This window comes from Callithrix jacchus, chromosome 3 (assembly GCF_049354715.1).
Source record: "Callithrix jacchus isolate 240 chromosome 3, calJac240_pri, whole genome shotgun sequence".
NCBI lineage: Eukaryota > Metazoa > Chordata > Mammalia > Primates > Cebidae > Callithrix > Callithrix jacchus.
In genome coordinates, this window is record NC_133504.1 from 147667070 (window position 1) to 147811248 (window position 144179).

General features: G+C 33.4%; 1 protein-coding gene across 3 annotated transcripts; it reads left to right on the top strand.

The window, feature by feature from the left end:
* Window positions 1-1722: 1722 nt before the first annotated feature.
* Window positions 1723-85825, top strand: GABRG1 (gamma-aminobutyric acid type A receptor subunit gamma1). 3 transcript variants are annotated; one of them, XM_035293789.3, is made up of 9 exons: window positions 1723-1981; window positions 24929-25077; window positions 43454-43521; window positions 61399-61619; window positions 62470-62552; window positions 67543-67680; window positions 67787-67939; window positions 72740-72954; window positions 83285-85825. In XM_035293789.3, the coding sequence occupies exons 3-9, from the start codon at window positions 43519-43521 to the stop codon at window positions 83549-83551; spliced, it is 1080 nt and encodes a 359-aa protein (XP_035149680.2). In that variant the 5' UTR covers window positions 1723-1981; window positions 24929-25077; window positions 43454-43518; the 3' UTR covers window positions 83552-85825. The 3 variants fall into 3 exon arrangements, with proteins under 3 accessions (XP_035149680.2, XP_035149681.2, XP_035149679.2); XM_035293790.3 differs by having other exon boundaries at window positions 1723-1875; XM_035293788.3 differs by lacking the exon at window positions 1723-1981 and adding an exon at window positions 2037-2287.
* Window positions 85826-144179: the final 58354 nt, after the last annotated feature.

Below are 144179 nucleotides of genomic sequence, written 5' to 3' on the forward strand. Positions count from 1 at the left end.
AATATGTATCAAAGGAGGAGACATAGAAATATTCAAATTAAAGTGCTTGAAAGAAATAAATGAAACAAGTTGGAAAATACTTTAGAATAAAATCTGCAAAAACCTGGATTTTGGAGAAAACAAGAAATTTTCTCCAGTTTTAAAAAATCTTTTGTGAGAATAAACAGGCAAATTCTTATTACCCAAGGAGATATCCTTCAGTTTTCCTCATTAATTTATTTTAACTGTTCCCAGTGTCTTTCAGTTACATATGTAAAATGTAAGAGTAAAATCTTGTTAAGAATTATTAATGGAAGAGCTATCAGCTACTGTTGCATGCAACATTATAAAATGTCATATTCCCATGAATGCATGCAAACCTTACCTAATGTTAGCAAAATGCAAAGGGTAATTAGAAAAGTATTTATTATTCATGACATACTTCTAATGAATTAATTCCTAGTTCTCTGGCTGATCAGATAAGTGAATTCGTGTGTGCATTAAATGAAACAGTTAAATAGCTATCCAAAGCACATTCTTAATTGAAGCAGCAAAAGAATAAAAAAAGCCCTCAGATTTATATTGACATCACATTTTATGTAAATTTATTCACCCTAAAATCTATTATGATTAAACTTTATTGTTTTCTAAACTATTTGATATGGGCTACCTTGACTAACATGTTTTGTGGAAGAGAAAAATGCTGCCTAATTAATGTGTAGTGGGAGAAGAAAAACAAGGAGGGTCAATGCGCATTTCCAGAGGAGACTAAAAGGATGGAGAATCAATCAAAGAGAGGGAGAAACGCCTAGCACTGCACCATTTGTTATTTTGGGCAAGAACAAGAATCAGTAACCTCCTGTGCCCTATCCAGTTTCTTTAAGTGATTTCAGTAGGTAGAGCAGCAACAGTTACCTTACCGCCATGCACAAACACTGTTACTTCTGGCTTGAACGTTTGAGGCAGACAAATATGCTCAGGTAACTGGGTAGTAAATTACAGTTCAAACCAGAATCGGGCCAATTCTGTGGGGTGGATTAACAGCTAAAGACTCCAACCCTAGGAGGCTTCAGTCAGAAGCAGGTTCTTGGGAAGACGTTTTAAGGCAGAAGATGGCTGGGCAGAGAGAGCGCCTGCTTCCATCACCTCCAGCGTCTTCGCCTGTACAGTTGTTCCAGCTGCCAGAGGCTTTCTGGTTGCTACGGCAACTGCCGGGCTCTGCTAGGAACTCAAAGCAGAGCTTCTGAAGTTAGGTACCAAACACTGGAGCTTAACAGATGCAAACGCAGATGGGGAGTGGGGAAGAGAACTAGGATTGCCCATCTATAGGCTCTTATAGCTAAGACAATCTTTATAAAATCAGACTTTTGTTTTTGTGTTTGTAAGATGACATAGTTATTGCCTGGCATTATTCATTAGTGTCATCTTTCGGTGCCTGGCGGGAGAAGACTGCAAATCCTCTCTCACTATTAAGGCGGCGGGAGGGGGATGGGGCAAACAAACGTGGTAACCAGGAATGCATGGACCCTGCTCATTCATTCATTCAATTATATATTCAACATCTGAGTGCTTATTTGTGCGAGGCATCCTGCCAGGTGCTGGATCTGCAAAGAGAAAGGAGACACCGCCCCACCCACAAAATTAACAAGATAATTAACACAAATTAACAGAATCCTCACGAACCTGGGGAAAACCAATTAGGCGCTGCCTGCTTCCCAGGGATCTCTCTTGGAAGACAGATTCAGAATCTGTACGCGGGAGAGGAAAGAGGTAGTGGCTCCGAAATAGAGTCAGACAAGAGACAGAGCGGAAGGGAAGGAGAAAGGCAGCCTCTCCCTAGGGAGGGATTCTGTCAAGGCCACTCAAATGTTTCTCCGCGACTGCGAAGGAGAAGAGGTTTGTTTTTCTTTTAGAAAAACGGAGCCCTTTTCCCTACTGGGCTCAATTTCTAGTAGGAGAACCCCGCCTCCTTGGGCTACTGATTGGCTCAACTCTTTTTAAGGTAATTTATGCCAGCATCCTCTCGGCCTGATTGGCTTCCTGGCTCAATTCTGCTGGGAGTCGCATCCTACCTGGTTGGGAGGTGCACTGCCTTTCCACACTCTCCCTTCTTCTTATACTTAGCCAGCTGCTGCTGAAGTGGGAGGAAAAGTCCTGGCTGGGAGAATTGAACTAGTGCAGCACACACAGAAAAAGCGATTCCGATGGGTCCTTTGAAAGCTTTTCTCTTCTCCCCTTTTCTTCTGCGGAGTCAAAGTAGAGGGGTGAGGTTGATGTTCTTGTTACTGACCCTGCATTTGGGAAACTGGTGAGTAAATTCAGGGGCTTAAAACTATTCTTTGGTATCTACCCTTTCCTCTTATTCCCTTTTATTTTAAAAATTGTTCTACGCTAAGTAATTACATATATGTGATATTTACCATCATTTTATTTTCTCATTAGATCTATTCATTCTCATATAGAAGAAAATTAACATATTTTTTGAAGCATGAGGTTGGTTCAGTTATTTTTTACTTCAAGCAGAGTACAAACTAGAGAGGATTCAGTTACTGGAAGGGAGTGACGGGGAGTAGGAATGACTTTGCCAGTAAATTTAGTGAATGAATGTCAAGGATGAACTTTAAGGATGATTCAGTATTTTAAAAATAAAGTTATTTCAGAAACTTGTTGTTACACAGCTGCTACTGCTTTTCCCCTTTCCTCGTTTTTGGTAACTTTCTGGAACAAACCAGTGTTTTACATCAAGGAAGATTATAAATCTGGCTAAAAGCAAATCTACCAGCATTACAAGTGTATAGTATTCGAGTAAAAATTAACAATGTATATTTTATTTGAACCAGATTGGAGTTGTTTTATAATTGGCTGTCCATCAGTAATTAAAAATGTGTGGCAGCATGAAAGTCTTGGCTGTGTGTTTGTGTGTGTGTGTGTGTGTGTGTGTGTGAGAGAGAGAGAGAGAGAGAGAGAGAGAGAGAAGAGTATTACCAATCACAAACCTCAAATTTAACAGGAACAAGACTGGGCTGTAATACCTTTCAATAAAACTTTACAATCTTTCTGTTAGAAAAATAAAATGCTCAGATATCATTTCTGGATTATATGTAGGAGTATTGGGTGACTTGAGCTAAAATATGTTGATTAAGGCATAGACACTTATAAAGGTCTGGGACATACTACCAATACCATGCAACTTGTTTCAAATAATGTACTTTTAACATTACATTATTATAAATGTAATACTGCATATAATTCAAAGTAAAGTACAATCACTAGGAAGTTAGAGACATGACTTTATAACTATTTGTCACATTGCTAGAAGGAATTATTATTATAAACTTAGGTGTAAAAATAGATTGAATATTTTTTGCCATACCAGCAGATAGAGCTAGTATATTTTTCTCTCAGAAAATAGAGACTGGATTAAAGTGTGCTAAGTAATATTAGACTTGTTAGAATTTTTTAACACTTAGTGCTTTTGAGCATTTAGGTTTTGGTTTATTTACCCTGTTTCCTTGGATTCTTAAATGTTTGACATGAACATAAACGTACTACTGGATGAATTATTCTTATATATGTTGTGTCATAATGGCTTATTCTTTGAATATATTATAACATTTTATAAAGATTTTTAGGTGGAGCACATGCATCATATTACAAAAGTAAAAACAGATTTACCCAGTGGTTTTCTGAAATAACAACATTTCATCATTGTATGCAAGTTTCCCTTTCAACCAAATAGGCAAGCTACTTAGTAAAGGACATTTTATCTGTCCCAGGAGATGTTTTATTTTAAATAAACATGTTTTGTTTGGGGGAATATTTACATTTGTGATCATTATAATTGGCTCAAGAACTCTTGTCAAGCTCTCTCAGAGTTAAAGGGATGTGTTCTGTAGGAACAGAGTACAGGGTTTACAGCCTCGAGACATGATCTCATATGTCAAGGGCCTTTAACCTCTGAACACAGTTTCATCTATGAAATGAAGGATAGTAATAGACCACATATGATTTCTTTAGATTTTCACATTCAGTACCTCTAGGATTTCAACCGAAACATGAAATAAGTCAAAGGTTGCTTCACTGTTTTATCTAAGTAGTTTTCAAGAGGGAAATCTAAGTGTGAATGCTATGTAATTTTTAAATAAATATATATATATATATATATATGTGTGTGTGTGTGTGATAAAGGTATTGTACAGTTAACAAATAACTTCTATTATCATAGTAAAGTAGATAATCTGGATTATTTTGTCCAGTAAATAAATACATGTTAAAAGATAAATTTATAGGCTGTTGTTCCAATGAGCCTTTAAGGCCCCAGTTATGAGAGATTATGTTTAACTTTTAAAAGTACTCCTTAAATCCATAATTTTAAAAAATGAGATAGAAAGCTATCAATAAAAGGCAAATATAAGCATGCTTCTTTACGATGCATCATAAACTATTTTCTTCAGTGAATGGAAAAAGTTTGACACAGAAACACTTTTGTAGGGAAGCTCTGAGAATGTTAATAGAACATGTTTCTTTCTCACTGGGTTCTTTGAGACCAAGTTGGGAAACATAGCAATGAAAAGGAAATATAAGCATGTTTTTGCTAAAAATAAATTTAAAAATAGTGTTGTAATAAGCCTGTAATCCCAGCACTTTAGGAGACCAAGGCATGCAGATCACGAGGTCAGGAGTTCAAGACCAGTCTGGGCCAACATGGTGAAACCCTATCTCTACAAAAAATACAAAGAAATTAGTTGGGCATGGTGACACATGTCTGTAATCCCAGCTACTCTGGAGGCTGAGGCAGGAGTATTGCTTGAATAGGGACCCAAGGGGTGGAGGTTGCAGTGAGCTGAGATACTGTCACTGCACTCCAACCTGGGCTACAGAGAGATAATGATAATAATAATAAGTAAAATAAAGTAGCTAAGGTTGGATGAACTTTTTTTCTTTTAATATTTAGTTGCAGATAACAGATGCTAACATGTATAAATCATGTATGATCATATTTCTCTCTCGTTCTCCATTTCTTTTGGTTAGTTTTTCCTTCCAAGACTAACCATAAATATTTCTGTTTGTAAGTGTTTTAATGTCTTATATGATTTCCAAAGTACATCTTGAAAGTCATCTATTTTTGGGACTTTCTAAATTGAAAGCAATTTTTTTTTTATATTTAATCAGTTGCAATGCTTAGTTTCCTCATTAATTTTCATCAAGAGTATAGAGGAGACACACATTTTTTATTTTTTATTGCTGAACTATGGAAACCTATCCTATCATTGTAACTGAAACTGTAGTCATGGTTCCTGTGTTTCTTTCTCTAGGAGACTCTTTGGCATCTTGACAAGTTCTTTAGAATCTCTTCAGCTTGATTTAACTTCTTTGTAATGTTGAAAAAAATCTGGTTATAATCAGTTTTTTAAAAAGAGATTTTAGCTGTTCTAAAAAGTAATCTACAATAAACCTTGACTAAGAGTTATATATTGAAAAGCTCAAGGAAACATCACATTTTTTTTTCAGTACAATTTCCATGAGTCAATAATCACACAGTGTGGCATTCAGTGGCCAAGTTGAAAATATTCAAATACGCTTGCTTTAAAAATGTATTATTTTCAAGTAATTTCAGTAATTATTTCATGTGGATATTAATGAATGAATAACTTTTTAGATGTCTAGATTTTTTGCTTAATTTTGTAATAAAATGCTGATGGTAACCTTTCAAACATGAGAACAAAATAACTAAGTAATAATATTCTATGATAGTTAAATATGCAAAGAACTAAGAGGAAAATGATTTTGAGACTAAAATGCAAATGACAAATTGGGCACCGTGCCTCATGCCTGTAATCCCAACACTTTGGGAGACTGAGGAGGGTGAATCACCTGAGATCAGGAGTTCAAGACCAGCCTGACCAACATGGAGAAACCCTGTCTCTACTGAAAATACAAAATTAGCCAGGCTTGGTGGCACATGCCTGTAATCCCAGCTACTCGGGAGGCTGATGCAGGAGAATCCCTTGAACCCAGGAGGGGGAGTTTGTGGCAAACCAAGATCGCAGCCATTGCACTTCAGCCTGGGCAGCAAGAGGGAAACTCCATCTCAAAAACAAATAAATAAAATAAAATGCAAATGTCATAGTCGATAAACCCCCTGTGTACAGAGTCTTTTAGTTTTTCCAAACAATCAATATCTTTCTTCCATTCTATACGATGAAGAACATTTCTGGCTAAGAAATAAGAGGAAATGTTTGACATTTTATTCAAATATTAAATAGATTCATTGAATATAAGAATATAATAATGAAAGTGGAGGCCCAAAGGAGGAGAGAAAAGAAAGTAAAAAAAAAAACTGAAAAATGACTCTGGAGATACTGAGAAAATGATTACCAAAATATGATAAATGACTGCCATGAGAGAAAAGGAAGAATGAGCTTCCAGAGAGTAATTCACATTTGGGCAGGGTTTCAAGTGAGAATCCTGGCCTTTACCAACAGATCTAAATTCCAGTTTCAGCTCCACCATTTCTCACTGGAGTGATTTCAGACAAATCTTTGAGGCAGAAAATCTTCATTAGTGTGGAGCTGTCGTATGTATTTCCAGAAATGAAATTTCCAAGAAAAAAAATCTGTGCAAAGAAACTAACACTTAAAATTTTTTATAAGAAAGTCATAACAGATACTCCGTGGAATTATAGTTATTCTAGTATGATATAGCCTAAAGTGGTTTGAAGTGCAGTAGAGTGAAAACCATGGATTCTTGTATGCTCTTAAATATCTTTTGGACTTGGAAAAGGCCAATCACTTACTTAGTCAGCAAATATTTATGGAATACCTAGCGTGTGCTGTAAAAGAACAAGATGCTGGGTTTACAGTGGTGATTAGAGTAGATATAAGTACTACCCACTTCGAGCTTATACTTATTCATTGCTAAGACCTAGATTTATGACACTAATTAAAGAAAAACATTTTAATCAAAATAAAAAGTATGCCTTCAGAACTTTAAAGATAAACAGAGGAGTCTAAATTTTTCAAGATAGAAGATACTGAAAGAATGGGTCATAACCAAGAAAAAATAACTAAGGAGCCAAGAGATTCCTCATCAGCAAAACCAGAAGACTATGGGAAAAACATCTTCAAATCCGAAGGCAAGTATTCAGCCTGGAAGATTATACTTAGCCAAATTACACAACGAGAAGATAAAGAAGAATATAGCCTAGATGTTGTTATTCTCTCAATTTTACAGATGGAAAAACAGGGGAAAAAGCAATTTTTATGAACGTATTAAAGGTAATTTGCTGATAAGTGTTGAATCCAAAATGTAAATCACTGTTTTCTAAGCCCCACCTGCATTTTAACTACCAAATCTCTCAGATTATAAATGTAATATAAATCGAAACAATTAACATGAATTTTGACAAATTATTTAAAAAAAGGCAAAGTAGAAAAAAGAGGAGAAGAGAGAAGAGATACTACAGTAAATTGTGAGTTCACCGATAAAATCACATTAAGTAGAAAAATCTACTTTGTACCAAAGCAGTACTATACCATAGCTATTATATATGTGTGCGTGCGTGTGTGTGTGTGTGTGTGTGTATGTGTGTCTGGAGAGAGAGAGAGAGAGAGAGAGAGAGAAACAATAACATTACTATCTTGTGCCAGAGGTAGAGTCTCAAAATTTGGTAGAAATTTTTGTATATAGATTTCCTATGTCTTTTAGGTGAGCCTTCTGTTTGTGTAAGATGTGGCATTAAAGTAGAAACATCCTGTTAAAAGCTATATAATTTAGTTTAATTTTGAAATTCTGAAATGGAGAAATCCTTTTCTCCCAGAAACAATATCTTCTGAGATTTAACACTTCTCTTTATTTATTTATTTATTTACTGAGACGGAGTTTCGCTCTTGTTACCCAGGCTGGAGTGCAATGGCGCAATCTCGGCTCACCGCAACCTCCGCCTCCTGGGTTCAGGCAATTCTCCTGCCTCAGCCTCCTGAGTAGCTGGGATTACAGGCACGTGCCACCGTGCCCAGCTAATTTTTTGTATTTTTAGTAGAGACGGGGTTTCACCATGTTGACCAAGATGGTCTCGATCTCTTGAGCTCATGATCCACCCGCCTTGGCCTCCCAAAGTGCTGGGATTACAGGCTTGAGCCACCGCGCCCGGCCCACTTCTCTTTATTTTTTAGACAAGTATTATATTACTAAGAAGTAATAGAGATTGTGGTATGCAATAGAAACATCGGAGTAAACTTAATATAGACCCTGCTCTCCAACCTATACCTAGAATGGACAGATCACAACTTCTATGATTATAAAATGGTAACTTTAATATATATTTTCATATTCATGTCGGAGTGTGACTTGCTTCCCTAGATAGCTTTAAGGCGCTAGAATCAAGGGTTCTAGCTACTAGGTTAATCTTCAGGTAAATTTCAAGAACAATCACTAATGGTTGTACAGTAGGTACAATGTGCTTAAATACAGGGATACCATTCACCTCTTGGTCATCCCAGATGTGTATAATTACAATAATAATTTTCCAGCATGTATAAGAGAGTATGTTTAGTAAATAATACCTGTTCCAAAAAATAGCCATATTTACGAGCACTGAGTAGCCCTATTGGCTGGATTGAAATTAAGTATTAATTCAGATGCCTGTATTTTATAGACCAATTTGTTACTCTCTAAAGATGGCTTATGAATGTATATTTATCTCTGGAATTTCTTGGTAACAATTCATTTTGGAAAAACATCAGATTGTCATAACTAGAATAGACTGGAATAGTTTTGTTTTCTCCATTAGCTTATTTGTATTTTCTTAGTTTGTGAAGTGAATAATCTAAGACAATCTTTTATCAATTAAAATATCTGACACTCATTTAAGATCCCAAGTCTTGGGAAAAAAATACATGTTTCTGCCTTCAGAAGTATGAATTTTCATTTCTTTCTTTCACTTTTAAGGTCTTTTAATATATTTTATAATTTAATAAGCCTCAATATAATGCCTCAATGTTGCAAAATTTTGCTGCTTTGAAGAATGTATCTGAAGCATAGATACCCCAAAGTCTTAGAGAGTGTGACTTTCACCCAGATTTGCATTTTTTTCTAAGTCTAACTTATGTTCTTTCAGGCACTATGAATATAAACTGAAAAATGGTGAAGTTGTTGATAATTTCACTATACTCGTGTTCAATTTTTCAAATAGACTATAATAAAAATTACATTTTCTTTCTCTTACTTCAAAAATCCCTCACATAGAAATAATCACAAAATAACATTTACAATTTCTGGGCATTCACCAGCCTTCCAAAGACTTCATTGGATGGGTGGTTCCTAGTTTTCTAAACTGTTGTAAAGAACAAAGTTGGTGTGCTAAACATAGCAAATAAACAACAAAAACAAAAATTCAAAGGTTGCCAAACTATATTGCTTTATTTGTAGTATTTGTTCTTTTATTACAAATAAATCAATAAACTACAGAAATTTTAAATCTGTAACCAAAGGCATTAAGACAAAAATCTGTTTTACAATTGTCTGTTTTTATCTTCATGTTTTTTAGAAAAACATGCCACTATACGAATTACTTTTCAAAATGTATTCTGATATTATTATTTTTAAAATTAGCTATCTTGTATCTAATCTCATATTTGAATCTAACTAGATAACTATGTTCTGATGGATTTAGGAATTGTCCAGACTTCTTTTATTCAAAATAACAGGGATAAACTCTGTGCTGAAAGCAATTTGTATTACTATTTCTTTCCTAGTTTAGATGTAATTTTGAAGAGTTCTGTATCTTCAATCTTACCATGAAAATCATATAAAATAAACCACAAATGAAGCTACATTTTACATTTCTCCTAAATCAATTTTCCACATCTCCAACTGTGAAATCATTGATGTATAATCTCATTCAAGCTCTAGTCTATAGACAGAAAATTAATTTGAGTTTTTCACTCAATCTTATTTTTCTTTATTTGCTTTTCAAAAATCATTTTCAAGTTGTTATTGTTGAAATGTATGGAAAAAATGGTTTTCCCCAATGACATAATATCTTTGCTTGTATACTATAAATGTTAAAATGTTGAAGTATCTTATTCCATTTCAGTCTTAAAAAAAAAAGTTAGCAAAACAAAAGAGTTCATTAGGCTATACATAAAATTAATAGCAATGTTTACCTCTGTCTAGATGAAGTACAGAAAAGTTTTTGATTTCATTGATCAAAGGTAAGAAATCACCGAGAACATTAGGTATTTAATTTCACATGTTATTTATCTTGTTTTTACAGGAAGAATATATGTATAATTAAATTTTATAATTTTAACAAGGACTAAGCTAAAATTAGAGAGACAATATAGTTTGATACTGTCTACCAGAAAAATGCTGATAGGCTTTCTGTAGAGAGGAAGAACAACGGTGAAAGGACAAAAGGAAATATCTCATCTTTTACCTTGATCCTCTAATTTTGTGTTTCTTTCCTGAGAAGGACCTGAAATAACATCCTTTATTCCTGGGGTTGGTGAGTTGGTATGGTGGTGAGGCCAAGGGAGAGTCTATTTGGTGGCACTACTCATTGATTTTAGGGATAAAATAGAACCTAATTTATTGATTTAAAAAGCAACTACTTAGCAACTTGTAGCCTTTAATTCCAGATTTTTTCCATGAATTTAGGCAGATACATATGTATGTGCATGTATGTGTTATGTGCACACATACAGGTGTATTCTTAAAAACACAAATAAAATCTAACTAGTTTTTGACGTAACTAACAAAAATATTTTTCTAAATCAGTATACTTATTCTACCTCTTTTTTGAATGACTATGTAATACTCTATATGATAGAATAATTTTAACATTAAATTATTCCTTAATATATTCTCTTATATTTTGTCATTAACATTTTTATGTACATATATCAATATGTATATGCATTTAATATCTGTATTTTGATCAATATTGTCAAATTACTGTAAAGCAAATTCAATTTCCTACTAATTGTTATAAAAATGCCATTTATTTGTATTATCCTCAGTACTGGATGTAGCGAATCTTTTAACATGTTTTCAGTGTGATGGCTAAAGATTGTCATCACATTTTAAACTTATTTTCCCTTGCTACTAAAAAAGTTAGCATGCATATATATATATATGTATATATATTTTTTGCATTTCTTTTGCATATATTTTTGCATATATATATAATATATATATATTTATTGGTACTTTTCTTTCTTAAATTCTTGTATATCTATTATGTTATACATATTTTTCTCTCAATTAAACTTTTGTCTCTAGTCTTATGTAAAGTTTCCTATTCCAACCACAAGTTCTTTTTAAATTTTTCTTTCAGTTATTTTTTATTTTGCTGATTTGATTATATATTGCCTAGCAAGGCATTCTTATCCCAAGTTTCAAAAACATTTAAAATATCTTCCTTAGTAATATTATTCTTTATTCACTTTCTTTTCATCTTTAATATATAGCAATTTATTGCATAAGGTGGAAATCTAATTTTATTTTCTTCGAAAAGGGCTAATGGGATTTCAACACAATTTACTGAATAATTCTTTTATTTCTAAATTGACAATTCACTTTTATCATATATTATATTTTTATATACTGGAGATCTTATTTTGAAAGCTTAATTTTGTTTTCACTGACTATGTATTGCTACAATAAGGTTTTGATCAACTTTATTTTGTTTTCTTTTTATTCTCCTCATATAATTTCAATCTAAGAATTTCCTTTTAAAATAATTTGTTATAAACTCTTATGTTGATTGTTCTACTTAATTATAATGACTTTAACCTGTCACACACAAAAGATGAGATGCTGATTAAACCTATATGAAAAGCATTAAAATTTTAGGAATAATACATTCTTAATATTTTCATAGGCAAAATATTTATTTTGCATTTTTTTGTTCATATGTTCCTTAATAAAATTTTGTTGTTTTTTTCACATTAGACATATACCTTCCCTGTTACAGTCCCACTTAATCATTTCTCATAGGTCGTGTTGTCTTTGTCAAATGAGTACTTTTTTCTTCTGTTTTTATTTTTGATGAATTAGTACTGGTATTAGAAAGTTACTGTGTTTAAATTAGTTTTATGTTAGGTTATCTACCATAATTTTTAAATTAAGGACCACAGTTATAGTTTTAGTTATTTTCTTTATTCACAGTAATTTTATCTGAAAACAGTACAATGATCTATTCATTTACTTATTCAGTGATTTTTATTAAATTGGGCAAATACTATGTATCAGATTTGTGGGTAGGTGCTGAGGGTATCACATTAAATGCCATAAAATCATACCTTCAAATTACTTAAAGCTTAGAGAAGGTTCTAAATAAATACATAATTAATTAAGATACAATGTGATCAATTGCATGGTACAGCTAACCACAGGACAGATTGGAAGCATACAGGGACACACTTACCTAGGATTCTAGGCTTGGCTCTATTGTGCCATTTCAACCAAAGCATCTCTTTATGTGTGTTAAGTGACAGGTTCCATTTTATTTTCCTTTGTGCTCATAAAATAATCATAGAATTGAGTGGATTTTCATTTCACATCTTTAAAACTGTGGAAGTTTTAAAGAGAATCCTTGTGATTCTCCCGTCCCACTGAAACCTCCAATCCATTAAAAAAAAAAAAAAAACTGTGGAACTTTAGTGCTTGCTTCAGCAGCACATATAATACAATTCTGAAAATTTAAATCTATAATACTGTTATTTATCTCCGTTAATTATTTTGCTTTCCTACAGCTTTATGTGCAGTAAAAATTATTCAGAATTACAATCCTAGAAAGGAACTTTTGTACAAAAGAATTTAGTAGCTCAAACATGGGAAAAAAAGAAATAAAATTTATTTTTTGACTTTAGGTCTAAAATCAGCGATTTTTACCTACTCTTTGAAAAGTAAGTTCTTATAGTCCTTGACATTAGAGTATCTTCTACTTAGAAAGATTAGAAACCAGATATTTCTTTTCTGGAATATTTCCCTGAATGACTGTGCTTATGAAAATGTGTTTGATGTTGTCAAAAAAAATACCAGGTAACGTGTCATTAACAACAGATAACAGATAGGGCCTGTGGAGACAACATATATTTGTTTACTAACAAATATTTATTGAAACCCTGTGTGTGACAGACACTGTTCTAGAAAATTGTGATATGGTCATGAACTAGAGATAAATCACCTTCTACCATTTTAGAGTTGGCCCTCAGGAGGAAGAAATACACAGTAAACAATAAGCATAAATATAATATTAAATTAGAACTTACAACATTATCTTTTTGTCCAAATGGGCAAGTATAATTTAATGGGTTAAAACTACTTCATCCTTCATCATTTATGTATAGGATTTTATAAGTAAATTAGAGCTATGGTGATATGGTTAACCTCAAGTCTCCACCCAAATCTCATCCTGAATTGTAATACCCATAATCTCCATAATCCCCAGGTCTCTCCCTAAGGGAGAGACCAGGTGAATGTAATTGAATCATGGGGGAAGTTACCCCCATGCTGTTTTCATGATAGTGAGTGAATTCTCTTGAGATATGGTGGTTTGATAAGGAGCTCTTCCCCCTTCAATCAGCACTTCTCCTTCTTGCTGCCTTGTGAAGAAGATGTCCTGCTTCCCCTTTGCCTTCACCATGATTGTAAGTTTCCTGAAGCCTTCCCAGCTATGCTGATCTGTGAGTCAATTAAACCTCTTTCCTTTATAAATTATGTAGTCTTGGGCAATTTTGTATAGCAGCATAAAAATGGACTAATACATAGGGAAAAAATAAGCTGGGCAAGGAAGTGTGGAATTTGGATAGAAGAGCAAATAATGATCAGATAGGCTTCAATGATTAAGTAATATTTTAACAAATACTAGAAGTGAGTGAAGCTTTCATTCACGCCACATGAGGATTGGAGATAAGCATTTGAAGTGGAAAACCATAATGTGTGGTCTTGTAGTTGCTACTTATTCTCTCTTTTTCAACTTTTATTTTAAATTCAACAGATGCCTGTGCATGTACAGGTTTGTTACCTGGGTATATTGCATGATGCTGAGCTTTGAAGTAGGAATGATCCCAATAGCCATGTATCCAATGGTTAGTTTTTCAAACCTTACCCCACACCTCCTTGCCCTCTCTAATAGTCCGCGGCGTCTATTGTTGCCATTTCTATATTCATGAGTCCCGAATGTTAGGCTCACACTTACTAATGAGAACATGGGGTATTTACTTTTCTGTTCTCCAAAGGACACAATTTTGTTGTTTTTTATGGCTTCTTTTATGGCTGCACAGTGTATATTTACCACATTTTCTTTATCTAATCCACCACTAATGCACACCTATCAGTTAATTCTATGACTTTGCTACTGTGAACAGTGCTGCAGTGAACATGTGAGTGCACATATCTTTTTGGTAGAATGATTTATTTTCTTTTGGTTATTGGGATTGCTGGGTTAAAAGGTAGTCCTGTTTTAAGTTGAGAAGTCTCAAAACTGCTCTCCTCTGTGGTAAAACTAGTTGTTTATTCTCATCAACAGTGTACAAGCATTACCTTTCCTCCACAGCCTAGTCTACATCTGTTTTTTTTTTCTTTTTCTTGACTTCTTAATAGTAGTCATTCTGATTGATGTGAGATAACTTGTTGTGGTTTAGGTTTGCATTTCTCGGACAAGTGGAGGCTTGGAACATATTTCTTTATGTTTGTTGGCCGCCTGCATGTCTTCTTTTGATAAATGTCTTTTCATGGCTTTTGCCCATTTTTAATGGGGTTATTTTTTTATTGCATTTCTAATTGTTTTAGTTCCTTATAGACTCTAGATATTAGATCTTTGTTAGATGCATAGTTTGCAAATACTTTCTGCCATTACCTAAGTTATCTGTTTACTCTTTGACAGTTGCTCTTGCAGTGTAGAGCTCTTTAGTTTTGTAAGGACTCACATGTCCATTTTTGTTTTTATTGCATTTCTTTTGAGAACTTAGCTATAATTGCTTTTCTAAGGCTGACATCCAAAATGGTGTTTCCTAGGTTTTCTTCTAGGATTCTTACAGTGTGAGGTTTTACATTTAAACCTTTACTCTATGTAGAGTCAATTTTTGTATGTGGTGAAAGGTAAGGGTCCAATTTCAGTCTTCTTTGTATGGCTTGCCAACTATCACAGTACCATTTATTGAATGGAATAAAAAGGAATGAGTCTTTTTCTCATTGCTTATTTTTGTCAACTGTATCATATGACTGTAGGTGTGCAGCTTTGTTTCTAGGTTCTCTTCTTTTCCATTGGTCTATGCATCTGTTTTTGTACCAGTACCATGCTGTTTTGGTTACTGTAGCCTTATCATATTGTTTAAAATTAGATAATGTGATGATTCTGGCTTTGTTCTTTTTGCTTAGAGTTGCTTTGGCTATTTGGGTTCTTTTTTGGTTCCATATGAATTTCAGAATAGTTTTTCCTCTTTCTTTGAAAAACTATTTTGTTAGCTTAATAGGAATAGCATTGAATCTGTAGATTGCTTTGACCAATATGGCCATTTTAATAATATTGATTATTCCAATCCATGAACATGCAATGTTTTTGCATTTCTTTGTGTCACTTATAATTTATTTTAGGCAGTGTTTTGTAGTTCTGTTTGTAGAAATCTTTCACCTCCTTGGTTAGTTATATTCCTAGGTAGCATTTTTGTGGCTATTGTAAATGGTATTGAATTCTTGATTTGACTCTTAGCTTAAACATTATTTTTGTATAGAAATGTGACTAAATTTTATACATTGATTTTATATCCTGAAATTCAATGAAGTGGCTTATCAGTTCCAGAAGCCTTTTGGTGGAGTTCTTTGGGATTTTCCAGGTATAGAATCATAACTTCTCTAAACAGGGATAGTTTGATTTCTTCTTTTCTTATTCAATGCTTTTTATTTCTTTCTGTTGCCTTATTTATCTGGCTAGCAGTGTTAAGAAGAAAGTTTATATGATAACTATGTACCTGAAAAGGTTAGAATAATCTCAGTTTAATTATCTAACATCGCACCTAGAGAAACTGGAAAAATAAGAACAAACTAACCCAAAAGCTACCAGAATAAAAGAAATAACTAATGTCAGAATAGAACTGAATGTAACTGAGACCCAAAAATTTATACAAAGAATCAATGAAACCCAAAATTGATTCTCTAAAATAATAATCAAGATTGATAGACTGTAAGCTAAATAAACAAAGAAAAAGAGAGAGAGAAGATCCAAATAAGCACAATCAGAAATGGCAAAGGTGACATTACAGCTTATCCCTAAGATATATAAACATCCTCAGAGACTATTATGGACACTTTTATGCACACAAACTAAAAAATCTGGAGGAAATGCATAAATTCCTGGAAACACTCAATTTTCCAAGATTGAATAAGGAATAAATTAAAACTTTGAACAGACCAATATTGAGTTTCCAATATTGGATTCAGTATTTACCAAAAAGTGAATCCGTATTTAAAAAACAAAAAATCACTAACCAAAAAAAGCCCTCAGCCAGATGGATTCAAAGCCAAATTCTACCAGGCATATAAGAAAAGCTGGTAGCAAATCTACTAAAACTATTCTAAAAAATTGAGGAGACACTGTTTATTCTAAGAGATATGGAAAACTCTCTAAGATTCAGGCTTTTGAGCATAGAAATGATATGACATAATCTGGATTTTAAAAACATTACTGTGTGTGTTATATTGCTAATGTTATCAAAGCAAGGACTGTGCTATCAATGCAAGGATGAAATTAGACTATTTTAAAAATAATTTGAGCCTTCCTGATGAATTTCACCTGTGATAAATTCTACCTTTGCCACTAACTAATAGTAAGAACTTTGGTAAGTTATTTAAATCTCTTAGAAAACTGGAGTGATCTTCACTTATAAAATTAGGGTAAAATGCCTACCATATAAGATCTGCATTCATCTTTTCATTCATACAACAAATAATAAATGAGTGCCAACTTAGTGCCCATCACTTCTCTAGTTACTGGGGATGCACCAGTAAACAAAACAAAAATCCCACACTCCTGAATAGTGGTAAGGTCAATGGTAAAAGACCCCACAACCATGGATAGTGGTAAGGACTAATAGTAAAAGACCCCACACCCATGGATAGTGGTAAGGATTACTATGTTCAGAATCCTAGCATAAAACTTCTGTTATTAGGTAATTGTGAGTGAATTTCTATAGTTTTAAACAAGTTTTAAGATTCTTGAGAGCAGAAACTCAACTGTTTGCTCCCACATTACTGATGCATGAGTGGACTATATTAAGAAAATCAAATGCGAATTTAACAAAATCCGTTTCTAGTTCAAGTGACTGTGCGAAATACCACTTCTCACAGGGAGATTAAGTGACATATAAACGGAATATATGTGCCAAAAATTTACTACATTTACTGAGCAAAAATTTTTCATATTTGGCTTGATCGTGGCAGGCCATAAAGCTTCTTTCCTGGCATAAGCAATGTGTGTGATTAAAGTATTAATTTATGTTCCCTTCTAGCTAAAAGTTCCCCAATACTATACATTTGTTAGAATTTTTTCACTCCATAATTATTACCATCATTTATACAGAATATTTCCCAAGTATTTCCAAATTACTAATAAATATTTTTTCTCTATTTCTAATGTTTCTTCTGATATATATTTTTAAATGCTCAGAATGTGCTAGAAAACCTATTGATTTAGCTTCCCATTATTTTTTGTCGTATCTCCTCTAGCATAGATTTTTGTCTATCATATATACATAATATTTCACCAAATACATAAGTAAATATTTATTTTATTGTTGATCCCTCTTATTATAATCAAGTTATATCACCACTTGTAGAAGAGTATTCTGATAGCAGTCTAATTTAAAAAGTAATTAATCATACAGTGTTTTGAATATCAAAGTTTTCAGTAGAAGTATTGTTCAACTGGAAAGTTTGTAGAACATGAGATTTTTGTAGAGTAAAAACAAGTTAACAGAATATTTGAAGAAAATAAATTAAAATAAGATAGGATTTCTGATATCTCCAAAGGCAATGTCAAGAGAATCATCATTTCTATTTAATGATCTGAAATTATATAATTTAGTATCACCATCATAATTCACATATGAGAAAAAAGAGAGGGAGACAGAAAGCAATAAGAGAAAGAAGGAGGATGGGAAATCTAGTGGAGAGAGAGGAAGAATGAGAGAAAGAAAGGAAACAAGAAAGGAAGAAATTGAGTGACGATAAAGATGGTGTATGTGTACATTTGCATGTGTGTGTGTAGAATTTAGAATTATTGCGCTGAAATAATAAATAATAACATTTATAGTCATGTAAAAAATAAAGCTTGTGTATATTATTATAATGTATTCCTTGGGAACACATAATATTAATTTATACTATTTCATAAAGAATATTTAAAATTTTTGCTGATAAATGGCAAACTATAATGAGTTTCTAGTTAATGACAAGTGAAAAGAAAAGAATATTCAAGAGTAGGGAAAAGATCAATAGACAATTGTGAAACCACATAATGGGTACAAAAAAAAATGAATGAAGGAATAGAACCTACTACTTGAAAACACAATACGGTGTCTAGAGTCAATATAACTTAATTGTATATTTTAAAATAACTTGAAGAATGTAATTGGATTATTTGTAATGCAAAGAATAAATACTTGAGGGGATGAATACCCCATTCTCCATGATGTGCTTTCTTCACATTGCATGCCTGTATCAAAACATCTCACATGCCACATAAATATACACACTTACTTTGTACCCACAATTTTTTTAATTTAAAAAAAGTAAATATAGTTGTATTTGGAGCTGGAAAGATTAATAAGGTGACCATGCATGCAAGATTCTTCCTACCTCATGATTCATTTTCCTATCTAGCTTAATGATGCAAAAAATTTTTTATAGTAACTTCCAGTTTTATTTCATTTACCAAAAAACCTGACTGAAAATGAACAGTTTCTAAGATCAGGATAAGTCACAAGGAAAGAAGGTATTAAGTTAGAAAAGAAAAGTTCATATACCTAATTATTCAACTTAACATATTATCCATCCTGAGCTTAATTCAATTGAGCACCATAGAACCAAGTGTTTATTGCATTTAAGCTATGAGCATTTATGTAAATTTCAGTTAGTAACAATGCTGTGGCTATATTATGTTTTCAGGAACTAAATCTGCTCATTTACTACAAATGCAACAGAAAGCAATGGGAAGATGTCTTTGCTTTTCTATCTCTTTGTCAAAGTATTTTGTAGTATAAGATTCTTTTTATTTTAAATTACAAAACTGCACATAGGCAAACTAACCAACAAACCAATATAAATACATAAGTGACTAATTATGCAGTATCACCTGGGACCCAACGAAGGACTGGTCAACCAAACATCAGGAAAGCTGGGGATGGGGCAGTCTTGGTAGCAGAAATTCCTTCTTTTTCTGTAGCTATGCTTGCAACAGAGTTGCACTACAAACTAGCTATTGCTTCATTTATTGGTTAAAATTCTCCATTGTCAGAAATGAAAGGCTGGCTAAACATTTGGAAGTCAAGTGTTCAGCCAGACCTCCCAGACAACTTGGCCTGAGAAAAGACCTAGCGGTATAAACAACTTGGCCTGAGAAAAGACCTAGGGGTATAAACAGACCTGCCTGTTGACTGCTTTTATGCAGGGTCAAATTATAGTTCAGTAGGTGATAATACTCACATATGCCTGTAAAACTAGTTATTTCAGGAAGGAGAGTAAAGACCTACTGGAACCTGAAGAAGAAAATAATTCTAGCCAGCTAATTGGTTGAAACAGAATTTCTTTACTTGTTTTGCTTTTTATCATCAAAACAATCAATACAAAGAAAGAGCATACACAGACTAACTTGTAGAGAATATCTGTCAATCTATTGATCTAGCGATCTATCTATCTATCTATCTATCTATCTATCTATCTATCTATCTATCTATCATCTGTCTATCTAATTACCTACCTATCTTACCTGTCTATACAGGTAAGTAATTTTAGAAAATTAAAAGATTATATGTCTGTAGATAGACAGTATGATGTTCATCAAATCCATATTTGACATTCAAATTAATTACAGCTGTATGAATATAGTTACATATTATGAATTATGTTGTATAGTGTAATGACAATTTTTCTGAACTTAAAAAATTTCCCTCAAGTCAATAATTGTCCTTTTAAAACATTCCTTTTATTTTACATGTATTAGTCATTTAAAATAATGTCCAAATTTTCTCCAATTCACCTAAATATACAGGTAGCTAAGACAGGGAGCTATAGAGTTATTCAAAGTGCTAAAACTGTCTTCTTCCACATCACGGAAAAAACAGCAGTGTGCATATATAGCTGTGTCATTCTTCCTTCAGTCTTAGCACATTGGCTTTTGTTTCATTTTTTTTTGCAAGCCAGTTTGGTTTCATTTTCTTTTCTTTCTTTTTTATTTTTTCACTTTCATTTACTTTTGCGAGTCAGTTTAAAGATGATCCACCTCTGCCAATGGTGCATCTGTTTGTCGATCTTGTATCAAGAATTTGCCCCTGGCCCTTATTAGAAAGGACCATTCTGCCAGCTTCCTCAGATACCTATGATCCTTCTTTTTGTTTGTACTTTGGATTTCTGAAGTCTCCTTATTTATCAAAAATGGCGTTTGGGAAATCTGGTTTTCTTGCTACTTTTGGTTGATTCCAGAGAAAGGAAGGGTAGTGTGTTCACTTTACCATTTTCAGGAGAAAGCTCTGAATTACCTTTTACAAATGCAGTAACATTTAATATATATTTATTACCTAAGGGATTACAGAAATATCAACCTAAAAATTTGATGAGGAAACCGTGGCTCAAAGATTTGTAACCATTTGTTCAAATCTCACACTATCATTAAAAGATTAATGCTAATAGTTAAGCCTTCTATCTTCCTTGAGCTTTCCTCTGGGGCTGCTTTATTTATCTTTGCATCCCCAGCATCCAGGAATGCCAGATGCTCAGCACACAATAAGCATCTAATATTTGTCAAATGAATTTTAATAGAATTCTTTTTATAATTGTTTAAAAAGTATTAAAATCCCACTATTTTGCAATTTACATAAGGTAAAATAACCAAAACATATAAATAGGTGCTCTTTTTAATAATAATTACAGGAATGTAATGAAATTAGACACTATTTCATATCCATTAGATTGGGAAAATGGATTATGTGAAAATGGATTATATTGCAGCTATATGTAACTTTCTGTCATTCAGGGATATATAGGTATATGTAACTTAGTGTCATTCAGGGACACATAGGTAATGGTAAAATGTAATAATTAACATTAGTTAATGTAATACAGTAATATAACACATTAGTTATATTTACTACAACATGGAAAAAATTCATTATAACAATTATAATCTCTGAGGATGGTGAAGAGTGTAGAGCATTTTGGTTCTTAAACTGTGTATTGGTTTCATAGACAGTTGATTGCATCATCATCTACTTTTTAAGAGTTTCTGACATACTTCATAACTTCATTTTACTGCAGACTCTCAGTATGTTTAACTAGGAGACATTTCTCTGAGTAACTGATGTATAATGTGTTAAGTATGATTGTTGATACATTTGAATCATTATAATCATTTTATTTGTGAATATATTTATATGAAATTTTTGGCACTAAGTAACTGGGAGGACTTACCTAAGTCATTTATATGTTTAGAACTCCAGTTTTCTTATTTATTTATGTTAGGAGTAGGACATGAGGATATCTAAAGATGCTCTTACTTCAAACACTCTATGTTTCTGGAAATGCTTACTGTTGAGGCTGACAATTTAAAGCATATAGAACTTATGTTGAGATTACTTATAGCTAATCATAACTTGAATTTGTTTTCTGATTGTTATATAAAATATCAGTTTTGAGAATGTACCTATACTTTTTGTTTCATTCTAACCACTTATGCTTTTTCTCAGATATCTAAATGAACACTAATAGGGATACCAAGACCACCCAATTGTGTTTATTAATATTAAAAAAATATTAATAAAATATTAATAGGAGGAGCAAAATTACCCCCCAAATTAATTATAGTCAATGACATTCAAATGATGAGAATAGTGTTGGTAGTCCTGATTTCTGAACATATTTATTTATTTTTTAATTAGAAAAAGGCAAGAATTTGAGTAACCATATCTACCTATTATCTGGGTTGTATATTGATTCACTGATTAACTTGCTATTGAAATAATTTTAGCTCCACTTACTTTTAAAAGAGAGGGCTATGATAACCTCAAATGATAACAAAATGAATAACCAAATTTTATAACTATTTTAATAAATATGGTGGAACTTTTTCCAGTGAGAAAATAATGATTATTTATCTAACCCAAAAAGTGTTTATGAGGAAGTACCAGTGACAATATATTTATTATATTGCTGCCCAGTGAATTTTTCCTGTACGTATACTCAGTACAAGCAGCAATCATCATTTTTCTTCTAATGAAATATGTAAATGGCCTCATCAATGAATTTCACTTACAATTATAACTTTTTTCACACCATAGGGAAAATAGTCTATAACTATTCCTTCTGGGTTTTCTCACATTCCTTGGGCACTTTATTAAGCTACTCTGAGTTTCATCTCTGCTTTCTTAACAGATTAGTGGAAGAAGCTCCCTCATGTGTCAGAACCAGGAAATTTGCAGTAACCTTTATATAAACTAAATATAGGGTGACTATATAATTAATCATGCAAAGTGGGCCATTTTGTGATGAGAAGTTGCTATTAAAAATTATTTCAGGACAACAGGTGTAAACCAGGATTTTCCTGGGAAAACCTCAATGCATGTTTACTTTATGCATAAAAATAGTTTATATTAATTGATTGACTTGCTATAGGCATGTAGTTTTTCTCTAGCAATAAAGATGGATTTTCTTCATAATTTTATGGCAAAGTAGGCCTTGTCTCTACTTAAATTAACTCTTTGTTATTAATTTGAAACTCTTGTTTGTTATATAGAAGAAAACTAATATAGTTATTAAAGTTTTTTTGCATACAAAAATTTCCTATGTCATCAAAGAAATTTGTAGGACATATTAAAGTAACTGAGATTAGTAAGATAAAAAGTATAATTATATGCTAAATGTCTCAAAGATGTTCTTTAGTCAATAAGTACAGGTTGCATGCAATTGAATGTGAGAAGCAGAAGCCTTTGAGAAGATGTCAAGATGCCCTCAGATATGTAAGAAAAGATGTCAAGATGACCTTATTTATGTAAAAGAGAAATGCTTAGGAAAGTTAAATGACAGAAAGAGGGAGTGGCAAGAGAGGCTTCAAGTAACAAAAGATGTTTGAAATGTATGAAAGTAAGGGGGGAAGAAGTTTTGGTTCAAAAGAATCTGAATGCCATTTACATATTCTAAGAAAGTTTTGGCCATGCCAGTGGGAATGCTCCAACACGAATTGTCCTTCAGAGTTGCCCCTAGTCTGGCATCAATGGATCTGAATTAATACTCATACTGTGTTCAGTTATTGACTGAAAGCATCCTGGGACAGCTCCGGTCAGGTGCAGACTCAGGGCTGATCCTTAGTGCTGGCAGGCAACTAATATTCCCACAGCAGGAGAACCAAGTGGCAAATTTTCAGGGCTGCCACAATAATTTCCTTAAGAGAGTATGATATTCTACCCCTCTATATAAAACCCTCTATTTAATTATTCATTTTATAATTTGAAACTTATTTCCGAGTACTATCTGGTATAAAAGAAGAAGAAGTTCATTCTTAGGTAGGCATTCTTGTCAAATTAACTCCTTTTTATGTATTTATATTATACAATGTGTACATGAAGATTTCAAGATAATACTAACATACAAAAATAATTTTTCTATGGTCTCTCTAGTATAAAATATTAAGTGTATGCATTATTCTATTTTTCCATCAAATCTTTTAAGCCACTTTATACATAGATGGCAATGAAAGCAAATTGTTTGTTATTTTTCATGTAATATCCAATTATGAGAATAATCTGATGCTTTTATAGACTCGTAACAAACAACAGCTGTGTACCTTTTGTTAATAAATTATTATTTATTTAAACATACTCTTATTGTTAAAAAATATGCAATCATAGATAATACTGTGATAAGTATCTTAATGTCTGATGCTTTTCCCTGTCATTTGACTGAAAATGTTTTCTCCTTTGTTAGAAAATAAGACCATCTAGATTAAGACTATAATTATTGTCTCAGTTTTGCCAATAAATTGATTTGTGCTTTTGCTATGTTTCAGTGGTCTTTGGTTTTCTCATTTACAAAATAGAGGAAGAGAGTTACTTAATCTCTCCAATGTCACTTCTAGTAAAATTTGTTAGCTATAACTTCTCCCAAATATATCTGGAAGATAAGTCACCTATTAATAATTTGATGATCAGAAAATTTTTGACAATGTTCTTGGAAAAAGATGGCTGGGTTCTTCTGACTTAAAACATGTGCACAACATGTTTTCTTTTTTATTCAAACCTATCTTTACTCATTTTTTCTTCTTCTTTTCTGCACATCCATTTTCATACATTTTACAAGACTAATTATTACATCTTTTCCTGTAATTATTTACGTTTTAAGGTTTATTTTTAGTTGTGATTGTTTAAGGTCACCACATATGGATGTACAGATCATATGTTATACAAATTTAGGGGACACCAGTCACATTTTGGTGGAATAATTTTTATGAACGTTAATGGCATTTATTATTTTAATATTGTATATTTCTTGCACGGAATTCTCAATTTTTGTGTATTATCACATCAGGGCACTTTGTATGACAAATGTGTTAATTTTACTAAATAATGTTTTTGTAATGCCTTTTTGTACCACTTTATAACTTTCTTACTCAATTGTAATATTCTTAAACTATACTTTTATACATAATTTGAACTTTCTACCATTTTTAAAAATCATTTAGTGTTGACAAGGCAGAAGATGAAGATGATGAGGATTTAACAGCGAACAAAACCTGGGTCTTGGCTCCAAAAATTCATGAAGGAGATATCACACAAATTCTGAATTCATTGCTTCAGGGCTATGACAATAAACTTCGTCCAGATATAGGAGGTAAGTCTGAGTTGCCATTCTGGTATTTTGGTGACTATTAAAAATATTATCACTGGTACTATTTTAATCATTTATTTCTTATTCCTTGAGTGTCTGATGTATGTCAGAGGATCTGCTGGATTTAAGGATTATTGGTTGGAATGGTCACTAATGTTTTGAGGAGTTCACAGTCTGAAATAATAAAAAGAGAAAAAAATATGTAATTATTTTCCAGCTGCTACAATATCTGACAAAGTTTTGATAAAACTGTCTAAAAGACTGAGCAGTACATCATAAAAGAGCCAGTATTTGAAAGATAAGTCAGAGTTCCAATTTTGTGCAAAACTGGAACTGACTGTTCTAATTAATATAGAATTATAACTCTTGTTGTATAGTTAGTACAGGTAATCAACTTTGTACTTCTTCAACATTGTTATTTTTGGTCTTTGGAAGTTATGCATACATTTTAAAACTTAATTAAATTGTAACTTTTCTGTATGATTCCTTAAAACAAAAAATTTATAAATCATATATGTCCTTAGTCATCAATCAATATATGGAAATTGAAATTTTTAACAAATTCAATTTTTACCATACCAAATTCATGAGAACATCATATATTGTTCTATTTATATATTTGTTTTCTGTTAATGTTTTCCATAAATTAATATTGCATGTGTTGTGTTAGATTTAATTTTTTTCTATTTGGAGTTTTTTTTTAATTTTTTATTGCATTTTAGGTTTTGGGGTCCATGTGCAGAACATGCAAGACAGTTGCACAGGTACACACATGGCAGTGTGTTTTGCTTCCTTTCTCCCCTTCACCCACATTTGGCATTTTTTTGATGCAAGCATAAATTCATCTTTTTAAAGTTATTTTCTGATTTGTATTACCAGTATGGAGAAATATAAAAGATTTTTTACTGTTCTTGGAAGCCTTGCTAAATTTATCAATTTTAATTATTTATTTTTAGATTCTCCTGGATTTTTATAAGATAGAGAATAATGACCATTTTTGCAATAATGAATATTTTATATTCTCACTTCCAAAATTATACTTTTTCATGCCATATTGCACTGGGTAAGACTAGAATATAATGTTGAATAACTCAAATTGTTCCTGATATCAGGAAAAGCAATCCCTATTTCACTGGTAGTTATGATGTTTGCTTAACCATCTTTTTTAAAGACACTTTTTTGGTTACCTTCTCTTCTTATTTTGCTAGAGTTTCTTCTTTCTTTGCACATCTACAATATGTGTGATGTAAAAACACAGTCTTCAAAACGAGTTTTTTCTGTGCAGAGAAAAATGTCAGAAAGCTAGAGAGAAGTGTGCTTAAGAAATTGAATGCTGAAAGGAAAAAGAAACAAAAGTGTGAATTTTATGCTGAACTCTGGCATCATATATTAGTAGTATTTGTTATGTATCTATCTGAGCAGTGAACTTCTTGCATTTAATTGATGTTCGTTTTATTTTAGTATTTTGGAAGTTTCATGTTTTTGTTCTAGTTTTACCCTTTTACTTGGATCTTAATAGCCTTAGTCCTCCATTTATTGGCCCTTCCTCAGGATTCTCGGTTGTTATTGATACTATTTAACCCCCACATACTGTCTATATAACAATGAATGAGATTTTTCTATTTTTTTTCTCTCTTCTTAGTTTTATTATTTTTAGTTACATATTTTCTGCTTTGTCACAACATATAATGTTTGTAAATTTGTTTAACACCATTTTCTCAATCTTTGTTTTAGTCTTTAGGCTCTATCAACATAGGCTAGAGGCTATTATATTTATGAAATTTACACAGGAACACAAAACGAAATACCATCCATTCTCACCTATAACTGGGAGCTAAATGATGAGAATTCATGAACACAAAGAAGGAAACAAGAGACACTCCAGTCTACTTGATGGTGGAGAGTAGGAAGGGGAAGAGGAGTAAAAAAGGTAGTGGGCTTCATACCTGGGTGATAAAATAATCTCTATGACAAACCCCTGTGACATGAGTTCACCTATGTAACAAACATGTACCCTGGAACCTAAAATACAAGTTAAATAATAATAAAAAAATTCTCATCGTTGGTATATTTTGCTAAAGTTATTTTAGTCATATCTCTCGAGTAGATTTTCAAAAGTTGTTATATGTAAAACTTATTTTTTGATTGACTGAAAATTTGAAGGATGTAGTGGCTACATACAAAATCCTCAGTTTATATATATTTTTCCATTGAGTTTTCACTTTAATAGCCTAATCATAACTGGTAACTCCCTTTGTGTGTTATTTTTGAAAAGTCTAATGTCAGTCTATTATTCAGCCCTTGTAATTTATTTAATCTTGTTTTTTCTCCTACAGGCCATTTGGATTTATTTTAAAAGCTTTCCACTGAATTCTTTTCTTAGTAAATGTTTCAGAGTAGTTCAATTTGGGTAATCTCTTTTCTAGACACTGATACATCTTTTTTCAAAATGTAATTTCAAGTTTTCTTTCAACCTTGGGAAAATTTATTTACTTATATATATATTTAGAAATGTAAAATTGAATATTTGTTCTATTACATTGTTGGTTTTCTTCTTTATGAATTCCCACTGTAGGTATGTTAGTCACACTTTGCCTGCCTTATATTTGCATGATATTCTCTTTGACATTCTGACTTCTGTTAATATCATTTGTATTCTCTTCATTATTTTCCTGCTATTAAACTGTTTTAGTTGATTTATTGATCACCATAATTTTGTCTTTTTCTTTTCTTTTATAAAGTCCAATTTTTTTTATTTCTTCCTGTTTGTATATGTGTGTGTGTCTGTGTGTGTGTGTGTGTGTGTGTGTGTGAGAGAGAGAGAGAGAGAGAGAGAGAGAGAGAGAGAGAGAGAGAGAGAGAGGAATGTATTTATCTTGCTTAGTTTCCAAATTATTTTATTCAAGATGATTTTTTCTTATTCCTACATTTTTGTTTGAATACACTTAACTGTAGGGAGTACTTTCTTATGGTTTCTTCTACTTATTATTTTGGGTGAGAATTTTCCACAATTGAGCTATATTGGATTTTGATATCCTATTTCTGCAATAATTATTTTGTCCTTTTCGTTTTGTGGTTTGCGGGTGTTTTACAAGATCCTTAGCTTATTGGTATATCTTAATGTCATGATTATAAAGTTCAGATACTTTGGATTTGATTGTGGTATTGGAGTATATTTATTTTGTAGTGGGGGAGAAATTCTATTACTTCCATTTAATTGATTCTTCTTTTCCTTGTAGAAGCACAAAGTACTCCCCTTGACTTTTCCTTGTCACTGTACAGTTTCTTAAGCTCACTTCTGTTTTTGTTTTTGACATTTTTCTTGGCCCAGAAACAACCTGTTTTGAACATCTCTTTCACATCACACATACTTAAAGATCTTTTTCCTCTGAGTTCTTGTGCTCCTCTCCAAATACATTCTTAAATGCTTTCATATTAATGATACAATTATTTTCTCTAGTGGTCTTGGGGATCTACTTTAGGCCCACCATTGACTCCCTCTGTCTTCTACAGAGCCTATTTCAGGCTGCTGTATCCATCATAAAGTATTGCCTTAGAGTAGAGGTAAGACAATATTTGAGCGATTTCTTTCCATGATTTGGTATTTGGGGTTTTGTTTGTATAACTTTTATAGTCATTTTGAAATGTGGGTATTTTTTGTCTTTAAGTTATGCAGAGGACTGAAATTTCGATTACTTTTGTTTTTCCCTTTTTGTTTTTTTTTACATTTTTGAAGGAAATATTAGGAGATAAAGACATAGGACGTTTATGTAAATTTTCTCACGTACTGCTTTAGAGTTTTACAATTTATTCCTTTGTAACTTCTTCTTTATCATATGGAGTAGTTAGTGAACATGGTTTAATTTTGAAAATTAGCCTGTGTTCCAGGTGTGTTTTTGTTATTGGTTTATACATTGATTTAATCTGTGTCTGAGAACATATTTGAGTCAGATTTATGACTCTTGTTCAAATAATCTATACATCTACTGAAAGAGGTATGTTAAAAGTCTCTAACTACAATCATTTACTTAGCCTTTTAAAACATTTTTAGTCCAGTAAGTTTTTGCTTTATACATATTGAAACTGTATTAGCTACACACAAATGTAGGGTGTTGTGTCTCCTTTTTTAAAAAAATGTTTTACTTTTAATTTTTATGGGTATATAGTGGATGTATATATTTATGAGGTACATGAGACATTTTGATATATGCATATAATGTGTAATAATCATATCAGGATAAATGGGGTATTCACCTCAAATATCTGTCATTTATTTTTGGTACAAACATTCAAGTTATAATCTTTTGGTTATATTTTAAATGCATATTATTATTTATTGTAATCACCCTCTTATACTATCAAATAATAGATATTATTTATTCTGACTATATTTTTATACCCACTAAATATTCCCACTCCCCCACTTCACTAGTCTCTGGTAACCATCATTCTATTCTAACTCTATGAGTTCAATTGTTTTGGTTTTTAACTCCTATAAATGAGTAAGAACACCTGAAGTTTGTCTTTCTGTGCCTGGCTTATTTCACTTAACATAATGTCTTCCAGTTCCATCCATGTTGTTGCAAATGACAGAATCTTATGTTTTTTTTGTGGCTGAATAGTACTCAATTGCATATATGTACCACATTTTCTTTGGGACTGTACAGCTACTGTTGAACAGCAGTTTTATCATTAGGAAATAATAATTCTGCACTGTAGAACACATTTTTCTATAGCATTTAATTTAATTGGTATTATATATCTATATTTGCTTTCTTTGGGTTATGATTTGACTTTTTAATATCTTTTTTCATCCTTTACTTTTCAGTACTTTTGTTTTCTTTGTTAAGTAATTTCTTTTAGAAAACAAAAATATATATATTGTTTCTGTTTCCTAGTATTCAAGTCTGATAATTACTTTCTTTTAAATGAAGTTATTAATGCAGATATGGTTAATGTAATTATTAAATATTTTGTGTCAAATCTACCTTTTTATTCTTTTGTTAATCTATTTGATTTGTTCTCTACTGCTTATATTTTTTCTATTCTTTCCCTTTTGAATTCATTAAATATGCACAGTGTTATTTTATCCATTATTGCCTTGTATACACATTCATTTATAAATTTTAGTGATTAAAACATCCATTTTTTACTTTATTATATTTAAACACAAATCAGTAACTTTATCATAATTTAAAGCAATTTCAGACGTTTTTGATAAACTGCAGTGCCATTTTGCCACTATGTCCACATATTTTATTCTACATTGATTTTATTATTATTGTTTTAAAGTGTTCAAAAGCAATTAACTTAAACCAATGACATCCTTTCTGGTGTTATTTCCTTTCTTAAATGCTCTATTTCCATTTAAAAATATTTTATCTCTAGTATTTCTTTTGGTACAAGTCTCTCAAAATGAAGTACTTCAGTTTTATATGAAAATTATTTTGTATTGCCTTCTTTTTGAGCGATATTTCCAATAGATATGGAAACCCTGTTACTTCCTTTCCAAACTTCATAAATATCACTCAATTTCTCTGACTATTACTATTCTGTTGCAGAGTCACATTCAACATTATGTTCCTATTTTGAAGATAAAACTTATTTTATCTATGGAAAATTTTAACATTTCCTTAGTCTTTGATTTTCTACCATTTTATTTTAGTGTTCTTAAATTTGTTTTGTTTTGAGATTTATATTGAGGAGTTTACGGGGTCTCTTGAATCTGTGGGTTGAAACTTAGCTGCTTTTGAAATTGTTGGCCTATATTTCTTCAGACATTTTTCTTCTGTCTCCATTTCTCTGCAACTCCGATTGCAGGTATGTTTGACCTCTGCCTTGTCACTACATCTTATTCTTCTATAATTTTCTTTGTACTCTATTTGTGTTTCAATCTGCTCTTTATTACCTACCTCATCTCCACTTCAATATTTTTTACCGGTAGTATTTACACCAAATTTTAAAATCAATTTCAGATATTCTATAATATTTGCCATTATTTCATCTATATTCTTATACATATGAACAAAAGTTATTTTAAAATCGTTGCCAACTACAATGTCTTGATCACTTGCGTAACTTTTTAAAATTTTCTTTTGCATTGTATCTCTTGGTTTAAGGTGATTTGGTTCTATTTCATGGAATGTTTATTAATTCTGTGTTGAATGTGAGTAGGGTATGTTAAAGATAATGAAGATTCTACATGACATTATTTTCTTCTGGAGAAGAGTTAATTTTGTTTCAGTAGTGAGATTGAGTAAAGAAATCCCTGTCATTGACTCAGAACTGGTATATGTCCTTTGGTAAAACTTTTCTTTTGCCCAAGACACAACCATTTGAGATGTCTAGACTGACATCCTGAGGTTTATAACAGGAACCCCTCCCCTTGTCTTGCCAGATATTCCTAAAATATTCATGATGCCTTAGATGCTTAGGAGCTGCTTGTACTTGATTTGTCAGAATCACATATCTATGATTTAGAAATCAGCAAATGCCTTAAGGGAAAATCACAGGTAGAATGTCCAGTTAGATGCTGTGTGTGTGTGTGTGTGTGTGTGTGTGTGTGTGTGTTCCAGGCAAGTCCTAGCAGTCCTGATAGCCCTTAATGCCAAGTTTTGTCTCTCCAGCCAAATACGAGAGCTAAAAGCTCTGAGCTGCTCTGTTTTGTTCAGCCAATTGGTGAGCTGTCAAACAGCGAATATACCAATGGGAAAAAAAGGCCAAAAAATAGTGTAGAACTCACCTCATTTTCATTGTTTTCAGGAAATTGTTACATCAAATTCTGGCGATCTTAGTTGCCCTGTTTTCTTCATCGTCTGTGGATGTTTATTAAAAAATAAATTTTATAGTCATCTTTATTGGAATGGATATTTTGATATCGATTAAACAACAAAGGAAGCATCAGCAGTCTGTATTTCTGTTTTACTCCTCATACTTTACTAATTCTTTATGTCTGTTTTCTCTAATGTATGTTCCTTAAAACTATAAATCACTGTATTCCTAATTGCGAAATCATTGCCTAAAATATAAACTAGGTTCTCTTAATATTTATCAGGTATTTGGAGAATAGAATCCATTGTATATAGTCTTTTTTAGTCCATCTGTGGGTATTTTGACAGTTGCCCTACTCCATGAATTTTGCATTTTAAGTACATTTATTTCAGATCAAGATATGAATGTTCAAAATTTATTTACACTTGTGATATTATCACTATGTTTAATACATTAGATTAACTATGTCCTGGATACTTTCATAACTGTATCATGCTTAGCAGCAATAATTTCTGTGCATCTTAGTATACATCATGGTGGCTTAATTATTGAAGTATTTTTTGTATGTGTTCCTTTCTGTCCAAAATACATTTCTGTGCCCTTTGTCTTTGGTGATACTACGAAAACTTATATTAGCAACTTACTGAGGTCTTCCAAACTTAATGGAGAATTAACATAAAAAGGTTTTGTTCATCTAGTTAAGCTTCTATTGCTTTATGGTAAATATTATTTTCCTTTTTTTTGCTTTGGTTTTGAGACAGGGTCTCAGGCTGTCATCTAGGCTTGAGTGCAGTGGCATGATCACAGCTCACTAAAGCCTCAACATCCTGGGGCTTAGCTGATCCTCTTACCTCAGCCTGCTGAGAACTGGGACTACAAGCATGCAACACCTCACCCCGCTAATTTTTGTATTTTTTGTGGAGACGTGGTTTCACCATGTTGCCCATGCTGGTCTCAAACTCCTGAGCTCAGCTATCTGCCTGCAGCCTCCCAAAGTGCTGGGATCGCTGGTGTTAAGTCACCAAGCACAGACTATTTTCCTACTTCTTAAGAACTTTTCAAGTAGATTCTATGGCTTTCCGAACAGTTTCAGTTATTAAACTAGTTCAAATTAATATAAACATTTAATATTCAGATTAAAAGACATCCTGTCCTGAGACACAGGGCAGACAGGCACCACTAAAGAGACACTGTGAGGGTCAGAGGATGGTTAGGAAGGGAGTAGTGTGGCCTGTTGTTTTATTTCATCCCTACCTCTTCTATGTTTCCAGTGATTGGGAAGTAGGGGAGATATAAAGAAAATTTGTCTATGTGTTTTAACTCAACATAGTTGCAACCTTGGTCTTGTTACTTGTTATTTCTTTTTGGGCTAACACCAACTGGCCTTAGGTGTAAGTTAAGGGGTAGACATATAAATAATGACTTTTATGGTTAGAAGGTATAAATAATTTTTGTTGTTTTTCATAGGCATTTTATGTGGCTCACTTCCCCAGCTTGGGAAATCTGGATGCTTTTCTGTATCTTCCACCTGCCTTAACTCGTTTCATTAGCAGTCTTGTTTGAAGATAGGTGCTGCTGATGCACAACTGTCTTGAGGTCAAAAAACTTTTGAGATGCTGCTAACCAAGTTATTTTCTTTTGACTTGCTTTATACCCACAGGAAAATAAAATATCCTAAAAGTGCTAAATAGTAGCACTTTCTTCCTCTGCTCTTTATTCTTTAAGTCCTATTACTTCTCTTTCCTTTCCTCAATCAGCTGTGGGAGCAAGAGCAGGTTGCCAAGTCTGCTGCCTAAAGTACAGAATGAAAAACCAGCCTTCAATTTTCCTGAGAAGATGTTCGTGGGGGAAAAAATATATACAATATATATATATATTTTATATATATTTTTTAAGAAATATATATATTTTAAATATAGATATATGGTGTGTGTGTATTGCATAGTGGAATATATAGGACACCTGTATTGTAACATGCAAAAAGTAATTTATAATGAAATATTTTGCATTCTATATGAAAATGCTCAGATTTAACTACACTGAAAGAAAAGATTAAGCTGCCAGATTCTTGCATTTATACACAGATGACTGTGTACTGGAAAACCCAAGTAAGTCAAGAGATATAAGTGTGTCTTATCAGTGACTCCAGTATTACCAGCAACATAGTAATTGGTGATATGGCTTTCGAAAATGGTGTACAATATTTTGTAAATATCAGAATAAAATGAATACAATCTTCCTGTGTTTTATGTAATACTGAATTCTGGAAAAATTCCAGAATTTTTCCAGGAATTCTTGGCAAACACAAAAATACTTGGTGTTTATATGTAAAACAATTATATCTTCTAAGTTCAGACTATAAGGCATACTATTTTATGTATATGAATGCTAGACAGGATATTCAAAATCTTGTTAAATGTGGAACATTTTTTCATTTTATGTGACTGTTTTATGAAGTTCAAGGACTTCATCCACTAAAAATTATTACTAACAGTCTCAATTTTTGTGATGAACACAAACAGCTACCCAGAAATTTTTAAAGTAACTTACAGAGAACATGCCATTCTCAGTGAGAACCACTGGTATACACTGTTCAGTAAAATGTACTGAAATGATAGAAATCTTGTTACACATTACCCGTTTTTGTAAGCACTAGCCACAAGTGGCTGTTCTGTGCTTGAAATGTGATTAGTGTGGTTAAGAAAATTTTTATTTCTATTAAAATTTAAACTGCCATATGTTTCTGCTAGCTATGATATTAGACAGCACAGCCTTAAGAAACTACTCATGCCTATGTACCTATTCTTTTTTTTTTCTGACATTATTTTTTTATTATTATTATACTTTAAGTTCTAGGATACATGTGCAGAACTTGCAGGTTTGTTTCAGTTTCCTGCATATGGCTAGCCAGATTTGTGAACATCATTTATTAAATTGGGAATCCTTTCCCTGTTCCTTGTTTTTGTCAGGTTTGTCAAAGATCAGATGGTCATAGATGTGTGGTGCTCTTTCTGAGGACTCAGTTCTGTTCTGTTCTGTTGGTCTATGTATTAGTTTGGTACCAGTACCATGCTGTTTTGGTTACCATAACCTTGTAGTATAGTTTGAAATCAGTAGTGTGATGACTCCAGCTTTGATCTTTTTGCTTAAGACTGTCTTGGCTGTACAGGCTCTTTCTGATTCCATATGAAATTTTAAGTAGTTTTTTCTAATTCTGTGATGAAAATGAATGGTATAGCACTGATGGAGATAGCACTGAATATATAAATTATTTTGAGCAGTATGCCATTTCCCCAATATTGATTCTTCCTATCCATGAGCATGGAATGGTTTTCCATTTCTTTATGTCCTTCCTTATTTTCTTGAGCAGTTGTTTGTAGTTCTCCTTTAAGAGGTCCTTCACATCCCTTGTAAGTGGTATTCTGGTCTTTTATTCCCTTTGTAGCTATTGTGAATGAGAGTTCACTTATGATCTGGCTCTCTGTTTTTCTATTATTGGTGTATAGAAATGGTTGTGATTTTTGCACATTAATTTTTATACTGATACTTTGCTGAAGTTGCTTATTAGCTTTTGGAGATTTTGGGTTGAGGCAATTGGGTTTTCTAAACATACAATCATGTCACCTGCAAACAAAGACAATTTGACTTTCTCTCTTCCTATTTGAATACACTTAATTTTTTTCTCTCACCTGGTTGTACTGGCCAGAACTTCCAATACTATGTTGAATAAGAGTGGGGAGAGAGGGCATATTTGACTTGTGCCTGTTTTCAAAGGGAATGCTTCCAGCTTTTGCCCATTCCGTATGATTTTGGATGTGGGTTTGTCAGAAATAACTCTTATTATTTTGAGATAATTTTCCAGCAATACCTAGTTTTCTGAGAGTTTTAGCATTAAAGGGTATTGAATTTTTTTTTTCAAAGGCCTTTTCTGCATCTATTGAGATAATCATGGTTTTTTTTTTTTGTCAGTAGTTCTATTTATGTGATGGATTACATTTATTTATTTGCATATGTTGAACCAGCCTTGCATCCCAGGGATGAAGCTGACTTGGTCATGTTGGATAAGCTTTTTAATGTGTTGCTGGATTCAGTTTGCCAGTATTTTGTTGAGAATTTTTGCATCAATGTTCATCAGGGATATGTGCCTGAAATTTTCTTTCTTTCTTGTGTCTCTGCCAGTTTTGGTATCAGGATGATGCTGGCCTCATAAAATTAGTTAGTGAGAAGTCCCTCTTTTTCTATTGTTTGAAATAGTTTTAGTAGCAATGGTACCGGCTCTTCTCTGTACCTCTGATAGAATTTGGCTGTGAATCTATCTGGTCCTGGGCTTTATTAGTTGGTAGGCTATTAATAACTGCCTTAATTTCAGATCTCGTTATTGGCCTATTCAGTGACTCGACTTCTTCCTGGTTTAGTATTGGGAGGGTGTATGTGTCCAGGAATTTATCCATTTCTTCCAAATTTTTCTAGTTTATTTGTGTAGACATGTTTATAGTATTGTCTGATGGTAGTTTTTATTTCTGTGGGAACAGTGGTAATCTCCCCTTTATCACTTTCTATTGCAACTATTTGATTATTCTCTCTTTTCTTCTTTAAGTCTGGCTAGTGATCTATTTCATGTCTTTTCAGAAAACCAGCTCCTGGATTCATTGGTATTTTTTTGAAGGGTCTTTCCCGTCTCTATCTCCTTCAGTTCAGCTCTAATCTTAGTTATTTCTTGTCTTCGGCTGGCTTTTTAATTTGTTTGCTCTTGCTTCTCTAGTTTGTTTAATTGTGATGTTGGTAACAATTTTAATTGTGATGTTAGGGTGCAATGTGGTGCTGAGAAGAATTTATATTCTGTTGATTTGGAGGGGAGAGTTCTGTAGATGTCTGTTAGGTCTGCTTGGTCCAGAGCTCAGTTCAAGTCCTTAATATCCTTGTCCATTTTCTGTCTTGTTGGTCAGTTTAATACTGAAATTGGGGTGTTAGAGTCTCCCATTATTACTGTGTTGGAATCTAATTCTCTTTGTAGCTCTGTAAGAACTTGCTTTATGAATCTGGGTGCTCCTGTATTGGATGTATATATATTAGAATAATTAGCTCTTCTTGTTGCATTGATCCCTTCATCATTATTTAATGAGGTTCTTTGTCTTTTTCGCTCTTGGTTGGTTTACAGTCTGTTTTATCAGAGACTAGGATTTGCAAACCCTGCTATTTTATTTTTTTGCTTTCCATTTGCTTGGTAAATGTTTCTCCATCCCTTGATTTTGAGCCCATGTGTGTCTTTGTCCATGAGTTGGGTCTCCTGAATACAGCACACTGATGGGTCTTGAATCTTTATCCAATTTGCCTATTTGTGTCTTTCAATTGTGGCATTTACCCCATTTATATTTAAAGTTAATATCAATATTAACCTTAAATGTAGTATAAATTTGATCCTGTCATTATGATGCTAGCTGTCATTATTTTGCCCACTAGTTGATGCAGTTTCTTTACACTGTTAATGGTCTTTACAATTTGGTATGTTTTGGAATGGCTGGTACTGGATCTTTCTTTCCAATTTTAGTGCTTCCTTCAGGAGTTCTTGCAAGATGGGCCTGGTGTTGACAAAATCTCTCAGCATTTGCTTCTCTGTGAAAGATTTTATTTTTCCTTTGCTTATGAAGTTTAGTTTGGCTGGATATGAAATTCTGGGTTGAAAATTCTAAGAATGTTGAATATTGGCCCCCTCTTCCTTCTGGCTTGTAGGGTTTCTATAGAGAGATCCATTGTTAATCTGATGGGTTACTCTTTGTTGGTAACCTGACCTTTCTCTGTGGCTGCACTTAACATTTTTTCCTTCATTTCAACCTTGGTGAATCTGACAATTATGTGTCTTGGGGTTCCTCTTGGGGGTGGTGTTCTCTGTATCTTCTGAATTTAAATGTTGTCCTGTCTTGCTAGGTTGGGGAAGTTCTCCTGGATAATATCATGAAGAGTGTTTTCTGTCTTGGTTCCCTTCTCCCCATCCCTTTCAGGTACACCTATCAAATGTAGGTTTGGTCTTTTCACGTAGTCCCATATTTCTTAGAGGCTTTGCTCATTCCTTTTTATTCTTTTTTCTCTAATCTTGTCTACATGCTTTATTTTATTAAGTTGATCTTCAATCTCTGATATCCTTTCTTCTGCTTGATTGTTTTGGCTGTTACTTGTGTATGTTTCATGAAATTCTCGTGCTGTGTTTTTCATTTTCATCAGGTCATTTATGTTCTTTTCTACACTTGTTATTCTAGTTAGCAATTACTCTAACCCTTTTTCAAGTTCTTAGCTTCCTTGCTTTGGATTAGAACATGTTCCTTTAGCTCAGAGGATTTTGTTATTACTCACCTTCTTAAGCCTACTTTTGAAAATTCATCAAACTCATCCTCCACCATTTTGTTCCCTTGCTGGTGAGGAGTTATCATCCTTTGGAGAAGAGGTGTTCTGATTTTTGGAATTTTCGGTCTTTTTGTGCTGGTTTTTCCTCATCTTCATGGATTTATTATCTTGATGTTGGTGACCTTAGGATGGGGTTTCTGTGTGGTGTCCTTTTTGTTGATGTTGATGCTATTCCTTTCTGTTTGATAGTTTTCCTTCTAACAATAAGGCCCCTCTGCTGCAATTCTGCTGGAGTTTCCTGGGGGTCCACTCCACACCCTGTTTGTCTTGGTATCACAAGCAGAGGCTGCAGAAGAGCAAATATTGAGGACTGTTCCTCTCTCAGGGAGCTTCGTCCTAGAGAGGCACCTACCAGATACCAGCCAGAGCTCTCCTGTATGAGGTGTTTCTCAGTCAGGAATCCACTTCGGGAGGCAGTCTGTCTCTTAGCAGAGCTCAAGAAGTGCTGTGCTGGGAAATCCACCACTCTCTTCAGAGCTAGCAGGCAGGAGTGTTTAAGTCTGCTGAAGCTGCACCCACAGCTACCCCATGCCCCAGGTGCTCTGTCCCAGGGACATGAGAGTTTTACCTATAAGCTTCTGGCTGGGGCTTCTGCCTTTTTTCAGAGATGCCTTGCCCAGAGAGAAGGAATCTAGAGAGACAATCTGGCTACAGTGGCTTTGCTGAGCTGCAGTGGACCTCACCCAGTTCTAACTTACAGGTGGCTCTGTTTATACTGTGAGGGGAAGACTGCCTATTCAAGCCTCAGTAATGCTGGCTTCTCTCCCACCACCAAGCTTGAGCATCCCAGGTCGACTTCAGACTGTTGTTCTGGAAGCAAGTATTTCAAGCTAGTGGATCTTAGCTTGCTGGGCTCTGTCGGGGTAGGATCTGCTGAGCTAGACCAATTGACTCACTGGCTTCAGCCCCTTTTCCAGGACAGTGAACAGTTCTGTCTCATTGGTGTTCCAGATTCCACTGGGGCGTGAATCAACACTTTTGCAGCTAACTTGTGGTCTGTCCAAGTGGCCACCCAGTTTTGTACTTGAAACTCAGGGCCCTGGTGGCATAGGCACCCCAGGGAATCTCCTGATCTTAGGATTGTGAAGACTGTGGGTAAACTTAGTATCTCGGCTGGAATGCACGGTCCCTCATGGCACAGTCCCTCAGGGTTTTTCTTGGCTAGGGGAAGGAGTTCCTCAATCCCTTGAACTTCCCAAGTGAGATAGTGCCTCACCCTGCTTCAGCTTGCCTTCCATGGGCTGCACCCAGTGTCTAACCAGACCCAATGAGATGAGCTGGGTACTTCTGCATTTCAGCTGGAAATGCAGAAATCACCCACCTTCTGTGTTGATCTCACTAGGAGCTGCAAGACTGGAGCTCTTCCTATTAGGCCATCTTGCCAGCCCATCACCTTTTCATCCATATATATCCACATGTAACCTGGGATACATTTGGTTTTCTGGGAAGATTGATTTACAAGTGGTGTTTGACATTTCCTTGTTAAATTAGGCCTCAGAAAAAGTATCTAAACTCAAGCTTGACATCTGTCTGGTTCAAGGACCTCTGCTGTATAGTCTAGAGAAGCTGGAACATGTTAATCATAGCTATTTTAAAGTCAATATGTGATATGGGGCTGGAGTTTCCTTTCGTGGGACATGTTTATAAGTCCAAAACATTTAATAACTGTAGGCTATTAACTAGATCAAGATTTTCTTTTATTTTTGTCAATTTTATAGCCTGAGACATAATTTTCCTTTTTATTTTTAAAAAATTGATTTCCTCCTGATTCATGAATTATTTTTTAAATATTACTTAATTTCTAAATATATTGGGATTTTTAAAGATATCTTCATTTGTATGGACTTCAATTTTAACTTTATTGAGGTAAGATAATATAATTATATTATTTCAAATTATGTAAGCATGATACAGTCATCAAATCCAGAAAAATAATATTGATATGTCACTACCAGTGAATACTCTGCCCCCTTCCCAACTGTCTTAATAATATATTCAAAGAAATATTATCCAGTTTAGAAAAAATATTACATTTTTGCTGCTTTGCTAGTGATTTTCACCAAATCTATAAAAAAGAACTAATATAAGTCTTACTCAAATTCTTTTGAAAAATAGAGAAAGAGTGATACTCAACTCATTTTACTAAGCCAGCAAAATCCTGATAACTAAACCAGGCAAGAATATTACAAGAAAAAAATTATACACTCACATCTCATATGAATGTGTTGGTTGAATGAAAGAGTTGGTACCCTTATGAGAAGCAATTTTTTGCAGGTAAAAACAGTTGACTCCCTGGAATAAACTTTCAGAAAATCTTATAGAAGCTGTTCTGCCTGTGGAGTAACCATTCTTTCATTGCTTTGCTTTCTTAAAACAAAAACAAAACGAAAACCTGCTTTGACAAAAAAAAAAAAAAGGAAATCTGTATAGAAATTTGAGTACAGCTTGGTAAAAATACATTTGTATATGAGCAAGGATGGAAGAGAACCCAAAAGCAATTAATTGTATAAGAATGCTCACACTAGGTGGTTGTGTTCCTTCTTGGTATTGTGCCTATGTCATTTACAAACAATTATATACTTGGCTGAATGAAATATTTAAATTTGAAATAAAATTTATATAACATAAAATAAAGAAAAAGATTCTAAGTGTGATAACTGCAATATCTGAATCAGTGGGCTATTTCTCTTTCTTAATGCATATTCTGTGACAATAAAAAAAGTGTATAAAAATCTCCAGAATTAGAGTTTTAATTCACCTAAATTAATTTTAATATACAAATGTGACCAAAAAGCTATGTAATCTGCTAGAGATATCTTAGTGAAATTAGTATAGTGTGTCCAAGAAAACATGGTTTAAATCAATTATAAAGAAAACATTTTTAAAATCCATTGTAGTTTGTATTTTCTCACTGATACACCAATTACCCACCTCTATAATCAGCTCTCCTAAGTTTTGCCTTTGTTACTTGGAATCTGAATGTGAAAGCTTTATTGATCACACTGTTTTTTTCTTTTTTAATTTTTAAATTTTTCTCCCTGTTTCTATTTTCTGGATAATATTTAAATTGCCCTGAACTTCTATTATTTCTATATACTGGCTCCCACAGGGAGAATATCTACATATATCCTGTTGAGCAACTTAAAGCAAAATGCTTAGAACAACAGCACAGAAAGAAACCTTGCAAAAATAATCCAATGTCATTTCTACCTGCTTATACATACATACATAATACATACATATGTGTGTGTGTGTATGTGTGTGTGTGTGTGAGAGAGAGAGAGAGATGCCATGGCAGTACATGGTTTTCTTATGCATCATTATGCTATTGAAAAGAAAGAGGGCTTGATCTCTATGTGTATTGATGAATTAAATATAGTCTGTGCTTACTTTCAAGACAATATTTAGAGTCTGGAATGACAATTCCCTGTTAGTTTCATTTTTCTAGTTTTAAATTAAAATATGACATTTTAGTTTTTGAACATCACTTATATCTTGCAATTGAATGCACTTTGGATTGAGAAAATCATAGTGCTAAGAAAGAGTATTTAGTCCATTTCCAAGAAGCCTGTGTTTTAAGTAAACCCATAAGTATTGTTCATAGTATGAATCAAAGCAACAATAACTCATTATTAAGAAGCAATTACAGATTTCTGGGTTTTTTTTCTTAATTATATTTTAAAGCATGTAACCAGCTGTGGTTTCAAAATTAATATGATATATTTTAGTCTAGTTTGGCATTTATTCTTCTTTGTGTTTAGGTGCTGCAGATTCAAGGATCAGATTCAATAGCATGTCAAGTGTACAAAATGGGGTACAGAATAACACAAAAGCATTCATGGCTTTCAAATACATATTTAACAATTATCAACTTTGGTGTCTCCATTTTTATTAACTCATGGCAAAATGCCAGAGTTAATATTTTTTGAACGTATATGTTTATCTTATAATTGGTTAAGAAATGTTGATATCAAAAAACTTATATAATTGGTTAAGAAATGTTGATATCAAAAAACTTGATAGGAGAACTAACTTATACCTGTAAACTTTGACCCTGTAAATGTAGAAAACATTTATCCTGTAAATGAAATTGTCCCAGGAACAATTTCCCTCACAATGTAGACAGTGTTCAGCTTTGAGTATGTGAAATAAAAGTCAGTGCTCAGTGTTTGCTGATTTATCAGTTTAACTGAAAAGAAATCTCATTATATAAGAGTGGTACATTGTTTATATCAGTTATAATTACTTGTAAATGGTAATAAATATACTTACAAACAAAAGTAATAAATCTATTGTCTTGTTAATTGGCTTTCATAAAAGTCATTCTGTAAATCTAAGTATAATTAGCTTAATTTTATATGTGTTGACTACAATTCATAGCTAGTCAGATACAAATGAGAAACAGTTAAAGCAACTCATTTCAGAAGTCAGCCTACATTAAATTGTAAATCCTTCTATGAATCATATGACCTATTTTATTTAAGATATCTACTTGATGGCTAGCAAATGGAATTGCATTTTCAAGTATTGTGTAGGTCTAGAAACATAGTTTTGTGTACTAAAATTAAATGTGTTATTAAATATGTATGCCATATAAAATTTTTGCTTAAGGAAAAGCAAACTGTAAGTGTTGTGTGTTTTATTAAGTGTATTTTTAATTGCAAGGGGTAAAAATATTGTTCTAAAATTTGATAGACATCATTTTGCAAAACGCTTCAAGTTTTTCACTGAAGTTTGGTAGCTTCAGGGGTCTGTCAGATTGAAAAATGCCAACACCAGGAGACTGAGATGGAATGGATATTCAGCCTGGCAGACTTGGTTGTGTATTAAAAGAATAAGTACATCTTGCCTGGTCAATCACAGCATTGCGATTATGAGTGATAAGTACTAGGTCATAAAGGGAAAACAGATGAAGTTTAACTGAGGATGTATGACTAAAAACATGCCACAATAACAGAGAAACTTTCAATCTACAGGGTCATTTTTCTGCATTATCTCATGTGCTTTATCTTTATGTAATTATCTGTGATTGATTTGTAAACTGAAAAGGTTGTTTTGTAATGGCATATTTCCACATCTAACAATAAAATATGATTAATGATTAAAATGATAAGATATTATTAGTTACTATGATTTCTTTAAAACTAAGAACAGTTTATAAAAATGCCTAATTATGTATTTGACCATTCTTTTTGTTGGTATTTTGCAGTGAGGCCCACAGTAATTGAAACTGATGTTTATGTAAATAGCATTGGACCAGTTGATCCAATTAATATGGTGAGTAAGGAATATTAAAAATTATTATCTGCCATAGAGATCTCTCAAGTGTGTATCTCTAAAATAGAACTGGGATGTGACTAATTTTTGATAGTTGATTCTGAAGTAATTCAGATGAACATGTACAATTACTTTGTGCCAGATATTGGCAACTGGAGCTAAAATATACCTGTATCTAAGAATTTGTATTTCATTATTCCAATGTGCTGTGTTTGGTGGAACCATGCAAATGCGTAACAAATTATCATCTAGTCCACCAAGAAGAGGTCCCTAAGGAAATCTGGAAAGAAAAAAATATAGAAAGCCTGAGGGGAAAGTAGTCAATCAGGGTAGGAAAGGGACTTACTGGCAGAGAAAGCAGCATGCACAAAGTCACAGAGGAAGGAAACAGCCTGATAAGATCAGGGGCAATTGTAGCAATTTGATGTTACCGGAATATAAAATGCAAAGTAAGAAACTGAGGCAAAAGCGATACTTCAGGGTCTTACTAGGACAGTTTTGTAAGCCACCGTAATAGGAAGCTTGTAAATTGTATTATGTATGAATTGTATTACTTGGGAGAAGAGAAATAACTGGAAACATTTTATCAGAGGAGTGTCAAATATGGATCTACATTTTTTAATACATTGCTCTTATAGAAGATGGAAGTAAGAGTCCTAATTAGGATTACAGAGACCCATTACAGGTTATTGTATTAGTCTGGACAATAGATCTTCAAGGTCTTACCTACTGCAGTTGCAATCTAGTTGGAGGTGACAATAATATATTGTTTAAAAATTCAGTAACTTTTTGAGAATTTGGTGACTTATTAATTTTGTGTAAGCTGACTCCCAGGTATAGAGATGAAGAGGCTTTAAAATGGTAGATTCATTATCAGATATAGGAATACAACTTAGGCCTCTGTGTCCCAAGTGCTCATGGTACATTCAGGAGGAGCTGTCCAGCAGCATTTTGCCTTATAGACCTGCTATCAGTGAAGATGTTAGGATAGAAAATAGTTGTACACGAGAAAAGAAAAGGAGACAAACAACATATAGTACAGCTTACGACATCAAGAATGTGTGAGATGATCTAAGAGAAGACTCAGATTAAGAAGATCACAGATCTGAGGACCAGATGGTGTAATGAGATGAATGTATATAAAATACAGTTGGCAGAAAGGGAAGCATAGAAAGGGGACATATTCAGAAAAGTCAGAGGGGTAGGAGAAAAAATGAGAGAATATGATATTATAAAATGTGAGAGAGTAAAGAGGATAAAGGAGAGGAGTATGATAATGAATTACAAATGGACACGAGAATACAATAAAAATGATTTAAATTTTGATCACTGGCATTGGCACATGGTGGTGGTGATGATCTTTGTTAGAAGAGATTCAGCTGGAATGGTGAAGGCAAAGAGGGATAACAGCTGGATCGTACATCCCTCTTTTATCCTCAAAGCTGGTGTCATGTCCAGACATTTCTGCCATAGAGGCCTGAGAATATATATGGTTCCTGCAGGATAGTCATATAGTCATGTGCTGGTTTCCGGGTGCTAGGAAGTGAGTGAGAATGTAGATTTAATTTTATAAACTACTATTTTGAGAAACTTGGCTTAGGAGAAGATGAGGTAAGAGTGTGGGGATAGAGAAAGTAGAGGAGTGAATACGAGCAATAAGGGAGGGAGAGAGAATATCAGAAAATATCAAGACAGGAACATTTAGAATAAAAATTCAGCAAGTGTGATATTCGTTCTTTTTGTTTTATACATAGAATAAATAGTGTTTTATTACTAATGAAGAACACAATTAACAACATTAATATAAGTAACAGGCATTATTTAAAAAAAAAGACTTCATGATGTTCGGTTCCAAACCCTGATAATCCCATTCTGTAAGTCAAACTACTGGGTTCCATTGAATGCATTCAATAATGTCTCCTCTCCTTTGCTTTTGCCTTTGGTATCAGTCCTCTAGTGTTGCCACAACAAAGTAGCACAGACGGGGTGGCTTAAATGACAACAATGTATTCCTTACAGTTACAGAGGCTGGATGTCTAAGATCAAACTGTTGGCTGGTTTGGTTTCGTTTTAGGTCTATCTCATTGGCTTGCAGGAAGCCACTTTCTCACAGTGTCCTCAGATGGTGTTTTCTCTGTGCCTGTGTAACCCTGGTGTCTCGTTTTGTATTCAACTTGTCTCTTCTTATCATAAGTCGTATTATATTAGGGCCCACCCTAAAAGCTGCATTTTGTCGTTAAAGGCCTTGCCTTTAAATATAGTCACCTTCTGAAGTTCTTGGGATTAAGTTTTCAACATATGAATATAGAGGGTAACACAGTTATGCCCATAAGACATTCAAAGATAATTCTCAAATATTTTGCTGATTTTCTTATTCACTTTATTTATTCAATATCAACACAGTCAAATCATCTCTTTATTACAGGCTTTGCCACTTTGTAGCTGATGGATGTTTATAATTTACCTATCAGTTGCCTGTATATGTTTACTCCTCTGGTTTGACAGTCACACTCAGTTTTTCTCTTACTCGATGTAATCTTCATATGACTCATCAACTTTTACAGTTGTCTGCACTGATTATTCTAGTGACAGCATTTTAGCCACACCATAAGTGACATCTTTGTCACCTTAGTGCAAGCAAATATGAACTGGCTGTGGCTAAATTGAATTTGAGAGGATGAAGGTATGTTCCATTAACCTGACCTAGAAGTTAGTCTTAAATTAGGGGCTAACATTCAGGGAAAAGTAGAGGCTGCTACTTGATTCGGAATGCCAAACCTCTGTGAGATGGGGGAAACGGCTTTAAAGTGAAGACAGAAGAAAAAAGAAATGAATAGTAGACCTTAGGGAACACATGTATTTAAGGACCTGAAAGATGAAGCTGAGACAGTAAATGACACATCAAGGTTGGCAAGAAAATGACAAAACTGCCAAGGAAACCAAGTGAAGAGAAAGTTTCCACAAGTCTTTTTAGTATTGATACTACCCAAAACAAATTACTACACAATTACTTGGTTTTACAAACAGAAAAAAATTTAATATACATGTGTAATAGGTTATATTTTTAATAATATGCAAATATCAGATTTCATAAAGTAATACATTGCTAAAATGTTAATTATTTTTTTAGTAGAATATTATAATGTTTAGTTTCTAAGTAACCAATGCCTAGAGAAAATAAGCCTGTTTGAGCATGTGGGAAAGTCTGCATTTTCTTGAATTGTACATTTTTGTTTGGGGTTTTTGTTTATAATTTGCATGAATACATTAAATACAAATGTGGTCATTAAAGTAAAGCGAAACAAGATTCAAGTTTGTATTAGTATTCTGGAAACACTTTGACAAGAATGGCTACCAACAGGCTTCTATGAATTTTTTCTATATAAAAAATTCACGGTATTAAAGATTTAGTTTTCCCAGTGTGGCAAATTACACACACTTTTAACTTTGAACAGTGATCGTTTAAAAAAAAAACCTAATTAAATAAAATTACTAGTGATACTAAAACAAGTAAAAATAAATAAAAGAACCCTATGGAACACTTGATAGTGTTTATTAAAAAGAAAAGCATTGTAGTACTAGGGATGAATAAGAAATATGTTAGAAGACTATTTTAACTAAACAATGCAGGGAAATTAGAATTCACTTTTCATAAAATGAGCAAAATTGCTTTGAATTTGAGTGTAATCAAGGAAGCTGATTGAGCATAATTAAGCAAGCAAGAGGGCGCCACCCCTGTAAGTACTCACATAATTTAAGTTACTAGTAAGGACCAAAATTAATGTATTACTTTAACTGTTTTTGTTAAGTCAGCCAAAATTTGTTTTGCTGCAAAATGGGTGTTCTGTTTAAACTTAGATACATAAAATGGCATTTCTATAGATTACTGAATAATGTCTAAAACAACATTATTCTACAATGGATTATGTTTTTCTTTTTATAGTCTAAAGAGAAACAGATGCACTAATGAAGACTGGGGAAATAATAGAGTAACTTGGAAAGAAGCTGTTCAATTTTATATATGCTCTGAGTAAAACTATCTACAATATAAGCAGAACAAAAATACACAATCGGAATTGAAGTCAAGAACATGTTACTAGAGATTATTAGACAAAACAGTTATAACTTCTTAACTCTTCAGATTTGGGGGAGATTATCTATCTTTACCCTTCTAAGCAAATATCTCATGATGGTGGCTACCCTCTGACAAGCAAGTGCAACATTCAAGGGCCATAGCAATTCTTTCAATCCAAGTTAGAATCAGTAAGAGCTGTAAGACATTCAAGATGATATTATGGGTCTCTAACAGGAGGCTACAGCATAAGATTAGTAAGTACAAAAGTAGCTACAACTAAAAATTCCAGGTATAATTTGGACATGAATTTAATTGTAGAAACTGGTATAGCCTTATATAATCCAATATTAAGAGATGACTAATATGGAAACTTTGTAAGAAAGGAACAAGGAAAAACTAATAAAAACTACTTAGATCCCAGTTCTCATCTGCAGAACTTAATTTAAATATTTTCTAATTGGAAGAGTGATGTGTCACACAGTCCTTAAATATACTTCTGAAACTGAGTAGAATCTTCCTGCTGGAAATTCTGATTGATCTTAGTAATGGAGACAAGGCTGAGGAACAAGGGCACCAGCTATGAAGATGACAATTTCAAAAGAAAGTAGGAGGTCACCAGGGCTATACTTGAAACTAGCTGTCTTGACTACAAGGGGGTGAGTAGTACGCAAAGATGATTAGGCAAACTTAGCGAATGACAGAATGCTTTCTTTCTGGCCTGTGCAACAATATGTAACAGAAATGCCCATTTTCAGTATCTCTCTTTTTTTTTTTAACAGAACAGGACAATCTATTCTCTACAAAAGAAAAAAAAAATCCTTTTTAAACAACAATGTATATGGAGCTACAGAAGTCACAACCATTATTTGTTATAAAATGTAAATAAGGGATTTTTTCTTAGTAATAATTTTTTTCATTTATTTAAGTGAAATGGCCAAATATCAAACCTTAATGTGGAAGGTGAGGAGGAGTGTGGCTTAATAGGCTGTTTGAAAATGGTTAGAATTGATTTTTATAAGCCTCTTTATTTTATCAGATTCTTTTGATAATAAGCTCTAAAGATATAATGTGTATTTAAGCATTCTAAGAGTATGGATAAACTTGGTACTCATAGAGATATTCTTTCCATGTAATTTATTCCATTGCAAGAAACACATATTTTGTGGGTGGTTTATGCAATTGGTTCTAGTATTTCATAGGTTGATCTCTTTCTCACCTTCTCTTTTTTTTCTCCCACCTTCATTGTCTCCCGCTCTCCTTTCTATGTTTCTGGGCTTCTAGTTTTAGGAGATAAAACTTTTAGCTATAATTTCTGCATATCAAAGAAACCCTTTATATTCATTTTACTACATTAACTGTAAAGAATCAATTCTTGCCAAGCAGATTAGCTTGAAGAATTATGAAATAACAAATGCTTGGGGATAAGATTTTCTTTGCTATTGTGATAACTGACCTGCATATGTTAATGGTTGGAAAATGGTATTAGTCTTCTTAGATGTGATGAATTGCAGTACTTAAAGAAACACATTTATATTTTTAAAATCTATTATAAGTTTATTGTCTTGGTATGTGCAGTATTTTAAAGCCTATCACTATTGTTTTAATTACTTTGTTTCTCCATATTAACATTTTTGTCACTATATAACATAAAATCGATTTCTTTATATATCTTAATTTAAAATAATAAAATATTTAGTTACTTTTGATTCAACATTTGCAGATATAAAATTAAATATTAAAAATAAATAACAATCATTTTCATCTCTGTTTCTTTTATCCGGTATGTTCATTTGCTCCATAAATATTAAGTGAAAGTTCCTAGTATTAGGAAATTAAATTAACCTTAGAATATCTAAAAACTATCAAAATAATTTTATTTCTTAATTCAGACACATATTTTATATATATATATATATATATATATATACACACACACACACACATATAAGTATATATTTCATTGTCTTATTTGTTTGTCATATGTTTGTTTACAATTTATTATGGTGAAAATTGACTCACTGTTAAAAAAGATATTGGAAAATGTATGCCATCCTCTCTTCAGGAGAGCATAAAACCTAACAGGAAAGATTGGCTAAAAATGCAAATAAGATCAAGCAGAAGGGAAAAAGCAGGAAAAAGACTGTGTATGAACCTATACATATTTTAAATTGTAAATGGTGATCCTAATGCTATTTTCTTCTAAAAAATTTTTTCATAAAAATTTTTATTATAAAAGAAATACATACTCAATCTGAAATAAATAGATAAAAGAAAAACAATCCTGAAACATTACATCTAGTGGTCACTGTTGTTATGACCATAATTTTATGTACATAGTTTTACCAATGCTTTATTAAGTTCGCTGTTTTATAACATTTTTTTCTATTTGTTATATTATGTCATTTTTACTTAATTACTTTTAAAAAATTCATTCAATGTTGCAAATATTTGGTAATGAGTTATTAGAAAACAAATTCAAAAATTTTCTGAATTTTTTGACACTTCACTCAAGGTAGACAGTCTTGAATTAGTTACAATTTTTTTTTAGATTTTTGTGAGTTAGTAAACATAGAATGTTGTAGAATGTACTGCTTGGTAATTTTGGCCTCTGGGTAAGTTTGTTGGAAATGTTCTGACAGAATGAATATCTAGTTTGCTTCAGCTCATGATAATCATACATGTGCTTAAATAAAACTTGGTTACCGGTCTTGCCTTACCCAGCTGTTTCAATTCTCTATTGCAGATCTCAGATGTTATAGCTGATTCAAAGAGAATCTTCTGATTCCTAATTTTTAACACCTTTATTTACACATTTATTTATCAGAGAAGAGTTACTTTGCTAATAATACAAAAAACATATCAAACCATACATATCTAAGAAAAAGTAATTTAGCACACATATATATTAACATGACCTAAGACAAATTTAGGCAGTACATATTTTGTTATTTTAGGAGATTACATTCTAAAATTGTGTAGGGCTACATATATGAGTTGAATGTTAAAAACCAAAATTTCCTGAAATATACACATGCTACACTTAGAAACACACATATTTTCATATAGATTTTAGTATAAAGAGCTAGTATTTAGAAAAATGGTAGCTTCCATGATTCAGATTGAAATGAAGAGTGTTGGACAAATTTTTTTATCTGTAGGTTTTAAAATTTATATAAATTTATGGGGGACAAGTGTAATTTTGTTACATGAATAGGTTGTGTAGTGGTGAGGCCAGGGTTCTTAGGGTAACTATCATCACAATAATGTACATTTACCCATTAAGTAATTTATCGTCTTCAAAATTCCTCTGCTACTGCAGCCTCCTGTATCTATCTCCATTGTCTCTCATTTCATACTCATTCTACATCCACATGTACACATTTTTAAGCTGTCACTTATAAATGAAAATATTTGTACTTGTCTTTCTTTATCTGACTTGTTTTATTCAGTGACCCCTGGTTCCATTTATGTTTCTACGAAAGGTATGATATAAACTCCAAAATGTACTTAAATGTTCTAGAATTCTGCAATTAGATATAATTTACTTTGTATAGCAAGGACCTTTCTTTTTTCTTTTATTTGATTTTTTTTGTAAATATAAACACCTTGATGAAGAAATGGAATATGAAGCCAAACTTTTTGAAACCTTCACAACCCCAAGTGATAGACAGGTTAAAGGCAATTTTTGTGAAAAAGAAAAACCAAGTTCTCAAACCAGGGGATTCTGATACAATCATCTGAGATGGAAGCTTGGAATTAGAATTTTGAAAATGCTGGCTGGGCACAACACTCATGCCTGGACTCCTAGCACTTTGGGAGACAAGGCAGAAGGATCACTTGAGCTCAGGAGTTCAAAACCATCCTGGGTAGCACAGGAAGCTCTTGCCTCTAATTCTTTAAAATAAAATATTAAAAATAAAAATAATTTAAAATATATTAAAAATTAATAAAAATAATTTTGAAAGTGCTTATTAGAGAATTCTATTCAACCAGGTTTGGAGGTTCCTAATCTAAGCCATTTTTACCTATAAATTTAGTAGGGATTAGGCAGGATTAAATGAAGGTAACAGTGATATTTATAGACTGAAAATATTTTTATGAGGAAGAGTCATTGGAGGAAACCGTGTCTACCTTAGGCTTTATCCCTGTTTATAGGTATGACTTTTTAAAAAATGTTAATTTCTAACATTTCATAATGTTCTCATGAACATAGTCTTGGAGCTGGAAAAGACAGTCATGACAATCTTGCCTTGTGCCCACATTTTGCCAATTAGAGTATATAAGTGACTTGGTCAGCTCCCTAGTCTAGTAAGTCTCAGATCAGAATTATGACAAAATTTTCTCATTCCATCCAATCAGTGTTCTTTGTATTACACATTACTTCTTACTAGAATGCATACGTTGTATATAGTCAGTATTTGTTCTATTGATTATCTGGAAAGTATTTTAAATTATGTATGTAATTAAAAGACAATACCGTATCCCTTATTCAATGTGTTATTTTTATATCTAGAATTGCAAAGGTTTAAAATAATGTAATAAAGTTTTAAGTCTTAGATTGGCAATGAATTTGAACTAACACCAGCTGCTCTTCAGTTTAATTAAAATGTGAAGTAGAGAAAACTTGTTTAAATGTCTTGACTTTTGACATTTTGCTAAAATAAAATTTGTAGCAAAATACTGTAATTGAAATTGTTAAAATTGTGTGGTAACCCTTGAATTTCCTGGTAGGAGTACCTAGCTTTGTGGTATGCGCAATGGGATTCAAATTCCTGAGGTAAACAGAGGAAGCAAGTGCTCTGACATCAGTGCAAATAATGCCCCACTCACAGGATACAATGTTGGAAAAGTCTTCATTTTCTGCTGTTGGACTGTGGACAGCAGTAAGAATTTTATAAACTGGTAATAATATAAATAATTTAAAACATGAGACATGCACTATTTCTAAATATATGATTTCCAAATATAGTGTTCTGTCTTGCTCAGATAGACAGACTAATTCAGAAATCAAGCAAATATTTTTAGTACAGGGCAGTCACAGATGTAGAAACACTTTTCCCATCAGATCATACAGCAATTAATCTAGCTGTTTAGCATTGGGCCAATCTATAAGAAATACTGCACATGTGGATAGAAAGCATATTTGCCTAGTAGTGGTGAAGCTTTTCTAGGAAGCAGAGCCTTCATCTCAATATCAAATATTTAGCACAGAGAATTTCTTACCATGCTGTTAGTTAGTAATACACTGTAATGGGGAAGTATAGTTTGAATGTGTGTATAGAGTAGTACCTCCTGATCTGTGGTTTTGCTTTCTGTGGTTTCAGTTATCCATGGTCAACAATACTCCAAAAATAGGTGAGAGCAGTGCAATAAGAAACTTTGAGAAGAAGGTAGAGATCACATTCACAGAACTTTCATTACAGTAGTTTGTTATTAAAATTCTATTTTATTATTCATTGTTAACTCTTACTGTGCCTAATTTATCAATTGAACATTATCATAGGTATGCATGTATGAAAACAAACAGTATGTATGAGGTTCCCAACTATTCGAGATTTCAGGCATTCAGTGGAGATATTGAAATGTACCCCCATGAATAAGAGTGATCTTTTGTATATTCGTTATCATACTGTGTTTCATACTCAGGAAGCGTGCTTCATTTCAGGTTAGACTTATTCATTCATTTATTCATCCAGTACCCCACAGTGATCACAGATACAAATGCCATTGAAGTACAAAACAAGATGAAAGAAAGGTAAGTATGAAATAAGTGACCAAAACTAGTAATTGTGATATGATTTTCAGCTCTCTGGTTTAAAAATATGATTTTCATCTTTCTGGTTTAAAAATCTGTGTCTCATATGGATGACCTGAGTTATGGTAAAGAGCCTCTTACGTGTTGTAATATCTTGGAAAGACTTTTTTGTATCTCAAATAAAATGAGGAAAAAGCAGGAAGAAATGACAAGATAGAGCTTGGCAATATAGAATAGTCACTGGGCAAACAAAATTTGATGGAAACTGGAAAGCAAATTAAAATGTTGTGAAGGGAATTACATTCGTTTTCTCTGCTTAAATGTAGGGCTATCAAATATATATTTGAACTGAACTTAATAAGGGTTTATGAAAACATTTCTAATTTATGAAAAATAGTCGGCTCAGTTAATTTACATGTTTTTGGATAATTATTTTTGAAATTTTTATGGGTACATGAAAACTCTTGACATAAACTGATTTCATGAAATACTTTACTCTTTTGACAGATTGCTAGATTTTAAATAAAAATCATACTATTTTTAATATATCTAAAATCTGTCAAATATTAGTATTTTTATTAAGAACTTCTCCATTTCAAATCAATATTGATTTTCAGCAGAGACAAAGTAAGTTTAAATAGGTTTAAAAACCAGGTAAACACACCTATATCTTATTTAATTGAATAGTTCATTGCAATATAAAGCTAGCATCACAATGGTTATGCAGTCCTTGTTTTCTTGAAACTTCACTCAATAATCTTATGTTTTCAGTGCTGATCACTTCTTTTCAGATTTCATGGTCATTCAGATCAAGCTCAAATTGCAGAGAAATAGAGGCAACAACCTATAGAGAATGTATTTTTAATATATTACATTTAATAATGAGAAATATGAAGCCAACTTCACTGAGATCAAGAGATGGGACAAAATAACAAGAATGTAGATTTTCATAGAGAAGAGATGGAGGAATATGTTTCTACTTGGCGCAATATAAATTGTCTTCTCTGTGGAGAAGAAACGTGGATAATTTTTGTAAAAGTGTTCTGAATCCATGAGTGTCTATTCCTACTGTTAATAGCTCTGTGATGGTTAATTTTACTTGTCAACTTGGCCAGATTATGGTACACAAATACAGTTATGTATCACTTAATGACAGTGACACATTATAAGAAATGCATCTTTAGTCAGTTTCATTGTGGAAACATCACAGAATGTACTTATACAAACCAACATACTGAGGCTATGTGATGATATAGCCTATTGCTTCTAGGCTACAAACCTGTAAAGAGGATCATTGTACTCAATGTTGTAGGTAATTGTAACACAATAAGTATTTGCATATCTAAACATACCTAAACAAAGAAAAATACAGGAAAAATTTGGTATAAAAGATAAAAATGGTATACCTCATAAGGGGCTTATTACTGAAAGCTTGCAGAACTAAAAGTTGCTCTGGGTGAGTCAGTGAGTGGTGAGTAAATGTGAAGGCCTGGACATTACTGTGCACTACCATAGACCTTATAAACACTGTGCACTTAGATTACACCAAATTTATTTTTAAAATAATTTTTTCTTCTGTAACAAATTATTATTAGCTTACTGAAATTTTTTATTTTATACATTTTTTATTATACATTTTTTTACTTTTTTTTTTTTTTGAGACCGAGTTTCGCTCTTGTTACCCAGGCGGGAGTGCAATGGTGCGATCTCGGCTCACCACAACCTCCGCCTCCTGGGTTCAGGCAATTCTCCTGCCTCAGCCTCCTGAGTAGCTGGGATTACAAGCACACGCCACCATGCCCAGCTAATTTTTTGTATTTTTAGTAGAGACGGGGTTTCACCATGTTGACCAGGATGGTTTCGATCTCTTGACCTCGTGATCCACTTGCCTCAGCCTCCCAAAGTGCTGGGATTACAGGCTTGAGCCACCGCGCCTGGCAGCTTAAAACAAAAACACTACACAGCTGTACAAAGAATTTTCTTTGTGTAATTATTTGGTAAACTTTTGCTTTTTTCTATTAAATTTTTTTTTCAACATTTTGTTAAAAACTAAAAAAGGTACACATTACCCTACATGGTCAGAATCATCATCAAAACTGTCTTCCACCTTCACATTTTGTCCCACTAGGTCTTCAGGGGCAATAACATGCATGGAGCTGTCATCTGATCTGATAATAATGCTTCTTCTGGAATGCCTATTGAAGGACCTGCCTGAGGCTCTTTTACAGTTAACTTGCATATGTTACATATACATATATGTATGTAAATACATAAAATATATAAATATATATGTGCTACATTATAAAATATTTATAAAAAATATATAACATATAATTTGGTTTATGTGTTTATCAAGCTATACTTTCTATCATTTTACAGTTAACATATGTATGTGTTATGTACATATATATTACAGTTGACATATATATTTGTTATGTGTGTACATATGTGTATGTGTGTGTGTGTGCATGTGTGTGTGTATGTGTGTATAAAGTACAAAGAGTATAATCCAAAATGACAATAGAAAGTATTGTATGGTTACTATGTAAACCGGTAATAAGCTACTTATTTATTATCATTACCAAGTATTATATACTGTGCATAATTGTATGTGTTACACTTTTAAACAACTGGCAGCACAACAGGTTTATTTACACCAGCATTACCAGAAAGATGTAAGCAATGTTTTGTGCTAGGATGATAGGATGACTACAACATCACTAGGTGGTAGGAATTTTTCAAGTGCACTGTGATTTTATGGAACCACCATTGTACATGTGGTCCATCATTGACTGAAAACATTGTTATGCAGTGCATGACTGCATTTATCCAGTCTAGATGTTGCTGTGAAAGTTTTATTTAGATGTGATTCACATTAAAATCAGTAGATTTTGAGTAAAGGAGATTACCCTTTATAAAGTAGTTGGGCACTTGAAAAATTGAGTGAGGTCTCTCTGGGAAGAAGGGACTCAGGCTCCAGGCTGCCTTTGGCTTCAAGACTGAAACATCAACTCTTCCCAGGTTCCATAGCTACCAGTCTTCCCTGAAGATTTTGAACTTTTCAGCTCCTACAATATCACATGGTTTAATTCTCTTTTCCATTTCTCTCTCTCTCACTACCTATCCCTCTACCTCTCCATCAGTCAGCATCCATATGTCCACCCATTTATTCTCTTGGCTGTGTTTCTGTGGAGTACTATTACCTGCTCCTAAAACAAGTCACAGAGTAGCTTGCTCCCTTGCTTCCATCCCAGGTCTCCCATGCCAATATTAATGTATTAATATATAATATTATGTAATTACATAGTTGTATATTTTATATATATATATTCCAAAGTCTGGAAACCGGCCTTGTCTTCTCTATTTTATTGTAACTTCTTAAGGACTGGGAGTTCATTCATCAGGTTTATAAAACCCTACATGTTGTATTACTGCATCTTCAGTAGAGTTTAGCTGTTCTGTGAATATAATGTTCAATATTTTACTCTTTGAACTTGTATACAGAATATTATACAATATATATTCTGAAAATATAGTTATATATTTCCAGTAGGAAATGGATGACTGAGCATGATGTAGAAAATTAACACATGAAGTACTAGGATTTTCAGTTCATTATTCTCAGTGCAGTATTCAGAGTTGTTTCTAGGGACAACTCAATTACTGAAAACAGGTAATTTTAGATAATAGTTGCTCAAAAGCTTTTCCAGGTGTAGAATAACCTGTGTATTTGAGGAATGTACATTCCATGACATACAGAAAATATGCTACTTTTTCATTATATATGGCCTGCATTTTTTTATTTTCCATTCTGCCCTGCACTTTATTGCCTCTTGTCTTCTCCTGCCCCCACCATTTGCTAATTGATGCATGAATCAAAATATTTCCCAGTCCTACAGGTTTCAGGTTAAATGCAATTTCTGTTATAAAGTCTTTCGTAGTTTCCTCTAACTAAAAATAATCTCTACTATTTCTATTTCTCTTTATATCCCTTCTACATTTTATTAATTTCCAGTTATATTATGTATATGTTCAAACTAGGGAGTCTTTATTTTCATCTTTATAAACCCAGTACATTATAAAAAGCAATAAAAACGCTAAAAAATTGCTAAAACATTAATTGATAAATGCATATGATGTTATGGGCCTTTGACAATCTACGTTCATAGACATAAGAAGAGAGCACAAAGGGTTAGCAGCTGAGTCCAGAGTATGTGTCTACTTTTTGAATCTCTCTCATGTATTGCAGATGACTTCAATGCTTTAAGCAGCTGGCATAATCTCTTTTCTCCTTATTTCTCTATTTCAAATGTAGAAGAACACCAAATTTTTTATTTATTTTATCCTGCTAGAATTCAGAAGTTGGTGCTTGTACAATAATTAAGGAAACTGGAGCTGATACCTACATACTTTTACCACTAAAGCTTGCTTATTTGTCCTGTGGATTAACTATACTTGTACTTTTTCTTCACATGTCTGTAACTCTATTATTTGAATTACTGTTGAAAATTATTAGGTCCACCATTCTGTTCTTGCCATGTGACTAGACACTTTTAGAAGACATTAATGACAGCATAGAAAAAACAAATCAAGATTAATCAAATTTAATGATGAAATTATGCACCTAGGTTAATTGCTTTGGCAGGTCTTGAATTTTGTGTGAAGTTTCTCCCATTACTAGAAAGACAGCAATATTGAATTAACTAGTACTTTGAAATGTGAGATACAGTGCATAATTGTAAACTGACAATGTAGTAATGAGACTGCACTATACACTTATCAATTGTGGTTTTATTATATTAAGTTAGGAATCAAAATGAGTCACTTCACACTTATTCATTACTGCTGTATTGTAAGCTAACTTGTGAGGAGATACAGTACCTTCTGTAAAACACATTGGATGTCAAATTTTAAATGCACTGTTTCTTATCTCAAAATGTTTATCCTAGAAGTTATTGTATTTGTTATTCTGAGTACATAGAGGTTTCATTTTATGTTTTTCTTTTGCTTATTTCTTATTGTAACCTGTGAAAAGGAATATGAAAAACAAGAGCAGTTTGGTCATTTTCCGGAAATCGCACTAATACAAATGAGCAAACAAAACTGGATTTCTTTTTATTATGTGTAACATGACACAGACTTTAATGATCTTATATCAGTGAGGCATTTATTAAAAATTGGCAATTTATAAGGGCTTAGAAGTATTAACTTCTGCAAAGGGCTTGTGAAAGTCGGATTATCAAGACATATGTCTTTCTCTTCTTGATATTAGATTGAGGGGACAACTGTGAGTAGAAAACATTTCCTGTTTCTGATCCCTTGGAAGTTATAAGTCTTCTAATGGTGATTAGCACTTCCAGAATCAGGGATTCTAGAGAAGGTCCTGCCAGCTGCTAAGTAGTATTGACAGCTGCTTTGGAAATCCCAGCCCTAGACAAATTTAATGTCCTGTTATTGAGGAACACTGCAGCTAAGTATAACTGCCAAGTAACATTACATTCCCCCTACCAACCAATGTTGAATATTTGCCTAGCCACAATCATGAGTGGTATCAAGTAGTTCATGATGTTTGATATCATGCAAAAATACAACATAATTCTGGGAAATAATGTTGAATAAATGCTCTTTCCAGGGAATTTAGTCTACCATAGAAGGTGTATGAGGCTTTTGTCTGTATTTACTATTAAAGTTAGATACCAGGTCATTAGTGTAGATTGCACTGTTAGACTGAATGGTTGGTCATTTGCATCAGGTGAAGAGGCTGCTTCCATAAATTTTAACTGATTACAAAGACAAGACATCTGGTCTTAGATATAGGCCTGCAGAATAGGGATTAATAATAACTTCAGTGAAGCTGTCCAGGAATTTTTCACAAGGTTCAAATAAATACACCAGTGATATTGTATATAAGGTTATCTTGGATCTCCTAAATGCATGTATTTTATGTATTTTATGTATTACTCCATTAATATTACTGACTAAGATAATTAAACATCTACAGCATAAATATAAATTATTATGTATTATGGGATGTGGTTTGCCTTATGACTCAGCTTGCACTATAAACACAGTATATCAACAAGGTTGTAGCTATCAGATTTATAAGGCTTACCTGGTTGCAAAAGTACTTTCACTCTGTATTCCACAGCACAGTTTGATCTGTACCATCCCATATTACATTGCAAAAAACCAAAATTTTAATTATTTCCTTCTCTAAAGTACTTTAGCATGGCAATCAAAACTGTAAAGAGAGAGTCATGATTTTTGTGCACAAAAACTTCATGGTTTAAGTAGATGTTAAATTGGTAGGTAGATTATTCAATGATTACACATTACTTCATTATATGAAGAAATTATTCATAATTATACATGCATTATTTTAAGCCCTTTATAAAACACATCTCATACTCAATTACATAGTTTTTGGCTTTATTTAATTTTAAATAATTTTTATGTATATGCTTTTCCAGAACTGTAAGATTGTTCATCCAAAATAGGTAAAATGAGGTACCCTTTCAATATATTTTTATATTCCAGTTAAGCAAATTGTAATTTTAAGTAGTCTACCCAGAACCTAGGGATTCGACCTAGCTTCCTATAAATAAGTTGACTTCTAGTTTGTTTTCTAATTAATCTCTCATAATTTTTTTCCCATTTTTCTTTTATTGAACAAATTCCCAATTATATTTCCATTTCTTATGTTAAATATTTTCCTTCAAAAAAATTGGCCAATTGCTAATATGACATCCAGTGAAAGTAGTCAGGCAATCTTTCCCACCAGAAGTAACTTATATAATACCTCATATTTTTCAATTTATTTCTACTTTTAGATATCAAAATTATATACACACACATGCAAACATACATACACACATACATATGCACACACACAAATATATATATATATTTATTTATTTATTTATTTACTTCCTTTCCTTCATGGCATTGACCGCTGCATTCTTATTCATTTTATTTATTTTAAATGCTTCTAATTTTGCAGTTATTTTGTCAGGATATCAAAGATAGATAATATCTAGTTTTCTATTCCTAAATGTTCTCTGTTAATCATGAAATTTCCTGATTACAGTTACTTATTGACTATGGACAAAGGTTTTGCTCCAACTTTGAAACCCATCAGACTTTTTAATAACCGTCGTTATATGCATTTGCTGTGGGTGGGGACTTCGAGTTTAGCCTGCAATCGCTCAGTTTCCATATCAACTGCTTGTTAGTTCTGTGGTGTGAGAAGAATTTATTATTATTATTATTATTATTTTTCAAGACTAGTCAAGTGAAGTAGTGAGAAAGGGGGAAAGAGTAGAACAAGAAGTTCGATCTGTAACTGACTGTGAACAATTAATTGAGATCACTCACTACCTTAGGACCAGCTGGCATGAGAAGAATTATTTTATATTTCTAGTAATGCATGTTACTGCAAAATAATGATTATAGTAGCACATATTTCACAGTGTTGCAATAATGATTTAGTGACATTACACATGCAAAGCTTTTAACATATGCTTGGCGTTTTATAAGTGCTCAATAGGTTAGTTTGTGGTTGCTTTCAAACATTTTTTTAAAAGTAGATACAAATAACTGGAATTAACTTTTTAGACAAAGAACAATATAAGGGCTCTTATGCAATATTGGCTAATTTTTGCATCTAGAATTTTTGTTTATAATTTTTGTGACAAACTCTATGTATAAATTAATATAATGTTAAAATTAAGATAATTTACTTTTAAGTTTAATGAGTACTTCCTACATACTATAAAATCTTAAGTAAAATTTACACACATGCAAAAAAAAAAAAAAGAATAAAGCCACACTGGGCAACAATAACTACTAGAAATCTTTGATTTTATTTTACATGACTCGTGCAAAGAAAAAGATAGTTTAAAATAATTGCATTTTTTTCTCCAAAAAGACTGAGTTTAACTGTCACTTACTTTAAGAAATTTTACAATGTAAAAATTCAAACTTCTGAGAAAAACAACTAAAATAGTGGCTTTTCTAATATGTTGTTACCCTTCTTATTATCTTTTAGGAATATACAATAGATATAATTTTTGCTCAAACCTGGTTTGACAGTCGTTTAAAATTCAATAGTACCATGAAAGTTCTTATGCTTAACAGTAATATGGTTGGAAAAATTTGGATTCCTGACACTTTCTTCCGAAACTCAAGAAAATCTGATGCTCACTGGATAACAACTCCTAATCGTCTGCTTCGAATTTGGAATGATGGACGAGTTCTATATACTCTCAGGTAATATTGGTTTTAAAATCTGCCATTGCTCTCATTTATTTTCCATACTAATATTTAATCAACTCCTAATTTTTCCTTTCTCAAAGTTGCAAAGTCAAAAATATGGAGCTCCTTTCACATGCTAAAATATAAAATAGTGAAATATTTTGGCCAGACTTTTTAAAGCTCAAAGGTATTATTATGTGAAAAGGACTAAAAAGAAAGAGAAAAAATGATTTTATTTTCTTCCATGGAAGCAGAAGAAGTTGCAGCATAAAGATTATGATTTTCTTAACCTGCAATGCAAATAATGAAGTAAGATTTTCTCTAGAAACCCACCCTTCTATAAAATGTTATAATATCTAATTTTCAATGGTGTAGTAAAACATTCCTAAGAAAGGATTAAATGAAGGTTGGTGTATAAGGTTCAAGTTTATTTAACTCATTTCCATGAACATATCTGCTTATAAAGAACCATCCTTCAATGAAAGATGTAATAAATTAAGAGAAAAAATTACCACACTTAACCATTTATAATTGGCTAATCTGTTGTTTTTGCACATGTGTTTGTGCATGTGTATTTGTGAAGATATTGAAGTATGAAATATTAAATGTAAACACAGAGATTATATTGAAGTGTATTCAGAGGTAACAGTAGACTGAAGAAGAAATTGTTAGAATTCTCATATTTATATATAAATGTTACAATATTATTACTATGTAATACTTTGAGACTTTAGAACCATTGTTATATTCTAATATGTCACAATCTATTATCATATGACAGAATCTTGTTTTAAAATTAGGCAAGAGATTTTCAATGCTTCAAATTATTTCTCTTTATTTATGCTTTTTCTTTTCATCTAAATAGACTGACAATTAATGCAGAATGTTATCTTCAGCTTCATAACTTTCCTATGGATGAACATTCCTGTCCATTGGAATTTTCAAGCTGTAAGTGACAAAACACTTGATAACATAGAATTTTAGCCTTAGAAACTGTTTATTTAAAAATAAAATGAAAGAAAACAAATTATAATTTTCAAAAGTAAAAATTATGTACAATTATTTTAAATGAAATAATTACAAATAATATATTTCCTTCTTGCTTTTAAACTAAAAGGTTTCAATTAATGTGTAGTGAATGCATATATTTTACTAAAACATTCTTTACAGCTTCTAGTTTTATTCCAAAGCTATTTGCTTATTTTTATTAAATAAAGGAGTATTGAAGATAGATTTTTATTCAAATGTTCTTACACAGCCACGAATAAAAAAGTTGATTAAAATTATATTCATCTTCCTGGAGGCAAGATTTAACTTTATTACATTAGATTTTGAAATCTGCTTCAAACATTGGTTTGGCATACAGTATTTACCGCATGAATAGCAAATATTTGGGACTAATAAGTCAAAAAAGCCAAGGTAGAAATAAGTTGATTTTAATTAAAAAACGACTCATAGGAATGTGGTTAGAGCTGAATAATTTTAGTATACAAACCTGGTATTTTCTTTCAAGAAAATAATTATAACTTTTCCAAAGTCAAATTTTATTTCATATTTACTAACATACTTATCCTCACACATATTTTTATAAAAGTGTTTTTCTAGATACATACAATTGTCTTAAAAACATATAAAATTACTTATAAAAATGTGATTGCCTATACTGACAAATTGTCAGATGCTATTTTCCTTCTTTTAAAATTTGTTGTTTTCACAGATCTCATTCTAGAATCTATTAGTGGTAGAGTGTAATATGACAATTAATTCATAAGTATAACCCTACTTTTTCACTTACTAAATTTCCACATATTTTTTGCCTTTTATTAATGATGTTGAAATTTCTTAATGATTTGTCTCATTAAAGCATTCTTTTATATTAATGAGCTATGTACTACTTTGATTTTTAAACAGCAACTTCAAAATGAATAAAACAGCCAAAGAGCAACAAATACTTGATTGATAGGATTACTCGAGGAAAGTTCATATGCAAATAGTTGATAGCAATTGTACTTCATTCTAGGAATCATTCTTAAATTTTTATGTGATATTTTTATGTTTTGATTGTTGTCAATGGTAATTAATCATATATCTTTGTGAATATAATTGGGTGTCAATAACAAACATATAATAATGATAGTTAATCTTTTTTGGACAATCTACATGGGTCCAGTGGAGAATTAAGCCATCTGCATCTACTATTTCACAACAAATATGTGTGGAAGATTTAATTACAGTCCCAATTTTAAAAGTCAATATCAAGATTCAGAGTGGCTATTTACCAACCATGTTTATTTGTGCCCACACTATTGTATACTATGTCTATACTCTATTGCCTCTAAAACTTTTTTAAAATAAAGAAAGAAACTATGGAGGCCAGGTGCAGTGGTTCACACTTGTAATCCTGGGAGTTTGGGAGGCTGAGGCAGGCTAATCACCTGAGGTCAGGCGTTCGAGATCAGCCTGGCCAGTGTGATGAAACCCTGTCTCTACTAAAAATACAAAAATTAGCCAGGCATGGTGGCATGCACCTGTAATCCAGGCTACTTGGGAGGGTGAGACAGGAGAATCACTTGAACCTGGGAGGCAGATGTTGACCTGAGCTGAGATTATGCCATTGCACTACAGCCTGGGCAACAAGAGCCAAATTCCATCTCAAAAAGAAAAGAAAAGAAAGAAAGAAACTATGGAAATCAGGATGGCTACAACCCTAGAGAGCAAGTGGAAGAAGATGGAGAAGAGGAAAGACAAAATAGGTTATTAAATAGATCAGTAGAGATGATAATTATTTCATTGCATGACTAATAGAGATCCTAGTGCAAAATATATATTACTTTGGAAATATTGGATATACTAGTTTGAAATTTCAAGTTAATTAGTGGATTCTATTTCTATAATGTCATAGAACAATCTTTATGTTGAAAACAAAAATTTTATACAATTCAAATATTCTAAAAACATGTATGTGATAACAAATGCAAAGAACATTTTAGCTACAAACATCTACATGCAAACTATAAAAAAAGAAAGGTAATTTTGAAGCCTATTATGACCTGAAGACGACAAAATGTGATAATTTCCTTTAAGTTTTTCTTTGATGATCTTGTAGGATGGAAGTGTAATAGAACATCATCTCCCCATAAAGGTGGGATGCAAAAGTCTGGGCAGTTGAGATCACATGAAGAATTACCTACACACACACACACGCGCACACACACACACACACACACACACACACCAAAAGCTAAAAGAGAAGTTGCCCCTGAAATCAGTATACGAGGGTGAAATAATTCTTGAGAGAATCTAATTATAAGTCTACCCTTAAGTAGATTTTTAGCCCAATTTTTTTCACTTGGTTGGTTCAAAGAGTCCTCAAAGACATTACTGACACAAGGCAGAAGCAAATACATTTTTTGAAAGATAAATGGATATACCTCTGTTCCAGACATCTACAAAGTAGACATAAACATTTTCAACACAAATAACTAACAGAGGACTGGAAGCAATGGCAAAAAAAAACAAAACAGACAAATGGGATCTACTTAAACTTCAGAGTTTCTATCTAACAAAAGAAACAATCATTAGAGTGAACTGGCATCCAACAGAATGGGCAAAAAAATTTTTGCAATCTACCCATCTGACAAAAGACTTATGTCCAGAATCTACAAATAACTAAAACAGATTTACAAGAAAAAAACAAACAAACCTATTCAAAAATGGTGAAGGATATGAACAGATACTTTTCAACAGAAGACATTTATGAGGCCAACAAACACATAAAAAATGCTCATCATCACTGATCATTAGAGAAATGCAAATCAAAACCACACTGAGTTACCATCTCATGCCAGTTAGAATGGCAATCTTTAAAAAATCTGGGGACAACAGATGCTAGACAGAATGTGGAGAAACAGGAACACTTTTACACTCTTGGTGGGAGTGTTAATTAGTTCAGCCATTGTGGAAGACAATGTGGTGATACCTCAAGAATCTAGAACTAGAAATACCATTTGACCTACAATCTCATTGCTGGGTATATACCCAAAGGATTATAAATCATTCTGTTATAAAGACATATGCACACATATTTTATTGTGGCACTGTTTACAATAGCAAGAACCTGAAACCAACCCAAATGCCCATCAAGGATAGACTTGACAAAGAAAATGTGGCATACATACATCATGGAATAATATGCAGTCATAAAAAAGGATGATTTCATGTCCTTTGTAGGTACATGGATGAATCTGGAAGCCATCATTCTCAGCAAATTGACACAAGAACCGTAAAACAAACACTGCATGTTTTCACTGATAGGCAGGTGTTGAACATTGAGAACACATGGGCACAGAGAAAGGAATATCACACACTGGAGTCTGTTGGGGGGTGGGGGCCTAGGGGAGGAACAGCAGGGGGTGGGGTGGTTGGGGAGGGAAAACATTGGGAGAAACTCCTGAGGTAGGTGATAGGGGGATTTAGGCAGCAAACTACCATGGCATGTGTGTACCTATGCAAGAATCCTGCAAGATCTGCACATGTACCCCAGAACTTAAACAATTTTTTAAAAAAAGAGGAAAAATAAGAGAAAATAAAAATAAATAATGGACAATTGAACAAGCAGTTCCTCAAAGAAGCAGTTCAAGAATCAAATAAACATACTTTTTAAATGCTGGGTTTTATCAGTAATCAGGAGAATGTGAAACAAAACACACTTCATGGATTAGTAAAAATGAAGAAGGCTGTATATATTAAGATTAATGAGAATATGCATTCATGTGAATTTTCACACTCTGGCTGATAAGAGAATATGGTAGTGGCCAGGCATGGTGACTTATGCCTGTAATCCCAGCACTTTGGGAGGCCGAGCGGAGTGGATTACCTGATGTCAGGAGGTCAAGAACAGCCTGACCAAAATGGCAAAACCTTGTCTCTACTAAAAATGTAAAACAATTAGCCAGGCATGGTGGCGAGCACCTGTAGTCACAGCTACTTGTGAGGCTGAGGCATGAGAATTGCTTGAACCTGGGCAGCAGAGGTCGGCAGTGAGCTGAGATCATGCCACTGCACACCAGCCTGGGTGACAGAGTGAGACACTGTCTCAATTAAAAGAGAGAGAGAGAGAGAGAGAAAGAGAAAGAGAGAGAGAGAGAGAGAATATGTTAGTATACGCTCCATGGAAAAAAGATTGGCACATTGGCACTACCTCAAAAAGTTGACATTATATGTAACCCATGACCCAGCTACTCCATACCTAAGTGTATATACTAGAACAGCCTTTGCATATACACATTTGAGTACGTATGTATAATAATGTTACTAACAGCAATGTTGTTTATAGCCAACAGAAAATATCACAAATGTCTAAAACAGTATGATGGATAAATTTTGATACGTTTTTACCAGGGAAGAAATTTAGCAACATACAACAACATTGATGACTATCATAATATATTTTAAAAAGATGTTCTTAGACAAGGTAGCATGAGGAAAAAGAAGAAAACAAATATGCAAAATAATGCCTTAAGTATGGCAATGATCAAATAAAGTTCAAAGGGACCCAAACTATGCTATACTTTTCAAAGATGCATGTGAAAAATCCATATCAAAAAGAAAAGATCATCACAGAAATCAGGATAGTTATTATCTCTAGATTGTAAAGAGAGTACTATATTGGGGTAGACGTATTGGGTTTTCTATATGTTAGCAAGGTTCTGTTTCTTAATTTAAGTAGGTTACATGGTTTATCATTATTTGATCCATGTATGATTATTCATTTAACTATGCTTATTTATATTTATTGTATGCAAATGTTCTATGTTTGGCATATCTTATAATAAAAAAGGAGGAAGAAGTTCCAATAATTTACCATTGGATAGCGTTGTTATTACAATGTTATCAAATTTGGATCTTGCTAATCTAAGTATTTTTATTTTTTCTGTAGATGGATACCCTAAAAATGAAATTGAGTATAAGTGGAAAAAGCCCTCTGTAGAAGTGGCTGATCCTAAATACTGGAGATTATATCAGTTTGCATTTGTAGGGTTACGGAACTCAACTGAAATCTCTCACACAATCTCTGGTAAAGACAGTACTTAAACAGTGAATTATGCTAGCATTAAATCACATTTGTACTTTAAATATATGGATTGAGATTTATATTTTATAGTTAAAATATTTTTTTCCAGGGGATTATGTTATCATGACAATTTTTTTTGACCTGAGCAGAAGAATGGGATATTTCACTATTCAGACCTACATTCCGTGCATTCTGACAGTGGTTCTTTCTTGGGTTTCGTTTTGGATCAATAAAGACGCAGTTCCTGCAAGAACATCATTGGGTATGACATGTAATATTATACTATAATACCGTAGAACTTTAAAAAAATTTAATGTGATAAAAGTTTATAGTCATATTTATTAGAAATATTCTTGTAGACTAAAATCAGGTAAAAATTGACAGAAACCATAGGACAATACCATATTTAAAGAGATATGTAAAAAAAACAAGTAGAAACTGGAATTGTAAAGGACTTGAAATTTTAGAAAATTCTTTCTTTTTTTTTTCTGCTAATGAAGGCCAAGGGAAGCATAGATACATCACAGGAATTAATACATGAAAATTATACATAATCCCTAAATCTTATTTGGGTTGAGATTTTCTCCCGCTTTTCATCAAGATTTTATTTTACATTATTACTGAGTCACTAATAACCACCGTTTATTTAATGAGGTGTGTGGATGGCTTTGAAATAACCTGCTCTAATAACACTGCCAGTGAAGTCAACTGCTCCAAATGGCAAGTAGCTGAAAGGAACAAGAAGCTCTCTGACTTCTGTCATATGTAAAATGTGTACTTATTCTGTGAATACTTGAGAGTTGTCTTTACAATAACATTGATTAACAGGGTAGTTGTAATTCATACTTGACAAAACAGATTTTGCTCTTTTTCTGTGGACATCTATTGCAATAATCAAATCATATAACAAAATAGGTGACTAATTATGATACAGTTATTTAAAAAACAATAACCTGCATTCAGGTATCGATACACAAAGAAAACTTGCTAATCAATTGATTGACCCCCCAAAACAATGAACAACATGAATCACATTGCTGATAATTGTATCTTAAAAATATATAAAGGTGAGATGGTTTCCATTTTTAACCACAAAGAAGTTTCTATGTAATTTCTATGATAGATTGTAAATAATTCCATCTAATAAGTATAGTAAAATGCAGGTCACATAAAAGTGACAAAGACAATGCTTGAGGAACATAGGTCTCTACTTGAAAATGAAGTTCTCTTGGGTATCGAAACAGAGGTGATGGCATAGTTAGCGAACAAAATCCATTCGTGCCTTAATTTTGTTTTCTTTCATTGTTTCAAATTATTTTACATCCTAAGCTGTATAAATTATTTTAGGTTCTTTGTATGCTACTATAACTTAAACATGATATTTTTTGCTTCTATTTCCATATTTTTCTGGGAATGTAAATTAGTATAACCACTATAGATAACAGTTTTGGAAGTTACTCAAAGAGAAACTTGAATGGATTATTTATACCATTGGATTTGTGTAAAGCTGTATGCTGGAGTTTCATGAAGAGAAAAACCAATTGTAAAGTCATTTTTGCATAGATTTACTTTTATTCAATATTAGTATATCAGTTGTAAAGATAAGTACAGCCAGATGTTACTTGAAAATATCTCTTGTAATTGTGGACCCTACTACTATTTTAAATATACATACACACACACGTATCATTGAAGGACAATTTGCTTAACTCAATGAACTCAACCTTGCATGTTACTAAAATTTATCAAATACTTTCTATAAAACAAGCAGTGTTTTTGGTGATGCAGTGTTAACAGTGAATACAATTTGAAAACATTGATGTTTATGGTGTTTACATTTTAGAATAGAAAACAGGCAATGTAAAAATATAAAAAGCATACAATAAAATTTTAGTAAGTCATGAAGTCTGTGAGGAGATAGCAAAATCAATGTTCAGTAAATGACAGGATGTGAGTGGTGTGATGTTTGCTATATTATATTGTGGAGTCTCAGTAGATGTCTCTGAGAATGTGGCATTTGAGCAGTAACCCAGTGAAGTGTGGGCTGATAGCCTGGTGCATATTGAACAGAACGATGTTACAGGCGAGAGAACCATATGGTTCTGAAGCCAGATCTTTCTGCTATGCCATGCTTGGGGTTCAAAAAGATGACAAATGTGGTTGGAGCTAAATGAATAGTCATAGAAAATGAATTTGGAAAAGTGGGCAATAGTTAGATTATATAAGATTTGTGGGCCATTTTAAGGACTTCAAATTTTATTTCAAATGTGATGGGAGACTATTGTAGGATCTTGAGTAGGAGAAGCCATGAAGAAAACAGCAATGATATCCAAAAGTTTTTCTCAATATCCTGTTAACATCCTAAATGTTTTTTATTATGATGGACTCAGAAATATTTTAATAGAAAATCTACCATGTTCTTCTCAAGGTTATCACAGGAATAATAATTATTAAATTAAATAAATATCTGAAAGCAAAGTTCTGCTTAGTTTTCCTTGTCTTATTAAAAATATAATAGCAACCTAATACGTTAAAATTTATTGCAGTTATGGATAATAAAATCAAACTATACACTGGATTTAATATTTTTAAGTAGATAGGGGACATAATTGTGGAGGCAAGAAATGCTTTGGAAACCTACCTTGGACTTTCTATAGAAACAATGTGATTTAATAAGCTTCTGTGGGAGTTGAGGGAAAGAAAAGCTTGTATATATTATATTTTAGCCTTTACCACAACAAAGCCTTTAAAATATAGATTTGGCTTCAAAATAAAATAAAAGCTATTAGGAATAATGAGAGAAATAGACAAATTTACAATCATTACTGTTTTCTCATATGTAGTTAGAACTACAAGAAAAAGTTAATTAGGATATAGATACTTTGAAAAATAATTATCATCAACAATTTTACCTGATTGATGTTTACAGAACACTCCACCTAACTTCAGAATAGGCAATATTTTCAAGTGCATATGAAACATTAAACAAGATCTTACAAATATTAAAAACACAAAAATTTTCAGAGTATATTTTCTAACAAAAATGGAAGTAAATTAAAAATTAATCAAAAATATAACTGATAATGGCCTTGTACATTTTAAAATTTAAAAAACAGACAAATAATTAAATTTGTATCTTTTGTATATTTATTACAAGTACAAAGCAAGATATTACTTTATTTTTTAATGAGAAACACAAAGCAGTTGAAAAACTTTGTTAAGGTCACAGAGCTAATAGGTAGAAGGGTAAGAGATTGAACCTAAATTTGTTCTATAATTCCAAATTCATCACAACTGTGTCACCTTCTTAATGTTTTCTCTAAACCTAAGAAGTGATAAAATTGAAGCGATAGGTGTGTGAGTAGAATTGTCAGGGTATTTTCAGTGGAGACATGAAGGGAAGAGGTGGTTATTATTGCCTTCACTATACCAAAGAGACTGTTGCTGCAATTCTTTTTATTTATTTTTCATCATAGATGTTGCCATTCTATAAATATTGGTCAAATTAAGAAGCATTTAGCTTACATTTTAGTACTTTTAAGAGAGCAAACAATTCCACTCATGGGGCCATATTTGCTGGGAAAAAGAATGAGAATTATGTAAGTTTAGTTTTTAAAAAGTATAGCATGTGCATCTGTAATTTAAGGGACATTAGATTAACTGTGGTAAGAACCACGCAAAGACTGATGAGGCACAAACCCCTTCAAGGATATACATACAGGGGTGGGGCCCTGGAGGACCTCCCAATTATGCATTCTGACTTCTCAAAAATAAAACGATTTACTCTGTGCTTTCAAAGCACTATTCCCTTGATATAACTGTGCCAGCATTCCTAACTTAAACATTAAGATTAAAAAGTAACTATGCCAAAGTTTGCTCCCATCCTATGTACAATGAAATGCCAGCAATTCTGGTTATGAAAATAGTTTCTGCAGGGGCAGAAGTGGAGAGTTTCGGAGGTCCTTTGGAAAGCCACATCCTTGTGTCCTGGAGCCAGAGGGCACGGTGTGTGTGGACAAACCGCTAACCTAAATGTCTCAGCCTTGACTTGAAGATAAATTCTTCTGGGCATTCACACAAATCGCACCCAAGCAACCTTTCTGTACAATATAGCTTATAATAAGACCTTGCTAAAATAGATTTTACCATTTTTGGTTATTGGAAGAGACAAAATCAAAGTTTTCCCTTTTACCTCAGAGATAATTGTTTCTGTAGAAAATTAAAGCTGTTTAAAAAAATTATATGGGAAATTTTACTTAGTTTTGTCAAAGACTTAAGACATTATCTTCAGTGTGACTCCAAATAACAAATTTCAATTTAAGGGAAAAAAGTAGGTTTAACTCAAGTTGTTATAAAACCAAAAGCTTTGTTAATTTGGATTAATTTTGACTGTATATATATGGTGGGAAATGTCAAATCACTTTCACTTCAATTTGAAGAATGTCTGTTGCTTATGTGAAAGTCTAGGGCTAGGTATTTCAAGGCGATACATTACAGTATGAGAGATGCAGTCTCCTAGCTTTCTCCTGTATTGTAATTTTAATTCCCAAGATTATCTAACATTTTAGATAGTTGCTGTTGGTCTGGCCATTGTATTCCAATAGAAGGTAATGAGAAGGAAAGAAAGGCATTCCTCCTCTCTTTAATGCTGTCTTTAGTTAGGATACTGTGTGTTGCTTACATTCTTGACGTGGTTCTCTTTGGCTAGATCCCAGCCTGTGGCCACACTTAGCTGCAGAGAGATGGCAAATAAAGTTGCTCTGGGCAACCAGAGACCAGCTAAATATTTGATGTTCTATTACAGTGGAGGAAGGAAGGAATGAATATTGGGCATCAACTTGCAGTCTGCAGTAATTTAAATGATTTGAACTCACAGAAACAAAGAGCACATTGTACACAATGTAGTTATGACTAGCAATAATTCATTCCGTTCATTCTGTAAATTACTAGTAATCATATTTTTTTCTTTTCGTTATTTTCATTCAAAATATTGCCAAATCAGATGGAAGAATAAATGTGTTCTATTGTTTTTCACTTTCTATTTTGTTTTCTGTCTCCATAGGTATCACTACAGTTCTGACTATGACAACCCTGAGTACAATTGCCAGAAAGTCTTTACCTAAGGTTTCTTATGTGACTGCGATGGATCTCTTTGTTTCTGTTTGTTTCATTTTTGTTTTTGCAGCCTTGATGGAATATGGAACCTTACATTACTTTACCAGCAACAAAAAAGGAAAGACTACTACTAAAGACAGAAAACCAAAAAATAAAGCCTCGGTATGTTAAAAAGAAAAATCTCTATTTTATAAACCCCAACTTACTTAGTGATACTGTTTTTAATATTCATGTGATTGTTTAAAGAAATAGGGATGCTTGAGACCCATAACCAAAGACAAATAAAGCTAAGATGAAACTGGAGTACCTAACATTGCTCACCAATAAAAGTGTATTTCTGTTTTTTAATATCTCCCATTGGATCACCGGTGTAAAGACTGGTTTGCCATGCTCTGAATTTTCCCACAAGTGGTAGATTCTTTGTACCTCAAACATTATTTGTGATTTACCTGTGATTCAATTTTTGTGTTAGGATTTGCATTTCTAACAAAATCACCTTACTTTTAGTGATGAAGATTCCTCTTTAATGTTAGTATCCAACTTTGTTTGAAAGTCATGACCACAAAGTTCTCTGTTTTTGTATATTTGTACTATTTTACTCTCATATCTCAATTATATTTTACCTTAATTTATATTACATCAAGTTTAATATATTAAAATGGATTCTACTAAGTCTAATATAGTCATGTATGGGATAACTGACTATGATTTTTTTTATATTATCAATTATAGCAACCTGAAAGTAATATCTAACCCTTGTTGAACGTTCCAGACACTCCAATGATTTCACATAGGCTTAGAGCAACCCTCTAAGTAGAAATTCAATGATTTGCACAAGGACATCCTTAGTAAGTGAAATAGCCAAGACAGACTTGGGTCTTTTTTGGTGCCAGAGCTCAAGCTTTTGACCCTTCCTTTACATATCCTGTTCTCACAAGGCAGAAAAGTAGATGTTTATGTTTTTTTTAATTAACAACAAAACAATTTCAGTAAATGCTTTCAAAGATTTCTTGCAAAATACTCAAATAAATGAGAATTGTATTGGACAGCTATGCATGAGTGGCAAGCTTGGAAGCCTACCATAATGTATATATAATGAGTTTTCCATGTTATCTACCTTTGTACATTCTAGGAGTCAGCGCATTTTTCTCTCCTCAGTTTTTCCATTGGTTTCTTTATAAAACTCTGCTATACTTTTAAGTTACGTTTTACTTTTCATGATATATTCCAAGGTCAAAACCAAGTATATTTTGCTTTCAGATACCCACAATATTCCAAGAAAGCAGAGCACATTGCTAGCAGTACAAATTTGATATCTTGTATTGTAGAATTAGGCCATGACTCCCTCAACTTGACTTATCTGTAGGATATATTCTGGCTCCTAAATGTACAAGTCAGAAGGCAATAATGTCAACTGTAATATCCATTGTTAAATTTTTAGATAAAGAAAAATGAAGGCTTTCTACCATTTTCCTTTCAACAAAGTCATGCATCTTCTATGGAGTTTCCATTTTTATCATTTATTCATCTATGTTTAATTATTACCTTGAAAGTTTTATTTCTGGAAATTTTCAATGGAAGTTTAAAATAAAAATAACTAAGGTAGAGGCCAGGCAATATACAATCTCACATGGATTCTCTAATTTCACTCTAAGAGTAAATAATTTAGGTACCACTATATTATTGAAGGACATAATCAAAACATGGCTACTCTAGAACCATAGCTAATCAGTTTGGCTGCAGCTCATGTACACGCAGCCACAGTTCCAATGCCACACTTACTTAAGGGAGTTGATTATTCGAGTATAGACTTTAATCTTATGATGTTATTTAGTCATTCATTTACCAAATATTAATTATGGACTTCCATAATCTAGGCATTGTTCTAGAATAGTTATTTTTTTAATCTGTATGTTAAGTCTTTAAAATTTAGCATCACCCGAGGTCACAAACTACTAATTATGGAAAGGCAAAGAATAAAAGTCAAATGATAGTATTGAAATACTAAGTGGCAAATAGCAACAGTTAAATTGAAATATTATAATTGACTTGAGTACTTGAGTACCAAAAATATTTTCTTTACTGCCATCTATAATGAAATTTGATAGTCTCTTTTCTTTGCTCAATTATGTGCTTTATGAGCTCTTTCAATCCTAAATGATATTTTGAGTGAAAAACCAGAATCAGTAATCAAATCTGACTCCTGGCATGGTTCTGTGTACAGCCATATGGTCTTGCTAATCAGGTAAATCATAATGTACTTTTACGAGGAATAGGCAGCTCCGTTTGCTGTTGTCTAAAATCACCCATTTAAGGGCTTTCTGGAATTTATGTTTTTCTTTTCTTGCAAGATATGGTAGCATCTTGCCATTAAACCTGTGTTAACCATTTGTGATTTCACCCCCTTCCCCTCTTTTCTTCCCTTTCCTTCTCCTTCCTTCCCTTTCCCCTGCCCCCTTCCTCCCTCCCTCCCCCTTCCCCCTCCCTCCTTTCCTCCCTCTCTCCTTTCTTTCCTTCCTTCCTCCATCCTTCCTTCATTCCTTCCTTTCTTCCCTCCTTCCTTCCTTCCCTCCTTCCTTCCTTCCCTCCTTGCTTCCTTCCCTCCTTCCTTCTCTATTCCCTTATTACCATATTTTTATTCTATTTTATTGTACATGTCAATGACATTTTGGATTGCTCCATATGCACATCCAATATATATTTTTATTATTAATTATTAAGTATATAATTCAGGTGTATTTGTGCCAACATTTATTTTTAAGAAAATCTAAGAAGTTAGCTTAATTCTGTTTAACTAAACAATCAAGACATTTTATGCAAAATGTAAAGGCAACAGAAAGGCAATAGTAATAAACCAGCCATTGCCAACTAAAGAGTAGTTTATGTTGAAACTTGAATATTCAGCCCATAGGCTATCAGAAATCTCAGAAAACCGTGTTGTACCTACTTCAGGGGCCTGCTATAGCCATTTGAGCATTGAAATTAGTTATTTTTAGTCTCCTGATTTTATTAAGATGTGAAATTATAGAAATTTATTTCACCAGCTAGGGACAAGACACTATGGAGGCAAAAAGAGATAGAATGTGTTCTTTGCTTTCAGGGATAGTTATATCCAGTTATGAAAAATATATCACAAATACAAACATAGTAAGATACAATAGAAATTACAGTCCAAGATAAAAATCAATTAAACCAAGAGTCTGTGAGGTAATTAACAATCAGATGAATAATTTCTCACATTATTTCAGAAGTAGGATATTTTTACAGCAAATATATTATATTTTATTATTTTTAAATAAGTACTTTTATTTAAAAAAATGTTCATGAAAATATAAAATATATTTTTAAAGGAAGTGTTCTTGTTGTAACAAACAAGTATCATAAGGCCAGACTTATGTGGCCTATGCCTAGCATCCCAGGCAATCTTCAGACATCCTGTAATATGGCCTGTGAAACACTGATCAGGCACACAGTGTTGAAAAGAGCCTTGTGTCAATTTGGGTCACAGTGGAGTGGAGAGGATTCATTTTATTTCATGTGTAAATAATTCATTCATAAAGCATGTAAACTAACAGAAGATTGGCAGAGAAAATTCCAGAGAAAATGTGGCTTCACTGAAGTAATATTTTGAGGAATAAATTGCAGTTTTTAAGACAACAAATTATGAAGAACATTTAAGATAGAACTATGTCAGCTGGATTGAGCCTTACATGTGAGAATAAAAAGGAGACTAGTATATGTCCCAAGCTGTGTTGTCCAATATAATAGCCACTACCCACATACAGATAGGTTGGGTTAAATTAATTAAAATTAAACAAAATGTAATATTCAGTATCTTAGTAGCACTACTCACATTTGAAGTGCTAAATAGCCACATGTGACTTATGGCTATCATATTGAAAAATGTAGATATAGAACATTTCTGTCATCACAGAAAGTGCTATTGGGTAATGTCGATCTAGAAAATAGGAACCTTAGGAAAGAAAATAACATATGTTGAGGATAAAAGAGTGGTTTATGGCCAGGTTGTACAAAATCTTTAATGCCATGCTAAGAATTTACATTTTGTCTTGTTAGCACTGGCAAGTTACATGTGTTTTTAAGCAGCATGGTATATTTCTATGTATGTTTTCAGAAGGTATTTAGAAATGGTATACAGTATATACTTCAATGGCAAAAGAGGCAGGGAGATAAATTTGAAGACTATTGCAATAATCCAAGAAGTAATATAATACTAAAAGCTGAAACCAAGATACTAGAAAGAAAATAACACATAACAAGTTTCTGGGTCCCCTCCACCCTGCCCCACCCCACAATCCTCACCCATGGCTCCTTTTCAGGAAAGAAAAAACTTTCATTTCTGTCAGTGCATGCCTATTGAATAAACATTTGTCTACCTCTCAGAGTACTAAAATAATGAAATGCTGTATCAATCCACAGTTTCACAACTTATAAAGATTATTTCTTATAATAGTATTTGGCAAAGCTCCCAGGAAGGATTATGTGATATTGGTGAAATGTGAAATACAGCAAGAAGGTTACTTAAACAATTGTGAAGAGTCAGTGTATGGTGGAATGTTTTCAATAGATAGTGTACCAGTTGTGACAATGGTCATATGATGCTTCATTGAAGTGTATAGACACCACCACCACCAGCTCATTTTTCTACCTTGGCTTCCAAAGAACACTCTTATTTTTATCTATACATTTATAGATATTTTTATTATATATTTATCTTCCTATTTAAAACATGATAGGTATTACAGCAGAAAGGGACCAGATTAATCATTGAGTTTAATTCCTATTTAAAAATTAATTTTAAGTATACCATGGGATCCATGCAGAGTACCACTTGTGATGCTGGAAGTGCTCCCAAGAAGAAGAAGAAAATAATTTTAACAATAATAATGGAGCATGGTTGAAACTAACAAACATAGAACAACTCATAAATGTCCAAATAAATAAAATTATCTACCTAGCACCCTTTGTCCCAAATCTTAGAATCAACCACATTGTAGCCATTTCTGTTTTCACATTCTGGTGATGATTGTTTTCATTGTACTTCTAATTCTTGCAGTACCAAATTTCAAGGTATCTATAACTTTTTGGTATAAGAGAAAAATTAGCTCTTTTGTTGTCTCTTATTCTCTCTCTCAATATTTTAACCTATTAATAGTTATTATACTGGTTAATTTTAAAAGTTTAAATAATATACTTAAATCTCTACTTCTGAACTTGTTATTAATTCTAGTGCCAATTTTATTATTATTATTTGCAGATAAATCTTTTTCTTACCTGAAATTTTTCATTATCATATTTTTATAGTGTAAAAATTTTCTTAAGGATCTATACAATTTTTGTGTGTTTTGATCTCATTTCTTTCTTCATTATTCAATGCTCTTTTGTTTTATTTTCAAGAGTGTTATCAATTCTTTGTTTTAATTGAATCTGTTTTCGCCTTGGAAACTACTGGAAGTTGGATTTTAGATTTCCTAGGTTCAGCATACATTCCAGGATTTCTTTTTATCATATTTTGAGGCATTTTTTTCTATACTATGAGCAGTTTTTTTCAAGATTTCATTTTAAAACTTTCAGCTTTTTAAAAATTTATAATAACCATATGAATTTCCGAGAGGTCTTATTTTCAAACTGTTCTCTCTTTATTTTTGCTTAAGTGGATGCATTATTTCCTCAAGTATTTCCGAGTGGACTAACTAGATGATTAATGTTGTCATATTTCCTAAAATATTAGAATCAGTAATTCCAGGTGTTCATTTGCACTTTTTTTCCTTTGTATTGTTCACTTACCTCAAAATTTCTTTGTAATTGCTTCCCAAATAGGCCCAGTATGTTTGGCATGCAACTGTCAATTTGCAAGCATAGATTTTTTTGTTTTAATTATACTTTAAGGTCTGGGGTGCATGTGCAGATCATGCAGGATTGTTACACAGGTATACAGATGCCATGGTGGCTTGCTGTATCCATACCCCGGTCATCTATATTAGGTATTTCTCCTAATGTTATCCCTCCTCACTTCCCCCAACCCCTGCTATCACTCCCCTATCTCTCCCACCCTGCAACCAGGTAGGTTTTCATGTGTGTGTTTGTGGGGCATGACATATGATTCCTTCCAAATATACACACATACATTCTAAATAATAGGATGATGGTCCAATACTAGGACATTCCAGTTCCAACATCAAGAGCCTTAATCTTTTCCAGGTAACTCTAGGAGTTATAGAGTTTAGAGATGAGCAAACTCCAACTGTCAGCATCTTTATTCTCTACATGCACGGTATGTTGAGCTATGGTTCAAAAGAAAGCAGCTGATCTGGAGGTGGACATTTAGCCATCACCATGTTTTCCATCCTATTTATTACTCCCATTCTGCCTTCTTTGTATTAAGTATCTCTGACATTTTATTGGGAAGAGTAGATTCCACAGTTTTGTTTTCAGTTTGCTGAGCCTTTCTGAGATGTGTCTTCTTTGGGTTTGATTTATCCATTGGCCTATTTACATCTGTTTTTTGTATTCCATAAATCTTTCAGAATTCTAAATGCTGATTGGCAGCTCCTTGTCACCAAGATTCACCTCCTGTCAATTTTTTCTGTTTTTTAGACAAGGTCTCACTCCATCACCCAGGCTGGAATGCAGTGGTGCAATCAAGGCTCATTGCAGCCTTGACCTCCCGAGATCAAGCCGTCCTGCTACCTCAGCCACCCAAATAATTGGGACTGCAAACGCATGCAACTACACCCAACTAAGTTTCCTTTTTCACCCTCTCTCTCTTTTTGTAGAGACAGAGTTTTGCCATGTTGCCCAGGCTGATCTCAAACTCCTGGGCTCAAGAAATCTGCCTGGCTCAGCCTCCCAAAGTACTGAGATTACAGGTGTGAGCCACCATTCCCAGATTTCACCTGTTGATTTTTTAATGTTGATGGGATAATCTCTAATTTTGGAACATCCCAACTTAAACAGGATTTGCAAAGGAGGGGTAAAGAGTGCTTAGTTTAGCATTTTCAGGTGCAACATTTTATATGGGAAATTAATAGTATATAGTCAATATTTTATAATATCATCAAACATTTGCTATTCATATTACTAATATTTAATAATTTTAAAGACTAGCAGACGATTTAAATAATACTTATCTGTAAATGCAGATTTATTTATCACAATATTTATTTGATATTAGTATAACTTCATACTTAAAATATATTTTACTAATATATAACTAGACCAAGATATATTCTTAATAGTGAAAATGGGATAAATTTTTCAAAATAGTAAGCTCAGCTATAGTCATAACAATTTTTGAAATTTTAAAAAAGTATATTTTAAAAATTGTTTCATTTAAAGTAGTATATTCTATTCAATTGTGTTGTTTATTTTTAAATTGCTTTAACTGATTTATTATTTTTTAATGTTTGCTTTTTGGGGGGAAGCAGTGTCTATAACTGAGAAATTAAGATGGGTAGCATAGTCGAACTTCAGATATATAAGACTTGTACTGTATATATTTTTCTGATTAATTTCTCAGTGGTTTCCAGGTCAGAAATCTGGGTTGTATCAATATTTTATTTTATTGATACTGTGTTAGATTTTTGGCTATTTTTTTATTGCATTTTAGGTTTTGGGGTACATGTGAAGAACATGCAAGATAGTTGCATAGGTACACACATAGCTGTGTGATTTGCTGCCTTCCTCCCCTTCATCCATATCTGGCATTTCTCCCCATGCTATCTCTCCCTGACCCCCCCATCCCTCCCCTATTCCCCCTAATAGACCCCAGTATGTAGTGCTCCCCTCCCTGTGTCCATGTGTTCTCATTGTTCATCACCCGCCTATGAGTGAGAACATGCGGTATATGATTTTCTGTTCTTGTGTCAGTTTGTTGAGAATCATGTTCTCCAGGTTCATCCATGTCCCTGCAAAGGACACAAACTCATCATTTTTAATGGCTGCATAATATTCCATGGTGTATATGTGCCACATTTTCCCAGTCCAGTCTATCATCGATGGGCATTTGGGTTGGTTCCAGGTTTTTGCTATTGTAAGCAGTGCTGCAATGAACATTTGTATGCATGTGTTCTTATAGCAGAACAATTTATAGTCCTTTGGATATATACCCAGTAATGGCTATTTTTCTCAACATGTATACAGTCCATTTCTGTTTACTTTCGTCATTCATTGAAGTGTAGTTTCTTCCAATTCATAAACTTGAGTTTTGAAAGGATGGGGGTAGGGGCAGAAAAATCTAGAAAACTGCAAATTTAAAATGTCTTTGCAACAGAAACTCTCCATGATACTGCTCACCAGAAATCAGTTCATTTTTTTTAAGTAGACCACCTTGCATTTTTTCTTCATTTTGGTGCACTAAAAATTTAATCATTTATCTCATGAACAATTAATATACTCTGAAAGACACACCATATTTCCACTAATGATAATTTTGCTTCATTTATGAAATGTGTTTTCTACCACATAACCTTCAAATTGCCTGCTAACAATTTTTAAAAATTAATTTTAATTCGGATTAGCATATGATCATATGCTATTCAAGTGCTAAGTGACAAGGAAACGGATACCAATTTGTCTCCCTCCCTCTCTCTCTCTCTTTTCTTTTTACATGATTTTAGTGCTCCATTAAAATTTAGGAATGTAGTCAACTATCCCCAAGTTACATCCTCAAAAAATCTGTCATTAACATTTAATAAGATACTGCCTCTGCTTTTTATGACATAGTTAAGCAAGTTTAATCATGAACTTATTTGTGTTTATGGCATTTCTCCTTATATTCAAGGTGCACATTTTATCTCTAATAGTAATATTGTGACCTGAATGATATTTTTATCTTTTAAAAATATTACTAAATGTGAATATTTGTTTCTTTTTGCATCTACTGAAGCTTTAACATTTGGTGACTTAGATTTTATGTTTCTTTTTAGAAACAAAATGGACATGAGCATGGGTTCAAGTTGCAAGATATTTTAAACTTTAGTTTATTATTGTAAAAATATTTTTTATAAATTTTTTAATTTTGTTGATCTATTTCAAAATTTAGGATGACAACATTTAACAAACATTTGCATTAGAAAGGCTGTAAGATCTGGTTAAAAACATTTTATATATTTGGGACTATAGTGTTTAGATAGTGAAATTGCTGATTACAATAAGGTGTAAGATTTTCATCTTAAGATAATCCCCAAGATATGTGAAGTTCTGAAAAATGAATTACTAAAACTGAAATCTTTATATTTTACTTGTAAGTTTGTTAAAGTAGTCATTAATTTTTTTCCAGTAATAAATTTTTCTGTGCTCTAGGACTTTGTTGTTGTTTCTATTGTTATTGTTAGTATTTTTATCTTAGCACGAATTTTATGATCAATTGTGATATAGCCTCGTCAGGAATAAACAGTAGCAATTACAACAATAATGGTGTTACCTACTGGCAGGTGATTACTTGCTATATTTCAAACATTTTGCTTTATGTTGTGTGTCCATCATCCCATTTAATAATAAAACAAATCTACAGTATTTGTATTGTCATTTTTATACAGAGGAAAACATAGTAGCAAATGAACAGCTGTATTTCAGTTTACATTTATACAACTTTACTGGGCAAAGCTAGAAATTTGGCACATGTTTGATGGAGGTGCTTGCTTTAATGTTCTATATTATTCTCACTTCATCAAATGTGTAATATTTTCACTTTTTAATTATTTGAGTATTATTCAAAATCAAGTATTATAGAAAGTTAATTTAACATGTTCCAAATAAAGCTGCTAATAATAGTAGCTATTATTACTGAGCATGATGGAGCATTGATCCCTTTACATAAGCTGTGAAATATACTTATCATAGCTGTCACAGAAATTAGGTGCTAATATAATTCCAGCTATGAAGACAACTACATTGGTAGAATGAGGAGAATTTGAACACCAGTTGTTTCCAATTCTGCGTTTTAAATTCCTGCACATCCTCTTTCCCAAATATAGTACCTGTGCGTACCCATCACAAGCCCCATAATTTTTTTGCTCATTCATAGCTTCTCAAACCTTTTGTATTATCAAAATGTCTTCTTTGCTATTTATTCTCATTTTTATTAAAGTCAATAAATAATATATAACAGCAAAAAAAGACATGCAGCACTGTTAATATTTTAGTGTAAAATATCATAGAATATACAGTTCATTTTTTTGTTAGAATTAGATTTGTGATAAATAATAATTTGATAGGTCAACTTTCTAAAGGGATAAAATGTATTTTATTTTTCAGGGCTATTTCATTTCTGCATAATAGAATTTGACGCATGTTCTGTTGCAAAGTAAATTATAATATAAAAATATTTTCTAGCTGAAAATACTGATTTTTTGAAATCAAGATTATTTTCATTACATATCAGGCTCCTAGAATTTGCCTTAAGGGAGAAAATTGATCTTTCCTTATGCTCCTTTTTTGGTGTCAAAAATTTATTTATTATATTTCTCAGGTGTCTCCCGGTCTCCACCCTGGATCTACTCTGATTCCAATGAATAATATTTCTGTGCCACAAGAAGATGATTATGGGTATCAGTGTTTGGAGGGCAAAGATTGCGCCAGCTTCTTCTGTTGCTTTGAAGACTGCAGAACAGGATCTTGGAGGGAAGGAAGGATACATATACGCATTGCCAAAATTGACTCTTATTCAAGAATATTTTTCCCAACAGCTTTTGCCCTGTTCAACTTGGTTTATTGGGTTGGCTATCTTTACTTATAAAATCTACTTCATGAGCAAAAATCAAAAGAAGTCTGACTAAATTCAGTAGAATCTTCTGTACTTCAGTAACTTGAAGTTTAAATTTAAAATGCAGAGAAACCAATGGTTAAAATATGGGTAGTATTGTAACTATTTTAAGGCCTTCAGAAGTAAATAACATAGCAGCTTTTAAAAATGGATTAGTTGCAAAATCCAGTAGGTTAGAATACTCACATATTTTTACTTAAATTTTCTTTACTTATATGTTACTATAATTTTGAATTCCTAAGTTCTCTGATTTATGTTTTAAAGTTGGATTGATTTTAATATATATTTTGTTTAAATATGATCTACATTTCTTGTAATTTGAGTCTAAAGACTAATATTTATGTAGAAACTTTTTGCCAAAAAAGACTTTTAATTTTTTTTCTTGCTTTTTATTTGTTTGCCCTGCTTGAAATACAGTTACTTAATAACATAAACCATAGTTTTCTTTGATTCATTTCCAAGATACTTTATTCCCAAGAAGAAACTGATTTATTTTTAACTTATCAATTACAGAAGATCTATAAAGAGGACAATTTTTACCTGTTTTAAAATCCAGTCCATTTTCTAACACAGTATTAAACAGAACTCCAGTTATATTTACTTAGGTGATTTGCAAACTTGGAAGGAAGCCACCAAAGTCAATTTTTGAGGCTGCAAGATAAAGAAATCAGACAAAATCTAGCCATTTTATTCTCTGCTTCATAGCATTAATAATAGATGATGAGGTTAACACTGAAATATTAAACCAATGCAAATTAAGTGCAGTGAGAAATTATTATTTTTCTTTATGTTTAATGAAAGTGTTGCAGACCCCAAAATAACAAAAATATTGATAAACAATGCTTTTATTTACTAGTGTCGTGAAAAATTATTACCTGTCAAACTTGAGTTGCAGGTCATATTGAGAACAAAATCTTAAATATGTGCTATTAGCATTGTTTTTAGACTAATAATATTCAGAAAACACCTGCATTACATATTGCCTCTTCTGGCTCCAAAGTTCTGAATCCTGTCAATTTCAATATAACATTATATATTGTTATAATATTTTTTTCTGCTAGAAAATTAGAGAAGCCTCAAAATCATGTGAAAGAGGGAGTTTTGTTAGAGGCATCTTTAATGAACATGAGTGTGAGAACCCTCTAAATTTTTAGAGTTTCACAGGATGTAAAATCTATCAGTTAATAGTTTTCAAAATGTCTCTTCTGTTAAGAAGAGAGTTCAATTTAGGCTTCAATGGTTATAATCCTGTAAGTAGTTTGACATATCAATTGTTTATGAGATTCATCACATAAATTTCTGGAGAACTACCAGGGTTAGCTTGGAAATAACCTTTAAAAATTGTTTCTGTTGCCAAGACCAGTGATCATGATGTAGAGTTTTATGATCACGGCCTAACTTATTTAAGGTTTGGAAGGGGCGGGTATCCTGTAACCCGTGCAATTGACACTCTAGTTTTTAATGTTATAATTCTGCCATATCGTTAGTGAATCTCTGGCATGGTTAATACATATGAATTAGAAATATATAGGTTTTCTTTATTTTTAATTAATTATTGTTTACTTTGTGTTCCCTGCTAACTCTGAACTTTTTCACTTTCTCATTAAATTCTGAAAAAAATAAGCATGAATCAAATGATAATGCTCAATATCCACTGACACTGCTTTTTCTAGAATGAATAGCCAAATTAAACTTTGGCCATCTATATATTCATTTACACATTATTCATACATTCATTTAAATAAAATTGAGTACTGATGGATGTTTTTAAAGTTAGGCATTCATTTAAGTATAAATAAAAAAGGACTCATACAAAATAAAATACTTCACTAAAATATTGTATGGCTATTTTTATGTTTTAAACTGTAGCTTACTCATTATCATGAGACAGTTTTGATTTTGGGACTCTTTCAAGTGTATCTGAGCATGACTATATTTTAAAATACTTAAAAGTGCTTGATATAAATAGCGTTCCTTCTGAAACACAGTTCTATGTAAAAGAAAAAACAAATAGCTTTGATTTTCTTCTTGGTGTTTCATTAACTTGGTTTTAAATGTTGACAATATTTACAAGTGGAAATAAAATTTATAAATATATGAATGATGCCTTTCCTTGTATATACCATCAAGCAAGCACTTTGTTTTCAAAGCAAGTGGTACTTTGATTAGTTGTATGTAAATGTGTGATCAGAAAAAATGGTGTACAAATCTTGTTTCTAAAAATAAGAATAAAAAGGTAAAACTGCATTTAGACTCCTTTTTCAAGAAATCAAATACAGCTTTTTTTCAAAGCTGATTTAGTCCATTTCCTGTTCCTCTATTCCAAGTATAAATTTAACCAGCTTGAGAAATAATTTTTAAAAAATCTTTCCCTTTTTCTGGGGAGTTATACCATAATTTATTGAATTAATGGAAACTTGAATTTCTTGGATGCTTTAAATGTTTTCAACACTAACATAGACCCTAAAAGTGGACATAAAGAATTGGGAATGATAACTGAAGCACAAGAAATAGGATCATTTGTAAAAATGTTTGTTTATATAGACCTATTCTCTAAATATGTTACCAGGATCTAGAAATTCTGAGAGGTGAAAATGTGTTTGGCATAATTTTATTCTCTTAGATCTACAAGGACAGGGTCATATTTTATTTTATTTATCTTTGAATTCCATGGCCAAAATTAGGCTCACTTGAAATTAATTTTTGTAAAGCCAAGTAACTCCAGGGAAAAAATTTTTTAAAATACATAGATTACTTGAGAATTTAGCAGAGATAGGGAAAGATGTCCCAGTAAGTCTAACTGAAGTTTTGATATATGTAGGAATTAGCAATTCCTTGGAGGCATTTTATTTTAAGCTGAAGAGAGATTTAAGTTTTTAAAATTGATCAACTTAAAATTAAAGCACAGTAGATGTGTATAAATATAACAATCTTAAAGATTATTTTTTTATTTGTGTTTCCATATTCTGGCATTAATATATCACCATAAAATGGACCGTTTTGTCTCAAGAGCAATAATAAAATTGAAGTCTGCATTCATGCCAATTCAGCATCAAAAGAATGGCTGAGAGTTCTTTCACACCAAGGGCCCCACAATTATAAGTGTGAAATTGTATTCCAGGCCAAAATGTTGTGAAAAATGCACAAAACACTTTGATTTTACTAGAGAGGAGCTTTAGATAAGATGATTTTAGTAGATTAAAATAAATAACCAGTATTGAGGTAAATGTATAACAGATGAATAGATATATACATAAAATTTTCAAAGTTCTATACCAGTGCCTATTTTTACTCTAGCAAAATTTCCTGCAACAAGATACTACATTGGAAATTATTTCACTGGTCTTAGCACTGGGAATGAAGTTAACCATTAGACACTTAATGCTTTACTGCTTGTCTCACCAGAAACATTTATTTCTGACCTACCTAGTTTTCTTTATATCATCAAATTTATTCAGTTTCTCAGTGCTATACCATATGACAGCAACACATACTCGGTATTCCATTTCTGTTGGCCATTCTTTATTGCTTTTTACTGCTAGGGAGGTCTTGCCAGGCTTCTATACAGTTACAAAAACCATTACCAAGTCTTTATAAAGGACTTTCCAAATGGAGTTTTCACACTATTAACCATATTGCTCTAGTTGATTTAAGGTCAGTTCTGACTTTTTGTGTTTGCATTTTGGAAGTGAGGTAACCTTATTTAAATATTTATGCACACTTTCTGTGTACAAAGTACTGTTCTAAATACAAAAGGAAATATGAAGATGAACTTTCAAGGAAAATATAATGTAGTCAGAGAGATGAGAGGATTAGTTACACAATTTAAGGGAGGGAGGATATCTCTGGGAAGGTTTTGGAGAGGATATGTGTTTAGGGATAGGAGATTGGGGATTCAATAGGTGAGAGGGACAGATGTCACAATTTCCAATTGGATAAACAGCTTAAAACAAAGAATCAGAAGCATGAGCACAAATGAAAATTCCAATTTCTTTGGAAAATTCATATAGAGACAATGAAAAGTTAGGTTAGAACAATAAACTGAGAAGCATGAATGTGGACATCAGGAGGTTAGGTAAAATTATGAAGTCATAAAGAGTTCACAGAGTTCCTTAGTACAAAAGAGACATTATTAAAATTTCTGCAGAAGTTTTACTTATTGGTGCGTGATAGTTTGGAGTATAACAAGCCAGTTAAGAATACAAGTTTATAGTGGATAATATGAGGATGAAATCAGTACTCTTATGACAGAAGTCTTCAGTGGAGAGAGGGAAAGATAGCTCCAAACAGAAAGAAAGACATTAAGCTTTCTTAATCAACAGACATTACTGAGACACATGGTGCGTTGGGTGGAAGGGATCCTGTAATAGATACTTGTTTGCATGTAGATGGGCACAAAGACACTACAAGAAAATTCTAGATGTTGTGCAATCTTGTTTCCTGTTCCATTTTTATCAAATCCTTATTTTTCCTATTGATTTATCTTTTTTTGCACAGAAAGAATAAAGAAAAAATAATCTGAAATGTAAATCATAAAGTGATCTGTCCAAATTCTTATTTTTTTAAATGCTCCTCGCTAAATGGGTTTTCTATTCAAATAACCTTTTCCAGTTTTCTAACTGGAAAATATTGTATGTATGTATATGTATTTGAACAAAGAGAATAAGAAAGGAGAATTGTGGGTAGAAATAGCCTATTGTGTGAAGAGAAAAATCCAGAAAGCTGATTTCTGATCCTCAAACAATTTCTGAAATATTTCTGTCAGAATAAATAAAATAATTGTCATTGTTGGAAGCTGAAACATATTTGGACCCTTTGAGTGTGTGATGGTAAAGGCTGTGATGTCTGAAATGCAATTAAGCAAAAAGGGCTAATAAGTGGACTTTTAAGACATTATTTACCTAAATGGAAATAGTTTAGTGTTCAATCCTTCATTGTAATAACACTTATTTGCAACCATTAAGTGTATATTGTCATTTCCTATAATAAAGTTTTATGGTTTGTGATTATAATGGCTTCTGTTATTCTGCTAACCGCCTCATCGTTTTGAGGAATATATGTAAGTTTGTGGCAAAGTATCTCAATTCTTCAAAGTGTTCTTTACTCTTATGATCCTTAGTACAAAAATAAACCCAGTAACTTGTTATAAAATAAATATTTACATTCTCTTAAACTGTGTATTTCTTGATAGTTCATACGAATATATTCCTTCACTGTTTCAAAGTATGCAGTCATAGCTTTAGTATTGAAGTTCATTTCTGACCCATGTAATTTCATGGGTTTTTTTTTTTCAATTAAGTACCTTAAAAAGTTTCTCATTGATTGAGACTTTTGAAAAGGAATTTAACTTGAAAAGGTTAGGTAAACATAATTGAAGCTTATGCATGATTTTCACTGGTCTATGAATGTCTGGATTATTCAAACAATTTGCGATTTTATCCTGATTTAAACAACCAGATATTCTTCAGTAGGTGTGCCAGTGAGAGCAATACATATTAGTTAGTATTAATACCTAGACCACTCCAGCTATCCCATGTTATAGAAAATTCTATTCCACATGAAGGAACAGTTACTAAAGAATATTAAAAGTCAGAAAATCAGGAGATAAGGTATTTTCTGTTTCATCCTCCAAGTTCTCCCTTCCCTGCTGCCACAGTACAATATTTTTTAAAATTTTGTGATTCTTCTCTCAGGTCCAAAATAACAGATAGGCTATTTTCATAAAGCTGAAGAAGGCAGGGGATGACTGCTGTTTCCGGAGTACCTGCTATGTGTCTGGAACTATAAATACATTATATATGAATAACTTAATTTTCAAAGCAGAGAACTGTATTTAACAGGTGAAAATACCTCGGCACAATATAGTAGATATATTCTGCAGGCTCAAATACCTGCAACTTAAAATTAAATTTAGGTGCCTCTAACTGTAAAGACCTTCTCTTTCATTTATGTGGAATGACTCTGATGGTAGTGACTACACTTATTCCAACACGAGAACATCTTTCCTTCACAGAAGAGAATCAAAGAACTGAAAAAGAGCCCACTCCATTTGTTTAAAGCACAAAAAATCTACATTATTTAATAATTGTATAATAGCATCCTTTTTCCATTCCTTATTTCCAAAGTGGACTTGATTTCAGCTAAAACATTTTAAACATATACTAGATATGTTTTTAAAAATTACTCCTGCTATTCAATCAAAATATAGACAACTCACTTCTTAAGAAAGCTATTGGCAAACTATGGCCATCACAGTGACTTCGGACACAATCATTCTGTTCATTTGCTCTTGTCTATGGCTTCTTTTTTGTGATAGCAGCAGAGCTGAGTAGTTTCAACAGAAATGAAATGGCCCATAAAGTCTAAATATTTACTTGTTGGCAATTTACAGGAAAAAAACTTTGCCAACTATTACTTTAGAAAAATGTTACTGTTCTAATTAAAAACTGCCACATATTTAAAGTACATTTTAAATATATTTTTTTTAATTTTTAACTTTAAAAGTAAAAGATCTTCATTGAAGATGTGAAGTAATGCAATTAATTGCTCTCCACTGTACTTCATCCCCTTAACGTCTCTCAAAGAGACATTAATCAAAGCTATGCCCTCTTTTTTAAAATCTGTGAAAAATTATTATAAATCTGTTTTATTAATGAAAATACATGCCTCTTCATAATTAGTTTAATACTATTTGAAGTAGATAAAGTAGGTTAATCTAGACAGAAGCTTGTCACCACTATAATTGAAACAAGATGCTTTAAGTAAAATAAAAGTGCGAAAAGCAAATATTAAAGTAATTTTAATGTTTGCCCTCTTGAGAAAGAATAAGGTATGTTTTCCCATCAAAATTGCTTGTGTCCATATGAAATCCTGCTTTTAACAATATTTTTTGCAGCAGCAAACCCAAGCATCCCTTAATGAATAATTTCTTCAGAATAAATATTTAATTCACTTTGTAAATTACTCATGTGCTTTCCTTCTGCATTTCAGGATGTAGATTTCAATAATTAAAATTTATATTTAAAATAGTCATAAAAAGTAGTTTGTTAAAAAATGTATACTAAAGGAGAAGGTAAAGATAAAGGACCAAGAAGTGGGAATAATTGTAAAACGCTATAAAATTGCTATGTGGTCAACATTGAAACTTTGTTTCTACAAAAATGCAAAAAACAAAAAAACAAAAATTAGTCAGTGGCATGGTGGGACACACCTCTAGTCCCAGCTACTCTGGAGGCTGGGTCAGGAGAATTGCTTGAGCCCAGGAGGTGGATGTTGCAGTGAACCAAGATTGCATCACTGCACCACTGCATTCTAGCTGGGCCAGTGAGACTCCATCTCAAAACAAAAAAAAAGAAAGAAAAAGAAAAAAAAATTACCGTGTGCCAAAAAAATCATCTGACAGGAAGTGTGGCCTTCATCAGTTAAAGGACAGACACAGGCAGTTGTGACAGCACTGCTGGAGGAACCTGTGGAACAAATACTCCATTGGCATGATTTCCCTTCCTCCCTCTTCTCTTCTGCTAGTCATCTACACTGTCACACCCTAAGCAGAGACCAGATGGCAAGAGGCCATTGATCTAAGCCATACATCTGTTTTCAGTGACAGTGTAGAGGGCAGAAGGGTGGAGAGAAGATTTGGAGAGAAATACTTAGAGCATGTGAAGATATTATCAGGATTCAAAACAGATTAAAGTTAGTGCACTTTATGGTCACATACAAATTTTCTTCCTACATGAAAAACAAGAGCTAGAGGCACCCCTAGCAAATCTCAATTCTCTGCCTAAGGTTACAGGGTCCAACGGCCGTGGCTTAACCAGATGACTTGGCAAGCTTGACCAGTGCATCAAAGAAGACTGTTCTTTTCCCTCTGGCTCTGTATTTTCTGATACTGGCAAATAAAACTTTTGGCACATTGGTGTAGTAAATTTTGAGACATATGTTTGTTGTAAGAGCCAAAAACTAATTTACTAGATTTCTTAAATTTACATGTGTTGCCAAAGTTTCTGTTAGCCAAGAACATGTATTTTGGCCTACGCTGCATACCTTTCTTTGACAATTTAAAGGAGGAAAAAAAAACCTGGACCACAACAAGGTTATGGTCTTCTTGGCTGTTCCTTTCTTGCTGGGAGTATAACAATAAAAATGGCATAGTTTCTGGCTATGTAATTTAGAATCAAATAAAAAATAATAATAATAAGATAATTGTGAACAATCTGATACAAGCTATGGTGAAGAATTAAACTGAGGGTCATATAGGTGAACATAGTTCAGGCTTAACTGATCAGAAGCCAACCTGAGATGTAAAAGATTGTGAGGAGTAGGCAATTTAAGTGATGGTATGGTGGTAAGCAAGAGAATATTCTAGAGTATAAAAAGTGATTATTTTAATTTTAATCCTCCTTTATCCTCTTTCTTCAGAGTCTCAAAGGCAGTATTCCTTATTTTTAAATCTGTATTTGAGCATTCTGTGGTGTTTTATACAGAAAACTCTTCAAAAGACATTCTCCCTAGAAAAGAACTCTGACTCTATGAGTTCCTTATTGTCTTAAGTTCTGGACAGTATCACCCATAATCACTACCCACCCTGCCAGACTTTCTAAACACATTTTAGCCAATATTTCACCAAGGAATACTTGGCAAACTGCCTACATTATGTTTAGGCACTAATTTAAATAAATATGAATTTATTGCCACACAGTAATTTTTTTCTATTTATAAAAGGAAGTCCTATTGGAAGCAACCAATTTCACTTGAAGTTGCAGCAACTGCTTTGAATTGTATTGGTTATCTTGCAGCTGGTTTTATGTGTATAGATACTGGATCAAACACTATAGACAAATGATTTCTTGAACGGTTGGCTTTTGTTCCCGCTGGTATTTTTACTTTGATGAATACTTTCCTAAACCTGATCTATCATAGGTGATAAATACAGAAGAATCCTTTTTAATTTTTACTTGTGTCGTGACACTAAAATAAAAACTTTGATGCATTTTATAAAACAGTTTATGAAAAGTTCTAGAATTATTAAGATGACTATGTATTTCAGTATAAATTTAATACAACTGATTTCTCACTTTGGTGCATATTTATTTGATTTTCCTTGACTTCTGTGTACACAGACAGTCAAGGGAGAGAAGAATCGTGAATTGTTATAGAGTAAATTTTATATACTGAGTTTTTACTATGTGCCTGAAATTATTTATAGTAACATAATTGGGCATCTACCAAAATTTATTGATAGTACTGATTGGCCCTGCAATTGAATGTTTACCTACCACACGAGCACACTGTAGGTTAAATTGAATTTGACCACTTTTAACAAATAACTAATACACGAAATTGAAAGCTACACATTGAACTATAGTGGGAATAGCAGACATGTTAGACACGTTTTTCTATGAGGAGTTATGAGAGGGAATGGCTTTTGAGAATAAAAACTGAGAATATAAAAATTAATATTGAAATAAGAAAATATAATAGCCAGTGCTGAACAAATATGTGGCAGTGCCCTAAGAGATATATTTACATTAATCAGTTTCATCCTTACAACATCCCTAAGAAATAGCTACTGCTATTATTTTCACAGAACAAATCTGAGCCACAGAATATTCGACATGCCTGCCCAAGGACACAGAGATAGCAAGTCATACAACTGGATTTAACCCAGGCATGCCAGCCTGACCCTATTCTCGTGAGTACTCTACCAGATTTCCTCTCTATGAATCCAGGCTCCACATACCCAGACTAAGCCCTAAAGCATTATTATAAACATATTTTGTCATGGTCACTAACATTGGAATACAGAATCAGCAGAATACACGTGTCCAGTATGAGACTGAAAACAGAGTATTTAATTAAGGGTCTGAAAAATTGAAGAAACAATATTATTTACTTGAATCCATGTAACTAGAAAATCAAAGCCCACATGTTAAACGTCTAAGCACAAGATTACAGGAATGAAGTGGAGACAATCAGGCAATCACTAAACTGAGTCTACAGGTTCATTTCTTTATATTTATTTTTCCATAAGTTATTGGGATATAGGTGGTATTTGGTTGCATGAGTAAGTTCTTTAATGGTGATTTGTAAGATTTTGGTGCACCCACTACCCTAGCAGAATACACTGCACCATATGGACCTATTATTCCTTGCCCTGCTTCTGCTCTTACCCCCAGGTCCCCAAAGTCCATTGTATCATTCTTATGCCTTTGCATCCTCGTAGCTTAGCTTCTGCATGTTAGTGAGAAAATAGAACGTTTGATTTTCCATTCCTGAGTTACTTCACTTAGAATAATAGTCTCCAAGGGCCAGGTGCAGTGGCTCACACCTGTCATCCCAGCACTTTGGGAGGCCGAGGTGGGCAGATCATGAGGTCAAAAGATGGAGACCCTCCTGGTCAACAAGGTGAAACCCTGTCTCTACTAAAAATACAAAAAATTAGCCAGGCATGTTGGGAGACACCTGTAGTCCCAGCTCCTCGGGAGACTGAGGCAGGAGAATCACTTGAACCCAGGAGGCGGAGGTTGCAGTGAGGTGAGATCATGCCACTGCATTCCAGCCTGGGTGACAGAGGGAGACTCCATCTCAGAAAAAAAAAAGTCTCCAGTCTCATTCAGGTCACTGCAAATGCTGTTAATTCATTCATCTTTATGGCTGAGTAGTAGTCCATCATATATATCACAGCTTTTTTATCACTTGTTGATTGATGGGAATTTGAGTTGGTTCCCAGATTTTGCTATTGTGAATTGTGCTGCTGTAAACATGCATGTGCAAATATCTTTTCTGAAGAATAACTTCTTTTCCTCTGTGTAGATACCCAGTAGTGGGATTGCTGGATCAAATGATAGTTCTACTTTTAGTTATTTAAGAAATCTCCACACTACATTCCCACCTGCAGTGTAGAAATGTACCCTGATCACTACATCCATGTCAACGTTTACTGTTCATTTATTTATTTATTTTATTATGGCCATTCTTGCAGGAGTCAAATGGCATCACATTGTGGTTTTGGTTTGCATTTCCCCAATCATTACTGATGTTGACAATTTTTTCATATGTTTGTTGGCCATTTGTTTATCTTATTTTGATAACTGTCTATTCATATCCTTAGCCCAAACTTTTTGGAACTGTTTATTTTCTTACTGATTTGTTTGAATTTATTGAATATTCTGGATATTAGTCCTTTGTCAGATGTATAGATTGTGAAGACCTTCTCCTACTTTGTGGTTTGTCTGTTTACTTTGCTAATTATTCCTTTTACTGTGCAAAAGCTCTTTAGTTTAATTAGTTCCCAGCTTTTTATCTTTGTTTTTATTGCATTTGCTTTTGGGTTCTTGGTCATGAAATCCTTGGTTAAGCCAATGTCTAGAAGGGTTTTTCCAATGTTGTCTTCTAGAATTTGTATAGATTCAGGTCTTCAATTTAAGTCCTTAATTCATCTTGAGTTGATTTTTGTATAAGGTGAGAGTTGAGGATCCAGATTTACTCACCTACATGTGGCTAGCCAATTATTTCAGCACCATTTGTTGAAAAGAGTGTCTTTCCAAGCTTTATGGTTTTGTTTGCTTTGTCAAAGGTCAGTTGGCTGTAAGTATTTGGGCTTATTTCTGGGTTCTCTATTCTGTTCCATTGGTCTTTGTACCTATTTTGATACAAATACCATGTTGTTTTAGTTATCATGTCTTATAGTATAGTTTGAAATCAGGTAATGTGATACCTCCAGATTTCTTCTTTTTGCTAAGTCTTGCTTTCTATATGCAGGTTCTTTCTTGGTTCATGTAAATTTTAGAATTGTTTGTTCTAATTCTGTGAAGACTGATGGTAGTATTTTGATGGGGACTACATTGAATTTGTGGATTGCTTTTGGCAGTATGGTGATTTTTACAATACTGTTTCTATCCATCCATGAGCATGGGATATGTTTCCATTTGTGTCATCTATAATGTCTTTCCGCAGTGTTCGTAGTTTTCCTTGTAAAGGTCTTTTGATTCCTTGGTTAGGTATATTACTAAATATATTTTTTATAGCTGTTGTAAAAGGGTTTGAGTTCTCGATTTGATTATACACTTGGTCACTCTTAGTATAGAGAAGGGCTCCTGATTTATGTACATTAATCTCTGGAAACATTGCTTAATTCTTTTATCAGTTCTAGGAGCTTTTTGGAGGAGTCTTTAGGGTTTTCAATAGGACTCCAGTACTATGTTTAAGGGGAATGGTGAGCATGGGCATCTTTGTCTTGTTCCAATTTTCAGAGGGAATGCTTTAAACTTTTCCCCATTTACTACTAAGTTGGCTGTTTGTTTGTCATAGATGTATTTTATTACATTAAGGTATGTCCCTGATATGCTGATTTTGCTGAGTTTCAATCATAAAGTGACACTTGATTTTCTCTAATGCTTTTTTTATCTATGAAGATGATTATGTGATTTGTTTTAAATTCTGTTTATGTGGTATATCACATTTATTGATTTGTGTGTGCTAAACCACTCCTGCATCTCTGGTATGAAACCCACTCGATCAGGGTGGATTATCTTTTTGATACATTGTAGGAGTTGGCTAGCTTATGTTTTGTTAAAGATGTTAGCATCTATATTCATTAAGAATATTTGTCTGTAGTTTTCTTTTTTTGTTATGCCCTTCCCTGGTTTACGTATTATGGTGAGGCTGGCTTCATAGAATGAATTAGGGAGAGTTCCTTCTTTCTTTCTTTGTCTTGTGGAATAGCATCAAAAGGATAGGTACCAATTCTTCTTTGAATATCTGGTAGAATTCTGCAGTGAATCTGTCTGTTCCTGGACATTTTTTGTTAGTAATTTTTAAAGTACCATTTCAATCTTGCTGCTTGTTATTGGTCTGTATAGGGTATCTGATTCTTTCTGATTTAAGCTAGGAGAGTTATATTTTTCCAGGAATTTATCCATCTCCTCTACGTTTTCTAGTTTATGTGCTTAAAGGTGTTCCTACTAGCCTTGAATGAGCTTTTATATTTCAGTGGTGTCAGTGGAATGTCTCCTGTTTCATTTCTTAGTGCAGTTATTTTCATTTTCTCTCTTCTTCTCTTGAGTAATCTTGCTAATGCTCTTTCAATCTTATTTATCTTTTCAGAGAACCAGCTTTTTGTTTGACTTATCTTTCGTGTTTTTTTTTTTGTTTGTTTCAATTTCATTTAGTTCTGCTCTGATGTTGGTTATTTCCTCTCTTCTGCTTTGTTTGGGTTTGGTTTGTTCTTGTTTCTCTAGTTCCTTGAGGTGTGAGTTTAGAATGTCAGTTTGTGTTTTTTCAGTCTTATTTATGTAGGTGTGTAGGGCTATGAACTTTCTTCTTAACACAACCGTTGCTGTATCCCAGAAGTATTTTTGTTTTGTTTTGTTTTCTGAGTTGGAGTTTCACTCTGTTGTGCCCAGGCTGGGATGCAGTGGTGCAATCTTAGCTCAACTGCAACCTCCCCTCTGACATTCAAGTGATTCTCCTGCCTCAGTCTTCCAAGTAACTGGCATTATAGGCACCTGCCACCACACAAGGCTAAGTTTTTGTATTTTTCGTAGACACAGGGTTTCACCATATTGACTAGGCTGGTCTCAAACTCTCGACTTCAGGTTATTCACCCACCTTGGCCTCTCAAAGTGCTGGGTGTTCAAAGAAATTTGAAATTTCTGTCTTGATATTGTTTTTACCCAATGACTATTCAGAAGCAAGTTATTTAATTTCCATGCATTTGCATGATTTTGAAGGTTCCTTTAGAGTTGATTTCCAGTTTAATTCCACTGTGCTCTAAGAGATGGCTTGATATAATTTCATTTTTTCTTAAAATCATGAGGCTTGTTTTGAGGCCTATCATATGGTCTATCTTGGAGAAAGTCCCATGTCCAGTTGAATAAAATGTGTGCCCTGCAGTTGTTGAATGAACTGCTCTGCATATATCTGTTAAGCACATTTGTTCCAAGGTATAATTTAAATCCATTGTTTCTTTGTTTGCTTTCTGCCTTGATGACTTGTCTAGTGCTTTCAATGGAGTATTGAAGTCCCCCTCTATTATCGTGTTGCTATCTGTCTCATTTCTTAGGTCTATTAGTAATTGTTTTATAAATTTGGGAGCTCTGGCATTAGGTGCATACATGCTTAGAATTGTGATATTTTCCTGTTGGACAAGATTTTTTAACCATTATATAATGTCCCTCTTTGTCTCTTTTAACTGTTGTTGCTTGAAATTTTGTTTTTTTCTGAAATGAGAATACCTACTCTGCTCCCTTTGGTATTTATTTGCATTAAATGCGCTTCTCAACCCCTTTACTTTAAGTTTATGTGAGTCCTTATATGTTAGGTGAGTCTCCTGAAGGCTGCAGATAGTTTGTTGGTGAGTTATCCATTCTGCAGTTCTGTATCTTTTAAGTGGAGCATTTAGGCCATTTACATTAAATTGTAGTATTGAAATGTATGGTACTGCATTTCACTGTGCTCTTTGTTGCCTGTGTACTTTTTTTGCTTTTTTTTAATTTTTGCTTTTTAATTTGTGTTTTTGTTTTATAGGTCCTTTGTGATTTATGATTTAAAGAGGTTCTTTTCTGATGTTCTTCTAGGATTTGTTTCAAGATTTAGAGCTTCTTTTAGCAGTTCTTGTAGTGGTATAGTTTGGTAATGGCAAATTCTCTCGGCATTTGTTTGCCTGAAAAAGACTGTATCTTTCCTTCATATATGATGCTTAGTTTCACTGGATACAACATTCTTTGCTGATAATTGTTACATTTGAGGAGACTGAATGAAGATGGGGCCTCAATCCCTTCTAGCTTGTAGGGTTTCTGCTGAGAAAACTTCTGTTAATCTGATATGTTTTCCTTTATAAGTTACCTGGTGCTTCTGACTTAGAGCTCTTAGGAGTATTTTCTTTGTCTTAACTTTGGATAACCTGATGACAATGTGCCTAGGAGATGATCTTTTTTTATAATGAACTTCCCAGGTGTTCTGTGTGTTTCTTGTATTTGGATGTCTAGTCCTTTTTTTTTTGGTAGAAAATGATTTATTTAAAGAGAGAGAAATGGGAGAAGGAGGGATAAAGAAACAGCTAACTCTCACACTGAGTGAGCAAATCCAGAAAGATGAAATTCAGGAGAGGAAAGCAGCTTCCACACTGAGTGGAAAGGAATAGAGAGAGAGATGGAGTTTAGGAGTGGAAGACAGGCTTCCATGAGGGAGTGTGGAAGGGAACTTTAGAGGGAAAATCCAAGAGAGAGGAACAGCTTCCATGAAGGGATTGTTCATGGAAGGAGATCCAACCATGGAGTCCCAGATGTCTAGTTCTCTAGCAAGGGTGGAAATGTTTTCCTCAATTATTCCCCAAAATATGTTTTCCAAGCTTTTAGAATTATCTTCTACCTCATGTAAGGTAATTCACTTAGGGTGTGACAAAAATATTAGGGGAAAATATTAGAGAAAGTTATAGAATACAACCTCACATCATTTTGTAAGACTAAGGGTTTTTCTACAGTTCTTGGCTGAAAACAGCCTAAATTCCCTTTACATTTAGTTATAAGAAAAGCAAATAGATAGGGTATGTGGGGGAGTTTATCTGAATAATTTATTTACTCATGTGGTCCTAAAACTAAACTTTGAGCCAGGTGGTCCTCTCGGTGGAAAGTCAACCAGGGATATTACTCACTAATGGTATTTACTTTGGGCTTTGAAACCTGTCCTTTAATCTCTAACCTCTAGTGGTGTTGACTTAAGCCTTTGTCAATTAAACTTTACTAAATAAATGCAAATCTCACTGGCTGGTGAGGGTCAGTGGCTGCTATCTCTTCGGTTTGGTCATTTAATATAATCCCATACTTCTTGGAGGCTTTGTTCATATTTCCTCATTTATTTTGTCTTTGTTGGATTGGGTTAATTCTAAGAACTTGTATTTGAGCTCTGAATTTCTTCCTTCTGCTTGTTCAATTCTATCACTGAGACTTTCTAGAGCATTTCACATTTCTAAAAGTGTAATCCCAGCACTTTGGGAGGCTGAGGCAGGTGGATCATGAGGTCAAGAGATTGAGACCATCCTGGTCAACATGGTGAAACCCTGTCTCTACTAAAAATACAAAAAATTAGCTGGGCATGGTGGTGCGTGCCTGTAATCCCAGCTACTTAGGAGGCTGAGGCAGGAGAATTGCCTGTTCCCAGGAGGCAGAAGTTGTGGTGAGCTGAGATCAAGCCATTGCACTCCAGCCTGGGTAACAAGAGCGAAACTCTGTCTCAAAAAAAAAAAAAAAAAAAAAAAAAAAAAAAAAGTGTGTCCAAAGTGTCCTGAATATTTTAGTTTTTTTCTCTAAGCTATTTCCTTGAATATTTCTCCACTTCTTGTTATTATTATTATTATTATTATTATTATTGGTTTCCTTGCATTGGGCTTTGCCTTTCATTGGTGCCTCCCTGATTAGCTTAATAACTAACCTCCTAAACTCTTTCTCAGGTAGCTCATGGATTTCTTCTGGGTTTGAATCCATTACTAGTGAACTAGTGTAAATTTTGGGGAATGTTGAAGACTCTTGTTTTGTCATATTACCAGGGTTGGTTTTCTGGTTTCTTCTCATTTAGGTAGGCTGTCAGAGGGAAGGTCTATGGTTGAAGGCTGTTGTTCAGATTCTTTTGTCCCACTAGGTGTTCTCTTGATGTAGTACTCTCCCCATTTCCTATGGATGTGATTCCTATGAGCCAAACTGTTGTGATTATTTTCTGTCTTCTGGGTCTAGTCACCCAAGGAGTTTACCCAGCTCTGAGCTGGGACTAGAGGTTGTCTGCACAGAATATTGTGATGTGTGCCATCTTTGGGTCTCTCAGCCATTAATACCAGTGGAGGTGGCAGTGGAGGTGGCAGAGAGTGCAATGAACTCCATGAGGGTTCTTAGCTTTGGTGGTTTAATGTGCTATTTTTGTGCTGGTAGCCTCCTGCTGGGAGTTGGTACTTTTCTGAGAGCATCAGCTGTGGTAGTATGAAGAGAAACTGGTGGTGGACGGGGCCCTAGAACTCCCACTCTTACATGCCCTTTGTCTTCTGTTACCAAGGTGGGTAGAAAAGGACTATTAGGTGGGGGTAGGGCTAGGTATGTCTGAGCTTAGACTCTCCTTAGGCACATCTTGCTGTGGCTGCTGTGAGGGATGGGGGGTGAGACTCCTGTGTCACTGGAGTTGTGTAGCTAGTAGGATATGGCTGCCTCTGCTGAGCCATGTGAGTTGTCAGGAAAGTAGGGGAAAGCTGGAAGTCACAGGCCTTACTCAGTTCCCATGCAAACCAAAGGGCCAGTCTCACTCCCACCATGACCTCTCCCCCAACACACCAAGTCTATTTCCAGATATTGGGTGAGAGATGCTGAAAACTTGCCACAGGCTACCTGCCTCCCACCTGCAAAAGGGCTTGGTTCTTCCCCTGTCTGTGGGCTCTGCACAGTAGATTTGGTTCCTCCCCTGAGTGCTTCTCACCCCATTCAAATTATTACAAGGTTCAACTAGAACTCAGCTAGCATATTTGGATTGCTTCCACCTCATGGGTATTGTGAATAATCCTGCAATGAACATAGATATGCAAATATTTCTTTGAGACCCTGCTTTCAATTCAATCCCAGGATTACTAGATAATTATAGAAGTAATTTTTCTTCCTTCTCCCTTTGCAGTTTTGCCCCCTGCTCCTCTGACCACTTGCCTGATGGATCCCTGTGATGCCAGGCAGGAATGGACTGCTAGGGGATCCAGTGAACTCCTAGTGCCTTGCTGCTGCTTCCTCTACCCCTGTAGAGAGCTATACTTCACTCAGGTCTCTAAATTGACTCAGCTCTAGGTAAGGTCTGAAACTTCCCTGACAAACAGATCTTCAGTATCTTCAGAGGGGGCATGTGTTTGGGAGAGGAGGGTCTCCCTTCCCACTTCCACAGTTGGGGCACTCATGGTATTTGGGGTGTCTCCTGGGCCCTGCAGGAGTAGTCTGCTTCCTTCAGAGGGTCTGTGCGTCCTCTAAGGATTGCTGGTTTGTTCTTGCAGTCGATCTGGAGCTGAAATCCACAATGTAACCATTCATACACTGCTCTGTCCTGAGCTGCAATCTAATCCTGCCTCCCATCTGCCATCATTTTTCAGCCTCAGCAGAGTCCACAGGTTTAAAGTGTTAAATTACATAATTAACTAAAATTATGTCTACAATTATCCAGCAATCACATATACATTCAAAAGAAATGAAAGCAAGATCTCAAAGAAATATTTGCATGCCTATGTTCATTGCATTATTATACACAATATCCATGAGGTGAAAGCAATCCAAATATCTGTTGGAGTGTATGAATAAAGAAAGTATTGTAAGTACGTGCAACAGAATATTATTCGGTACTAAAAAAAAAAAGAAATTCTGTCACATGTTACAATATGCATCAATGTTAATAAGCTGAGTGAAACAAGTCAGTCATGAAAAAAACAAATTCTTTATGCTTCCACTTATATGAGATATCTAAAGTAGTCAAACTCATAACAAACAAAGAATGAATGGTCATTGCCAGGGACTGTGGGGAGGAGGAAATGGGGAATTATTCAATTACCATAGAGTTTACAGTTTGAAGGTGAAAAACTTTTACAGATCTTTTACACAACATTGTGAATATAGTTAATGCTACTAAAATGTATACTTAAATTGGTTAAGATGACCAATGTTATGTGTTTTTATTACAAGTAGAATACATTATACTTAAATCACTTCTTTGAAGACTAGATATAGATGGACTCAGAAATAGTCATTAGAGTTAAAAATTTTTCAAGCATGTTGTATAGCAAAAAGAGAGGCAACTTTGATATTATGCAGAGTTGGAACTGAATCCTAAATCTCCCCTTAATTTGTGTGACCATGAACAAATTAAACTTCCAAACTTTGCTCTCTTTTAATCTAAAAATTGGAGCTAATATATATTTTAGATGATTTAATAAAGATAATTTTTAGGGAATCATTTGGCATCTTGAAGATACTCCAAAATAATGAGCATCTCTCCCTGATATTTATGTGAGGGGAAAAGCTTACAAAGTGAGATTTCTTGTAATGATGACTTTTGGATCCAGGACTGTAATAAAAAGCAATACTGTGTATCAGTTGAAAATATGACTCTGAATACACAAGCCCAGTTTCTAGCTCAGCTCCATTAGTAACTGACCACATAACTCTGGACAAATGATTTAAGCTCTCCAAGACATAATCCACTCAACTGTAAAACATGGATAAGAATAAGAGCCCTGACCATAGAGGATGTGCAGCAGACACTGTGAGGTGCTAAGAAACATATACACAGCCCCTAGGCTTTCTATCCTATAGAGGCAAAGGAATAAAAAGTGTCTGCTATATGGTCATTGCCAGGGACTGTGAGGAGGAGGAAATTTTTATATCGTCTAAGGGTGATCGTATGATCCAGGTCTCATTAATGAGATGTTAGGAAGTGTCTGAGTGGTCTTTCTCTTAAGCCTTTTTTTCTTAAGAAATATACCAGGCTGATATGTAACATCAGTCTTTGGAATTTCAGCTTTTGGTCTTATCCTTCTTCTTCTCTGTTCTTCAGACACAAAATCTGGAAAAGCAAATGTATGGAAAAGTTATTTATCTACCTCAAAATTTTCATATGTGCCTTAGGCTGAGTATCCCGGAATTTCTTGTCTTGATGAATAAAAAAACAAACAAACAATCAAAAACTCTGTTCATTTAAGATACTGTATAGGCTTACTGCAAATATTAAAGGAAGCAAATGGAGATAAGCACTTAGTGAGATGACTTGCCTGCAGCAAATTATTATTAACTGACAGGCATGGCGAGCTGAATGTGCTTCTTGTAACCTTTCTTTTTCATATTCTATTTCACTGAGTGTACATTAGAAGAAGAATGTATTGGTATCAATATACAAGTTGGTCATAATTTAATGTTTTTATTATTCTCTTAAACTTTTCCAGTAAATATCATGAAAAGCCAATTGTACTACAGGTTTTCTCAGTTTTTCCAGAGCTAGTTCCGATATATTCTGATTGATAAGCTGAAAAGTTAGGAAAGCAGATATTCAAGAATGGATCTGCATATATTTCAATAACTTACACAGGATTAAAAAATAATTTCTGGTATGGATTTTACAGTTGTAATAAAAAAAACTAGACATGCATCTGGTTTGGACTATTTTGATGAGGCTTAAAATATCTTGGGGAGAGTAGAGTATATTTACCATATGCTCAAGCCTTACTTCATTGATTGGTTTATTGAGCCATGCTGACTTCCTAGTGTAAAGCTGATTCATTTTGTGATTCATCATAGGAAAAGCTAATAAAAAAACTGAAATGCTTTTTCCTCTATTCTGAAAAATATATGTTTCTTAATGGTCTTTAAATGATGTAGTTTTCAACCATGACCTGCATTCCTTAAACTATCAGTATGAAAATTAAAGTAACATTTAAACAAAAATGATATATTCAATGAAGTAAAGATGTTTCTGGCTTTTTTAAAGGTATGTATATTTTATCATCCTTCCAGAGCTCCATTATTTACTAAAACTACATGCATGGTAAGTTGTATTTTCCAGAAGTGGTTGCAACAGTATTCCCCAATGCATGTGTTCTTATAATGCAACTTTGACCTAACTTCCATTAAAAGGTCAAATCTATGTTATTTCTTTGTAATCCTGGCAGACTTGTGACTCTGGTCAAAGTAATGTTATAAGTATTGCAGTGTTAGATCATAAAAAAATAACACATTTGCCTGATTCTCTTGAGGTACCTGGTTCAGCCACCAAGCCAGTGTACTGTAAGGGAGACCAAAATAGTCCATGCTCAGAGATCACATGGAGAGGTAATGTGTAGGCTTTCTAGCCATTAGGCCAGCAAAGGTCTCAGTTGACAAGCAGAATCAACTAGAATCAACTACTACACATGTGAGTAAAGAGGACCTCAGAAAACTCCTGCCCTCAGGTATTAAATCACCTGTAGACTTCTAGCATTCCCTGCTGATTCTCCAAGTATGGTGTAATCAGGGTAAACCATCTCACCTTTCCTACTGTGCATATCTAAATTCTTGATCTAGAAAAACTGAGTCTGTTAATGTAATGGCTTCATGGAATAAGTTTTGGTGTACTTTGTTAAATAGTAATAGTAACTGCTGCAACTTCTTTTCTTTACAAGTTAAGAAACGCTGAGTGATGGAGCCAGGAATCATTAGTAATATTAATGTTGTAACTTATATACTTATATATATATTATCCCTCCAATTAAGCTGAGTGAATGTGAGCTTCATGAGTGCATAAATACATATATTCATCTCTTTAAATGCTTTCTAAGTCAAATAGGTTACCTAAATATATAATTTCTGAAGCAGCCTAGCTGAGACTGGTGAATTGGTAGATATGGTAGTAAACTGAAAAGACTGTGCATTTCTAAAGATTGGTATTTATCCTAACTAATGTCATTGACATAAAAATTTCTTTCAAGATCCTGGAAAAAGACATACGTATATAGCACATATCTGTTTTTTCTAACTTCATAATTCATTTCTCTAGCTGTACTGTTCCAAACTAGGGTATACCACTTTCATGATTTCTCCTGAACTCCTAAATTGGCTCAATACTCTGGTTTTTCCACCTCCACTCTTGTTCACTACAATAAATTCTCCACACAGCAGCTTGAGTTATTTTTTGTTTTGATTTTTAATATAAATTGAATCAGGCACTTATTTCCTAGAAAGCTCTACAATATTTGGTCTTGCCAACATCTACAACTTTGTCTAGTGCCATTTTAAAAACTCTAAGGTGTTCACAGCTAAGAACCTGTTATTTTAGCCTAGACTGTTCTTTCCCTTATGATTTCTTGTCTTTTCTTATCTTTTCAATCTAAGCCTAATTGTACTCTAAAGGAAGCGTCCTTTGTGTAACCTGTTAATGTGAGGATCCTTATACTGAGCCCCATTTATTCACATTACAGCACTTATTATTGGCAATAACTTTTATAAATATATACATAAACATTTATATATTTCATATATATACATATGTGTATATATATAGAAGACAGCCATATATATGTGTGTGTGTATATGTATATATATATATATGTATATGTGTGTGTATATGTATATATATATGTATATGTGTGTGTATATGTATATATATACACACATACATATATATACGTATATACACACACAGATATATATGTATATATACGTGTGTATATATGTGTATATATATACACATATGTATGTATGTATATATATATAAATATACACACACACATATATATATGGCTGTCTTCTATATTTACTTCATAAATAAAACCAGGGGTCAAAAGAGTTACCATTTAAGAAGCAATTAATAATTATTATATAAAAGTGACATTGAAATAATGGTTCCAGAGAGAACTAAAAGTCAATTATACAAGTTAAATATACACACACACACACATACACACACATATATATGTATATACATGTAACAAATGTTAGAAAAATGATTTTTTAAAGTAATGGAATGAAAGCTCTATTTAATGATGCAGATTAACAATATTAATGCTACCATTATCAACTAGAAAGATAAAATAAATTGAATAATTCAATAAAATAATAAATCAAATACAAGAAAAGATGAAAAATCAAAAAATAAAACAGAAAAAGACAGAACATTATAAACTGATAAATAAAATATGAGTCAAATTTATACATATAGGTAAGAAATAATAAATATAAATTTTGGATCTCTGCACTGAGTCCTTAGTACAGAGACTCTGAAACCCTTGGATATCTTGAAATCCAGGAGAACTTTTTTTCTAATATTTCCAGGAGAATATTAAAATTTCCAGGAGAGTCTTTTGTTCTAATATTTGATATCTGAACTGGTTCTTGACAACAGAGCTCCTAAGACCTTCAAAATTTCCTGAGTGATAGAAGCATCTGATACAGAGCTCTTAAATCACTTGGAATTTCTTGGGTGATAGGAGAATCTTTTCGTCTAACAGGGTGACTCTTGGTGTGCTCCTGGATGAGTCCTGATCACTAGAAAGACCAGGCCATGATTATAAACTTGGAGCTGTCATCCCTAACCCCATTTTCCAGAGATGGAAGAAGGACTAGAAATTGAGTTAATAATCCATCATCCATCAGCTCCCTGAATCCATCTAACTGTGAGGTTCAGGGATCTTCCAGATTAGTTAACACGACAAGTGCTAGAAGGGTGTTGCGTGCCAACTCCACAGGGACAGAGGCTCCCGCACTCCAGACATTAGCAGATCTTTCCCTATGTACCCCTACATTTGGTTGTTCATCTCTATGTTTTATTAATAAATCAGTAAATGTAAGTAAGCTTTACTGAGTTCTTTTATTAATTTACCACTCTAGTAAATTAATAAAATCCAAGAAAGGGGCAATGGAATCTCAGATTATGGCTGGTGGGTCAGAAGTATAAGTGACAACCTACTACTTCTTGTGACTGGTGTCAGACATTAGGGGCAGTCGTGTGGGATTGAGCCCTTAACTTTTGGGATCTTACCCTATCTATACACAGGTAGTGTCATAATTGAATCAAGTTAGAGACACACAGCTGATGTCTGCTGGAGAATTTTCTGGTTTGTGGAAAAATACTGCCTCTCATCTGGTGTAAGAAATGTAGTGCTGAAGGACTATATAAGAGAGTAGGAGACCCACTTTGTTTTTTTTCTATCTCTATTCACAGATAAACAATTTTTAAAGTAAAATAGAATTAAAAAACTCATAAAACAAAATCACTGGCAAATGAAGTGAAAATAAAGAACAATGACTCAGGTAACCAAAGTTGGGAATATGTGGAAGATAAAACATTAGATAGAGAATGACTTGAGTTATCTGAGAATACTTTGTACAATTACACAATGGTAACAAGGCAGTGTGGAATATCTGAGACTGACATGAAAGTATAAGTAACAAAACAGGAGCCATGTGAGTTAAGGGGAAAAGGCACTGAAGCCAGAGAAATTGAACAGTAAATAATTTCAATTGACACAATAGAAATATAGTTTAAAACAATCTTTCACAGAAAATTTAATTATGAAAAGAAATAGAACTAAGAAAACTATAACTCTGTTGCATTAGTGTGTACAAGCAATACATTCTTACAGAAAACTCAATCAAATAAAATTCAGCAAATGTACTTCCATGGCTGACAGAGAATATTACTGGGTACATATTACCATGATCTTCTGAAATGGCAGTCCTAGAGTGTGACCAGCAATACCTCACAGAGATCATGAAGATGTAGCTTCAGAAAGAATTTTCCTGATGCTGAGCTATCAGAAGTCCATTTCTGCAGGCTGAATATTTAGTATGACATCTCATACAGTGGCAATTTACAATAAAATTATTAGTTCAAGACTTAGAAAAATATTATGGTAATAAATGTGCTCATATACAGATATATTTGTAATATTTAAAGGAAAATAGTTCAAAAAGAGCAATTTACTAATTATTTCTTTGAGGTAAATTGACCATTTTTGAAGACATTTCAAATCAAGTAATGTATTGAAGAAACATGTACTAAAGGGTTTTCAATCAATATTATTTTCGCAATTTATAAAATTAATTCCAACTTGAATATCTAAGCTTATACAATCTTAGTATAAAATCTTAATTCTTTTTTATTTTCTTTACCACAAGAAAATTTCATGCAGTGTATGTATTTCACAGCCAGCTGGAAAAGTGTATGAACTATTTTTATTGAATTCTATTGTTTGAAAAATTTCTGGCTGGAGATGAGGGCAAAGGGAGAAAATAGAACCATGTCAAAGAGAAAACTTGTCAACATGGGATTAAGTAATGGCAATGCTTGATACATGATTTCATTGAATTCCAGTAGTACTGAAGGTTTTAATACTTGAGTTATGTGTTTCAGGTCATATGTTGGTAAATGGTAGACTGAGGTTTGACTACAGATGAGGTTGGTGGTAAAACCAATGCCTTTGGTCTTTGCTCCAAATCACATATTCTTTTATTTTATATTCACCTCAAATTTAATAGTGTGTATGTGCATGCATGTGTGTGCATGATTGAGTGTATGTGTGTAGATGTCCTTCTTTTATAGTTTGATATGGAGAACATTAAGAGAAATGTGATTACTTCCATAAAATGCAAAAACAAAAAACAAGAAGGAAGTTACAGAAACATTAGGAACTGTGACCATGTACTTGAAATGAAATAAACATAATGGATTAATTTTCTAAATGATATTGTTTTAGAATAATATTTTATTTCCTAATTACTGAAATACCATAAGCATACTATTATTTCAAAATACATTAACAAAGTAAGATATTAAACCAAATTGCCCTCAGGATTAATGAGAACAGCTATTAATGTAATAATGCTTTAAACAGTCATAAAAATAAAGATCAATTTTAACAAACTTCAAATTTTACAATAAACTGAAAACTAGAAGTAATTAACATGTATGAGATAATAACAAAGTACTTGAGGAATCTGGCTACTGTTTTCATTTCTATTCAAATTTGTTGAAATCTGATTGATTTCTTTGACAATGATTTTAGTGGTCAGAAGCCACCAAAACCATATAAACATTCAAAAACTTTGGACACAGTTTTTTTCCTTTTGAATTCCTGGATTATTCCATTATTACTTCTAACTTTCGATGCTTATAAATAAATATAAAATATCTTCACTCAATATTCAACATTGAATTTCAATGGAATTGAAAGCTACACAAGGGTAGCTTAACTGCTTTCAAGTTTTTAAATGCTTTTCTGTTTTGTTTTGTTTGTGAAACTCTGAACTGTGCTTCTACTAATGGCATTCATATTATATATTACACTTAGTGTTTGTATAAAACCAGGAAAAAACGTTTAGTTAGAGCCAAACATCACACTATCCATCTACTCTATTCAACCACATTAAATCTATTACTCCAGTTCCTATTTCCCAGTTCCCTCACAGTTGGATACAGTCCAAACATTTTGAATCTCATTTTGAAAATCTGAATCAAAAGTCCTTCCAATACCATCTGCTATTCATTGCTTTTTCAGTAACTTTTTCCAGACACAGTATGACATCATTCAGCCCTAAGTATTACAGTAGAAACACTTGGAGTCATAAGATCCAACTATCAAAATTAAGAGCCACCAAAACTTTAAAAATACAGTTGATGTTATTGAGAACAAATAGATGAACTCCTCTCACCAGAAAATCAATATTTTTTAAATTTATATTACTGAGTTCCAAACAATAGATATGTTTTATTCATCTCTTTTATGTGTCCTCTTGAAGTAAATACTAGGTCATCCTATTAAGGAATTACTTCTTTCCTTGGTGCATATGTAGCTGTGAAGTGCAGGAAAATATGTGTCTTGTGATAGTTGGCTTCTTCAAGAAGATGAATTCAACATGCAAAGAGATATGTGAGAGATTCATTAGGAGGAATGCCAGAGAAGGATGAAAGAAACAGCCAGAGAAGACAGGAAGAACCTCAGACTGTGATGCATGTCTAACACCTGTGACAGAAATGAAGAAAGAATTGGGTAGGAGAATTCTGTGACTGCAGCAAAGCTCCAAGAAATGTTTGATCAGGCCAATGAGGAGTCCTCAAGCCAATTTACCTGTGAAAGGAGTACTGGGTCTCTTAGAAATGGCCCTCAGTTGTGATCCTCACCATGCTCCTTCACTGGCTGGGTACACCTTGAAAGAAAAGTGTCCTCAGTACAAACACTGTAGTAGATTCAGAAGGGCAGCAGGTGATGTGAGTTGTGCATTAGTATGGCTTTCACATATAAGATTCAGCAAGATTTCTGAACTAAACGTTTAGCAAACAATGCAGCTTATTACTTATTTTCTAAATTCCAGTGCTTTGGTTTCTTTTCCATTTCCTTATGCTCAATAACAGCACACTCAAATAACTTTTTTTGTCTATAGATCATGTAGATGCCACTGATAGTTTATTAGTGAATGCCAATGCTCTCTACATTCTAGAGAAGACTGAGTGAGAATGTCTTGTAACATATTTTCCTATTATCTAATGTGTTAATAGAATTCAGAAATTCTCTGCACCATCCATATTAGTGATGTCAATCATCGCACCTGCTGTCCCTTATACTTCTTTAAACACAGCTGATTACAAATCAGAAATGACTTCCTGATCCAAGGGCAGCTATTCTTTTGAATATCCTTAATCCAAAATGATATATTTTGGTGTAAAAAATAATCTTGGCAGTCTAATCCTCACATTTAAGACTAAATTGGGAAACACACAGAGCATTATACATTCAGCAATGGGTACTGAAAATACAAGATCATGGTTCAGGAAATAAACATCTCTTGTGTGGCACTTTTCAAAGACTTAAATCTGCTTTGATTGATAACAGAATACAAAACTATGTCACATAATTATCCTTTATGTGTCTCCTGATGTTCCTCCTTCACCTCCCTCTGCTGGTCTCCAGGTCCACTGGCTTTCTTTAACTACTTGAATGTTCCAAGTTCTTTCCAACTATGGAACTTTAAATATTCTGCTTCTTTAACAGTTTATCTGGTGGACCAATGTCTCTTGAATTCATATACTTGAGGCCACTCATTCCAGTTATATAGTCAAGAAATGGTTGTGTGCAGATGTGGATTCCCTTCAAGATGACAGTTTCTCCACTCAATGCTGTGACTTCCATCATTTGCTTTCTGTTCTGGGACAATGATGTGAGAAACAGTCAGATGGCAGCCTGATTAGCATGCACAAAGTTGCAACCTGGAAGTGCTGGTAGTTAAAAATGTCTAAGTAAACTCTCAACCAATGAGGAAAGGTAAGTGATGAATTAACGTTTCTTTCTGTCATCTCTCAGGGTGAAAATTATGGGAGGTGTCCAATACATTTATCAGAAAGTCCTGGCAAGATTAAGCCCCAATTTCTCATGACTGAGACCAAGTCCTTCTTCTTTGATGATTCTCTCTGGTCTTTGAGTTACATGAAAGATATTTACAGCATAGAAAATAGGCTGCTGAAGAAGACATCTTTAATTGGAGAAAGGATATAGTTACCATTTATTCAAAAATTGTGATATAAGATGGATTCAGTGGTTCATGCCTCTAATGCCAGCACTTTGGGAGGCTGAGGTGAGACAATGGTTTTGCACATATAATATAATCTTGAAAATATTAAACCCAGCAGTTTGAGACCAACAGGGCCAAATTTTGGAGATAACATCATGAGATTTTCTGAGTTTATTTTAATTTTTGAAGTCCTTATACATTTAGATAGAGGTTTCCTAAACCCAGTAAAAATGTAGAAGAGGAATCAGAGTTGAAGAAGCACCTGCTAATGTAGTAATCATATTATGTAATATTCTACAAAATAAATGTACATCAAATAAAATGATTTTTAATAAATGACCTTAAAATAAAACTTTTGTATTTTAAATATTACTTAATACATTCAGATGTAAAATATGTGGTGCTAAAAGGAAAAAAAACATCATTTACTTTATAAGACTTGGTAATTCTAGACATTCACAGCACAAAAAACCTATTGTGACATTAATACATATAATACCTGGTGGCTCTAGACATTCACAGCAAGAAACACTTATTGTGGCATACCATTCATTGAATGTGCTTTATAAACAATTTTCTAATTAGAAGACTCAGTCATAAAGCCTTGGTCTCCTAAATAGTGCATCACAGAAATATTTAGATTGCATGGTGAGAAAAATTAATGATATGAATTGTTAAAATTAGTAAAACAAATACAGTTCAGTACCTTGGACAGAGGCATTCATGTTTTCTGCCTTGTAGCAACTATCTTGCCTTATAGAGTGTTTTTCCTGCTAAAATGTTTTCCAGCTAGAACTCTGTCTAATACTAGTACTTACCTCATAGTAAGGGTTTTAAGGATTTGTTATGGTACCCATTCAATTAATGTTAATTAATGTGTTTCCTTATTGTTTTCTTTGTTTCCCAAATATTCTAGTTATGAATATCTTTTCTTAGAAACATTTTCACAGCAAACAATCCCTCTATTTTTAATGTATTACCTATACTATGCAATAATTCTGTTTTAGAATATATAAAGCATATCCATATAAATTGTATCAATTCTGAATCCTGTCAAAACATAGGTTTCCCAAGGGCAAGAACTTTTGTTCATTCGTGTGAGTTACCTGTCATTATGTGAGTTACTTATCATTGTTTTCCAAAGAAGAGTTTCTGGAACATAGTAGTACTTACCACTTTATAAAATAATGAATTTGGATCTTTCAAAAGTGAAGTCAACTGGCTAATGTCTACTAGTTTCATTTCATAGAATAAATAGTTACTTTGTCTTTAAGTCTGTTTTCCTTCTTCTTCTCCTAACTTGTCCCTCCTAAGGCTTTTTTGGACAATGTCCTTATACTTGTCAAGCATTCTCTCTAAGATCTCTTCTGAGGAGGGGCATCAATCAGCCATCAGAGATCAATTGATGCTGGCCTCCAAGCTTCAATAACACTGTGGGGGGTAGCATCACAGAAAATAGAATTCAGTTTTCAGAATTATATGTGTCTAGGCTTGTAGCCAATGTCTACTCTATAAAAGCTGCCTAGATTTTAACGAGTAATATACTTGATCTGATATTCAGTATTTTCATTTGTAAAATTGGATTGTTCTATTAATGATATACCAGGTTATGCAGTGTCAACAAACAACCCAAAAATTTGAGCAAGAACTATTTATTTCTCACTTTCATTTCCTATGAACTCTGCTCATTGTAGCTGCTTATGAAGATAGGGTGACATAGTAGCAATAATTCAAATATTGCTTGTCACTATACCAACTGTGAAAAAATATACTCACAAGAACTGGAAGTATGTTGTAAACTAAATTAATGACTACTATTGCCATCTTTATCTTGCATAGCTTTTTTTTTTTTAAAGAAACAAAGAGAAAGAGAAAGAGAAAGGGGGAGAGAGAACAGGAGTCTTCCTCTATTGTTCAGGCTGAAATGAAATCTAAAAATAGGTATTAAAAACCTCTTTTATGCCAATAGTTGTGCTTAACAGCAGAGACAGGAAGAAATAAGGGAAGAAAATAACAAACAAACAGCCAACCAATATTTCATTTAAGTCTGCATAATGCTATGTAAATGCTGAAGAGTGATTTACTTCCAATTATGTGGTCACTTTCAAAATAGATGTAATGTGATACTGAGCAAAATGTATGTTCTGTAGACATGGGGTGAAGAAGTCTATAAATATTCACTGAGTTTACTTGTTTCAGATCTGAGTTCAAATCACAGATGTTCCTGTTAATTTTCTATCTCATTGATCCGTCGAATATTAACAATGTGGTGTCAAAGTCTCCCGCTATTATTGTACAGGAGTCCAAGTCTCTTTATAAGTCATTAAGAACTTGTCTTATGTATCTGGGTGTTCCTATATTGGATGCATATATATTTATGATCATTGACTCCTGTTGTTGCCTTGATCCTTATACCATTATGTAATGTTCTTCTTTCTTTTAGTTTTTATTACTATTAAAGTCTATTTTGTCAGAGACAAAAGTTACAACTCCTGTTTGTTTTTTTTGTTTTTTTCTCTCCGTTTGATTGTTAAGTCTTCCACCAATCCTTTGTTTTGAGTCTTTGTGTGTCCTTGCTTATGAGATGAATCTGGATACAGCATACCAATGGATTTTGACTTTTTATTCAATTTACATGTCTGTGTCTTTGATTGGGGCATTTAATCCATTTAAATTTAAGATTAATATTGATATTTGTGAGTTTAATACTGTTGTTTAATGCTAGCTGACTATTTTGCCCATTAGTTGATATAGATTCTTCATTATGAAGATACTCTTTACCTTTTGGTAAGTTTTTGGGATGACTGATACTGGTTGTTCCTTTCTGTGTATAGTGCTTCTTTCAGAAGCTCTTGTAAAGCAGGCCTGGGGATGATGAAATCTCTGAGTGCTTGCTTGTTGTTGAAAAATTTTATTTTTCCTTCATTTGTAAAGCTTAATTTGGCTGAATATGAGATTCTGGATTGAAAATTCTTTTCTTTGAGGATATTGAATATTAACCCCCACTCTCTTCTAGTTTCTAGGGCTTCAGTTGAGAGATCTGCTATGAGTCTAATAGGCTTCCCTTTATGGGTACCCTGACCTTTCTCTGTAGCTGCCCATAGAATTTTCTCCTTTATTTCTACCCTGGTGAATCGAATAATTATGTGTCTTGGGATTGCTCTACTTGAGGAATATCTTTGTGGTGTTCTCTGTATTACCTGGAGTTGAGTATTATCCAGCCTTATTAGGTTAGGAAAGTTTTCCTGAATAGTATCCTGAAGAACATTTTCCAGCTTGGATTCATTCTCTTCATGACATTCAGGATCACCTATCAAATGTAAATTTGGTCTTTTCACATAGTCCCATATTTCTTGGAGGCTGCTCATTCCTTTTTACTCTTTCTTCTCTAATCTTGTCTTCTTGTTTCATTTCATTAAGTTGGTCTTCGACCTCTGATAGCCTTTCTTCTGTTTGATCAATTTGACTGTTAAAACCTATGCATACTTCACGGAGTTCTCATATTGTATTCTTCAGTTCCATTAATTCACTTATATTCCTCCCTAGATTGTCTATTCTCATTAGGATTTTGTCAAACCTTTTTTCAAGGTTCTTAATTTCTTTACATTGGGCTAGAACATGTTCTTTTAACTCACAGAAGTTTCTTATTATCCACTTTCTGAAGCCTAATTCTGTTATTGACATGCACTCATTCTCCATCAGGCCTTGTTCCCTTGTTGATGAGGAACTGTGATCCCCTGTAGAGGGAGAGGCATTCTGGTTTTAGGCATTCTCAACCTTTTTAACGCTGATTTCTTCCCATCTTTGTAAATTTATCCACCTGCTGTCTTTGTAATTACCGACTTTCAAATTAGGTTTCTGAGTGGATGTCCAACTTGTTGATTCCCATCGCCAGGATCTGAGCAACCCACTCCGCCGGCTAAAACAGCAGCGTTAAGATTCGTGGCGCTTTTCTGCCTGTGAATCTCCAGTCTGGCTTCCTTCTTGAGTCCTTTTTTCAATCAGCTGAATAGGCAACTCTGTCTTCCTGGATCTCCAAACGTCGACCAAAAGGGGAGCCAGTCCCATTTACTCTGCACCAAGAACGGCCACCCAGGGGTACTGGCAAAACTGCCACACTGGCCACAAGAGTAGCGCTGGTGACCCGTGGGGCTCCTCCACTGGGGATCTCCTGGTCCGTGAGCCACAAAAATTCATCTGAAAGTGTGGCATCCTCTCACTCTCTGCACTTTCACTGGGAGCTACAATCCCGAGCTGCTAGTAATCAGCCATCTTGGATCTTTTGCATAGCTTTTAAAATCAGAGTTGCAGATAGTTTCTCTCTCTCTCTCTCGTTATTATTTTTTTTTAGTGAAGTGTCACTGTGTTGCCCAGGTTGGTCTCAAATTTTGGGGTTTAAGATTTCCAAGATTATCTTTTCCATGCAAAAATATTCTCCCACCAAGACCTCCAAACATGCTGGGATTACAAGCACAAGCCACCAAACCCAGCCTATATCAAGTTTTTCAAAAAAATGGTATTAATCTATTCGTTCTCCAACTAAATTTATCTTTTTAAGCAGGCTGTTTTCTATGCCAGTCCTTTGATTTAGTAACAGAGGAGAGATCTTGTCTTTGGAAAACCTCTGTTAATTACTCATATACCTCTTTATAATGATGGGAGGTTTCTAGGGCATCTTCACTGACTTTCTTCTGCTAAAATAAATGAGTTTATCTGAAAAATAATATGTACTTGCTTGGTGAATGTCTCACTGTTTACAAGATATATTAGAGATCTTATTTTATTATAGCCTTCAAAATTCTAAGAGATGGGCCAAGAGTATCACTAGCTCCATTGCACAGGTAAGGAAATAAGAACTAATGATTGTTTGAAATTTAAAAAGTATTAACGTGGGGTCAAAGATTTGACCTTTTTTAAATCTAATTCCAGAGCTCATTCTGCCACAACACCATTTCCCTTTGATTAGTGAACTCTCCCTTTGGCCAGCCCAGATATATAGCCCTGTAGTATGTGAAGAAAGAGAGATAATTTCTGCGAAGAGATGTGGATGGGCCCAAAAGAAAAAGAAATATCTGAGGCCAGTAAGCCTGGTAGACTGTCAGGAAATAAAGGGACAAATACACTGAAGGTACTGAAAGATGGCAAACTTCCCTAAGCATGGTCTGTCTTCAGTCACATGGTAAACTCAATATATTCCACTAGTAAATTAACAAATTTAACATTGCAATAAAACTAATATTGCAGGGTTGAGTCATACAGCACACCATATAAGTCATTTGAAACTATACATGCCAACTGATTTTAATAGTAATGTGGCAATTAAATTAATGTCAGAGATAAAAAATTTGGAACTCAGTGGTTTAGATACATTAATAGAAATACCAGCTGGCAAGTTTCAGAGTAGAAAATAGAACCCGAATTTGAAAACTATTTTAATTAATTTCCTTTACATAAGTTTCAGTGAACTTTACTTGTCATGTTTAAGACATTTTGGTCCTTTGATTCCTAATGACAATATTAAAAATATAATTAAGAATAATATTTGATGGGAGTCTGAAGTGGGTGGATCACCTGAGGTCAGGATTCAAAGACCAACCTGGCCAACAACATGGTAAAACCCCGTCTCTACTAAAAATAGAAAAATTAGCCAGGTGTGGTGGCATGTTCCTGTAATCCTAGCTACTTTGGATGCCAAGGCAGGAGAATTACTTGAATTCAGAAAGCAGAGATTGTAGTGAGCTGGGATTTCACCTTTGTACTCTAGCCTGAGCATCAGAGTGAGGCTGTGTCCTAAATAAAAAAAAAAAAACAGAATAATATTTGAGTAATCTTAAAATTCTTGTGAAATATAAGGTGCTGTATAAAAGCTAAATAATCTTAATAGACATATTTTATTTGTAATAATAGTATGTAAATAACATTTTTCTGTGTATTTAGATTCAAATCAAAACTGACTTTGAGTAAACTGCAGTATTATATCTTCTCAAAAAAAGGGTAGAACTCACTATATATTAAAAGATAGATTTTAATGTAGATTTAACTTTCTTTATCAATTTTAGTACTGAACAAGCACAAAAATAAGTTTGAAAAATGATTAATTGCATTATATTTGAGTAATTTATATCTACAACATGGATACAGTTTAGATATTTGTCCCTGCCCCAATCTCATGTTGAATTGCAATCTCAGGTATTGGAAATGGGGCCTTTTGGGAGGTGATTGGATTATGGGAGTGAATTTCTTATGTATAGTTTAGCAGTGTCCCCTTTTATTCTGCTCTTGCAATAGTGAGTGAATTCTCACAAGATATGGTAGTTGTAAAGTGTGGCATCTTACCCTGCTTTTGTTTCTGCTCTTATTATGTGACATGCCTACTCCTACTTCATCTTCAACCATGTTGTAAGATTCCTAAGGTGGCCCCAGAAACCAAGCAGGCACTGGCATTATGTTTCCTTCCAATCTGTGAGCCAATTCTTTATAAATGATGCCATCTCTGGTATTTCTTTATAGCAATGCAAGAATGGCCTAACACAAATATCAAGGGTATTAGTTTGTTTTATGCTGCTGTAAAAAAATACCACTGAGATAAATGCCCAGACTGGGTATTTATAATGACTAGAAATTTATTGGCTCACAGCTATGAGGCTCTGAAGTTCAACACTGAGTGGGCAGTATCTGGCAAAGTTCTTGCTGCAGCACCCATAAAGACAAAGAGAAGGGGAGAGAGAGAGAGAAAGAAAAGGGGGCCAAATTTCACCTTTTATGAGGAACCTATTATTGCAATAAAAGCATTAATCCATTCACAAGGACAGAGTCCTCATGGTCTAATCACTTCTTAAAGGTCCCACCTCTTAATACTCTTAAGATGGCAATCAAACTTCAACATGAGTTTGGTAATTAAGTTTCCAGCACATGCCTTCTGGGGGACATATTCCAATAACAGCACCTAGTTTGTAGTTTACTGTTAATTCATTTGGGCTATGACTAGCAATCTTGCCAAAAGAATTAACAGTAGAAAAAATAATAAATAAAATAAGAATTGTTATCATTAACTCATTAATTTACTGACCATGACATTGGTGGGAATATGACTGCATTATGGGCAAAAGAGTATGTGTCTAAAAAAAGTGCTTATAGAATTTTTAGACTAAGTATCTGAATATGGAGAAATGTTAAGAAAATCATAATCCAGGTCAAATTCAAGGCAACACCTCAATATAAATTAATGATACACATGGTTGGTAAAAAAGAAAAATACTGAATTGTTCTGATAAAATATGAAAAAGGATAATTTACAATATCAGTAGCTTAGCTGGGAGAAATAGCTGAGCTGCCAGGTGTTGGCGTAGCTTATTAAAGCAACAAACCAAAAATGAGAGTTAAGCCTTTAATCACTTATTGCAATGATATGCACAAGCATCTTAAACAGGAAAAACACATCAACTCTCCTTCTCTGCCAATTCTATTTCCTACCCACCACCATGAAATGGCACACTAGTGAGTCAGCCAAGATGTGGGGGTTATCTGGTTATTGGGGAGCCAAAAATACAGGACTCTAAAAGTTGTATGAATCGTGGGGCTGGGGAAGAAGTATGGGAGTTGATGGATAGGAATGGACAATTCCTGGGTCTGAGTAAAGGTGAGAAAATGTGCCTTGATGTGTTTCCCTTCCTCCTCAAAAGGAGGCCTAAGCAGAGGCAACTGAAGAAGACCTCTAAGAAGGCTCAGATGAGAAAACCTGAGATTAAAGGCTCTGAGACTACGACCACAAACAGGAAGAGTATGACTGAAAGGGGCCTGAGTCCTTGACATCAACTCCCCTTCCCTCTGAGGCTGCAATGCATTGGCTGTGCCCCAAGTCCAGTATGGGGTGGGCAGCTTTCCCCATGAGGCCTGCCAGGTAAAGCATTTGTAAATGCCTATGGCCAGGCCTGAGAAATAGCATATAGCTTTTTAAGCAATATCCAGACTCCTCATACATGCTATACTATTTCTGTGGAGCCAAATGTATTCCATTTCTTTCTAATTCTAAAAGATAAAATGAATAGTGATTCAGAGAAAATGCAAGCAAGCAACTATTCCTTTACTACTTGCCTTTCAGAGATATAGCTTTACTTTGAATCATTGCAAATATGAGACTTGATAGACCTGATGAAGGAATTTAATCCTGCATTACATTCTTAGAGTATAGGTATTTACACTTGGATTTCAGTCCTTAGACTAGTTTCTCTATAGTTCACTGTCTTCCTTGGTAATTTTATCTAGTAAATGCTATCTAAATGCTAAAGACTCCCAACTTCATATATTTTCCATGAGTTCTACATCCAGCTTCCAGCTTAACATATTTACTTAGCTGTCTAATAGGTATCATAAGCCTTCCTCAAACTTTAGATTTCAGTGTTCTCAGACATGTGTCTCCTTTAGTCTTCCCCATCTTTTTTTTTTTTTTTCTTTTTTTTCTTTTTTTTTTTTTTTTTGAGACGGAGTTTCGCTCTTGTTACCCAGGCTGGAGTGCAATGGCGCGATCTCGGCTCACCGCAACCTCAGCCTCCTGGGTTCAGGCAATTCTCCTGCCACAGCCTCCTGAGTAGCTGGGATTACAGGCACGCGCCACCAGGCCCAGCTAATTTTTTGTATTTCTAGTAAAGACGGGGTTTCACCATGTTGACCAGGATGGTCTTGATCTCCTGACATCGTGATCCACCTGCCTCAGCCTCCCAAAGTGCTGGGATTGCAGGCTTGAGCCACCGCGCCCGGCCTAGTCTTCCCCATCTTAATGAAAAATAACTTCACCCTTCAATTTAGTTGCTCATGTTAAACAACTTGGAGTTGTCCCCGACTCCTACTTTTAATTCAGACTTCCCATTCAATAAATGAGCAAATCTTGTTGGCTCCACCTAAACATATGAAGATTATGGCAACATTTTAGCACATCCAAACTTGATGGTAACACATTTGGATTAACAGACTTTTAATTTGCCTCCTCTATTCTCCACACCACCATGAGAGTGATCTTTTGAAATACATGCAAATCTGCTAATTTTAATCATCTCCTTGAAACATTTTAGAGTACTCCCCAACTCCCTTATTCAAGGTCTTGCTCTCAGTGGTTTCAGTTACCCACTGTCAATCATGGTCTCAAAGTATTAAATGGAATATTTCAGAAATACATCATTAATAAAGTTTAAATCATGTGCCCTTCTGAGTAGCACAATGAAATCTCATACCATCCCAATTCATTCCACTCAGGACATAAATCAACCTTTTGTCCCAAGCATCTACCCATCCATTGGTCACATAGTAGTGATATCCCATAGTGATATCTCTGGCTCTGCCAGAGCCCTTGCCGTGGTATAGCAATGCTTGTGTTCGAATAATCTTTACTTCACTATTTTACTTAATAATGGCCCCAAAGCACAACCTTAGTGATGCTGGTAATTTGGATATGCCAAAGAGAGGTTGTAAAGCACATCCTTTAAGTGAAAAGAAGAAAGATCTCAACAAGAAAAGAAAAAAATACTGCATGCTGTGGATGCTAAGATAATATGGTGAGAAGCAAACCTTCTATCCATAAAATTGTGTAGAAAAAAAATTATGTAGAGTATATAAATAAATAAATGTTCAGTACTACCGCTGGTTTCAGGCATTGACTGGGGGTCTCGGAATATATCCTCTGTGGATAGGAGGGGACTACTCTACTGGATTCCTATCTCTTTTAGTTACAAATCCAAAATTCTTAAAATGGCCTGCAAATTTACATGAAACCTCTTCTATCTACTCTCCAGACTTAATCTATTTTCACTTTCCTCCTTACTCATCTTGCCTTGGTGCCATCAGCTTCCTTGCAATTTTCTCAAACGCAGCACACCACTCCAGACCAGGCTTAGTTCTTACTGTTTTCTCTGCCTTAAAAATGCTTCCTATAACATCATTATGATTAGCCTTCCCACTTTCGTCAGGTCTCTGTTCAAATACCACTTTATCAAGGAAATCTTAAAAATGAAGTCTCCTGCATAAAATAGCAACCTCTTTCCTCTCTTTCCACTGAATTTGATAGATGCTACCTTCATGAACTCTTATGGGGCTTTTGATGACAATTTTGAATGAAACAAATGAGTAACCCCAGATTATTTTCCTAAATTTCTGTTAGTGTTACTATGGTCAAATATTTTTGCATAGAATTTTAATATGTAAAGCTATCATGTTAAAGATAAGGAGTGGTGTTAAATTCTTTTGAATGTATTTTTTTCCAGTTTTTATTTTCAGTAAGATAAACCCCTCAATAATTTTCTTAGCCAGTCAATATACAAAACAAAAGTTTACATTTAGATAAAAAATAAAATTATCATAAGGATAAAACTAATTTGTGAAATATTGCATTCAATAGGAACAAACTCCTCAAATATTCTTATTCACTCAGCCATTAAATTGGTAGAAAATCTTCATTTTGCTTATTTTTTATGTAAAATTCTAGGTTAGCCATTCCACATACAAAAATAAGTTAAAGCAAATTTAATTATTCATCCTTTCCAGGAACTTGATTTGCCTAATTTAATCATAACTGTTATTTAGTCAATTAAGTAGGCCCAATATTTATTTGAACATACTTACATATACATATATGGCAGCACTATTTAAAATTACTTCATACTTTGTCTTCTAATAACAGCTGATTATCTTTATCTTGATTACCTGTTTTTTTTTTCTTTTTTTTTTTTGAGACAGGGTCTTGCTCTGTCGCCCAAGCTGAAGTGCGGTGGTGTGATCTTAGTTCACTACAACCTGCACCTCCTCTGTTCAAGTGATTCTCATGTCTCAGCCTTGAGTGGCTGGGAGTACAGCCATGTGCCACAAAGCCCAGTTAATTTTTGGCATTTTTAGTACAGATAGGGTTTCGCCACCTAGGCTAGGTTGGTCTTGAACTCCTAACCTCAAGGGATCCTCCTGCTTTGGCCTCCCAGAGTGCTGGGATTACAGGCATGAACCACTGAAAATGGCAACAACTGATTATCTTTACATAATCAGGAAACTAACTCCATTAAGTTTTGAATCATATCATTCGATATATATCATATTCCTAAAAATTACAAATAAATTTCTATTTCAATAACTAATGTTTAGTTTTAAATCTCAAGTGAAAATTATCTACTGATCTTACACTCCCTTCATAGAGGCTAAGAGAAAATAAGAGATATAAAAAAATTAAAAAGTGCCCTTGTTTATTGAAAATTACAATGTTATTGGATATTATAAGGACAAAGTCAGCTAAATATTGTGAAATTTATTAGAATGTTTAAGTTACATTATCCTTCTAGTCAATATTATAAAAACATGTTCAATTTGGAAAAAATTCATTAAACTCATAAAACTGCCATTAGAAAGTTTTCTTATAAGATTCCTATTCTTATAGGTTTTCTAGTTGCTTTTTAACAACTTATAAATTATAACCAATTGTTCTTAAATAATTAAAATGGATATAAAAGTACTGTTGATCAGATCATTAAAATATTTAAACTAAACAACCATAACAAAGAAAAATCATAAAGAGTAGGCAAAATAGTTGATTTTATACTTGGATTTTGTCTGCAGTTTGCTAAAATTATACAAAAAGGAAAATTGGAATAGAACATATGGCACTCAGAATTCATCAAGACAATAGTTAATGACTCTAAAGATTAGAGACAGCAGTAGAGAATAAGCTACACATTTTAAATAACTGGGCAAAATGTTGCTAGAAATTCAAAGTCATACCCTTACATTTAGAATATTTGGAGCAGGATAATAAAACCATCAACATTGCATCCAGACTTTAATAAAACTTTTCTACACAAACTTATTTCTTTATATTTTAGTGGGCTGTATAATTATTGTTCATGATTTTACTTACAAAGAATTAAGCTGTAAGTAATGTAGAAAGAAACACTTTATAAAAGATCATTCTTGCCTGAATTTATTCTTATTATGATGGATGCAGAATGGTAATTTTTCTAACTTCCTTGTTCTTTTTACAATTATTAATTGGTATCCTACTCTGTGGAAAAGCTTTTCTTTCTTTCTGAATTTGTATGCTTGGATTTTACTATTAAAGTGTGTCTTTTCCATGATTCTAAGGCCTAAGAACCAAAAAAGCTGATGCTGTAAGTTCCAGTCTGAAAGCTGGCCGGCTCAATACTAAAGAACTGGTGTTTCAGTTTGAGGCTGAAGATCAGGAAAGACAACAAAAAAAAGTTTCAGCTCTAGCAGTCAGGAAGGAGTCTCCTCTTACTCCTTGGGGGAGAGGTCAGTCTTTTTGTCCTCTTCAGGTCTGCAATTGATTGCTTGAGACCTGCTCATATTATGGAGGAGAAGCTACCTTACTTAGTCTATTGATTTAAATGTTCATTTCATCCAGAAATGTTCTCACACACAAACAAAAACTGAGTTTGACCAAATATATGTCTGGGCTCTCTGTGGCCAGTGAAGTTGACCAATAAAATTAGCCATCATGACAAGTGACATGTGAATTTATTTATGTTCAGTGTGTTACAATTCATAACTTTATTTACATTAAAGATTACCTTCCCAGGTTTTCTCAGTGAGAGATTTGTCTAACTGTTCTTGTGTGTTTGAACCTGAATCTTTCTTTTTGATTGATTATAATAGTCTCTGGCATAGTAAGATAGTCCAGAATTATTTTATACTTGCCCTGGAATACATCATTTATTCAAGTACTTTTGTTTTACTTTTAATGAGGAACAGTATTTAGAAACCAAGATATACTGGCAAGGTGAGCTTATTGTCACTGGAGTTTCTTTGTTTCCATATCCCTGCAGGGTGCAGAAGTAGAAATTACACTGTTTGTGTATGTTGTAAGACTGAGCAAATGAGTAAATACAGTGATATTATTAAAAGCGGGGGGGTTCTAATTGTGGGAGAAAAGAATAAATACTGAATAGAGAAAAAATCTTATTGTATTGAGCTGGCACTAAATATATTAACATAAAAGTATTTTTTTCTCATTTTATTTTAATATTTTCTGCAAAGACTTTAACTTTTAACTGATCTCAATTTTCTCAAATAATAGATTATTGCTTTCATTTCCACTTCCATTGACAAAATAATTTTTTTCTAAGTATTTTTAATAACTATTTTCATAAGATGTTGAAATATATATTTTGTAGTCATTAAATTTAGAAAATATTCCATCTTCTTCCTCTCATCTGGAGGAAAGTAAAATGTACAATAGCATTTGAAAGATCCTAAAAACTCTAACAGTAAAGGAATGTGTCTAACCAATTTTCCTAAACTATTTTTATCACAGAATTCTTTTCTTCCTTTGCATTGGGGAAATCCAAGCAAACTGGTATGACACAGAATGCATTCTGAGAAATGCTCTTCTGGATTATTTCTATAGAGATATGCTTTCACATTTTTCAATATGGCCCTTAAGCAGAAGGGGCAAAGCTAAAGGGAACATGCAATTTTCATACATGCAGACTGTACACAAATTTTTTATGCTGCCTTGAATGAAAAGGTTTCCAAGGATAAGTTTTTCTGGAAAGATCCAGAGGAGATTTAAGCCAAGATATGCTGATGAGACTCTTCACAGTCTCCAGTTTATAGCATGTAGATGATGGTTCCATATATGTTAGGCAGTCCTAGTGCCTGGTTTAGTAATCATCTATATAAAGCCTATCATTTTAAAACCAAATGCAGGGCCAAGTAAATTGTTGCCTCCTCAGTCCTGAAGCATTTGTCTTTCATTATGCAACAGTAATGATTTCATTATATGAAGACTTGGAATTACAATATGACAAACATTATTAACATGCCTAGAGCTGCACTCACCATACATAAACCTCTGCTGCTGAAAAAATTTCTTCATGCTTACTTGAATCAAGAGTTAAGAGGTACAAATTAAAGTTAATATATGCATAGTCATGTGTCACTTAATCGTGGGCATACCTTCTGAGAACTGCATCATTAGGCAATTTCATCCTTGTGTGAACATTGTAGAGTGTACTTACAGAAACCTCAATGATACAGCCTATTCCATTAAATAGCTTCATTATAATCTTACGAGACCATGGACAAGTGGTTGTCCTTGGCGGAAATGTCCTTATGCAGTGCATGATCATAATATAATTCCTGTTAAAGGCCATGATCACCATTGTGTTATACAAATTAAAATTTACAGAAACCCTTTGTATATTTTAGATAGACATATTATTTCCTTTGTGGGATAGGAGTGGTAAGTCTAATCCAATGTATCTTAAAACTATATAATATTTTTAATAAACAAGAGGATATACAATTTAAGTGACTTAATCTGTTTTATGTTTTGTTTGTCTCCTAGCTTTAAATAAACACATTTGAACCACATTAAAAGATGCATAAATCATTCTCTAAATTTCTCTCAGCACTCAATAAGCACAAAAGCTTTAAAATTAAGATATCTTAACACAAATCTTGAATATAAGTAGCATTGTATTATATCTGGTACTGAACTTATTTAATACTGATGACACTGCATTTTCAGTGTTTTCTTTTTTCAAAGTGTGTATTCACTCTGCAAATATTTACTCAGCCCTTACTATTTGCTATACACAATATATGTCAGATGTTTGGGATACCAAAATGAAGGATACATGGGTCCTGTCATCAAGATGCTTATAGTATAAAAGGAAATAGGCAGGTAATGAAATGTTACAGAAGCCATAAGAGGAAAAAGAATATAAAGATTAGTGTCATCTATATAATATTTGCAAAAACTTAGATTTTCTGAATTTTCATTAACAATTTCGTATTAACCACAGAGACTAAAATTCTATGAAGATGACTTAGAGTATATTTTAAAATTTAGGAAAACACTAATATGTAAATTAAAAAATTTTATACATGAAAATATTATTGAATTTCCAGACATGAGCTTCAGAATGTTGGCAAAGATGATGCCCCTTCATGGTATCAGGGGGCAGATGTCCTGGAGGGAACCTCACTCAATATAGTGAAACTTGGTATATAATTTCTTTCATACATTTTTAGTTCTGGGTCAAGGACAGGATTGAAAGAATACCACAGACTTCCAGCACAGTAAAATGAGGATGTTGGATTATTCAATTCTTAAAGGACCCTTGAAGTTTATGATTCATACATATCTCTATCTCTATCTATATCATCTTTATATCTATATATTCGTAACTCCAACAAATATAAACAGGACAAAATGCAAAAGAAGCTTGTCCAAGCAAGAGGTAGGACAGTCCCAGTGGATCACTGGAATGGAGAAATTTTGACAACCAAGTGAAAACAAAGTATATTGGCCTCTTGTTGAGAAAGAGTTGGGGGTGGGGTATACACATTAGAAGGCCTGGTTTGGAATTTAATGTAGTTCTGTCTCCATTACTACTAAAAACGACAGAACCTTGAATATCCTTTCAGATGTTATTTAAAAAAATCTTTGCTCTGATTTTCATGCAGTAACACAGGAGAACCAAACACCTACGCTTAAAACTTATCTCCTTGTTAAACTGTACACACACAGAGCAAAGAGCTGAAAGTTGACCTTGAGGAAGGTACCCTCTCAAGACAGGCCAAGAGGTCCCTGATTTTGCTTGGATGAAGAATTCCTGGGCTAAGGGGAAAACATCTCACATATGTGAATGAAATCCCATTGGTATGAAATTTTTGCATGAAACTGGAAGGAGGCAGTTTTTATGTGGTTTGGGGTTTTCTGATGAAAATTTCACAGTGTTCCAGTTTGTCCCTTTCCCCTAGGAATCTTCGCAAATATGCCTGTGTGAAGCACTTCCCAGCAGACATTTCAGTTTATTAGCTTTCCTTTCTTTCTCTTGTGGCTGCTTTTAATCGTTCTCTTTCAAATGCATGCAGCCTGGACCCTCATTGTTGTGTTAAGTTAAATTTTTATTGCATCACTCTGAATGACCACAGTAGAAATGGGATGCCCCTTTCATTACAGCACATCAGCTAAACATTCAGGGATGAAATTTTCTATCAGAAAGGTTTCTTTAGTCCATGTATCTCAACATCATTAATTGCTTGAATACCAAAGTGAGACTCAGAGAGGATGAGTGAGCTTGACTTCTTTACTTCAACTTACCCTAGGTAATTGAAGCTGTCACTCTCTCTTCCCTTGTTTACTATGACATTTAACAAATGGGTATCATTGAGTTAGATTTGCCTTCTTCAACAATGATGAATGAGTACTCATTAAAAAACGCACTCTTCGTGCTGTAAAATCCCCAAATGGCTTCCCATTACATAAACAAACAAACAAACAAACAAACAAACAAAAAAACTTCCTTACTTTCCATGACAAGGCTGTGACTGATCTGGCCACTTATGATTGTCCAGCTTGAACTCTTCTTACCTCTCCTTCTCAAATGCTATCCTCCAACCCCGCTGACCATACCATGTTCTTGCATGCCTCTGGGCTTTATGAAGAACAAATCTCTTGATTTGCTTGGAAGACCTCCTTCCTTGGAAATCTAACTCTTACACACTACAGGTTAGAACTAAAATGTCTCTAATACCTCCTGGATAATGCCGAGTTCCCTGAACTATACTCCCCAAATTCCACTTAATAATTATAATTGTGTATTGGAAATATTTTAATGTATATTTGTCCACTAGACTGTGAGCTCCACTGGGGCAGAGTTTTTATCTGTTACGGTTAACTAAACTCTACAGTTCTCACAGTATCTGGGACACAATGGAGTCTTAATTATAAAACAAAATCAAAAAGTAGAAAGTGATATTTTACCTTTTCAGTTTAATGCTGTTTCCACTTTATTGTATATTTTGGATCACCTATAATTCCAATAATTTAATTATATACATTATGTTACATTATCATTTGGCTAAGGCTTTTTTAATCTAAAAGCAAAATAACCAATTATAAAATTTTATTTTTAGGTAACATAAGAAAACATTTTATCTCCCATTGTAGATATTGCAAAAACATTTTTAAATGCTTATTTCAAATGTATATTCCCTCCAGCATTATGCAAAAATGTCCTTTTTCATGTAAACTTCCTGCATAGTACATTCCGATATTTTTTATATAGATGCTATTTTGAAAAGTAAATTTTTATTTTTATTATTTTTTATTGTACATTTCTAGAGAGATTTTTTGGAGGATCTGGCAGGGAAGCACAGCCACTCATACTTTTGACTGAAGACCTATCCTCATCTATTGCAGATGGTCAGGATGGTCGTCTTCTTCAACCCAGAGTGCAGCTTGGGGAGGCATGTACATGGAATGATGAGGGAGGAAGGGACACCCACCTAACCAGCCAGATTAGTCGTATTAACCCTGGTGATTAATGGGGTGACAGATGTTGCAGCCAGATTGCTCCCACATCCTCATTGTATGTCTCTTTGTGTCCTCATGAACCTTACTTTTTTCCATGAACAATGTGTTTCTTCCTTTTGAATTAACTATGTCTTTTCTCCATTAATCTATTTTAAGTATTTCAAATAAATTTTTGAAAACAAATAGTGTAATCAAATATTGTCATATTTATTGCAAATATTTATTTTGTTTCATTCTTCCTATTTACTTTAGATGTTAAGAATCATTTTGAGTGCCTTTTGCATCTTATTGTTTATCCATGTGCTTTAACAACATTAACATATTTTATCCTCATAACAGCCCCTCTAATTTTATCCCATTATTAATTTTACTTTAAGTATGGGGAATAAATACTTATGAGTGGCAGAGTTAGAATCTTAACCTGGATCTCTGTTGTCAGAGCTTACTTTCTTAGGCAGTATTTCATGCTGTCCCTTAGATATTAAGATAATTTAGACATTAATCGTAAATTGTGGTAACTTGAAAAAAAAATACTTTGTTTACCATTTTCAATATTATTTAGAAAACTTTAAATCTTTTAAAATAATAAACTGTGTGGTTCCATCAGTAGAATTATATTATTGTTCATTAGAATATTATATTATATATATATATATATACATTTCAATTCTGATCATTCTCTCTTGGTCTTGGATACTGCATACAATCAATATTTAGGAATTCAGATGTCTGCCATATTTTACTTGACTGTAGGAAAGCAAGAATCTTTCATCGATGTTGGGAGTATGAACAAAACGATCTCTTCTAAATTGACTATGAACTCCAATTTGATACATAGTTCTGTCTTAGGTAATGTGAAACTTGATTTTGACATGTTGAAATTCCATCTGATTTTATTTCTCTCAAAAATGGAATTCAAAATAGTCAACTATGTATTTTTTTCAAAATGCCATTATTCATAAATATTTGGTATATTATTTCAAAGAGAATCTTTGACTCCCCATGAATTGTCTGAAAAATTATTTGCAATCTAGAGACCCCTAATACTAAGTAAACATCAAACAATATGATTTATTAGATAATATAGTATCAGGATAATTTCCAATGCACATTAAATAAACAAGTGAATGCATACTGTAAGTCTTCCAGCCTGAATTTTTATGCATGAGAGTAAGGTTCTGTAACTAATGTTGGTTTAAAAGATACTACTTAGAGATTTTCAATTGAAAAGAGAAGAAAAGAAACCCTAATTACTGAAAATCTAGACTTTACATTTGAATAAAAGAGCAAAGATATTAAAAAATCAACACAGAACACCACGTCATTTATTTCTCTCTGTAGTATAATGTGACGGGCTCTGTGTTTTGTAATCAGTGGTAATGTCTACTACAGAAGACATCCGAAGAAGACCTTTTTCTGAAATGTCAACTCCAAAGTCCTGATTAATGCTCTCACAGATAGAGGGAAGAGTTAGATCGGCCAGCCTCAAGGAAAACCTACAGGAGGCTCTATTCTTCTACATTCTTACCAATAATGCAATCTCTAATGAATATAGTTTTTATCACATTAAACTTTTTGTTATTGTATTTTAACATAAAGCTATGCTCAGTATTTTCCTTTATATATCACATGTACCTTAGTATGTGTTAATAATTATATTGACCATAATTATGTATAACATATATTGAGCACTTAACTGCAGGACAGTTCTCCAGGTGGCCTTGGACTCATTCAGTTCTCTTCCCCTTCTTGCTGATAGTTAGAATGTTCTGGGCATGCACCATGCTGGGATAAGGACAAATTGACCTTAACAGCCAGGCTCCGTTCCTTTCCCCTTAGAAACACAATGTCCTTCAATACTTTAACCCAGAAAACCACAATGTCTTGGGGTAAAATACTCCTAGTGGGCTGCTTTTTGGTGTCTCTCAGCTTCAATGCAAGTGGGACACACACAGATGAAATTCCATCCATCCTGGACTGCTTTCCTGAGGGTTTGGAAACTGAATCACAATAATCTCTAGACATCTGTTGTTGCTTGCTGCGTATCTGTAAATAATAAATCCACCTAATGTGGCTCATTTTGCATAGGTATTATGTCTCACTGGACTCAGACAAGTTGGTAATGTGAAGTAAGTTCACTCTGGACTCTGCACAGTCAATCTGCTTCACATTAGCATGTGCCAAGTTTTATTCTCACAGCAATCCTTAGTGGCAGGTGGTGATGCTGTCCATTAGGAGAGAATTAAGATGTACTCATAACAGTTTTCATTGATCCTAAGGCTCAATATTTCAACATAAAAATTGATTGCAATATATTTATCTTCATAATTATTACCTAATTATCAGTGAATACATATTAAATTTACCATACTACAATTGACAAATTGCTAAGTCAGTAATACGCAATGAAGAAATTTCAAAACCATTTTTAAAAATTTTCAATAATTGCATAGAAAGAGTAAAAGGAGATAAGAGAGTGTTAATGGAAATTGATATGATCATGGTTTGAGGAACCAGGGGGTCAAAGATTCAGAACACTGCATCCACAGATGTGAAATAAAGGAGGTTTGGTCTGATTTACAGCCTCTAAATAAATTCCTAGAGGCATTGGTATGCACAGTGGCACCCACCATAGAAATTACTAAGTACAAATAGAGGAATGGCAAGATTGAGTCCTTCTAAGGTCATAGCAAGGTCCTCTCAACTATGAAAAAGTGGCTGATGAAGAATTAACAAGTTGCTGCAGCTTTCAACAAGTTCAGAAAAAAACGAGGACATATTCCAAATGCGGTGGCAGAAATCTTACATTGTCTTTGCACACTTGGCAGACAAGAAGAAATATGGAGAAGCTCAATTCAGGCCTGGGTCTTCCATTAATCCATTTTGGATAATGGGTTTAAAACAAACAAAAATCCTAAATACTAACTCTATTCATTGCATCCAAAGGCATTTAATATGCCACCAGGATTATTTTATTGACCTGCAGACAGAAAGAATCTGCATTTGTCAGGCTTCAGTAATTGAGCAAGTTAGCACAGGCATGAGAGGAACAGATCATCAAGCATTATAATTATTTTCTTATTCATAATGTAATGACATTGGATCCTTAGGAAAGGATAAGCTGTTAATTATGCAAACAAAATTCACAGTGAAGAAGGGTAAATAGCTCTATGTTTGACATCTGTTCATTGACAAATACTTGAATACCTACTAAGTACCAGGCATACTTACACGTACCAGAATTAAAACTATTACAAGACAGTAGATGCTGAGATTCTATCAGGGTAACTTTCATTTTCCTTTTCCTTTCTACAAAGCAGAAAAAATTATTTATTTTACAACCAGAAATTTCTCACATATATATTTTTTTGTGGTGGGATCGAGAAATAGTGAATTTTGATGGAGTCTCTTTTTAAATTTTCCTACAATGTTTTGTGATACTTTTCACTAAATAAGCAATAAAATATAAATTTTACTTTTAATGATTTGTGAAAAAAATTGTTTTCCAACTAACTGTGCCAGGTTGTTCTAAAAAAGACTACTGATGTTAAAATAGCAGATTAGTTTTGTTTGGTTATCAATTGTTGATAGTTAAGGTCTTCATGCTTTTCCATTCATGGGATAATTTTAATATTATCACCAGCTTTTACAAATCATCTCCCTTCTTTTATAATATATTTCATTTTTTTCTGTTTTTTTTTTAAGCAGATACAAATATCACCCTTAAGAGATTCCCACTGTTCTATGTTAGCATGGAAATAGATGGATATTTCAAAAATATATATAGTATTGTTGGGTGTATGTATATGTTTTAAATGTATGTTAAAATAAATGATAAATATTTCTAAAAGTTATTTGGCTATTGATATGTTCTAGGAACTCTTCTATATATTTATATTAACTTATTTAACCATTACAATAGTTTTATGGTATTAGTACCTACTTTCTCCATTTAGAGATGGGAAAACTGAGATGTAGGCAGGTTATGTAATTTGCCCAAGATTGGGCAGCTAGCAGGTCACAGTAAAAAAAAATCTGGTCCCAGAGTCCGGAGGCTTCAACATATTTATTGTTTGTTCTATTCATGTTGTATTACGCTGCAGATCTATTTCCACATCTCAGTTTTCCACTTGGCATTACAGGTTTTTAATCTGTTCACCTTATCGTATAAATGTTATTCATTGTTTCAAATTGCTACTGATGCATACAATTTTATATTACATATTCACAACATTTTACTTAAGTCTTCTGTAACAAATACCTAGTTCTCTTAGTGTACTCATGCTGGGACTTCAACAACTTGAGATTAGGAGAAATTGACTAAGACTGCCAGGGATCTGTTCCTGTCTGTACTTGAACAAAATGTCCTTTAACACTTTAGCCCAGTGCATCATTTTTCCCCATGGCGTAAAGTCCAAGCTAACCCTGTTCCAGGGTCTCTCAGCTGTAGTTCAAGTGGGGAACATGCAAATGAGACTCCATCCACCCTGGCCAACTTTCCTGAATCTTAGGGGACCAGCCTATCATGAATCCTTGGCTTCTGCTGTCTTTTCTGCCTATCTGTAGATAATAAAACTCCTTGATGTAAATCATGTGTGAGTATTTTGTCTTACCAGACTTGGACAAATAGTAAAAGTGCAGCCCAAGATACAGTGGACTAAAATGATAACCAGTGTACAGTGAACTTGCTTTGCATCTAGATTATTTCCAGCTCTCTTCTTCAAAAAATCATGCAGTTTTCATTCTGCAACTTTATGTTTTGAGCCGCCTTGTAGGTTTTGAAGGAGAGTGTGATTGCTGTGTCATGCCATATAAGCACATTTAATTTTACTCTATTTTGTAAAATAACTCTTTAAAATACCTGCATTTTTTCCACACTCATTCAAATAAGTTATTATTTTGTCAGGTAATATTCAACTCTTGATGTTTATCCAATGTATATCAGCTTGACTGTGATCATAGTTTCCCCTTTTCTAATTACTAGTGGGGTTAATTGTCTTTTTATATAGTTTTATCAGTTGAGGTTTCTTTTTCTGTAAGTTGTTTATATTTCATATTCATTTTCTCATGGGTTAAATGTTTTTTCCTCATTGATTTGAAGTAGTTGTTTGGGCATTCTAGATATTAATGTAGAAAAATTTAAAAACTAAGTTATTATTTATTTTTTAAATCAACAGTTTAGAATTATCTACTCTAGTCACAGTCAAAAACTGCAGTCAGATATCCTTGATGGAACCACGAAATTTTGTAACATTTTAATAAACAAATTACCAAGACTGAAACAAAAAGAACAATGGCAACAGAAAACTCACAACACAATGTCACTGAAAGTGGACTAACATATTACCTCAAAAAGTATACTAGGCATAGCAACACAGCGGAGAAGGCATTGTTTTCCTAATTTTAATAAGGATGAAACTGTAGGATTGGAAATTAAGTGTCAGTTTTACTTAGGCAAGGTATAACACAGTGGTTCTGAAATCTTCATTTTTATCAGCAGAACAAGTGATTCTGAGGGATTTTTTTTTGTTAGTAAGAAAGACTGATTACCCACCTAAATCCTATATTTGTCATATTTTGTGACTGCTACTCCATGTGGACAGAGAAAAAATATATTTGAAAAAGAATGAGTGAAGAATACATCAATAACCTCTTTGCCAGTTGTCACCCTTCTCTCTGCAAATATAAATATCCAAGTAATTCTTGGCCCACAGAAAGAGAAAGGTATGTTGGCAAAATATACAGAAAACAAAATATTTTTTTAACTCCTTTAATATAGTAGGGCAAAAAGACAGTTTAGTTATTGAGTGAGCATTAAATCAGAAAATGACGCATAATCACAAGGAATCTTCTAAAACTTTTCAAAGACAGAAAAAAATCGCATGATTTTATATAGCCAAGCAAAGAAACTCATAACAGGTTCTTAAGATATAGAATAACTAGTTCTTGAGGAGGAGGACTTGACAACACAATTTGTTACACATGATTTATCTTTAATTCACTTGGTAATTGGGATGATGACCTGTCTTAGTTAATTCTTTTATACAAATAAAAAATAATTTTCTCATACTTTTAGGTTAAGGGTAGTTTTGCAACATGGAGCCAGTTGAAGTTAGGCACCTATTCTCCTATAGAAACTCTGAGAAAGGAGCACCGTTTCCTTGGATGTTTACATTTTAATGAGATGATTCCCAGGTCTTTAAGGAAGACGCACCTTGGATATTAAGCTAGTGAAAACCTAATTTAGCCTTTAAAGAAATTTAAATACATTTTAAAGAGATGGATAAAGAATTAAGGATTACAGATGTTCCAAAGTAAATTATCTAAGAAAAGTGTGAGGTGATATCTTTCTCCTCATCTTTTCTTAAGACAATTATTTGTTGGGAGGCTGAGGTGGGCGGATCACCTGAGGTCAGGAGTTCGAGACCAGCCTGACCACCATGGCTAAACCTCATCTCTACTAAAAATACAATAATTAGCCAGGCATGGTGGTGAACACCTATAATCTCAGCTACTCAGGTGGCTGAAGCAGGAGAGTTGCTTGACCATGGGAGGTGGAGGTTGCAATGTTCCAAGATAAAATCACTGCACTCCAGCTCTGGTAACAGAGCAAGACTTCATCTCCAGAAGAATAAAGAAAGTTATGAGGTACAATGTGATAATGTTTTGATACATTGTAGAATGGTCAAATTAAGCTAATTAACAACACCTAATCAGACTAATTAATAACACCACACATGTTTATAATTTCTTTGAGGTGCTACCATTTAAGATGCACTTAAAAATTTTTTTTTAGCAATTTTGAAATATGCTGTTATTCTTCAGTATAGTCACCATATGGTGCAACAGATCACCAGAACTTATGTTCTAACTGAAAATTTGTAAGCTTTGACCAATATCTCTCCTTTCCCAATTTATCCCCATCATGCATCATTCTCTGATAACCATTTTATTTTCTAGTGTATGTTTTATATTTTTAGACTCCACATATATATGATGTGATTTGGAATTTGTTTTTCTGTGCCTGGCTTATTTCACTTAGTATAATGTTCTCTAGATTCATCCATGGCATTGCAAATGACAAGATTTTCTTTATTAGGTTGAATATTATTATCTTTTACATGTACACCACATTCTGATAGTCATTTATTGATGAGCACTCTGGTTATTTCCATATCTTGGCTTTTGTGGATAATGTTGCAATGAGCATGACTTTGACCTACCTATTTAAATTTCTTTGGAAATGTATTCAGAAGTAGAATTGCTGCATGATATGTGAATTCTATTGGTAGCTTTTTGAGACATTTCCATACTGTTTTCCAAAATGATGATACAAGATTACATTCTCACCAACATTAGGCCAGTGCTCCCTTTTCTCCACATTTTTGCCAATGGTTATCTTTCATCTTTTTGATAATAGCTGTTCTAACAGGTATGAGGTGATATGGTTTTATGGTTTTAATTTTCATTTCACTCAGGATTAGTGAGGCTAAATATTTTTTCATATACTTGTTCATTTGTATTTTTTGTGTAAAAATATCTATTTAGGTATTTTGCCCATTTTTTAAAACTTTCTAGTTTAGGGGTCGATGTGCAGATTTGTTACTTAGGTAAACTTGTGTAATGGGGGTTTGTTGTACAAATTATTTCATTGACCCAGTATTAAGCCTAGGACCCACTAGTTATTTTTTTTTTCTTATTCTCTCCCTTCTCCCAACCTCCACCTTCTGAAAGATATGAGTGTGTGTTTCTCTGTTCTATGTATCCATGTGTTCTCATCATTTAGCCACACTTATAAGTGAGAACATGCAGTATTTGGTTTTCTGTTTCTGTGTTAGTTTGCTAATGATGATTGCCTCTAGCTCAATCCATGTCCCTGCAAAGGACATCTTATTCTTTTTAATGACTGCATAGTATTCCATGATATATATGCACTATATTTTCTTTACCCAATCTATAAATGATGTTTTGTCCATTTTAATAGGATTAGTGAGTAGTCTTAGTTTCTTATGTATTTTTGATATGAGCCTCTTATCTGATATATGACTTTGAAATATTTCTCTCAATCTGTGCATTGTCTCTTCACTCTACTGATTGTTTCCTTTGCTGTAAAGAAAATTTTCACTTGATGTAGTTGAAAAATTGTCTATTTTTGTTCTTGTTACCTCTGCTTTTGAGGCCATATTCAAGAAGTCACTGCTCAGACCAATGTTACAGAGCTTTTCCCCAATGTTTTCCTCTAGATGTTTTATTGATTCAGGTTTTATATTTAAATCTTTAATTCATTTCGAGTTGTTTCTCACATATGCTCTGAGATAAGATTCCAATTTTATTTTTTTGCATGTAAATAAACAGTTTTCTTAATGTCCTTTATTAAAGGTATTGTTATTTTCCCATTTGTATTCTTGGAACCTTGTTCAATATCCTTTGACATTAGAGGTGTGTGTTTATTTCTAGGCTCCCTGTCCTATTGAATGTTTGATATATCTGTTTTTATGTCATTACTATGCTGTTCTAATTACTCAATCTTTGTAATATATTTTGAAATTAGGCATTATGATGCCTCCAGCTTTGTTATTTTTGCTTAAGGTTACTTTGGCTATTCAAGAATTTTTGTGGTGCCATAATATATTTTAAAATTATTTTTCAATTTCCATGAAAAATAACATTGCAATGGTAATAGTGATTACTCTGAATCTATAGATTGCTTTGGGTTCAATGGATAACATTTTCCTTTTAGTTTGTCATTTTCCTTACAGGTGTTAGTGTACTCTGTAGTTAATGCTCATGGATACTCTACAATGTACTGAGTGTCTTTTATTCATTGGTAATTTTAGGCTAACAATAAAAAGAGAGCATAAAAAAGAGCATATGCATTGATAACATACTTTATATGAATTAAAAATTTCTTTTTATCACAATTTATAAAAGCAATATTATCATACCCTATCACAGATGAGAAAATTGAAGCATATAGCTAAAATAATGGATAGCCTCATTCTAAAGTCTAATTAGTCACTGTAATACCTGAAATCTTTTATCTATAATATTATCTCTTTCTTTGTCCTTTCTTCCCAATATCTCCCACCTCTCCTCAAAAGAAATACCTTTAATTGTGAAAAACACTAGTAGATAGTTTACTTCCAAACAAAAACAAACTTAATTTTCTGAAGAAATCACATTACTCTGACAGCAAGTTACTGCTTGGAATGTTTATAATTTACACCTAGTTAATTCCTGCTCAGTAAAACAAAAAATTACAAAATCTAAAACAGATGAAGCCACGTCTCCTAATAGTCCTCTTGCTCATTACAAAGGGTATAGGACAGCCTCAAAAACTCTGAAATATATTTATATTAAAATGAAAATTTTGGTATGAAACAATCATGTTTATGAGCATACAGCTACCAAAGCAAAACACTAGCCTGCCTAATATATTTTTCCTTGTTAAATCTCCAAGGAGTGTAAATTAAGTGTCAGTATTAGACTAAACACAGAACTGTAGAGGAGTATAAGGTCATTGCCGTCAGATATTTGCACACTAATAGGAAAGGTGGACCCATTAACATTCCAAACATTGTTACAGTTACAAAACCTCTTTGGAATTCATTATCGCATTTGATCTTCACTGTAACTAGTGAAGGAGGTCTTACTTAAACTTTCACTTTGCAGATAAGAAAAATTGAAGCTTAGAAAGGTTAACTAATTTGTCCAAATGTACACTCTAAATGAGATTCTGAAACAATAATTTTTTTGAACTGTAAGGCTCATTCAACTCTACGATAGCCACTTAATTCACTAATACTGGCATTTAAAATATAAAACAAATATTTTTATTATTAACCACTTAGGCAATATTTCACTGGAAAGTGTTTTGATTCATTTCCAAAATTTAATTTGAATAATGTAGTGGACGTTTCTTGTTTCATGCTACACAGCACTTGTGTTATTCATACTCTGGTGAAATGCATCCTGATTTTACTTAGTGTGAGAACTCAGCTACCCCTTTCCATTAGTGTTTATAGCAAACATGGTTAGTGAACTGTCCAAATGCTTCAATCATTTTGGTTTCCTGTGTGCCACCTGCCCAGCTTCTATGTGCATTTTATTCCTCTGGCCAGGCTTCAGAAACCTGGAACCACTTTGCTCTCATGCACCAAAAGTCTGGAGTTTATTTATATGTATGACCAATAATTTAAAAGTGTAAGAATAAATTATACAGCAGATTTCTCTGTAGGAAAAGATTGAAAACATCTTTTTCTGCACTCAGCTGAAATCACACCCTTATTTGTTTTCTTCTTCTTCTTTTCTGTCCTCCTGTCTGATTTCTGACTTAATCACTTACACAGGGATCCTTGTCAACATCTACTTCTGGGGAGCCTAACCCAAGACAGGAGTGGATCATGTGACCTGGCTCTAAGCCCGTTGGTAGCTCATATTCTTCTGTCAGAAGTTTGTGCTTAGGATTGGCATTAAATTTAAAACAATAAAAAACAATGAGATTTCCCTGGGAATCCTACTGGAGAGAATATTGTCCTTTCATAGAGAATCGAAGCTAAGAGAATGTAAAGTCTTGACATTCTAGCGCTAGTTTTTTCAGCCTGTAATAGGGGAGCACCAAAGACTAAAGAAGAGTCAAGATGAGCCAATACGTGGGAGGAAAACAAAATGCTAAGTATATCATTTATGCCTGCACATCAAGCTATGCCTGAAGGCAGCCCAACTGCTGGACTTCTCAGTTAAAAGAACCAAAAACAATTATCTTTATGCTTATGCCATTGTATTAAGTGCATTCTCACATTGCTATAAAGAAATACCCAAAACTGGGTAATAAAAAAAAAAAAGTGGTTTAATTGACTCATCATTCCACATGGCTGGAGAGGCCTTGGTAAATTTACAGTAGTGGCAGAAGGGAAAGTTGGCATATCTTACATGGTGGCAGACTAGAGAGAAAGAGAGACAAAGAAAGGAGGAGGAAGAACTCCTTATAAAAGCATCAGATATTGTGAGAATTCACTCACTATAATGAGAACTCTCATGATCCAGTCACCACCCTTCCTCAACATGTGCAGATTACAATTAGATATCAGATTTGGGTGGGGACACAGAGCCAAACCATATCAGGCAGGTTGGCTTGAATTCTCTGAAGAGGAAAGAATGACTGCTGATTCATAGTGGAAACTGAGATTCATGTTTCAACTGAGATAAAGTAAGAAGTAGTAAGTCCTCTTTTTCTCAGCCATGAAAAATATCTTGAAACCATTCAATTGTCTGAAAGAAATACATTAGAAAAACTAAATTTTACAGAATTTAACCGAGCAAAAAAAGATTTGAGAATCTGGCAGGCCCCAGAATCAGAATAGGTTCAGAGTGATTCTGGGGCTGACACATGGTAGGATAATATTGTCCACTAAAAAAAAAAAAAAAAAAAAAAAAAATCAAAATTTTAAAGAATTAAAGTCAGTTTCATTTAGAAATCTTACTGAGGACTATAGACTGAGGCTTATATCAGAGGAGCAGTTCAGTAACACTGCTCCAAAACAGTGTTTTAGCTCACAGCTTATATACAGGTGGTGGAAGTTCAGAACATGCAAAATCACATAAAATTTGCTCAAAAGTTATATAAAAGCAGGATTGCATCAAGATTTCTATGTTAGAATACATCTGGTTTTAGATTACAGAGGCATCATCACTAATCTCAACAGATGTTATCTTATGTGCAAGAAAAGGCAAAGACTAGAGTCATTTATCCTTTAAAAAATGTAGTGACTCAGGCAAGAGATATGGGGCACATGTATTCTATCCTGTTTTGATGTCAAAGCATCTTTCTGGAGAGCTGCACGTGGTCATAGAGTCAGGGGCTGTGTGAAATTATGCTAGCAAGCAGAAAAGAGAAAACATGATGTCTTATATTTGTTACTTTGTTTCACAATATTTATGAGCAGAAAAAGGGAAAGTGATGTACAGAAAACCGACCTGACTTCCAGAAACAGCTGGATTGGTTACAGCTCTATGTTTGCCTTATTTGAAGAGTTGGCCTTCTGTGATTAAGACTCAACCTCTCAATTTTGAGAGACTGACCTAAACCTTAAGCATTGACATCAAGGATGAAAGCAGAGGGCACTTTCTTACTGTGCTGGAATCTCCTGTTTTCAGAGAGAAAAAAACAAAAACAAAAACTGATCTGTCTTGGGATCTACCTGCTTCTTTAAAGTTTCAGTTTGATTGGACAGGAGTTAGTGTGATTGACTCCATTTTAACGTGGTCTGGTCTGTTGAGGATTGATGCACAAACTCTGTAAAAGACTACACTTCCCATAATTTTGTTTAATTCCCCTCATTTGGTCAGGTTGTCACTTAGGTGAGAGTGTGACAAAAACTCAGAGCTTAAGCTCTGCTCTCGGTTACCATCATTTTGAGTTTTCAATCCAGCATGTCATTCATAGGTTCCAGTGTCCTCAAGATCATGTTTATTTGAGTTTTTGCCATTCCAGTTAAGGAGAAACCATTTGACATTCTATGGATGGCTGCATGGAAATGTTTAAAACTTTTGCAACAATAAAGCCCACTAGGGAGAGTATTATTATGACTACCAGGAATATAATAAGAGTTTAGAGTATGCTCCTTAGATAAGTTCCCCATGAACCATATTAACTAAAATGAAATAGATCAAAGAATGATCCAGAGATGAAGAGTTTGTTTTAACCAAGCAGACTGTTTGATAACCTCCTGCAACTGATTCTCTGTAAAGTGTCTGCAATTGCACAGATTCTTCCCTGTTCGTCCAGTAGGCAATCTTGATATTATCTAGTACACTTTAGCACGGGAATTTAAAGAAGTCTGTTATACAACCATTGCCTTTGCAGTAGAGTCTGCAATAGAGCCTACCATGAGGGACAAACTTCTAACTATTGCCTCCTTTACTCCAAACCATAGAAAGGGACCTAACAATGATGTCTGTTTAGTAAGTTGAAAGCCCTCAGCAATGTTTTCATTAACCCATGATATACAAATAATTCCAAAATTTTATATTTTCACATATAGTAATAATGCTATTATTATCATCATTATTATTATTCTTAATTAGAAGCAATGTATTGCTGAGTGTGGGTTATGAAATTATATGGCTGCTGAAGTTGTATGTATAGTTTCACAGACTCTAGCTATCTAGCTGTCTAATTTCGGAAAAAATAATTTTTCTGAAACTGAATTGCCTAATTCATAAGATGAGAATTATGATAGTATTTATATTGTTAGGTTCTCTAAGAAATAATGGTGACAAAACATATTCAAATTTTTAGCATAATTGTGTCCATGTAGAAAGAATTTAATGTTAGCAATTGTTATTGTTTCTAAGGGCAAACTAATTTATTCACATTTGTTATGTATGCTGCTTTTAAAAAAATTGTTTTTACAAAAATTATCTCTTAAACTCAGTATGCAAAAAGCTCACATAGCTAAAGGTAAAATATTTCACTTTATCCCATATCTCTGAAGAGGCTCTCAATACCATATGAATGGCAGTCAATTAAGAAAAATGTGTGATAGGCTTTCAGGCAGTGCATAAGAAATGTTTACTGAGTTAATGTATGCATCTTCCCTGAGAAGGGGTGCTTATATAACATCAAAAAAAGTGAAGATTTAATTTTAAGCAGGCAACTATTCCATTCATTTGTATGACATCTTTGAATAAAAGCTTTAATCAACTTTTACTGAATATATTCATTTCTTTTTCTTTATTGATGAATGTATTATTATTAATAATAAAATTTTACAAATATCATAACTAAACATAGTATCATTATAAAGTGTTAAAAATTATAAAACAGTTTCAAGTATATTAGCTCATACAACTCAAAGTATCTGTATAGCTGGGAGGCTGTGTTTTTATTCCTATTCACAAACTAATAAACTCAAGTTTATAGAAAAAAGATAAATTAAATGAAGTTACAGAGTTGAGCTAAGGATCCTGTTGCTGTCACCAAATCTCGTTGTTTGCAGAATAAGTTTTGCTGTTTTGAATCATGTGCTCTATGATAAAAGCTTACTGAAGGGAAATTTGGGGATTTAACCTTTGAGAACCATGTGCAGGGGAGCTCTACATAATTGAAATTCAAACAAACCTGACATATAACATGTCTAGATGGGAGCCAAAGGCAACACTTTTATTTTGAAGAATGGTATAAAAGCCCCACCCTTCACAGTACTCTTCTGAGGCGTATCATTAAATTGGTGTGAATCAGGCCGAATTTTGTCACTTTATCTGAGAAAATTTGATATCAAAAATCATAATCATATATATATTTTAAAAACTTTTAAAGTTGTAAAAATGCAAAATGAAGCACTAAGGTAGTGATTATCAAAGTGTGATCTATGGACAGCTGAGAATCACCAAGAATATATCATGAGGTCTGTAAAGTTAAAAAAGTTATAATAAATTTAAGATATGATTTGTCTTTTCTACTTTCACTGTCATCCTTTTATGAGTAAAGTTTTTCTAGAGAATATGTAATGTCTGGTGACATCACTGCCCTAATGATTAGGGGAATATTTGCTTTTTCATTATTTTCCTAGAGTTTTTCAGGTTTGTTCAAAATACACACATATTTAGATGTTACCTCAGTTTGTACTGTGTTCTTGCAAATTAATCTTTGGTTATACTTGCTATATTCTCTTCAATCTCATTATTGTTCAACAAACAGTTATTTTGACATCCCTAAATTTTCTTTTCTTTTTTTCAGACAGAGTCTGGCTCTGTTGCCCAGGCTGGAGTGCAATGGCTCAATCTCTGCTCATTGCAACCTCTGCCACCCGGGTTCAAGCAATTCTCCTGCCTCACCATCCCACGTAGCTGCCACAATGCCTGGCTAAATTTTTGTATTTTTAGTAGAGATGGTGTTTCACTATACTGGCCAGAATGGTCTCCAACTCCTGACCCCAGGTGATTCACCAGCCTCGGCCTCCCAAAGTGCTGGGACTACAGGTGTGAGCCATTAAGCTCAGGCTGAAATCCCTAAATTTTCAATTGGCATATGTATAAATATAATGTAAAATAAGTATAATGTATTATATTGCTTTGTAATATTTTTTGATTTCAAAAACGTGAAAGTATGTGGCTTTTTTGAAAAACATAATTTTCAAATATAATGTACATTTATTTTTACTTTAGAATGTATAATATTTTATTTAAAATAAAACAAAATATATAATATTTTTTATTCTAATTAAGAATGGATCCATACTTAAATTTT

Coding starts and splice junctions, on each gene's coding strand:
- GABRG1 (XM_035293788.3), top strand. CDS start 2,184: ATGGGTCCTTTGAAAGCTTTTCTCTTCTCCCCTTTTCTTCTGCGGAGT. Junction 2,288..24,928: donor ACCCTGCATTTGGGAAACTG/GTGAGTAAATTC, acceptor AAAATCATTTAG/TGTTGACAAGGCAGAAGATG. Junction 72,955..83,284: donor AACCAAAAAATAAAGCCTCG/GTATGTTAAAAA, acceptor TATATTTCTCAG/GTGTCTCCCGGTCTCCACCC.